This window comes from Meles meles, chromosome 15 (assembly GCF_922984935.1).
Source record: "Meles meles chromosome 15, mMelMel3.1 paternal haplotype, whole genome shotgun sequence".
In the NCBI taxonomy this organism is placed as follows: Eukaryota; Metazoa; Chordata; class Mammalia; order Carnivora; family Mustelidae; genus Meles; species Meles meles.
In genome coordinates this window covers 25,265,126-25,409,304 of record NC_060080.1, presented here as the reverse complement: position 1 = coordinate 25,409,304, position 144,179 = coordinate 25,265,126, and the positions used below count along the sequence as shown (strand labels likewise).

Here is a 144,179-nt window from a genome sequence, read left to right as displayed (position 1 = left end):
TACATTTCCACTAACAATGTAAGAGGGTTCTTTATTCTCCACAGCCTCACTAACACTTATTATTTCTTGTGGTTTTGATTTTAACCATTCTCACAGGTGTAAGGTGATATCTTTTTTGGTTTTGATTTGCATTTCCCTGATGATGAGTGATGTTGAGCACCTTTTCATGTGTCTGTTGGCCATCTGTTTGTCTTCTTTGGAAAAATGTCTTTTCAGATCCTCTACCCATTTTTAAAAAATTTTTAAATTTATTTCTTATTTTTTTATAAACATATAATGTATTTTTATCCTCAGGGGTACAGGTCTGTGAATCGCCAGGTTTACACACTTCACAGCACTCACCATAGCACATACCCTCCCCAATGTCCATAACCCCCCTCCCCCTCTCCCAACACCCCCTCCCCCCAGCAACCCTCAGTTTGTTTTGTGAAATTAAGAGTCACTTATGGTTTGTCTCCCTCCCAATCCCATCTTGTTTCATTTATTATTCTCCTATCCCCCTAACCCCCCATGTTGCATCTCCACCTCCTCATATCAGGGAGATCATATGATAGTTATCTTTCTCTGATTGACTTATTTCACTAAGCATGATACCCTCTAGTTCCATCCATGTTGTCACAAATGGCAAGATTTCATTTCTTATGATGACTGCATAGTATTCCATTGTGTATATATACCACATCTTCTTTATCCATTCATCTGTTGATGGACATCTAGGTTCTTTCCATAGTTTGGCTATTGTAGACATTGCTGCTATAAACATTCAGGTGCATGTGCCCCTTAGGATCACTACGTTTGTATCTTTAGGGTAAATACCCAGTAGTGCAATTGCTGGGTCATAGGGTAGTTCTATTTTCAACATTTTGAGGAACCTCCATGCTGTTTTCCAGAGTGGTTGCACCAGCTTGCATTCCCACCAACAGTGTAAGAGGGTTCCCCTTTCTCCGCATCCTCGCCAGCATTTGTCATTTCCTAACTTGTTAATTTTAGCCATTCTGACTGGTGTGAGGTGGTATCTCATTGTGGTTTTTATTTGTATTTCCCTGATGCCGAGTGATGTGGAGCACTTTTTCATGTGTCTTTTGGCCATCTGGATGTCTTCTTTGTGGAAATGTCTGTTCATGTCCTCTGCCCATTTCTTGATTGGATTGTTTGTTCTTTGGGTGTTGAGTTTGCTAAGTTCCTTATAGATTTTGGACACTAGCCCTTTATCTAATATGTCATTTGCAAATATCTTCTCCCATTCTGTCAGTTGTCTTTTGGGTGTGTTAACTGTTTCCTTTGCTATGCAAAAGCTTTTGAACTTGATGAAGTCCTAATAGTTCATTTTTGCCCTTGCTTCCCTTGCCTTTGCCGTTGTTCCTAGGAAGATGTTGCTGTGGCTGAGGTCGAAGAGGTTGCTGCCTGCATTCTCCTCAAGGATTTTGATGGATTCCTTTCTCACATTGAGGTCCTTCATCCATTTTGAGTCTATTTTCATGTGTGCTGTAAGGAAGTGGTCCAATTTCATTTTTCTGCATGTGGCTATCCAATTTTCCCAGCACAATTTGTTGAAGAGGCTGTCTTTTTCCATTGGACATTCTTTCCTGCTTTGTTGAAGATTAGTTGACCATAGAGTTGAGGGTCTATTTCTAGGCTCTCTATCCTGTTCCATTGATCTATGTGTCTGTTTTTGTGCCAGTACCATGCTGTCTTGATGATGACAGCTTTGTAATAGAGCTTGAAGTCCGGAATTGTGATGCCACCCACTTTGGCTTTCTTTTTCAATATTCCTTTGGCTATTTGAGGTCTTTTCTGGTTCCATATAAATTTTAGGATTATTTGTTCCATTTCTTTGAAAAAAATGGATGGGATTTTGATAGGGATTGCATTAAATGTGTAGATTGCTTTAGGTAGCATAGACATTTTCACAATATTTATTCTTCCAATCCAGGAGCATGGAACATTTTTCCATTTCTTTGTGTCTTCCTCAATTTCTTTCATGAGTACTTTATAGTTTTCTGCATATAGACTCTTAGCCTCTTTGTTTAGGTTTATTCCTAGGTATCTTATAGTTTTGGGTACAATTGTAAATGGGATTGACTCCTTAATTTCTCTTTCTTCTGTCTTGTTGTTGGTGTACAGAAATGCAACTGATTTCTGTGCATTGATTTTATATCCTGACACTTTACTGAATTCCTGTACAAGTTCTAGCAGTTTGGGAGTGGAGTCTTTTGGGTTTTCCATATATAGTATCATATCATCTGCGAAGAGTGATAGTTTGACTTCTTCTTTGCTGATTTGGATGCCTTTTATTTCTTTGGTGAGGCTAGGACTTCTAGTACTATGTTGAATAGCAGTGGTGATAATGGACATCCCTGCCGTGTTCCTGACCTTAACAGAAAAGCTTTCAGTTTTTCTCCATTGAGAATGATACTTGCGGTGGGTTTTTCATAGATGGCTTTGATAATATTGAGGTATGTGCCTCTATTCCTACACTTTGAAGAGTTTTGATCAGGAAGGGATGCTGTACTTTGTCAAATGCTTTTTCAGCATCTATTGAGAGTATCATATGGTTCTTGTTCTTTCTTTTATTAATGTGTTGTATCACATTGATTGATTTGCGGATGTTGAACCAAACTTTCAGCCCTGGAATAAATCCCACTTGGTCGTGGTGAATAATCCTTTTAATGTACTGTTGAATCCTATTGGCTAGTATTTTGGTGAGAATTTTCTCATCTGTGTTCATCAAGGATATTGGTCTGTAGTTCTCTTTTTTGGTGGGATCCCTGTCTGGTTTTGGGATCAAGGTGATGCTAGCCTCATAGAATGAGTTTGGAAGTTTTCCTTCCATTTCTATTTTTTGGAAGAGTTTCAGGAGAATAGATATAAGTTCTTCTTTAAATGTTTGGTAGAATTCCCCTGGGATGCCATCTGGCCCTGGGCTTTTGTTTGTTGGGAGATTTTTGATGACTGTTTCAATCTCCTTACTGGTTATGGGCCTGTTCAGGTTTTCTATTTCTTCCTGGTTCAGTTGTGGTAGTTTATATGTCTCTGGGAATGCATTCATTTCTTCCAGATTGTCAAATTTGTTGGCGTAGAGTTGCTCATAGTATGTTCTTATAATTGTCTGTATTTCCAAGGAAATACAAGAAAGCTGTTCTTTCTCCAGCTCCTTTAGGTGTCGGGTTAGGTTGTGTACTTGAGACCTTTCTTCATTCTTGAGAAAGGCTTGTACTGCTATATATTTTCCTCTCAGGACTGCCTTTGTTGCGTCCCACAGATTTTGAATTGTTGTGTTTTCATTATCATTTGTTTCCATGAATTTTTTCAATTCTTCTTTAATTTTCTGGTTGACCCATTCATTCTTTAGAAGGATGCTGTTTAGTCTCCATGTATTTGGATTCTTTCCAAATTTCCTCTTGTGATTGAGTTCTAGCTTCAGAGCATTGTGGTCTGAAAATATGCAGGGAATGATCTTAATCTTTTGATACCGGTTGAGACCCGATTTAGGACCCAGGATGTGATCTATTCTGGAGAAGGTTCCATGTGCACAGAGAAGAATGTGTATTCTGTTGCTTTGGGATGAAATGTTCTGAATAGATCTGTGATGTCCATCTGGTCCAGTGTGTCATTTAAGGCCTTGATTTCCTTGTTGATCTTTTGCTTGGATGATCTGTCCATTTCAGTGAGGGGAGTGTTAAAGTCCCCTACTATTATTGTATTATTATTGATTTGTTTCTTTGATTTTGTTATTAATTGGTTTATATAGTTGGCTGCTCCCACGTTAGGGGAATAGATATTTAAAACTGTTAGATCTTCTTGTTGGACAGACCCTCTGAGTATGATATAGTGTCCTTCCTCATCTCTTATTATAGCCTTTGGCTTAAAATCTAATTGGTCTGATATAAGGATTGCCACCCCAGCTTTCTTCTGATGCCCATTAGCATGGTAAATTGTTTTCCACCCCCTCACTTTAAATCAGGAGGTGTCTTCACGTCTAAAATGAGTTTCTTGTAGGCAACATATAGATGGGTTTTGTTTTTTTATGCATTCTGGTACCCTGTGTCTTTTGATTGGGGCATTTAGCCCATTAACATTCAGGGTAACTATTGAGAGATATGAATTTAGTGGCATTCTATTGCCTTTAAGGTGACTGTTACTATATATTGTCTCTGTACCTTTCTGATCTACTACTTTTAGGCTCTCTCTTTGCTTAGAGGACCCCTTTTAATATTTCCTGTAGAGCTGGTTTGGTGTTTGCAAATTTTTTCAGTTTTTGTTTGTCCTGGAAGCTTTTTATCTCTCCTTCTATTTTCAATGATAGCCTAGCTGGATAGAGTATTCTTGGCTGCATGTTTTTCTCGTTTAGTGCTCTGAATATATCATGTCAGCTCTTTCTGGCCTGCCAGGTCTCTGTGGATAAGTCTGCTGCCAATCTAATATTTTTACCATTGTATGTTACAGACTTCTTTTCCCGGGCTGCTTTTAGGATTTTCTCTTTGTCACTAAGACTTGTAAATTTTACTATTAGGTGACGGGGTGTGGACCTATTCTTGTTGATTTTGGGGGGGTTCTCTGCACCTCCTGGATTTTGATGCTTGTTCCCTTTGCCATGTTAGGGAAATTCTCTCCAATAATTCTCTCCAATAGACCTTCTGCTCCCCTCTCTCTTTCTTCTTCTTCTGGAATCCCAATTATTCTAATGTTGTTTCGTCTTATGGTGTCAGTTATCTCTCGAATCCTCCCCTCATGGTCCAGTAGCTGTTTGTCCCTCTTTTGCTCAGCTTCTTTATTCTCTGTCATTTGGTCTTCTATATCACTAATTCTTTCTTCTGCCTCATTTATCCTAGCAGTGAGAGCCTCCATTTTTGATTGCACCTCATTAATAGCTTTTTTGATTTCAACTTGGTTAGATTTTAGTTCTTTTATTTCTCCAGAAAGGGATTTTATTTCTCCAGACAGGGTTTCTCTAATATCTTCCATGCCTTTTTTGAGCCCAGCTAGAACCTTCAGAATCGTTATTCTGAACCCTAGATCTGACATATTACCAATGTCTGTACTGATTAGGTCCCTAGCCTGTGGTACTGCCTCTTGTTCTTTTTTTTGTGGTGAATTTTTCCACCTTGTCATTTTGTCCAGATAAGAGGATATGAAGGAGCAAATAAAATACTAAAAGGGTGGCGAAGACCCCAGAAAAATGCACTTTAACCAAATCAGAAGAGACCCCAAATCGTGGGGGGAGAAAGGGGATAAAAAGAGGCTCAGAAAAAAAAAAGAAAAAAATTTAAAAAAGAAAACAAATAATGAAAAAATATAAAAAAGAAAGAAAAAATATGTATTAGATAAACTAGTCAAAAAATGTTAAAAAAGAAAAGGGTAAAAGTTTTAAAAAATTTAGCAGCAGAAGAAAACAGAAAGAAAAAAAAATTGAAAAAAAAAATACTGAATTAACCACAAGACTAAAGAATCATGCTGAGAAAGCCATGAGTTCCGTGCTTTGCTTTCTCCTCCTCTGGAATTCCGCTTTTGTCCTAGGTATTGAATCTGCTTTCCTTGGTAGATGAAACTTCATCCTGGCTGGATTTTTTGTTGATCTTCTGGGGGAGGGGCCTGTTGTAGTGACTCTACAATTCCACCCGAGGCGGAATTGCACGGCCCTTACCAGGGGCCGGACTAAGTAATCCGTTCGCGTTTGCTTTTGGGAGCTTCTGTTTCCTGAACGCTTTCTGTAGAGTTCCGGAGGACAGGAATGAAAATGGCGGCTTCCCAGTCTCTGGCCCGGAGGAGCCAAGAGCCTGGGACCCCACTCCTCCATGCGCCCCCAGAGAACAGCGCCCAAACACTCCCGTATCCCCGGCCTCCAGCCGGGCTCCGAGCTCACCCAGCCTGCGACTGGTTCAAGGTAACCCTGAGCTGAGAGTTCAGTCCTCAGCTCTGTCTCTGTAGCCAGCTTCCCCGTTCTAATACCTGTGAGGTCTGTGACACTCCGACACCCCCGATCCTTCTGTGACCCTGCGGGACCTGGGGCCATGCTGACCCCGCGTGGGCTTCACCCCGGTTTAGCCTCTGGAGCAATGTCCCTCAGTGGAACAGACTTTTAAAAGTCCTGATTTTGTGCTCCATTGCTCCGCCGCTTGCCGGGAGCTGGCCCCTCCCCCCGCGGTCTATCTTCCCGTCGTTTTGGATTCACTTCTCCGCCAGTCCTACCTTTCAGAAAGTGGTTGATTTTCTGTTTCTAGAATTGCTGTTCTTCTTCTCTTCAATCTCCCATTGGATTTGTAGGTGTTTGCAATGTTTAGATAAGCTATCTACCTGATCTCCTGCTACCTGATGTAGTCTCAGTCTGCTACTTCTCCGCCATCTTGACTCCTCCCTCCTCTACCCATTTTTAATGAATTATTTGTTTTTGGTGTTGAGTTCTATAGGTTCATTATATATTTTGAATATTAACTGTTTATCAGATATATCATTTGTGAATATATTTTCCAATTTATTAGGCTGACTTTTTGATTTGTTGATGGTTTCCTTCACTGTACAAAAGCTTTTTATTTTGATGTAGTACCAATAGTTTGTTTTTGCTTTTATTTCCCTAGCTTGAGGAGATATGTGTTGAAAAATGTTGCTAAGGCTGATGTCCAAGAGATTACTGTCTATATTTTCCTTAAGGAATTTTATAGCTTCAGATCTTACATTTAGGTCTTTCTTCCATTTTGAATTTATTTTTGTGCATGGTGTAAGAAAGTGGTCCAGTTTCATTCTTTTGCATGTGGCTGTCCAGTTTTCCCATGACCATTTATTGAAGAGGTCATCCTTTCCCCATTATCTGTCCTTGCCTCCTTTGTCATAGATGAACTCACCATAAAATTGAGGGTTTACTTCTGGGCTCTCTATCTTGTTCCATTGATCTATGTGTCTGTTGTTAGAATTTCTTAAATATTTGGAAGAATTTACCAGTGAAGCTTTCTGTCCCAGAGATTTCTTAATGGGTGACTTAGAATTAACAGTTCAATTTCTTTAGTATATACCAGATTTTGTTTTTCTTCTTATTTCAATTTGTTAAGTTTTGCTTTTGTCTGAATTTTTATGTCATCTAGAAATTTAAGTTTATTGATATAAGCTCATCTGTAATAGCCTCTTATAATTATTTTGTTATTTGTAGCAACTCCAGAGGTATCTCCTTTTCTATTCATGAATTTGGTAATATGTGCCTTCTATTTTTTTTTTTAACAAGTTTCACTAGAGGTCTATCAATTTTACTGAATTTTTCAAAAAATTAATTTTTGGCTTTGTTGTTTTCCATTGTAAGATAGTTTTCTATTTCATTAATGTCTATTCTTATATCTAGAAAGTTCTTTTTCTTATTTTGGGTTTAATTTGATCTGTTTTTCTAATCTATTGAATCTGATATTTTAATAATTGATTTTCAGTTTTCTTATTTCATATACACATTTAATATTACAGAGTCATCTTTAAATGCTGTTTTAGCTATGTTTGCAAGTTCTGATGTCATGTTTTTATTTGCTCATTCTTTCCTCAAAATACTTTTTAAAAAAATTTTTGAAAATTTTAATTTATTTATTTGAGAGAGAAAATGAGCTCACAAACAAGGGTAGCAGCAGAGGGAGAGGGAGAATCAGGAACCCTGTAGGGAGCCTGATGTGGGGCTTTATCCCAGGACACTGACCTGAATGGAATGCAGACACTTAATCTACTGAGCCACCCAGGTCCCCTCTTCAAAATACTTTCTAATTTTATTTCCAATTTCTGCTTTTACCCATGGATTATTAGAAGCATTACTGCTTAATTTCCAACCAGTTAAAGATTATGTAGTTATTATTTTCATGTTGATTTGTAGTTCAATTTCATTATGTTAGTGTGCTGAGTAATTTCTGTCCTTTCAAATTTGTTCAGGCTTGCCATTATGGGTTTAACTGTGCCTCCTGAAAGATGATGAAGGCCTCCTCTTCAGTACCTGTGAGTGTGACTTATTTGGAAATGAGTCTTTGTAGATTACCAAATTAAGATGAGATCTTTCAGTGGTTCTAATCCAATATGACTGTATCCTTCTAAAAAGGGGAAATTTAGATACAGAGACAAAGACATACCAGGAGAATACCATGTAGAGATGAAGGCAGAGGTTGGGTGATGACTCTACAAGTTGTTTCCTGACTTGTTAATTTTAGCCATTCTGACTGGTGTGAGGTGGTATCTCATTGTGGTGTTGATTTGTATTTTCCTGATGCCGAGTGATATGGAGCACTTTTTCATGTGTCTGTTGGCCATCTGGATGTCTTCTTTTCAGAAATGTCTGTTCATGTCCTCTGCCCTTTTCTTGATTGCATTATCTGTTCTTTGGGTGTTGAGTTTGATCAGTTCTTTATAGATTTTGAATATTAGCCCTTTAACTGATATGTCATTTGCAAATATCTTCTTCCATTCTGTCAGTTGTCTTTTGGTTTTGTTAACTCTTTCCTTTGCTGTGCAAAAGCTTTTGATCTTGATGAAGTCCCAATAGTTCATTGTTGCCCTTGCTTCCCTTGCCTTTGGCTATGTTCCTAGGAAGAAGTTGCTGTGGCTGAGGTCAAAGAAGTTACTGCCTGTGTTCTCCTCAAGGATTTGGATGGATACCTTTCTCACATTGAGGTCCTTCATCCATTTTGAGTCTGTTTTCATGTGTGGTGTAAGGAAATGGTCCAGTTTCATTTTTCTGCATGTGGCTGTCCAATTTTCCCAACACCATTTGTTGAAGAGGCTGTCTTTTTTCCATTGTACATTCTTTCCTGCTTTGTCAAAGATTAGTTGACCATAGAGTTGAGGGTCTATTTCTGGGCTCTCTATTCTGTTCCATTGATCTATCTGTCTGTTTTTGTGCCAGTGCCATACTGTCTTGATGATGACAGCTTTGTAATGGAGCTGGAAGTCCGGAATTGTGATGCCACCAACTTTGGTTTTCTTTTTCAACATTCCTCTGGCTATTCAGGGTCTTCTCTCATTCCATATAAATTTTAAGATTATTTGTTCCATTTCTTTGAAGGAAATGGATGGGATTTTGTTAGGGGTTGCATTAATGTGTGGGTTGCTTATGTAGTGTAGACACTGTCACAATATTTGTTCTTCCAATCCAGGAGCATGGAACATTTTTCCATTTCTTTGTGTCTGCCTCAATTTCTTTCATGAGTAGTTTATAGTTTTCTGAGTACAGATTCTTTGTCTCTTTGGTTAGGTTTATTCCTAGGTATCTTACAGTTTTGAGTGCAATTATAAATAGGATTGACTCCTTAATTTCTCTTCTGTCTTGCTGTTGGTGTATAGAAATGCAATTGATTTCTGTGCATTGATTTTATATCCTGACACTTTACTGAATTCCTGTACAAGTTCTAGCAGATTTGGAGTGGAGTCTTATGGGTCTTGCACATATAGTATCATATCATCTGCAAAGCGTGATAGTTTGACTTCTTTGCCAATTTGGATGCCTTTAATTTCTTTTTGTTGTCTGACTGCTGAGGCTAGGACTTCGTACTACGTTGAATAGCAGTGGTGATAATGGACATCCCTGCCATGTTCCTGACCTTAGCAGAAAAGCTCTCAGTTTTTCTCCTTTGAGAATGATATTTGTGGTGGATTTTTCATAGATGGCTTTGATGATATTGAAGTTCGTACCTTCTATCTCCAAACTTTGCAGAGTTTTGATCAAGAAAGGATGCTGTACTTTGTCAAATGCTTTTTTCAGCATCTACTGAGAGTATCCTATGGTTCTTGTTTTTTCTTTTATTAATGTATTGTATCACATTAATTGATTTGCGGATGTTGAACCAACCTTGCAGCCCTGGAATAAATCCCACTTGGTCGTGGTGAATAATCCTTTTAATGTAGTGTTGAATCCTATTGGCTAGTATTTTGGTGAGAATTTTCTCATCTGTGTTCATCAAGGATATTGGTCTGTAATTCTCCTTTTTTGATGGATCCTTGTCTGTTTTTTTTTTAAAGATTTTATTTATTTATTTGCCAGAGAGAGATCACAAGTAGGCAGAGAGGCAAGCAGAGAGAGTGAGAGGGAAGCAGGCTCCCTGCCGAGCAGAGAGCCCGATGCGGGACTCGATCCCAGGACCCTGACATCATGACCTGAGCCAAGGCAGTGGCCTAAACCACTGAGCCACCCAGGCACCCCCCCTTGTCTGGTTTTGGGATCAAGGTGATACTGGCCTCATAAAATGAGTTTGGAAGTTTTTCTTCCATTTCTATTTTTCAGAACGGTTTCAGGAGAATAGGAATTAATTCTTCTTTAAATGATTGGTAGAATTCCCCTGGGAAGCTTTCTGCCCCTGGGCTCTTGTTTGTTGGGAGATTTTTGATGACTGTTGGGTCTGTTCAGGTTTTCTGTTTTTTCCTGGTTCAGTTGTGGTAGTTTATATGTCTCTAGAAATGCATCCATTTCTTCCAGATTGTCAAATTTGCTGGCGAATAGTTGCTCATAATATTTTCTTATAATTGTTTATATTTCTTTGTTGTTGGTTGTGATCTCTCTTCTTTTCATTCATGATTTTATTTATTTGGGTCCTTTCTCTTTTCTTTTTGACAAGTCTGGCCAAGGGTTTATCAATCTTATTAATTCTTTCAAAGAACCAGCTCCTACTTTCGTTGATTTGTTCTAGTGTGTGTGTGTGTGTGTGTGTGTGTTTTGGTTTCTATTTCATTGATTTCTGCTCTGATCTTTATTATTTCTCTTCTCCTGCTGGGTTTAGGCTTTCTTTGCTGTTCCTTCTCCAGCTCCTTTAAGTGTAGGATTAGTTTGCATATTTTAGACCTTTCTTGTTTATTGAGAAAGGCTTGTACCGCTATATATTTTCCTCTCAGGACTGCCTTTGTTGTGTCTCACAGATTTTGAACAGTTGTGCTTTCATTATCATTTGTTCCCATGAATTCTTTCAATCCTTCTATAATTTCCTGGTTGACCCATCCATTCTTTAGAAGGATGCTCTTTAGTCTCCATATATTTGGGTTCTTTCCAAATTTTCTCTTGTGATTGAGTTCCAGCTTCAGACCATTGTGGTCTGAAAATATGCATGGAATGGGCCCAATCTTTTGATACCAGTTGAGATCTGATTTATGGCCCAGGATGTGATCTATGCTGAAGAATGTTCCATGTGCACTAGAGAAGAATGTGTACTCCATTGCTTTGGGATGGAATGTTCTGAATAGATCTGTGATGTCCATCTGGTCCAGTGTGTCATTTAAGGCCTTGATTTCCTTGTTGATCTTTTGCTTGGATGGTCTGTCCATTTCAGTGAGGGGAGTGTTAAAGTCCCCTACTATTATTGTATTATTGTCAATGTGTTTGATATTTTTATTAATTGTTTTATATAGTTGGGTGCTCCCATGTTAGGGGCATAGATATTTAAAATCGTTAGATCTTCTTGTTGGACAGACCCTTTGAGTATGATATAGTGTCCTTCCTCATTTCTTTAGCTTATAATCTAACTGATCTGATAAAAGGATTGCCACCCCAGCTTTCTTTTGATGTCCATTAGCATGGTAAAAATTTTCCACCCCCTCATTTTAAATCTGGAGGTGTCTTTGGGTCTAAAATGAGTTTCTTGTAGACAGTATATTGAAAGGTTTTGTTTTTTTAATCCATTCTGATACCCTGTGTCTTTTGATTGGGGCATTTAGCTCATTTACATTCAGGGTAACTATTGAGAGATATGAATTTAGTGCCACTGTATTGCCTGTAAGGTGACTGTTACTGTATATTGTCTCTGTTCTTTTCTGGTCTACTACTTTTAGGCTCTCTCTTTTCTTAGAGGATGCCTTTCAATATTTCCTGTGGGGCTGCTTTCATGTTTATAAATTCTTTTAGTTTTTGTTTGTCCTGGAAGCTTTTTACCTCTCCTCTTTTCAATGATAGCCTAGCTGGATATAGTATTCTTGGCAGTATGTTTTTCTCGTTTAGTGCTCTGAATATATCATGCTATTTCTTTCTGGTCTGCCAGGTCTCTGTGGATAAGTCTGCTGCCAATCTAATATTTTTACCATTGTATGTTACAGACTTCTTGTCCCGGGCTGCTTTCAGGATGTTCTCTTTGTTGCTAAGACTTGTAAATTTTCCTATTAGATGATAGGCTGTAGCCCTATTCTTACTGATTTTGAGGGGGGTTCTCTGTAACTCCTGGATTTTGATGCTTGTTCCCTTTGCCATATGAGGGAAATTCTGTACAATAATTTTCTCCAATATACCTTCTGCTCCCTCTCTCTTTCTTCTTCTTCTGGAATCCCTATTATTTTAATATTGTTTCATCTTATGGTATCACTTATCTCTTGAATTCTCCCCTCATGGTCCAGTAGTTATTTGTCTCTCTTTTGCTCAGCTTCTTTATTCTCTGTCATTTGGTCTTCTATATCACTAATTCTCTCTACTTCCTTATTTATCCTAGCAGTAAGAGCCTCCATTTTTTATTACACTTTATTAATAGCTTTTTTGATTTCATCTTGGTTAGATTTTAGTTCTTTTATTTCTTCAGAAAGGGCTTTTATTTCTCCAGACAGGGTTTCTCTAATATCTTCCATGCCTTTTTAAAGCCCATCTAGCACCTTGAGAATCGTCATTCTGAACTCCGTATTGATTAAGTCCCTGGCCTTCAGTACTGCCTCTTGTTCTTTTTTTTTTTTTTTTTTTTTGTGGTGAGTTTTTCTGCCTTGTCATTTTATCGCAATAAGAATATATGAAGGAGTGAGTAAAATACTAAAAGGGTGGCAAAGTCCCCAGGATATTGTGCTTTAACCAAAACAGAAGAGACCCCAAATTGTGGAGGGAAGAAAGGGGGCAAAAAGAAGTTCAGAAAAAAAAATTAAAAAATTAAAGCAAATAAAGAAAAAATATAAAAAAGAAAAAAATATATATTAGACTGGTGAATGGAACAGGGTCACCCACTTAATTTTTGGAGTATTTTGTGTCTTAGAAGAAACTACCTCCCAAAATTTTAATAAATGAAAAACATATATAAGGGTAAACATGATGAAGGAATGGAATATGAGTATAAAAATGAACTTTAAAAAAAATTTCTAAAAAAGGAATTGATAAGTTGGTTGGGAGAATAAAGAAAAAGAAAGTGGAGAGAATTTGCTCAGGCTGGAGACTAGAACAAAGTGTGCTAGATTTAGGATATATTTTGGTCTATTAGAAGAAGTTGTACCCCAAATTTTTTTAGAAGAAAAAATCCTATGTGTATACAAAAAATAAAGTTAGATACAATGAAGGATAAAATAGGACTATGGTAGTGATGGTTCAAAAAAGCCTTTTTTAAATGAACCGTATTGTTAAGATAAACCAGTTTAAAAATGTTAAAAGAGGTAAGGGTAAAAGTTAAGAAAAAAAATTTAGCAGAAGAAAAAAATAAAATAAAATAAAGTAATTAACTTTGCAAGACTAAAGAATCATGCGGAGAAATCCATGATTTCCATGCTTTGCTCCTCTTCCTCTGGAATTTTGCTGTTCTCCTTGGTAAGTGAACTTGGTCTTGACTAGATTTCTTGTTGATCTTCTGGGGGAGGGGCCTGTTGTAGTGATTCTAAAGTGTCTTTGCCCGAGGCAGAATTGCACCGCCCTTACCAGGGGCCAGACTAAGTAATCTGATTGGGTTTGCTTTTGGGAGCTTTTGTTCCCTGAACGCTTTCTGTAGAGTTCTGGAGGATGGGAATGAAAATGGTGGCTTCCTAGTCTCCCGCCCAGAGGAGCCGAGAGCTTGGGGCCCCACTCCTCAGTGCACCCTTGGAGAAAAGCACTCAATCACTCCCTTCTCCTGGGCCTCCAGCTGCGCTCCGTGCTCACCCAGCCTGTGACCAAGCATCTCTCTCTCTGGCACAAAGCCCCGTCTGGAGTCTCTGGACCCTGCAGATCCCTGAGCTCTTCCAGGGGAGTCTCCCTGGATCTTGTGGGGTCCCCACTCACAGAGCAGTGGCCTGTGTCATGGATCGAAATAAGGTAACCCCAAGCTGAGAGCTACCTCCTCAGCTCCGTCTCTGTAGCCGGCTTCCCCTCTCTAATACCTGTGAGCTCTGTGACACTCAGACACCCCTGATCCTTCTGTGACCCCGTGGGACCTGAGGCCACGCTGTCCCCGCATGGGCTTGACCCTGGCTTAGCCTCTGGAGTGATGTCCCTCAGTGGAGCAGACTTCTAAAAGTTCTGATTTAGTGCTCCGTTGCTCTGCCGCTTGCCAGGAACCAGTCCCTCCCCCTACGGTCTATCTTCCCGTCACTTTGGATTCACTCTCTGCCGGTCCTTCCCTCAGAAAGTGGTCGATTTTCTGTTTCTAGAATTTCTGCTCTTCTTCTCTTTGATCTCCTGTTGGATTTGTAGGTGTTCAGAATGGTCTGGTAAGCTATCTAGCTGATCTCCTGTTACCTGATGTTGTCTCAGCCTGCTACTTCTCCACCATCTTGACTCCTCCTCACCACTTCTTCTTTATCCATGCATCTGTTGATGGACATCTAGATTCTTTCCATAGTTTGACTATTGTGGACATTGCTGCTATAAACCTTCGGGTGCATGTGCCCCTTCAGATCACTATATTTGTATCTTTAGGATAAATACTAAGTAGTGCGATTGCTGGGTTGTGGGGTAGCTCTATTTTCTACTTCTTGAGGAACCTCCATACTGGTTTCCAGAGTGGCCACACCAGCTTGCATTCCCACCAACAGTGTAGGAGGGTTCCCTTTTCTCTGCATCCTCGCCAGCATCTGTCATTTCCTAACTTGTTAATTTTAACCATTCTGACTGGTGTGAGGTGGTTTCTCATTCCAAGGTAATTTTTTTGTTAGCTTAAAAAAATGACATTTAGACCACTAGCTCCTTGACCTTTTCTTTGACTATCAGAAGCTAGTCCCCCACTCCACAAGAGGCAAGAGATATGATCTCTGGAAGAATAGAATCAGAGAGTCTCTGGACATGGGGCAAAGTGGGGATTCTGAGCTGAAAGGATAAGGAGTGTTCTTAAGAAGTGAAACCATCATTCCCCTTTCTTCAACTGGCTCTCAGAAAGCATCCCTAGGCAAGAGTTTTGAAGATACTTCTCTGGAAATAGTAATATTTTCAGAGGAAATATATACAATACAAACATATATGAGTGAGTCTCCAGGGAAAAGTGGACTAACTACATGATCACTTCACAAAGAAGCCTTCCAGCAGGCATAACCTGCTCACACACATAGAACTCTTACATTTTTTAGTGTGCCTCTCTTAAATAAAAATGGAAACCCAAGGATCACCAGACATTTTAAAAGAGATTTTTAAAAAAAGATTTCATTTATTTATTTGAGAGAGTGAGAGAGAGCAAGAGCACAGGAGCTGTGGTAGGGGGAGAGGCAGAGAGAAAAGGAGAAGCAGACTCTGCTGAGTCAGAGACAGCCTGACATGGGGTTCAATCCCAAGCCTGGAATTATAACCTGAGCCAAAGACAGACGCTTAACTGACTGGGCCACCAGGATGTCCCTTTAGAGATTTTTCAGAATTTTTTTGAGATCTCAAAAAATGTACTTGCCACAGACATCTTATCAGGAATTTACCAGAGAATGTGCTCCACCAAAACAAGTGAATAGACCAAGAAAGAGAAGATACAGGATCCAAGAATCAGAGGATCCAATTTAGAATAGCACTAATGCTGTGCTCGCTTCAGCAGCACATATAGAATAGCACTAATGGGCAATCCTCAAATGGTACAGCTGTGCAGCCATTCTGGAGAAGCAACCTATGCAGAGAGAAGCCAGAAGCTGGGCCTCTGGGAGGGTAGAGTGCACTTGACAGAGAGGGAGTGATATATTTACAAGACAGCCAAAGAAGAGTCTCCCTTATAAAACTGAATACTGTGACAAAAAAAAAAAACCCAAGTAAAACTAATATGTAAACATTATATCTCAAGAAAACAATCTGCTGAAATAAAACCTGCATTTACATGTTGAAAAGCACACAGCATGACTTTGGGGGGGGGAGTCTCCTGGGACAGTTAACTCTAGACATATCTTAGTAAAATGAGTAGGTCTTGAAGATAAAGGAAAAAATCTTCTGTGCCTCCAGGTGAAAAACCAAAATCACTTGCAGAAGGAAGAATATTAGGGATTCATCAAACTTTTCAATAACCATGTGCAATGCAGAAAGTTGTTGAGGAACTTCTATAGGATACCTAAGGAAATAAGTATGAGACAATGATGTCATAGCCAATCAATCTATTCTTCAAGTATCAAGGATACACAAAAGCTGTTTTGAACATGCAAGAACTTGTTGGCTTATAGTGTGTAATCTGCTGGAAGGTAGGTTTCAGCCAACCAAGTGATGATTGGAGAAATGTAGGCCAAAGAATTGATGGTGAATACTGGATACATTCAACTGTAGACCTGACATTAAATCAAAGAAGGGGGGCACCTGGGTGGCTCAGTGGGTTAAAGCCTCTGCCTTCAGCTCAGGTCATGATCCCAGGGTCCTGGGATCAAGCCCCGCATCGGGCTCTCTGCTCAGCCGGGAGCCTGCTTCCTCCTCTCACTTTGCCTGCCTCTCTGCCTCCTTGTGATCTCTGTCTGTCAGATAAATAAAATCTTTAAAAAAAAAATCAAAGAAGGAAGTAAGAGTGGAAGAATAATATCTAAATGCTGTGTGTATGGGAAAGGATAAAACATCAAAACCATAAAAATATAAGAGAAGGAGGAAAGGAGAAGGGAAATAAAACAAGCTAAGTAATTGCCATACAGGCTGATATAAAAGAATATAATTTTAAACGTGTCCAATCTAATAGTACAAGCCAATATAAGATTAAACGTGCTAAGGTATGTACTAAAGATGTTATTCCTTGACACCCCAGTAGCAGAGTATTCCCAGTGGCCTGATTTTGGTTTATCAATACCATTTTCCACAAAAAGAAGCAGGACTCCTTGGGGGAGGAGGCTGTTTCAGGTCTGGGACAGAGAATGTATGAGATGAGTCTGGAATCACTTGTTTTGCAGAAAGCAAGTAAGCATTCAAGTATAACAGAATCATGTCAAAAGGACACAGGAGCCAGCCTGGAGGCCTCCCACTGGCTGAAGTTGGGGCAATTTGAAGATCCAGAAAAAGAACCAAAACAAAAACCCCACAAAACCCCAATGACTGTAGAAGATGAAAACATATTGAATATATGAAAAAATCAGTAAATCTCCAATCATACTGAGAAAAATCCCAAAGCAAAACCTTGCTTACTAGTTATTGGGGAGTGATTACTACAGCAAGTTCTTATTTTGGATATAGTAATTAAAGGGAAAGAATGAAGCACAGAGTAGGGATTTATATCAGGACAACTGCATTATTTCAATTTTTAAGGGAAAGCTCTCACTGAGGAATGTCTACTAAAAACTAAAAATAGTTGAGGAGCTAAATGGTTACAAAGTGTCACTGTCCAGATCAGAGTCAGTCCCAATGGCCAAAACAGGAATTTACGGTGGAAGGATCTGGTAATTTCCACCTCACCCCAGTGATCAAATCAGTACCTGACAGTGGGATAAGCAGGTGCCACATGCTGTTTTCAGCTATGATGTGCAGTGACATGCATAGTATCACTTGTGATCATCTATTTCAAAAATGTTTATTATTTTTTAAAAATTTTATTTTATTTTTTCAGTATTCTAAGATTCATTGTTTATGCACCATACCCAGTGCTCCATGCAATACATACCCTCCTAAACAAAATCTCATTAAGCCTTTAGATCTAACTTCAATTTGAAGATTGGAATTATGATAGAGAAGATACAGAAAAAAAACACACAAGGAAACAAATAGAAAATCTAGGATGTGGCTATTCTACAAGACTCTTTGGTCTCTTCAGTAACAGAAGAAGAAAGGAAAAGGTGGTTGTTCTCACGTAAAAGAGATCTCAGGGATGCACCGATGTAGTGTGTGGTAGTTGACTGGACATTGGTTAAAATAAACCAGTTAGAAAAGCCTTTTTTTTTTTTTTGAGGGATGTGGAAGTAACTGGGGGATTTGAATATAGATTAGGTATTAGTTGATATTAAGAGAGTATTATGAATTTTGTTATGTGTGAAAAATGCTATTGTGATTATGTAAACAGGTCCTTATGTTCTGAGATGCATACTTAGATATAGAGGGGTGAGAGATTGTGCTATCTATTACTTGAAAATACTTTAGCAGAAGAAAACAAGAAGCAATAGTTGCAAAATATTTACAATTCTAAAATCTAGGTGATGGGTATATGAGTGTTTGTTAGATCATATTCTCTGCTCTTCTATATGTTTGAAAGTCAAAATAATAAAAATTTAAAAAGTATTTTGCAGTTGAACATGTCTGACAACTGAAATGTCTAGCTGCCTGAATATTCCTGGTTTGTCTTTGAGATTAGCGGAGAGGGAACTGGAAGTTATTGGCTATGGTGATAGCATTGTTCCTTCACTGGCTGTGGGCTTGGAGGCTCTTAATCACAAGGTTGGATAGTAACCAGCCAGACAACTGGCCAGGACATAGATCACGGCGTGTGATTGTCTGTCTGAGGACTTCTTTCTCAGTTCCTGCTCTGAGGCTTTGAGTACTGTCTTACTGGGTCAAACTGTTCTGGATGAAGTCCCTTCAGCAGTGGAGCCATTATTCTGATGGACTTTCAACAGCTTGTAGCCTTCCCTGTACCCCTTCAAGGAGGCTCAATTGGGGTCAATTATTTGTTACCCTGAGAGTCATTTATCCTCACATACTTTTATCTCTGGCCCAGTAGAAATTTACGAGCTTAGGAGAAAGCATGACGCTCCTTTCTAAAATGAAATAACAGTATCTTTCCCTGAAAACAACAGGTTTGGGGGAAATAGAGACTTTGGTAATTAAATAGTTGATGTTCTAGTTTTTAACTTCAGCAGATTATGTACAAATCCACAATATAGATACTTGAGGATACTAGGTGATCCTTCTTCCCTTTACTGATGAAGATACTGAGATGCAGAGAAAGTAAGGAATTCATGAGTGGTACTCTGGGGCTAGAACCCAGCTTTCTTCATTTCCAGTTCAAACTTGTTTCAACCTACTGTACTTCCTACTGAGTTGCTCCAAATTCTTTGCCTCTATTCGGACCTTCTCTGGTGATACAAGAAGTTTTTGTAGATGTTTTTGCTCTCATGCACCTTGCAACATACTTGAATAAACATTTTCAGGAAGAGATTGTGCTTTACTTGGAAAATTGGGGTGTCATGGCACCTACAACATGGGGCAGCCTGTGGAGGGGGCAAATGAGTAACGTGTGCTGATGTCAGAGATTGCTGCTGGGAAAAAGGCACAGAGGGAGGTTGGTTGAGCCCTCAGGTGATAGCTCAGTGAGATCCTTAAATCATAGTCAGTCTCGTAGGGCAAGAAACTTGGTTTTGTTTATGTTCACAGAGAGCACAAGACTGTCCAGGCACAATCCACCCAAGTGAAATTTGCAAGAAATTTCTGTTTAAACCAGAATGCAAATTTTTTGGTTTTCCGGAGAAGGCATGCCTCTCCAGAGGCCCCAAATATTTGTGTCTGTATTCAGAGCATCCTGTACTCAAGAGACAATCAAAACCATTACCAGGATTTTGCCTGGTGAATTTTGTATCAGAGCAAAGGATGTTGGGTAGACTAGGAGGATAGAGTAACTTAATGTGATCAGACCATCAGCTCATCCAGTTCAGTGCCTTTTCTGTACTTCCTTTGGACCCACATTTGCTAAAACATTTGCTAAAACTCGCTCTTGGCTTTATTTTTTCACATACATTTACATGATCAATGAGATTTTTCCCCCTCATGTTTATTCATACCTTGATTTACTTCCTAGGTCATTCTTCCTGCTTTGCCCGAGCAATCATCATGTCCCTTTATCTAACTTGTGCCTCCCACTGGTTTATTGTCTATGGTTAGAAACCTTTCTTCCTGAAAAATGAGTCACACCAGGAAACAATAGCCACCTTTGTGCTTGAACATCCATTTCTCCCTGGATTCAAGCCAGGCCTTCTCTTACAGGATAAGAGTTACTATCCAGGTAAGAACCATCTGATATCAGTCCCTTTCTGGGCCAAGTTCTGCTCGAGGTCTGAACTCACCACAAATTCTGATTAACATCAAAAGTAGAAGTTTAAGGGAAGGCTTATTAGAGAAAGCATAATGAGACCCATTGTGGAGGTCCAAAATGACCACAGTCCTCTGTTCTAAGAAGCCATAGGGACTCCTCCTAACCATAAAGCTAGTCCAGATTCCTGATGTCAAACATGGCCCTGGGACAGTGGGCCCAGAGTTTGAACTTTGTTCTGGAACAGAGTTTCTAGCGGCTCATTTCCAGGACCATGCCAGTCCACAGTGACGTTTCCATTGGGGTGCTACTAAACGTCAGTGTCAGCTGTTATTTATCGAATGAGAAAGGCTTCCCTTTATTCTGTAATTGTATTTTTCTACTTTTTTGATGTCAAAATAGTATTCTGTTATATGAAATTATTATAATGACAAAGATTAGGGGTTTCTTTTCTTTTATTTTTTTTTTATTTATTTGACAGAGAGAAATCACAACCAGGTAGAGAGGCCGGCAGAGAGAGAGGAGGAAGCAGGCTCTCCACGGAGCAGAGAGCCCGATGAGGGGCTCGATCCCAGGACCCTGGGATCATGACCTGAGCTGAAGGCAGAGGCTTTAACCCACTGAGCCACCCAGGTGCCCCACAAATATTAGGTTTTTAAAAAATGTGTTCAACTGGCAAAGTAAAAAGTTGGCAATTCATGTATCCCGATTTAAAAAAATTAATTGTAGTCTGTGAAATTTCCAAGTGTAGGAACCACTGTTTTTTGATATTCCAAAGAAAAATTGGTTTTCCTGAAGCTTGGGATTTGAAGTGAGTGTTTTTTAGAAGAGGTGGATTTAAAGCTCCTTGCTTCTACATTCACTCAGTTCCTACTCCCCACATGCACAATTCCTTTATTAGACCTCATCTGCCCTTACTCTTGACCCAGTTTCCTCCTTATGTGGACCTGCTTCTCCAAGAACACAGTGAACTTGGCCTAGCAGAGCTGTGGTGTGTGTCCACTCCCATAGCTTATATCCTTTGATGTTTATACTTCTGCCTGACTAATGGCCTGTCCATTCCCCTTCAGGACACAGAAGGGGATATCTCCTGTTCTTTCTAATGATATTTTTGGCTGACTACCGGGGAATGGATCACATTAATCCATAAAGTGTCCCATGGAACAGATTCTCACTTGGTGATATGATTTGAAGGCCCTGTGTAACCCTTAAATATCTTTCAGAAAGATCTGCTACCATGTCTAAAAATTCTCACAGAGTCATTCTTCAGAGGTTTTGCAGAAAAAAAAATTAAATCTCTTTGAAGCTTGATATCACCTGGGAGTGGTAGCACATTAGCATATTTTAATAGAGCTGAGTAGTCGACTATCATAAAATAAATTATTGACTCATCATTTTTTATTATGTTATATTAGTTACCATACAGTACATCATTACTTTTTGATGTAGTGTTCCATGATTCATTGTCTGTGTATAACACCCAGTGCTCCATGCAGTATGTGCCCTCTGAATACCTATCACCAAGTTAATCCATCTCCCCACCCCCACCCCTCTAAAACCCTTAGTTTTTTTCTCAGAATCCACAGTCTCTCATGGTTCTTCTCCCCCTCTGATTCCCTCCCCCCTTCATTTTCCCCTTCCTTCTCCTAAAATCCTCTATGCTACTCATTATGTTCCACAAATAAGTGAAACTGTGTGATAATTGATTTTCTCTGCTTGACTTATTTCACCCAGCATAATCTCTTCCAGCCCCATCCATGTTGATGCAAAAGTTGGATATTCATCCTTTTGGATGACTGAGTAATATTCCATTGTATATATGGACCACATCTTCTATATCCATTCATCTGTTGAAGAGCATCTTGGCTCCTTCCACAATTTGGCTATTGTGGACATTGCTGCTACGAATATTGGGGGTGTATGTTGCCCTTCTTTTCACTACATCTCTATCTTTGTGGTTAATACCCAGTAGTACAATTGCTGGGTCATAGGGTAGCTCTATTTTTAATTTTTTGAGGAAAATTTAACTTTTTCCAAAGTGGCTGAACCAACTTGCAGTCCCACCAACAGGGTAAAAGAGTTCCTGTTTCTCCATAGCCTGTCCAACACTTGTTGTTTCTTGCCTTGTCAATTTTTGCCATTCTAAATGGTGTATGGTGGTATCTCAATGTGGTTTTGATATAAATTTCCCTGATGGCCAATGATGATGAACACTTCTTCATGTGTCTGCTAGCCATTGGTATGTCTTCTTCTGAGAAGTGTTTGTATATGTTTCTGCCCACTTTTTGACTTGATTATTTATTTTTTGGGTGTTGAGTTTGAGAAGTTTTTTATAGATCTTGGGTATCAGCCCTTTGTCTGTAGTGTGATTTCCAAATATCCTCTGGGTTGTCTCTTTGTTTTGTTGACTATTTCCTTTGCTGTAGAGAAGCTTTTATCTTGATGAAGTCCCAAAAGTTCATTTTCATTTTTGTTTCCCTTGCCTTTGGAGACATGGCCAATGTCGAAGAGGTTACTGCTTATGTTCTCCTGTAAGATTTTGATGAATTCCTGTCTCATATTGAGATCTTCCATCCATTTTGAGTTTCTCTTTGTGTACAGTGTACGAGAATGGTAAAGTTTCATTCTTCTGTATATAGCTGTCCAATTTTTCCAACACCATTTATTGAAGAGACTTTTTTCCATTGCATTTTTTTTCCTGCTTTGTCAAAGATTATTTGACTGTAGAGTTGAGGGCCTACATCTGTGCTCTGTATTCTGTTCCATTGGTCTATGGGTCTCTTTTTGTGCCAGTACCATTCTGTCTTGGTGATCACAGCTTTGTAACATAGCTTGAACTCAGGCAACGTGATGCCCTGAGCTTTGTTTTTCTTTTCAACATTTCCTTGGCAATTCGGGGTCTTTTCTGGTTCCATACAAATTTTAGGACTGTTTGTTTCAGCACTTTGAAGAATTCTGATGGTATTTTGATCAGTATGGCATTGAAAGTATAGATTGTTCTGGGCAGCATAGATATTTTGACAATGATTATTCTTCTGATCCATGAGCATGGAATGTTTTTCCATCTTTTTATGTCTTCTTCAATTTCTTTCATGAGTGTTTTGTAGTTCCTAGAGTATAGATCCTTTACCTCTTTGGTTAGGTTTATTCCAAGGTATCTCATGGTTTTTGAGGCTATTGTAAATAGAATTGATTCTGTAATTTCTCATTCTACAGTTTCATTGTTAGTCTTTATAGAAAGCAACTGATTTCTGTGCATTGATTTTGTATCCTGCCACATTACTGAATTGTTGTATGAGAGTTAGTGATTTGGGGGTAGAGTCTTTTGGGTCTTTCACATAAAGTATTATGTCATCTGTGAAGAAAGAGAGTTTTACTTTTTCTTTGCCAATTTGAATACCTTTTATTTATTTTTTTTGTCTGATTTATTTATTTATTTTTGTTGTCTGATTGCTGTTGCTAGAACTTCTAGTACACTGTTGAACAATAGAGGTGAGAGTGGGCATCCTTGATGTGTTCCTGATCTCAAAAGAAATGCTCTCAGCTTTTCCCCATTAAGAATGATAGTTTCTGTGGGTTTTTCATAGACAGATTTTATGAAATTGAGGAATGTTCCCTCTATCCCTATAACCTGAAGAGTTTTAATCAGGAAAGGATGCTGTATTTTGTCAAATTTTTTTTTGCATCAATTAAGAGGACCATGTGGCTCTTGTCTCTTCTCTTATTTATGTGTTCTATCACATTGATTGATTTGCAAATGTTGAACCACCCTTGCATCCCAGGGATAAATCCCACCTGGTCGTGGTGGATAGTACTTTAATGTACTGTTAGAGCCTATTAGCTAGGATCTTGTTGAGAATTTGGCATCCATAATCATGGATATTGGTCTGAAATTCTCCTTTTTTTTTTTTAAAGATTTTTATTTATTTATTTGACAGAGAGAGATCACAAGTAGGCAGAGAGAGAGAGGAGGGAAGCAGGCTCTCTGCCGAGGAGAGAGCCCGACATGGGGCTCGATCCCGAGACCCTGGGATCATGACCTGAGTCGAAAGCAGAGGCTTTAACTCACTGAGCCACCCAGGCGCCCCTGAAATTCTCCTTTTTAATGGGAGCTTTGCCTGGTTTTGGGATTGAGGTAAGACTGGCCTCATAGAATGAGTCTGTAAGGTTTCAGTAGAATAAGTATTATTTCTTCTTTGAATGTTTGGTAGAATTCGCCAGGGAATCCATCAGGTTCTGGACTCTTGTCTTTTGGGAGGTTTTTGATCACTGCTTCGATATCATTACTGATTATTGGTTTATTCAGGTTGTCAATTTCTTCCTGTTTCAGTCTTGCTAGTTTATAGGTTTCTAGGAATGTATCAATTTCTTCCAGGTTGCTTAACTTATTGTCATATAGCTGTTGATAATAATTCTGGTAATTGTTTTTATTTCCTTGGTGTTAGTCATGATCTCTCTCCTTTCATTCACAATTTTATTAATTTGGATCCTTTCTCTTTTTTTTGGATAAGACTGGTCTGTGGTTTATCAATCTTATTAATTCTTTCAAAGAATCAGATTCTAGTTTCATTGATGTGTTCTACTGTATTTTTGGTTTCTAAATCATTGATTTCTCTCATTGATCTTATCTTAATTATTTCCCTTCTTGTGTGTAGGTTTAATTTTAATTAGGCTTAATTTTTTGTTGATTATCCATATCTTTACAGTGTAAAGACAGTTAGTGTGTTTGGGATTTTTCTATTTTTTTTTTTTTTGAGTGATGCTTGGGTGGCTATATATTTCCGTATTAGGATTGCCTTTGCTGTATCCCATAGGTTTTAGACCAATACGTCTTCATTCTTATTGGTTTCCATGAATTGTTTAAGTTCTTCTTTGACTTCCTGGTTGACCCAAACATTCTTGAACAGGATGGTTTTTAGCTTCCAAGTGTTTGCATTTCTTCCAAACTTTTTCTTTTGATTGAGTTCCAGTTTCAAAGCATTGTGGTCTGATAATATACAGGGAATGATCTCAATCTTTTGGTATCAGTTGAGACCTGATTTGTGATCCAGGATGTGGTCTATTCTGGAAAAAGTTCAATGTGTGTTCAAGAAGAATGAGTATTTTGTTGTTTTAGGTAGAATGTTATATATATATATATATATATATATATATATATATATATATATATATATATCTATGAGGTCCATCTGGTCCAATGTATCATTCAAAGCTCTTGTTTCTTTGTTGGTTTTCTGCTTAGATGATCTGTCTATTGTGGAGAGTGAGTCGTGAGGTCTCTGACTATTAATGTGTTATTATCAATATGTCTTTTTATTTTGGTTAACAGTTGGCTTATGTAGTTGGCTGCTCCCATGTCGGGGGCAGAGATATTTACAATTGTTAGCTCTTCTTGTTGAGTAGACCCTTTAAGAATGATATAGTATTCTTCTGTATCTCTAATTACAGTATTTAGCCTAAAATCTTACTTGTCTGATATGAGAATTGCTATCCCATCTTTCCTTTGTGTCCGTTGGCATGAAAGATGGTTCTCCATCCCTTCACTTTCAGTCTGCAGGTATCTTTAGGTTCAAAATGAGTCTCTTGTAGACAACATATGGATGAGTCCTGTCTTTTTATCCAGTCTGCAACCCTTTGCCATTTTTTGGGTGCATTCAGGCTGTTCACGTTGACAGTGATTATTGAAAGATATGATTTTATTGTCATCATGTTGCCTGTGAAGTCCTTGCTTCTATAGTTTGTCTCTGTATATTTCTGTTCTTCTTTTTTTTTTTTTTGGATTTTATTTATTAACATATATTGTATTATTAGTCCCATGGGTACAGGTCTGAATTGCCAGGTTTATACACTTCACAACACTCACCATAGCACATACCTTCCCCAATGTCCATAGCCCCACCACCCTCTCTTCTTCCCTCCCCCCAGCAACCCTCAGTTTGTTTTCTGAGATTAAGAGGCTCTTATGGTATGTCTCCCTCCCAATCCCATCTTGTTTCATTTATTCTTTTCCTACCCCGAAACCCCCCACATTGCATCTCCACTTCCTCATATCAGAGAGATCATATGTTAGTTGTCTTTCTCCAATTGACTTATTTCGCTAAGCATAATACCCTCTAGTTCCATCCATGTCATCACAAATAGCAAGATTTCATTTCTTTTGATAGTTGCATAATACTCCATTGTATATATATGTACCACATCTTCTTTATCCATTCATCTGTTGATGGACATCTAGGTTCTTTCCATAGTTTGGCTATTGTGGACATTGCTGCTATAAACATTCGGGTACACGTGCCCCTTCGGATCACTACGTTTGTATCTTTAGGGTAAACACCCAGTAGTGCGATTGCTGGGTCATAGGGTAGCTCTATTTTGAACTTTTTGAGGAGCCTCCATGCTGTTTTCCAAAGTTGTTGCACCAGCTTGCATTCCCACCAACAGTGTAGAAGGGTTCCCTTTCTCCACATCCTTGCCAGCATCTGTCATTTCCTGACTTGTTAATTTTAGCCATTCTGACTGGTGTGGGGTGGTATCTCATTGTGGTGTTGATTTGTATTTCCCTGATGCCGAGTGATGTGGAGCAATTTTTCATGTGTCTGTTGGCCATCTGGATGTGTTCTTTGCAGAAATGTCTGTTCATGTCCTCTGCCCATTTCTTGATTAGATTATTTGTTGTTGGGTGTTGAGTTTCGTAAGTTCTTCATAGATTTTGGATACTAGCCCTTTATCTCATATGTCATTTGCAAATATCTTCTCCCATTCTGTCAGTTATCTTTCGGTTTTGTTAACTGTTTCCTTTGCTGTGCAAAAGCTTTTGATCTTGATGAAGTCCCAATAATTCGTTTTGTCCTTGTTTCCCTTGTGTTTGGCGATGTTCCTGGGAAGATATTGCTGTGGCTGAGGTCGAAGAGGTTGCTGCCTGTGTTCTCCTCAAGGATTCTGATGGATTCCTTTCTCACATTGAGCTCCTTCATCCATTTGGAGTCTATTTTTGTGTGTGGTGTAAGGAAATGGTCCAGTTTCATTTTTCTGCATGTGGCTGTCCAATTTTCCCAACACCATTTGTTGAAGAGGCTGTCTTTTTTCCATTGGACATTCTTTCCTGCTTTGTCAAAGATTAATTGACCATAGAGTTGAGGGTCTGTTTCTGGGCTCTCTATTCTGCTCCATTGATCTATGTGTCTGTTTTTGTGCCAGTGCCATACTGTCTTGATGATGACAGCTTTGTAATAGAGCTTGAAGTCTGAAATTGTGATGCCACCAACTTTGGCTTTCTGTTTCAATATTCCTCTGGCTATTCGAGATCTTTTCTGGTTTCATATAAATTTTAGGATTATTTGTTCCATTTCTTTGAAAAAAAAATGGATGGGATTTTGATAGTGATTGCATTAAAATGTATATTGCTTTAGGTAGCATAGACATTTTCACAATATTTGTTCTTCCAATCCAGGAGCATAGAACATTTTTCCATTTCTTTGTGTCTTCCTTAAATTCTTTCATGAGTTCTTTATAGTTTTCTGCATATAGATTCTTTGCCTCTTTGGTTAGGTTTGTTCCTAGGTATCTTATGGTTTGGGGTGCAATTATAAATGGGATTGACTCCTTAATTTCTCTTTCTTCTGTCTTGTTGTTGTTGTATAGAAATGCAATTGATTTCTGTGCATTGATTTTATATCCTGACACTGTACTGAATTCCTGTACAAGTTCTAGCAGATTTGGAGTGGAGTCTTTTGGGTTTTGCACATATAGTATCATATCATCTGCAAAGAGTGATAATTTGACTTCTTTTTTGCTGGTTTGGATGCCTTTAATTTCTTTTTGTCGTCTGACTGCTGAGGCTAGGACTTCTAGTACTATGTTGAATAGCAGTGGTGATAGTGGACATCCCCACCATGTTTAGGATCTTAGGGGAAAAGCTCTAAGTTTTTCTTCATTGAGAATGATATTTGCGGTGGGTTTTTCATAGATGGCTTTGATGATATTGAGGTATGTGCCCTCTATCCCTAAACTTTGAAGAGTTTTGATCAAGAAAGGATGCTGTACTTTGTCAAATGCTTTTTCAGCATCTACTGAGAGTATCCTATGGTTCTTGTTTTTTCTTTTATTAATTTATTGTATCACATTGATTGATTTGCAGATGTTGAACCAACCTTGCAGCCCTGGAATAAATCCCACTTGGTTGTGGTGAATAATCCTTTTAATGTACTACTCTTTTTTCCTACTGGCTAGTATTTTGGTGAGAATTTTCACATCTGTGTTCATCAAGGATATTGGTCTGTAATTCTTCTTTTTGATGGAGTCTTTGTCTGGTTTTGGGATCAAGGTAATGCTGGCCTCATAAAATGAGTTTGGAAGTTTTCCTTCTGTTTCTATTTTTCGGAACAGTTTCAGGAGAACAGGAATTAATTCTTCTTTAAATGTTTGGTAGAATTTCCCTGGGAAGCCGACCAGCCCTGGGCTCTTGTTTGTTGGGAGATTTTTGGTGATTGCTGCAATCTCCTTACTGGTTATGGGTCTTTTCAGGTTTTCTATTTCTTCCTAGTTCAGTTGTGCTAGTTTACATGTCTCTAGGAATGTGTCCATTTCTTCCAGATTGTCAAATTTGCTGGTGTTTAGTTGCTCATAATATATTCTTATAATTGTTTGCATTTCTTTGGTGTTGGTTGTGATCTCTCCTCTTTCATTCATGATTTTTTTTTGGGTCCTTTCTCTTTTCATTTGACAAGTCTGGCCAGGAGTTTATCAATCAGATTAATTCTTTCAAAGGACCAGGTCCTAGTTCCATTGATTTGTTCTATTGTTGTTTTTTGTTTGTTTCTATTTCATTGATTTGTGCTCTGATCTTTATTATTTCTCTTCTCCTGCAGGGTTTAGACTTTCTTTGCTGTTCTTTCTCTAGCTCCTTTTGCTGTAGGGTTAGGTTGTATATTTGAGAACTTTCTTATTTCTTGAGAAATGCTTGTATCGCTCTATACTTTCCTCTCAAGACTGCCTTTGCCGTGTCCTGAAGATTTTGAACAGTGGTGTTTCATTAACATTTGTGTCCATGAATTTCATTCTAAAATGAGTTTCTTGTAGACAGCATATTGATGGGGTTTTTTTTTTAATCCATTCTGATACCCTATGTCTTTTGATTGGGGCATTTAGCACATTTACATTCAGGGTGACTATTGACAGTTATGAATTTAGTGCCATTGTATTGCCTGTAAGGTGACTATTACTGTATATTGTCTCTGTTCCTTTCTGGTCTACTACTTTTAGGCTCTCTCTTTGCTTAGAGGACCCCTTTCAATATTTCCTGCAGGGTTGTTTTTGGCATTTGCAAAATTTAATTTTTGTTTGTCCTGGAGGCTTTTTTAAAATCTCTCCTTCTATTTTCAATGATAGCCTATCTGGATATAGTATTTTTGGCTGCATGTTTTTCTTGTTTAGTGCTCTGAATATGTCATGCCAATTCTTTCTGGTCTGCCAGGTCTCTGTAGATAAGTCTGCTGCCAATCTAATATTTTTACCATTGTATGTTACAGAGTTCTTGTCCTGAGCTGCTTTCAGGATGTTCTCTTTGTCACTAAGACTTGTAAGTTTTCCTATTAGATGATGGGGTGTGGACTTATTTTTATTGATTTTGAGGAGGGTTCTCTGTGCCTCCTGGATTTTGATGCTTGTTCCCTTTGCCATATGAGGGAAGTTATCTACTATAACTCTCTCCAATATACGTTCTGCTCCCTCTCTCTTTCTTCTTCTTCTGGAATCCCTATTATTTTAATATTGTTTCGTCTTATGATATCACTTATCTCTCAAAATTCTGCCTTCATGGTCCAGTAGTTGTTTGTCTCTCTTTTGCTCAGCTTCTTTATTCTCCATCATTTGGTCTTCTAGATCATTCTTCTATATCATAATTTGGTCTTCTATATCATAATTCTCTTTTCTGCCTCATTTATCCTAGCAGTAAGAGCCTCCATTTTTGATTGTACCTCATTAATAGCTTTTTTAAAATTTCCACTTGGTTAGATTTTAGTTCTTTTATTTCTCCAGAAAGGTTTCTCTAATATCTTCCATGCCTTTTTTGAGCTCAGCTAGCACCTTGAGAATTGTCGTTCTGAACTCTAGATCTGACATAGTACCAATGTCCGTATTGATTAGGCCCCTAGCCTTTGGTACTGCCTCTTATTCCTTCTTTGTGTGAGTTTTTCTGCCTTGTCATTTTATCCAGATAAGAATATATGAGGGAGTGAATAAAATACTAAAAGAGTGGCAAAGACACCAGGAAAATGTGCTTTAACCAGATCAGAAGAGACCCTAAATCATGGGGGGGAAGAAAAGGGGACAAAAAGAAGTTCAGAAAAAAAAATTAAAAAAAAAAAAGAAAAATAAAGGAAAAAATATTAAAGAGAAAAAATATGTATTAGGCTGCTGAATAGAACAGGGTCACCAATCTGATTTAGGGAGTATTTTGGTCTCTTAGAATAAACTACCTCCCCATATTTTATAAGATGAAAAGCATATATTAGGGTAAACATGATGAAGGGATGGGATATGACTATAAAGATGAAAAATATTTTAAAAATTTCTAAAAAATGAGTTGATAAGATAAGTTGGTTGGGAGAATAAAGAAAAAGAAAGTGGAGAGATTTTGCTCAGGCTGGGGACTAGAACAAAGCCCTGTGCTAGATTTAGGGTATATTTTGATCTATCAGAAGATGTTGTATCCCAATTTTTTTTAGAAGAAAAAATCCTATGTGTATACAAAAAATAAAGTTAGATACAATGAAGGATAAAATATGACTATAATAATGAAGGTTCAAAAAAATATTTTTTTAAATGAAAGGTATTGTTAAGATAAACTAGTTAAAAGAGGAAAGAGGAAAATTTAAAAATTTTTAGTATAAGAAAAAAATCAAATTAAAAACATTAGTTAACTTTGCAAGACCAAAGAATCATGGGGAGAAAGCCATGAATTCCATGCTTTGCTTTCTCCTCCTCTGGAATTCCACTGTTCTCCTTGGTAAGTGAACTTGGTCTTGGGATTTCTTGTTTATCTTCTGGAGGAGGGTCCTTTTGTAATGATTCTCAAGTGTCTTTGCCCAAGGCGGAATTGCACCACCCTTACCATGGGCCAGGCTAAGTAATTCGCTTGGGTTCCCTTTTGGGAACTTTTGTTCGCTGAATGCTTTCTGCAGAGTTCCAGAGAACAGGAATGAAAATGGTGGCCTCCCAATTTCTGGCCCGGAGGAGCTGAGAGCTTGGGGCCCCACTCTTCAGTGCACCCTTGGAGAAAAGCACTCAATTACTCCTATCTCCCTGGCCTCTGGCTGCACTCTGAGTTCACCCAGCCTGTGATGAAGAGTCTCTGTCTCTGGCACACAGCCCCACCTGGAGGCTCCAAACCCTGCAGATCCCTGCACTCTTCAAAGGGGGTCTCCCCAGATCTTGTGGGGTCCCTGCTCACAGAGCAGTGGCCTATGCCATGGATCACAAAATAAGGTAACCCCAAGTTGAGAGCTCACTCCTCAGCTCCATCTCTGTAGCTGGCTTCCCTGCTCTAATAACTGCAAGCTCTGTGACACTCAGACACCCCCGATCCTTCTGTGTCCCCACAGGATCAGAGACCATGCTGTCCCTGCATGGACTTCACCCCAGCTTAGCCTCTGGAGCGATGTCCCTAAGTGGAACTGACTTTTAAAAGTTCTGATTTTGTGCTCGGTTGCTCCACTGCTTGCTGGGAGCTGGCCCCTCCCCACGCAGTCTATCTTCCCATCACTTGGGATTCACTTCTCTGCCCATCCTACCTTTCAGAAAGTGATCAATTTTCTGTTTCTAGAATTATTGCTCTTCTTCTCTTCAATCTCCTGTTGGATTTGTAGGTGTTCAGAATTTTTTTTTTTTTAGATTTTATTTATTTATTTGACAGACAGAGGTCACAGGTAGGCAGAGAAGCAGGCAGAGAGAGAGGAAGGGAAGCATGCTCCTGGCTGAGCAGAGAACCTCATGCGGGGCTCAATCCCAGGATGCTGGGATCATGACCCAAGCTGAAGGCAGAGGCTTTAACCCCCTGAACCACCCAGGTGCCCCTAGAATGGTTTGATAAGCTATGTAGTTGATCTCCTGCTACCTGATATCATCTCAGCCTGCTACTTCTCCACCATCTTGACTCCTCCCCCCTCTGTATATTTCTGTTCTATATCACTCTTGGTGTCTTTCTCTTTTTATAGAGTCATCACCTAAATATTTCTTGGAGAGTCAGCTTAGAGGTCACATATTCTTTCAGTTTCTGCCAGTCCTAGAAGCGCCTTATCACTTCATCCATTCTGAATGTCAGCCTTGCCAAATAAAGAATTCTTGTCTGCATGTTCTTTTCATTTTAGTACCCTATGTCTTGCCAGCCCTTTTCTGTCTTGCCAGGTCTGTGTAGACAGGACTGATGTTATTCTGCTGTTCCACCCTCTGTATGTAAGGAATCTCTTCCCCTTCACTGTCCTTAAGATGGTTTCCTTGGTTCTAAGATTTGCAAGTTTTGCTATTACATGCCGGGGTGTTGGTTTGTTCTCTTTGATCTTGAAAGGGGTCCTCTCTACCTCTAGGACACAATGCTTGTTTCATTCCCCAGCTAAGGGAAGTTCTTGGCTACAATTTGTTCACGTCAATCTTATAATCCCCCCTCTCTCTCCACCCTCTTATGGATCCCATAATTCTGACATTGGAATGTTTCATGGCATCATTTATTTCTCTAATTCTGTTTTCATAGATTTTAAGCTGTTTATTCCAGACATCCTTCTGTACCTTCTTTTTTATCAGTATGCCTTCTAGATCACTAATTCATTCTTCTGCCTCGCTTACCATAGCTGTTAGAGTGTCTAGATTAGATTGGATCTAATTGATAGCATTTATAAAGTCTTCTAGATCAGTTCCATTTCTGTCCTTAGAAAATCTATGTTGCCATTAATGGTTTTCTCCAGCCCAGATATTGTCTTTGTAACTGTTACCCTGAAGTCTATTTCTGAAATCTTGCTTATATCCATATCCATTTAGGTCTGTGGGAGAGGCCATTGTCTCTGGGTCTTTTCTTTGTTGGGAGTTACTCCCCTAGTCACTCCATTGATTTGTGGTTGAGGGCTGTAAACAGAAAATATCAACCACAATCCAGACAAGGTGCACCCTGGGGAAGTTTGGAGCAATTGGAAGCCACCACCAAAAAACCCCAGCCAAGTTGAAACCCAAGAATGAGATTTATAAAGTATAAAAACAAAAACAAACAAACTAAAAGATGCCCCCACAAAAACAAAATAAAGAGGGGGAAGGTGAAGGGAAGGTGGGTATAATCCCTTGATATAGGCAAGGTAGGGTATTTCAGTTCTTCCTGGGTTTATTTTGTTCTCTTTGTTAGAGAACACTATTTCCCAGAGATACAAGGAAATTAAAACTGGTATATACATAAAGTTAGTATTGAATAGGGAAAAAAGGACTACACTGAAGCTTATATCTATATCTATATATGAAAAGAAAAAGAAAAAAGTATATGTGTGAAAAAGTTCAAGTTAAAAAGTTACTATGGAATATGTTGAACTAAATATCTAGTTGAAATGGTAAGTAAGAAAAAAAAAAACAGAAGAAACATGAGAAAGAATTAAGAAAAAAGAGAGCGAGAAAAGTTGTATCTAAGAAAGACACAGGCTGTGAGACAACACCAAGAGCTTATTATGTTTTTTTCCCCTGGTGTCGGGGTTTTACAGTTTTACAGTTTTATGGGGACCCTGTGGTGGTTGTCCTCTTGTTCTTCCAGCTTGTCTTCTGGGGGAGGGACCTGCTGTGTTGTTTTTCATCAATCCTGCTTGGGCAGAGTTGCCCTGCCTCCTATCAAGGGGCTGGGCTCTGTGGAAACTGGTTTTTGGGGCTTTTGTTCTCTGGAAGTTTTTGTTCTCTGGTGGCATTTAATGCCTTTTCCAAGGGTCAGAGCAAAGGAAAATGTGAACACCCAGACTTCCACCCTAGAGAAGAGGAGCCACAGTCTGCTCCTCTCTGAATCCTCCAGAACATAATCTCCCCTTCTGTAAGCACCGCTGAAAACCACAGCCTTCCCACAGGCACTGCATGCCCCCAGGAATCCCCTCAGCAGTGGACCCTGGCCTCTGCTTGACTCTGCCTCCCCACACCCCATGCCACAAAAACCATGAATGATCATGGTCTGGGTGGGCCTGGGACCTGGTGGCAGTTGTCCTGGATCTGTGGGCACAGGTCCAAGCTGGGTCCTGTTCATTGCAGGTGGCAGTGGTGGCGGCATTCACCAGCCCCGGGTATGTGGGCTCAGGTCTGTGCCTGTAGCTGCTGGGTCCCATCATTTGCCCCTTAAGCTCCTGTGTTCTGTTTGAGTGGTCTTATCAGTCCCTCCCTGTCCTGCCATCACTGATCTCCAAGCTATTGCTGATTCCCAGGCATAGCACACTTTTGCACTGGGGTATTTCTTTACATTGGCTGGCTTCTGGTGGTGCCCTCCCCCTTCTGTTTATCCTCTGACATTTGTCCATGCAATCACAACTCCATCCTTCATCCTTCTCGACTGATGATCCTCTGCCCCCATAAAGATCTAGATGTATAATCTTATATCTCAGGCTGATTTCCTGGGTTTTCAGAGTGGCTTGGTAGTTATCTAGCTAAATTCAGAGGACGAGTTGAAATGGAGTCCTCCACTCGACCATCTTGCCTCCACTACTCATCCTTTTCTTATCTAGCATCTCATAGTGTCCTGAGGGAATGACAATGGCAGGTAGGCTTTGATGTAGGGATAAGATGGAATGTCAGTTTTCTTTTCTAACTAGCTTAGGGTTGTTTCCATTCTGGGTAGAGTAAGTTTCTGAAGAAAGTCATGGTACATAGGTGAATATATAGCGGTGTGTGTGTGTGTGTGAGTGTGTGTCCTCAAGCATAGCGAGATAATGATGGTTTATGAATAAGGAGACAGGAGTTAAAAGAAGGTATTACATCCCCCAAAATGTACAGATGAAAGGCATTAGCCACAAATTCTGTCTGCTTCACAATTCTAACCAGGGCTGGCTCTTAGGGTGAAGAGCAGACCTTCCCCTAACATCTGGGCAAGAGTCAAGTTGAAGTCCCAATTCCATACGTCTAAATATTTAAAAGTTATAAATCAAGCCAATGAAGTATCAAAAGAATATGTTCTGCCTTCTAACTTGGCAAATATATAGTTGATTCTCATTATTGTGGAGTCTGTATTTTCAAATTTGCCTCCCTCTAAAATTTATTTGTAACCCCCAAATCAATACTTGTAGCACTTTTGTGGTCACTCACAAGCTTGCACAGAGAGTGGTGAAAAATTTGAGTTGCCCAATATGCATGTTCTCAGCTGAGGTCAAACAAGGTCTTATTCGTCTTTTTTAAAATAAAGATATAATTGACATGTAACTTTATGTCAGTTATGTTATAATATGGATAACATAATTATTTGAAAGTTGTATAATTGTGGAATAATCACCACAATAAATTAGTTAATTTCCATCACCACACATAGTAACAAAATGTTTTTTCTTGTGATAAGAAGTTTTAAGATACATTTTCTTAATAACTTTTAAATACACAATATAGTAGTATTAACCATAGTTACCATGCTCTAGTTTACATCCTTGGGAATTACAAATTTCACAACTGGAAGTTAGTTATCTTTTTCCCACCCCTACCTCCTGCCCAAACTGTCCTCTGTATCCATGAGTTTATTTTTTTTTTTAAAGAAGATTCCACATATAAGTGAGATCATACAGTTTTGTCTCTCTCTATCTGGCTTATTTCACTTAACATAATGCCCACAGGGTCCGTCCGTCCACCCACGTTGTCACAAATGGCAAGTTTTCTATCTTTTTATGGCTGAATAATATTCCTAAATATATATAGATAAAATTCATTTTCTTAGTTTTCTTCCATATTTTGGCCATTGTAAATAATGTTGCAATGAACATGGGAGTACATATGTCTTTTCAAGTGTTTTTTTTTTCCTTCAGATAAATACTCAGAGGTGGGATTGCTGGATTGTACAGTAGTTCTATTTTTAATTTTTTGAGGAATCTCTACATGGTTTTCCACAGTGGCTATACCAGTTTACATTCTCAACAACAAAGTACAAGGGTTGCCTTTCTCCACATCCTTATCAAGATTTGTTATTTCTTTATAACAACCCTTCTAACAGAGGTGAGGTGATATCTCATTGTGGTTTTGATTTCCCTGATAGTTAGTGATGTTGAGCCTCTTTTTGTGTACCTGTCGGCCAGCTATATCTCTTCTTTGGAAAAAGGTCTATTCAGGTTCTCTGCCCATTTTTTAGTTGTATGATGATGATGATGATGATGATTTTGCTATTGAGTCGCATGATTTTTTTTCTGTATTTTGGATATTAGTCCCTTATCAGTAATATGATTTACAAATATTTTCTCCCACTGAGTAGGTTATCTTTTCATTGTGTTGATGAATTCTTTTGCTGTACAGAAGGTTTTTAGTTTGATGTAGTCTTACTTGTATATTTTTGCTATTGTTGCCTTCACTTTTTGTTTCAAATCTTTTTTTAAAATTTATTCAACAGACAGAGATTACAAGTAGGCAGAAAGGCAGGCAGAGAGCGGAGGAAGCAGGCTCCCTGCTGAGTAGAGAGCCTGAAGGGGGGCTCTATCCCAGGACCCTGAGATCATGACTGGAGCTAAAGGCATAGGCTTTAACCCACTGAGCCACCCAGGCACCCCTGTTTCAAATCTTTTGTTTCAAATCCTAAGCATGGCTGATGTTAAGGTGCTTGCTGCCTGTGTTTTCTTCTAGGAGTTTTATCGTTTCAGGTCTTATGTTCAAGTCTTTAACCCATTTTGAGTTAATTTTTGTGTAAGAGATTTAAGAAAATGTTTCAGTCTCATTCTTTTGCATGTGGCTGTCCAGCTTTTCCAACACTATTAAAGAGACTGTCCTTTTCTCATAGTATATGTTTGGCTCCTTTGTCATAAATTAATTGATTGCACATGTGTGGGTTTATTTTTGGATTCTCTATTCTGTTTCACTGATCTATATTCTGTTTTTATGCCAGTACTATACTGTTTGACTACCATAACTTCATAATATAGTTTGAAATCAGGAAGTATGGTGTCTCTAGCTTTTTCTTCTTTCTCAAAATTTCTTTGACTATTAGGGATCTTTTTGATTCCATATAAGTTTTAGGACTGTTTGTTCTAGTTCTGTGAAAAATGCTCTTGGAATTTTTTCTTTCTTTCTTTCTTTTTAAAGCTTTTATTTAAATTCAAATTCCAGTCAGGTTATCAGCATACTAATATTAGTTTCAGGTGTAGAGTTAAGTGATTCAACACTTACACACAACACCCAGTGTTCATTACAGGTGCCTTCCTTAATCCCCAGCATCTATGTATCCCATCCCCCCAACCCCTACCCCTGTGGTAGGAGTTTGCACTGATGCACCAAGGGTGGGATTTAAGGTGAGATTATGGTTGAGCCTCTTTTACCCATTTCAATTTTTTATTGGTAGCCTGGTGCGTAGGATTCACTTAGCTAGTTTTAGGGTTTGTTTCAGAGGAAATTTTTCCATATGTAGCTGTAAATTTGATGTGTCTGTGAGAGAAGTCAGGTTCAGGATCTTCTATGTCACCATCTTCAACCCTTGCTCTGGTCTTTACTGTTCTTTCATCACTTTAGTGACCCAACCTATTATTCGCCTAAGTTTTTCCTACCCTTTCCTAGTTTTGCCCTTCTTACTACTCCTTTTTTGTTTATTTGTTTGAGGAGCCGTATATGCCCTATTAAAAAACAAGGTTTTTCTCCCTATAATTTTACCTCAGAAAAGAGTTTACCATACTTGAGACATCCTCTTTTTTTTTTGTTCTCCCAAGCTATTTTTATTTTTATTTTATTTTTGATTTATTATTTATTTATTTATTTATTTTTATTTGTTTATTTACAGCATAACAGTGTTCATTGTTTTGGCATCACACCCAGTGCTCCATGCAGTACGTGCCCTCCCTATTACCCACCACCTGGTTCCTCAGCCTCCCATCCCACCCACCCCCCACGCCGCCCCTTCATAACCCTCTGGTTGTTTTTCAGAGTCCATAGTCTCTCATGGTTCATCTCCCCTTCCAGTTTCCCTCAACTCTTAATGGCATTATTTTGAATAAGAGACTACTGTTCATGGCCCACAATGAGCTGAAATAACCTTAATCCAGCACTAGTTTTGAATGCTGATAGAGTGTGTTTGTTTAGAAATGATTTTAAAAAGAGGAATTTAACACAGTTCTAGTCATTATAACAATACAGTAAAATGTTACTTTGGGTTTAGAAATATATACTTCTAGGATGAATGCAGGAAAAACTCTCCTGTTCTACGTTATGTGATAATTCTTACAGATTGGGATAAAACTTCCAGAGATAATATCATATACAGATACAAATGAATTCTAAATCTGAAAAACCTAGAAATGATGATATACTCTGGGAAAACGGTGTTGAGTGACTTAGTGATAATAATAAGAAGCATCAGAGGAATTTAAATAAAGTGGTTTAGAGAAATACATAGAATGAAAACAAACAAAAAGAAATACATACAATGTCTTTAAAATATTTAACATAGTAATTTCTATTATAAATTTAAATAAAATGTAATAAAAATAACAAGTCAAGTATTACACATAGATATTTGACTATTTTATTTTCTAAAAGCAAATATATTCATATGGGCTAAAATTTATTTTTTAATATTTAAATGCTCTCATTGGGAAAATAGAAGCCTACAGTTAAATATAGAAGGGAGTGAGAATTGGGTATCAATTGCTTCCAACAGGAGTCATCCTAGTATGTCAGGAGTCAGTGGCTGATATATCTCTACAATGTAGGTAAGCAATAAGGTACTGAGTCAACTGATTATCCTTCTTTCTCTTCCATGAAGTATGGCTGAGTAAAAAAGTCATCCTTGTCTTAAAGTCTTAAGATCAAGATCAAGGGAAATGGAATAGCCAAGAGTTGCTTAGACTGTGGGAGAGATAGAAACATTGATCAGCAATCCACTCCAAATTAGAAATGTTGTGAACTAGAAAAGATGTTGGAGATATGGTTGGGTTCTAGAAATAAGTTAACAGTCCATCTGTGGAATTGAGGCACCTGTTTGTTTAGAGGACAATGAATTCTAGTCACTGAACAAAGTGGGAAACCCAAGAAAGAAAAGCATATCTAAGAGGGCCTCCAACAGTATTTTGTTTTCTGCTAGTCTTTCCTAAGAATGTAGGTGCCATGGCAACCGATACATGTAAAACTGTGTAGAAAATATTACACATAAGTGTTCAATAGTGCTACCTAGAGTGTGAAGGGTATTTTCATTTTGTGAATTAGAAGTTTCAAATAGAATTAAAGCTCAGAAAAGTTTATATGTACACATAAGTACACATGAATATACAAAGTTATTTGTAATAGCAAAATGGCAAATAGCAAATGGCAGGAATGCAGTATTCCTAATGATATTTAGGTTTATGACCAGAAATGGTCATAAAGCATCCATTAGTTAGTTGCTCTCTTTTGAGGAAAGTGAACTGGAGCAGTTTTTTTCTTCTTAAGAAGATTGACTCTAGCCTAACTGTTGGTCCAATGACTGTGGGATGTGTCAAAGAGAACTCACATATGGGCTGAAAGTAACAGAGTCTGACTGCCTTTGATGTGGCCTGGCATGAAATTGGGTCCATAACAAGCAACAGAAACCAACTGTGGCTAGTTCAAGGTTCAAACTATGGGTGTTATTCCTATGTTGAAATGTGGTTTCTGGGCGACTTTACTAGAGTCACTTGTTTACTAAGGGAAGCACCCACATACACATGGTTGGACTAGACCTTTATTGGATTAACTGTTGAAATATATTATGTCTCCTCATACCTGTAATTCAAATAGAAAGCAGTATTAAGTCACAAAATCTGTAAAGTTTTAATTTTTTTCATGATGATTATTTAAATTAATTTTTTGAAAATTCAAATAACAGATTTCTAAAACTTTTTTTCCCTCATTTTTAAATGACTTTACTATGCTGGTGCATTTTGCACATGCTGAATTTACATATTGGGCAGTTCAGCCCTCCTCACATAGTAGTTTCATAGTGAATAATCCCCATATGTTGCTGAGGATGGGATGTAAATTATTAAAAACCTGTAAGGAGGGCAGTTTTGTACTGTCAGCAAAAACAAAACAAAACAAGAACACACACATGCACACACACACAAAAACACACACAACAAACGACAACAACAATGACAAAAAACAATACAGGCATGCCCCTTTGGCCCAATTATACTTCTAGGAATTCATCCTACAAACACACTCGTACTTGTGCAAGGTAATATGTACACATGAATATACAAGGTTATTTGTAATAGCAAAATGGCAGAAATGGTCTTCATGTACATAAAAAATATTAGGCACATCCATAGAATAAACCCTTATGCATTTATTAGAAAGAATGAAATAATTCTGGAGTGACATTAGCAGGATGGTCAAGTAAGACATCTCTTACTCATATTCTCCCTCAACAACAATAATTGAACATCCATCTATGGACAACAGTGCTTTTGTGAGAGTTTTGGGTTCCAGGTAGGAGATTGCAAAAACACTGGGGCAGTCTAAGCTAAGGAGAGCCATTTTTGAGAAGCCAGGCCCACACCCAGATGGCTGACTTGGCAACCATGGTTCTGGCTACAGATTCAGAACAGCTCCATACCTCCTGAAAACTCAACTACAACCATATTTGGCTTTTGTTCTGTCACCAGCACCATGTACCTAGTGAACTGGGTGGAGTCATGCCCATCTGTGCATCAGGAAATAAACATACAGGCCTTGGTCTCAGCTGTGAACCCTGAAATGGCCTATGACCCAGCTTTGGTCCCATGTAGCCATAGTCTGGGAAGCCTTGGAGGTACACCCACTAAATCGGTCAGACTGTGTTTTTTTTTTTTAATTTCAGAGAGAGAATGAGAGAGAGAAACTCAGTGAAATGCAAGAGAACAGATAGACAACTAAGTGAAATCAGGAAATCAATACATGAACAAAATTAGAGGTTTAATGAAGTACAAACCATAAAACAGAACCAAATGGAAATCCTGGAGCTGAAGAATACAATGATAGAACTGAAGAATTTAGTAGATTGCTTTAGTGACAGACTTGATCATACAGAAGAAAGACTCAGCAAGCTCAAAGGCAGATCATTTGAAAGTAGCCGCTTAGAGGAACAAAAAGAAAAAGGAATGACAAGAGTAAAGAAGGCCTTTGTTACTTATGGGACATTAAGCAAATGAATAGTTGCATCATGAGAATCCCAGTAGGAGAAGAGAAATCATAAATCTTAGAAGAGCTACCCAGGTACAAGAAGCTGAAAGGACCCTGAGCAAGATCAACCCAAAAATGATTAGTCTAAGGCATATTATAATAAAAAATGTTAAAAGTCAAGGACAGAGGGGTGCCTGTCCAACCAACTCAGTTGGTTGAGTGCTTGACTTTTGATTTTGGCTGAGGTCCTGATCTCATGGTTGTAGGACTGAGTCTTGCTTTGGGCTCTGAGCTTAGTGTAGAGTCTGCTTGAGATTGTCTCTTCTTCTGCCCCCCCTACACATTCTCTTTCTCTCTCTCTCTAAAATAAAATCTTTTTTTAAAAAAGTCAAAAGACAGAGAATTCTGTAAAAAGTTGAAGAAAAATGACTCATCACATACAAAGGAACCCCTGTAAGGCTATTTGTGGATTTCTCTGCAGAAACCTTGTAGTCCATGAGGGAATAGGATGATATATCCAAAGTTCTGAAAGTGAAAAACCTGCCAGCCAAAAATACTGTACCTGGTAGACCAACTTTCACAAATGATGGAGGAATGAAGACATTCCCAAACAAACAAAAGCCAAGGAAGTCCACTGCCACTAGAACTGCCTCACAAGGAATGTTAAAAAGAGTTCTTCAAGGACACTAAATAACAACATGAAAACATATAAAAGTGTAAAACTCACTGGTAAAGGTAAATATATAGTCAAATTCAGAATGTCTTAATACTGTAATGGTGGTATATAAATCAATTTTATCTCTACATATTTATTTTTCTGGTATTACATATCTCTAGTATATATATTTTATAGTATAAAAAGTAACTATAACTACAATAACTTGTGAATGGAGGCACAGTATAAAAAGACATAAAGTGTGACATGAGTAGCATAAAGTATGGAAGGAGGAGAAGTAACAGTTTAAAATTTTTGTATGTAATGGAAGAAAAAAATATCAGCTTCAAATAGACTGTTAAAACTACGTTTATATAATCCTATCTCCAAGCTCAGTAATTTTTTTCTGGGAATCCAGTCTACTAATAAGCCTATCAAAACAATTCTTCATTTCTATTTTCATATGTTTTATTGGTAGCATTCCATTTAACTTCTTGTAGTTTCCATCACTCTTCTGAAAATTTCCTTCCCATTCATACTTTTCATCTTTTCCATGATAGACTAGTACATTAATTGTAGTTAGGTTAACTTTACTGCCTGATACATTCAACACCTGAGTTATCTCTATGTCTGTCTCTGTTGGTTGCACTATCTCTTCTTGTGTGTTGTTTATTTCTTGCATATTTTTTTGTGTCTCACATTTCTTGTTTGAATGTTTGACATTGTATGTAGAACACTAGAATCTAAGGTAAATAATATTTATGCCTGGAAATGAGAACATATCTTATTCTGCTTGGCTGTTCATGTTTGTGAGTTGAGTCAATCTGTTCAGAAAATGAGGTTTGTCTGTCATTGCTATTGTGGCTTCCTTTAGTGCCAATTTAGTGCTATCTTTTCAAATCCCTCAGTGTTATTCTGTGTGTTGGGTGAGGGCTAGGATGTGAGTAAGTTTATGTTGATGTTTCTGGTCCAGTCTCAGGTTCTAGGTTTTCTATATGTCTATACCACAGAGCATATCTCTTTATACACTGTTACCCTTTTCCCATTGGTGGACTGCTATTGCTTATAATTCGGTGCTTGCTAGAGTGGTGTTGGGGCAGTCTAGTATAAATAAGTTTTACCAGCAAGGCTTTTTATTTTTTATTTATTTTATAAATTTTTTTTTATTTATTTGAGAGAGAGAGAACATGAGTGAGAGAGAGAGAGAGAGAGCGCGCGCGCACAAGTGGGGGGAGGGGCAGAGAGAGAGAGAGAGAGAGGGAGGAGCAGACTCCCCTCTAATTAGGGAGCCAACACAGGCCTTGATCCCAGGACCCTGGGATCATGACTTGAGCTGAAGGCAAAAGTCTAACTGGGTCGTGCAGGCACCCTTACCAGGAAGGCTTTTAATTTTATTTGAAATTGGGCAACAAACATCACACAATTAAGAACTGTATGAGTTTAAAATATAAATAAAGTATAATTTGAGACTAATATTATCTAATACTAATAAATCCCTTGCAATGTCAAACCCAGTTCCAAGTACATTAGTTCATTTAATTCTTAAAGTAATTCTTTAAGGCTAAGGTCATTTTCTAACTGCAAGTGAATTTACTGAAATTGTGTGCTTTGGACTTATCAATAATAGACTTAGCTTACACAACTGTTCAATTAAGGATGTTGGGACATAATATTGAAAACATAGACTGCTCTTTGGATAATTTTTTGTTTACGTTTTCACCATGAAGCACACTAAGTAAATGCTAAGAGGTAATATTTCAACATTATGATCCTAGGCAAAGATTCATCAATGTACTTGACAACTGTTTCTAATCGGGAAATAGCATTCAGAACAGATTTGAATTGTACAACATGTTTGGATGAGCCCCCAACATTTTGCTATTTATGTAAATGCTAAGCAAGATGGGTGAAGAAGTAGCATGATTTTTCAAGTCTCATGTACATGTACATGACTCCATGCAGTGCAAAATATTCTTACATTTATTTAATTCTATTTGTTTTTATTTATATTAAGTGCATTTTGAACATAAGATAGCCACAAACCACCCAAAGGTTGAAATATTTATGAACAAAATGATGCAGAGAAAAAAAATGTGCCCTCCAAAGAAATACTCTGTTTTAGTCCCCTTTCTACATCAATTACCACCTCTTACCAGGTTTTCTTTACTTTCTTTAGTGAGTACAATAAGCCTTCTTTAAATTTCATTTTATGTCCAACTTCATTTATTCATTTAAAAATTGCTACGTATTATGTATACAAAGTTACTCCAGTGTTCAGTTGACTTTTTTGGTCAACTTTTTTTCCAATCTTCATTTGGAACTCATCTTGATTTTCTTGTTAAAATTAACAGAATTTTTACCCATTTAACATCTTTTTACTTAGCACATTTTTCAGGAACAAATTGAAGTTGTTTTTTGATATTCTAATATTTTCATTTATAATGATTTTTAGCTACTATATAATAATAATCATGGGAACAAAGATGTGAACTCTTCCCCCAAACTGAAAATACAGTAAGGTCTACGGCCATACCACCCTGAATGCGCCCCATCTCGTCTGATCTTGGAAACTAAGCAGTGTCGGGCCTGGTTAGTACTTGGATGGGAAAATACAGTAAGAATTTAGAATTACACATGGAAAAAATTAGCAATTATAGTTCATATGTTTCAGCTGCTCAAGTGTTAAACTGTGAAGTGTGCATTAAAGTAGATACTGAAAACCTGGTATCACTTTTGGTTGCCAGTGTTAAGTGTTATTTATTGGTAGTCAATTTCTATGTCGGTCCCTTCTGTGAACTCCTTGTATTACGGAGTAGTCTAACACTTCCTTGCAATTAGGGTTCTAGATGTGATTTAGTTCCTGCCAGTGAGATGTACTCCCACAAGGCTTAGCATGTGAAAGGGAGGGGAAGGTCAGCCTGTTTGTCCTGGTGGTGGCTTTCGGAGTGCTCTGCAGAAGTGAATCTCTTTAGCTGCCAGAATCCACTTTCCTTGGCCACCTGGGTGGCTCAGTTGGTTAAGCGTCTGCCTTTAGCTCAGGTCATGATCCCTGAATCCTGGAATACAGCCCTGCATTGGGCTCTCTGTTCAGGGGGAGCCTGCTTCTCCCTCTCCATATGCCTATTGCTTTGCCTACTTACACTCTCTAACTCCCTGTCAAATAAATAAATAAAATCTTAAAAAAAAAAAAAAGAGAACCCACTTCCCACTGTATGTTCACTGACTTCGTGGGCCACACTAAGATGCTGACCTCTGCATGTCAATTGTAATGGTATGACTTTGAAGTCAATGGTGAGGTGAAGCCCAGCAACAATATCTTGACTTTAGCTATTGCAGCCCCTTCCAACAACTTTGTAATTCCCCACAAGACAGACCTTTCTACTTGAACTAGTTTGAATACTATTAGTTTTTGTGCTAAATTGTGACTAACTCCCACCCCTCTATGTGTGCACATGACACACACACACACACACACACAACCATGTGAATTCTAGGTTTCATGGGATTATCAATAGAGGGCTCCAGGCCATAGGATGAGCATAATGTACCCCATTAGGAGTAGCCTTTACCTAGGGGAATTCTAACAAGCGTTCAAAGAAGAATCAATACCTATTCTTCTGAAGCTGGTTCAAAAAATAGAAATGGAAGGAAAACTTCCAAACTCCTAGGAGACCAGCATTACCTTGATTCTGAAACCAGACAAAGATCCCACAAAAGGGAAAATGACCAGAACAATGTCTTTAAACATGGATGCAAAAGTTCTCATCAAAAATTAGCCAATAAGATCCAACAGTACATTAAAAGGATTATGCACCATGACCAAGTGGGATTTATTCCTGGGTTGCAAGGGTAGTTGAACATCTGTAAATCAATGTGATACACTAAATAAATAAAACAAAGGACAAGAACCATACAATCCTCTCAAAAGATACAGAAGAAGCATTTGACAAAGTACAGCATCCTTTCTTGATTAAAACTCTTCAAAGTGTAGGGATAGAGGGAAGATACCTCAATATCATAAGAGCCATGTATGAAAAGCCCAGGGCAAATATCCTTCTTGATGGGGAAAAACTGAGAGCTTTCCCTCTAAGGTCAGGAACATGACAGGGATGCCCACTTTCACCACTGTTGTTCAACATGGTACTACAAGACCTAGCCTCAGCAATAGACAACAAGAAGAAAAAAAAAATTCAAATTAGTAAAGAAGAAGTAAAACTCTCACTCTTCACATATGACATGATACTTTGTGTGGAAACCCCAAAAGACTCCATCCCAAAATTGCTATAACTCATACAGTGATTCAGCAACATGGCAGGATACAAAACCAATGCACAGAAATCATTTGCATTTCTATACACTAACAATGAGACACAGAGAGAGAAATTAAGGATTTTATTCCCTTTACAATTGAACTCCAAATGATAAGATACCTAGGAATAAACCTAACCAAAGAGGCAAAGGATCTGTATGCAGAAAACTATAGAACTCTCATAAAAGAAATTGAGGAAGACACAAAGAAATGGAAAAACATTCTATGCTCATGGATTGGAAGAACAAATATTGTGAAAATGTCTATTCCACTCAGAGCAATCTACACATTCAATGCAATCCCTATCAAAATACCATCCACTTTTTTCATAGAGCTAGAACAAATAATCCTAAAATTTGTGTGGAACCAGAAAAGATCCCAAATTGCCAAGGAAATGTTGAAAAGAAAAACAGCTGGTGGCGTCACAATTCCATACTTCAAGCTCTAAGACAAAGCTGTAATCATCAAGACAGTATGGTACTGGCACAAAAACAGACAGATAGATCAGTGGAACAGAATAGAGAACTCAGAAATGGACCCTCAACTCTATGATCAACTAATTGTCAACAAGGCATGAAAGAATATCTAAGGGGAAAAAGTCTTTTCAATAAATGGTGTTGGGAAAATTGGACAGTCACATGCAGAAGAAAGAAACTGGACCATTACCTTACCCCATACCAAAAATAGACTCAAAATGGATGAAAGACCTAAGTGTGAGACAAGACTCCATCAAAATTGTAGAGAAGAGCACAGTCAGCAACCTCTTTGACCTTGACCACAGCAACTTCTTGCTAAACATGTCTCCAAAGGCAAGGGAAACAAAGACAAAAATGAACAATTGGGAATTCATCAAGATCAAAAGCTTGGGGTGCCTGGGTGGCTCAGTGGGTTAAAGCCTCCTGCCTTTGGCTCAGGTCATGATCCCATGGTCCTGAAATTGAGCCCCACATCAGGCTCTCTGCTCAGTGGGGAGCCTGCTTCCTCCTCTCTCTCTGCCTGCCTCTCTGCCTACTTGTGATCTGTCAAATAAATACATAAAATCTTAAAAAAAAAGATCAAAAGCTTTTGCACAGCAAAGGAAACAGCTGACAGAATGGGAGAAGATATTTGCAAATGACATATCAGATAAAGGGCTAGCACCCCAAATCTGTAAAGAACTTATATAATCCAATCAAGAACCAAAGAACAAATAATCCATTCAAGAAATGGGCAGAAGACATGAACAGACATTTCTCCAAAAGAAGACATCCAAATGGCCAACAGACACATGAAAAAATGCTCAACATTACTTGGCATCAGGGAAATACAAATCAAAACCACAAAACTACCTCACACCTGTCAGAATGGCTAAAATTAACAAGTCAGGAAACAACACATGTTGGAAAGAATGGAAGAAAGAGGAACCCTCCTACACTGTTGGTGGGAATGCAAGCTGTTTCAGCCACTCTGGGAAACAGCATGGAGGTTCCTCAAAGAGTAAAAATAGAGCTATCCTACGACCCAGCAATTGCACTACTAGGTATTTACCCCAAGGATACAAATGTAGTGCTCTGAAGGGGCACGTGAACCCGAATGTTTATAGCAGCAATGTCCACAATAGCAAAACTGTGGAAAAAGCCCAGATGTTTATCAACCAATGAATGGATAAAGAAGATGTGTATGCAGATATATATATGCATATATATATGCATATATATATATATCTGCATACACACACACACACATATATATATGCATACACACACGACTATTACTCAAGCACCAAAAGAAAAAAAAATCGAAATATTACCATTTGCAATGACATGGATGGAACTAGAGGGTATTATGTTAAGTGGATAAGTCAGTTGGAGAAATACAATTATCATATGATCTCACTGATATGTGGAATTTAAGAAATAAAACAGGATCATAGGGTAAGAGTGGAAAAATAAAACAAGAAAAAACCAGAAAGGAAGACAAATTCTAAGAGACTCTTTAAAAAAAAATTTTTTTAATTTATTTATTTGAGAGTGAGAGAGAAAGAGAGTTTGGGGGGGGGGGGTTGGGTAGAGGGAAGGGGCAGAAGGAGAAGCAGACTCTCCCCACTGAGTAGGGAACCTGATGTGGGGCTCAATCCCAAAACCCTGGGATCGTGACCTGAGCCAAAGGCAGATGCTTAACCGCTTAACTGACAGAGCCACCTGGCACCCCATGAGGATCTTAATCATAGTAAACAAACTGAGAGTTGCTGAAGGGGAGGAGGGTAGAGGGATGGAGTAACCGGGTGAGAGACATCAAGGAAGACGTGATATAATGAGCACTGGGTATTGTATAAGTCTGCTGAATCACTGACCTATACCTCTGAAACCAATAATACATTGTATGTTAATTAAAAAAATAAAGTTGGTTAAAGTAAAAAAGAAAAGAAAAGAAAAAGAGTGGCTTTTATCTCTTCCAGGAATATGATCTAAGCAGGAGTAAAATTCTCTTAGGGGAATGACTTCTTCATAGAGGAATCTACTTAGATTGTAAGAACTAAGGCCTGGCTGAATCTGGAGCTGCTAGAAACCCTTCCTGAAAATGAAGAAATTTGAGTTAGTAGATGACAGATAGGAGAGTCTAGTGATAATGTTTGAACCCCAGATCCGGTCTTGCCTTTTAGCCACTTTTTGAATTTCCTACTTTTAAATACACACACACATGTGCACACACACACACACTCACAGTATTATTTTGTTTTTTGGTTAAGATATTTTGAGTTAGGTTTCTGTCACTTTTTATCTTAAAAACTTCTGTTCATTGTAGTATTATTATACCCATTCTACTGATGTAGAAAATCATCACAGAGTTTAAGTCTGATGCTCAGGGTTATACAGCGCTTTATAGTAGAAAAAAGAATCAACATTCCACGCCAAGCCAATTATCTTAAGTTATGCAACACTGCCCTCAAGGGGCTCACATTCTTCAGGGGAAACAGCAATGCAAACAGAAACTCATGAAGACTCTTTCGCATGTACATTTTTCCCAACACAATTTGTTGAAGAGACTTTTTTAAAAAGATTTATTTATTTATTTATTTGAGAGAGGGAGAGAGAAATTAGGGGGAAGGGCAGAGGGAGAGAAAATCTCAAGCAGACTCTCCTCTGAGCCCAGAGCCTGATGGGGAGCTCCATCCCACGACCAGGAGCTCATGACCTGAGCCCAAACCAAGAGTTGGACTTTCAACTGACTGAACCACCCAGGCACCCTGAGACTGTCTTTTTTCCACTCAATATTCTTTCCTGCTTTGTCAAAGATTAGTTGACCATATGGTTGTGGGTTCATTTCTAGGTTTTCTATTATGTTCAATTGATTTTTGTGTCTGTTTTTGTGCCAGTACCATACTATCTTGTAATATAACTTTGTAATATAACTTAAGGTCCAGAATTGTGATGCCTTCAGCTTTGCTTTTTTTTTTTTTTTTTTTCCAAAATCGCTTTGGCTATTCAGGGTCTTTTGTGGTTCCATACAAGTTTTAGGATTGTTTGTTCTAGTTCTGTGAAAAATGCTGATGGTATTTTCAAAGGGATTGCATTAAATGTATAGATTGCTTTGCAAAAGAATGAAACCGGACCACTCTCTTACACAATACATAAAAATACACTCAAAATGGATGAACGTATAAATTGCTCTAGGCAGCATAGACATTTTAGTAATGTTTTTTCTCTCGATCCATGAGCATGGACTGTTTTTCCATCTTTTTGTGTCTTCAATTTCTTTCATGAGTGTTTTGTAGTTCCTAGAGTATAGATTCCCTTTGGTTAAATTTATTTCAATGTATCTTGTGTTTTTTTGGTGCTATTGTAAATGGAATCAATTCTCTAATTTCTCTTTCTACAGTTACATTGCCAGTGTATAAGAAAGCAACTGATTTTTGTGCATCATTGTTTCCTGCCACATTACTGAATTGTTGCATGGGTTCTGGTAATTTGAGGGTAGAGTCCTTTGGGTTTTCCACATAAAATATCATGTCATCTGTGAAGAGAGAGAGTTTGACTTCTTCTCTGACAATATGAATACCTTTTATTTATTTTTGTTGTCAGATTGCTGTTGCTAGGACTTCTAGTGCTATGTTGAACAGTAGTGGTGAGACTGGGCATCCTCATTGTGTCCTGATCTTCAAAGTGCTAGAACAAAGACACCTAAAGTTTGTATGGAGCCAGAAATGACCCTGAATCACCAAGGAAATGTTGAAAAAGAAAAACTATACTGGTGGCATCATGTTGTCTGATTTCAAGCTATGTTACAAAGCTGTGATCACCAAGAGAGCATGGTACTGCCACAAAAATAGACACATAGACCAATGGAACAGAATAGAAATTCCAGATATGGACCCTGAACTCTATGGTCAAATAATCTTCGACAAAGCAGGAAAAGTATGCAACGGAAAAAAGACACTCTCTTCAATAAACGATGATGGGAAAATTGGACAGCAATATACAGAAGAATGAAATTTGACTGTTCTCTTACACCATACACAAAGATAAACTCAAAATGGATGAAAGACCTCAATGTGAGACAGGAATTCATAAAATCCTAAAGGAGAACATAGGAAGTATGTCAACCTCTTTGACATCAGCCACAGCAACTTCTTACTAGACATGTCTCCTGAGGCAAAAGAAACAAAAGCAAAAATAAACTATGGGGACTTCATCAAATTAAAAGGCTTCTGCACAGGGAAGGAAACAATCACCAAAACTAAAGGGCAGCCTTTGGAATGATGGAAGATATATGCAAATCACATATCTGACAAAAGGTTAGTATCTAAAATCTATAAAGAACTTACCAAACTCATTACCCCCCAAAAAACAAATAATCCACTTAAAAGATGGGCAGAAGACATGAATAGACATTTTTCCAAAGAAGACATCTAGATTGGTAACAGACACCTGAAACGATTTTCAATATCACTCATCATCAGGGAAATACAAATCAAAACTATAATGAGATATCACCCTACACTTGTCAGAATGGCTAAACTTAGCAATACAGGAAACAACAGGTGTTGGTGAGAATGCAGATACTGTTGGTGGGAATGCAAATTGGTGCAGCCACTCTGGAGATCAGTATGGAAGTTCCTCAAAAAGTTAAAAATAGAACTACCATATGATCCAGCAATCCTACTTCTGGGTATATAGTCAAAGGGAATGCAAACAAGATATCAAGAAGATTATTTGCACTCCCATGTTTATTGCAGCATTGTTTATAATAGCCAAGATATGGAAACAATGTAAGTTTTCATCAATGGATGAAATGGATAGCAAAGATGTGATAATGGAATATTATTCTGCTATGAGAAAGAAGGAAATTCTGACATTTGTGACAACATGGTTGGACCTTAAAGATATTCTGTTAAGTGAGATAAGCCAGACAGAGAAAGACAACTACCATATGACATTATTTATATGTAGAATGTAAAAGACCAGACTGAGGAACAAAGAGTAGAATTGTGGTTATCAGGGACTGGAAGGATGGTGTTAAAAGGTACAAAGTTGCAACTAGTAAATAAGTAAGTTCTGGAGAGCTAATGCACAGCATAGTGACTTTTCACTTTCTTGGTAGTGTTACTGGCAGAAAGATTTTTAGTCTTAATGAAACCAAATTGATCTTTTTTTCCATTTTGTTACTTGTGCTTTGTGTTATATCTAAGAAACGTTGCCTAATTTAAGGTCATGTTAATACCTAATAATTTAAGGTCGTGTTTTCTTCTAAGAGTTTTAACCCACATTTATGTGTATGACCTATTTTAGGTTAGTTTTTGTATGTGGTGTGAATTAGGAGTCCAATTTCATTCTTTTATATGAGGCTGTTTATTTATACCAGCATCAGTTTTTGAAAAGGTTATTCTTTCCCCATTGAATGATCTTACCACTCTTATTGAAAATCAGTTTGCCATAAATGTATGCAGTTATATCTGGACTCTAAGTTCTATTCCATTGATATATCTATATCTATATCATCTATATCTATCTATATATCTCCATATGCTGGTACCACACAGTCTGGATTACTGTTTCTTTGTGGTAAGTTCAGAAATCAGGATGTAGAAGTCCTTCAATTTTTTCTTCTTTTAAAAGGTTGTTTTGTCTATTCTTGGCTCCTCACATTTGCATATGAATTTTAGGATCAGCTTTTCCATTTCTGAAAAGTCAGCTAGGATTTTGATAGGAATTGAGTTGAATACATAAACCAGTTTGGAGTATCTTAGTCTGCTCAGACTGCCATAACAAAATACCATAGACTGGGTGCCAATAAACTTAAATTTATTGTGATAATTCTGGAGACTAGAAATCCAATGTCAGAATACTAGCAAGTTGATGTCTGGTGAGAGTTCTCTCCTTGGGCCACAGATGGCTGCCTTCTCACTGTTTCTTCATATGGGAGAGAGAAAGACAGAAAGAGAGAGTGAAAAAAAGAGAGAGAGAGAGAGATCTTTTCCTTATAAGGCCATAGTCTTTCATCTGATAACAGTCCGATCCTTATGACCTCATTTGACCTTAACTCCCTCCTAAAGACCCTACTTTCAGGTACAGATACAATCACATTAGGGGTTAGGGCTTCACTATATAAATTTTAGGGGAACACAATTCAGTCCATAGCAGGGAGTATGACATCTTAACAATATTAAGGCTTCCAATCCATGAACATAGGCTATCTTTCCATTTATTTAAGTATTTTTTAATTTCTTTCAACAGTGGTTTATAGTTTTCAGTGTTTAAATCTCATTCCTTTTTTTGTCTCATTCCTTTATTTTTTCTAAGTATTTTAGGGGTTTTGGTGCTATTGTAAATGGGTTGCTTTTGTAATTTCATTTTGGATTCTTATCATTAGTTTTGATTGATATTTATATATTGATCCTGTATCTTGTAACATTGGTGCACTCTCTTATTTGTGCTAAAAGCTTTTTAGTATTTTACATATAAAATCATGTCCTTTGTGAATATATAGTTTCAGTTCTTCCTTTACAAGCTGTTGCAACCATTTCACATTTCTGTGTTTTGTTCTTGTTAATCTCTTCTTGTCCTCTCCTTCTTATTATTTTATTATCTTTTTGGATTTTTATTTTAATTTTACTATTGAATTTGTAGTTACTCATTTTTTAAATTGAGGCTTGATTTGCATACGACATTATGTTAGTTTTGGGTGTACAACATAATGATTCATTGTTTGTATGTATTGTGAAATGATCACCACAATAAATCTAGTTAACATTCAACCTTATATGTAGTAGTTATTTTTTATTAAATTTTTTATAGGGTTGCCCTATGGATTTTGACATTCATTCATAACTGCCACAGTATAGTTATAATTGCAGTGTACTACTTCACTTAAAAAAATAGAGATCTTGCAATCTTATAAACTTATATCTCACCAACCTTTGTTTTTATCAGTTATATTTTCCCTTCAGCCACAAGAACTTAACTACTTAGTATACTGAAGATATGAATGCTCATAGTTTTTGTTTATTTGAAAATATCCATATTTCACCTTCATTATTGAAAATACTTTTTCTGGATAGAGGTAGAATTCTGGGCAGAGATTTTTTTCTTTCAGCATTTTAAAGATGTCCTACTCTCTTCTGATTTACATGTTTCTGATAAGAAGCAAGCTGTTAATCAGATTTTTGTCCTCCTCTATATAATATGTTGTTTTTTTATTGCTACTTTTAAGTTTCATTCTTTATCTTCCACTTTTAATAACTTAATAACTTTTTAATAGTTATTTTTAATAACTTAAAATTAGTTTTAATTTTAATTAAAAAATTTATTTATTTATCATTTAATATATTTAAATTTATTTATTTATCATTTAATTTATTTAAATCTATTCAAATTTATTTATTTAAATAATGTTTATTTAACATTATTATTATTAACAAATAACTTTATTTAAATAAATAAATAACTTTTAAAAAGCTTGGACTTTTTTGTTTTTCTGCTTATTTCTCATTGAATAATTTGAATTTGTAAATTTCTGCCTTTTATCAAATAATCTATCTTCAAGTTCATTTATTATTCCTTTCATCTTCTCTGTTCAATTTATGTCTATCCCATAATTTTTTTATTTCATAAATTGCATTTTTGGTTCTATAATTTCCATCTTTATTTAAAATCAATTAATTAACATGTAGTATACTATTAGTTAGAATTTCCATCTTTTTAAAAATTTTATTTTTTCAGTGCTCCAAGATACATTGTTTATGCACCACACCCATCTTTTAAAAAATCATTGCAGTATCTCATCATTTCCCATTTCTATACTGAGATTTCATGCATTGAAACATGTTTTGTTTTATACTTTACTGAGGTTAATTGTTGCTGTTGGTTAAATTGTGTCTCTCCCTCAAAATTTCTTCTCTCTCTCTCTCTTTTTTCTTTCGAGAAAGAGAGAGAAAGAGCATGGGTGAGGAGAGGTGTGCAGAGAAAGAGGGGGAGAGAGAATCCTAAACAGGCTCCACACTCAGGACAGAGCCTAATGTGGGGCTTACTCCCACAACCCAGAGATTATGACCTGAATTGAAACCAAGAGTACAATGCTTAACTGACTGAGCCATGCAGGTGACAGGTGACCCTCTCCCTCAAAACCTCTCTAGTGAAGATCTAACTCCAAGCACATAAGAAAGTGATCCTATTTGGAAATAGGATCATGGAAGATATAATTAGTTTAAATGAGATTGTGCTGGAGTAGGGTGGGCCCTTAATCCAATATGACTGGTGTCCTTATAAAAAGGAGAATTTGGACACAGATAAATACACAAAGGGTGAAGGCAGAAACTGGAATGAAGCTTCTACATGCCAAGGAATAGCAAAGATTTCCAGAAAACTACCAAAAGCTAGAGGAGAGGCATGGAAAGATTCCCACTGCCCTCTGAAGACCTAGCCTTGCTGACACCTTGATCTTGGACTTCTAGCCTTCAGAACTGTGTGGCAATAAACTTCTGTTGTTTAAGCCATCAAGTTTGTGATACTTTCTGGAGCAGCCCTAGCCAACTGTTGCAATTATAATAATTAATTTAAAAGCCTTGTTTGTTAATTCTGAGGTTTGGTTCATCTTAGTATTGGACTCAACTGATTTTTGTTTCTCTTGAGAATGTGTTTTATTGAACTGATTTTTCCTGTATCAGGTAACTTGCACATTATGCATGCTAAGTAGTAGAGATTATGGGCTATATTCTTTTTCTCTTATGAATATTATTTGGTTTGTTTTAGCTGATAATTTCTTTGGCTGGGATTGAACTTCAAACTTTGTTTCTTGTGTCTGTTCAGAACTTTTGTCTGAGCTGAGTTGCTTTGAGTCTCGTTTGAGTCATCCAGAGATATGGGTAGATAGAGTTTGGGATTCCCTCTCTGGCTCTTTACTTTTCAAGACTATGGTAAGTTGTTTTTGTTGTTTTTGCCTGTGTCTCTGCTGCTGCTTTGTGCATTATTCAGACTGCAGTTAGTCCAGGCTGAAAGTCTCAAAAAAGGAGAACTTATGCCTACAGCTTTCCATGTTCTGCCATGTGAAGGTGATTTCCCCATTGGTATCTGTTTGCTGCTGTTCATTCCCTAGTAACTTCAGGTAGATTTTTTCCTCCCAGGTTTTGTCATCGCCTTCTGCATGTGTGTGTATGTGTGTGTGTGTGTGTGTGAGAGAGAGAGAGAGAGAATCTTAGTCCATCATGTCTGGAAGCCAGTCTCCTCACCGTCATTTTTGAAGGATATTTTCATTAGATCTGAAATTCATTCCTTCATTCTTTCTTTCTTTCTTGATTTTATTTATTTGAGAGAGAGAGAGAGAGAGAGAGAGAAGAGGAGCCCTGGAGAGGGGCAGAGAACAGTGACTTCCCAGTGAGCAGGAAGCCTGAGGTGGGACTCCATCCTAGTACTCTGGGATCATGACCTTAGCCAAAGGCAACTGCTTAACAGATGGAGCCCTCCTCCCCCCCCACCAGCCACCAAGCACCCTAGATGTGAAATTCTTGGTTGAAAAATTTTTCTTCCTTTAGCACTTCAAATGTAGCATCCCATTTTCTTCTTGTTTGCATAGTGTCTGAGAAATCTGTTGTACTTATTACCTTTGTCCCTCTGGGTCTTTTTTTTTTTTTTTTCTTCTTTTTACTGGCTGCTTTAAAGATTTTCTTCCTATCACTGGTTCTCAGCAAGTTGATTGGAGAGTGTTAGGGGTGTGTGTTCATTTTGCTTAGGGTTTACCAAGGTTCTTAGACCTATAAGATGGGGTTCTCATCAAGTTTGGAAAGCATCCCAGGTATAAGGGAACGACTTCAAACTGGGCAGATGGGACAGTGCGCCTTTCATTGGAACAGCCAGTAGGAAAGGCAGGAGTGGATGGGGGAAGGAGTGGGGCTCCTGAGGCAGTGACTTGGGGCCAAGAGAGAGGGTAAAGAAAGGGCCAAGGAACGGTGTGGTGTGGAAGGCTGGGGTGGAGCCTGAAGTAGGGACCGGAGGAGAAAATTAATAGGGATAAAGTAATCCCTACTAGAGGTGAGACAAGAAGACCGAAGACTGATGCAGGAAGAGAAGGTCAACCTGCAGGAGGGAGCCAGGTCAAAGAAAGACCGAAGAGATTAAAAGGGCACACATCTTTGGAGGAAGGCAGCTGAAGGTCTGGATATTGAATCAGAGAAGGGAAGAAGAAATAGATAATGTACGAGTGGGTGAAGGATGAGAAGAGGGTGAAAAAATGGAAGAAAGAGCCACGTCTGGATGTTCAGAGCACAGTAGCATTCCCCAGTGGCACCGCCAAGTGTAACCTGACTCGTCCGCTCCAGGAGTGGGAGAGGGTGTCCGGGGGCAGAAACCGTGGATTCAGCCCGCGGCTGCCGGGGTCGCGTGTTGGAGGAGAGGCGAGGCCGACTGACAGGATCACTACTCATAGCCGCAGTCCTCGCTCGTGCTCCCGCGCTTAGGGTATGAGCCTCTTTGACTCAGGTGGGAGGCCCAGGGGCGCACCCAGCAAGGTCCAGAGAAACCCGGAGGAATGAGGGCCCTGGGGGCGTGGTGGGGAAGTGGGGGCACTGGCCGAGATGGGGAAGGTGCATGAAGCCCCCAAGCAGAAGGGCTGGCGGGCACGGGAAGTGCCTGGATACCTGGCCCAGGGTCGTAAGAAGGATGCAGGGCTGAGCGGACGGGGAGTGAAGGAACGTAGGGAAGCGGAGGGATTGGGGAGATCCAGGCTTGGGATGGTCTGAGGGTGGAGGCTGTGTGGCGGCCGCCCAGGAGTGCTTTGGACACGAGAGATCGACCCCGACTAAATCGTCCCTGTGGCTTTTCTCTTCTGATTTCCTAGTCCTAGAAGCTGCGGCATCAGAGGGTGATGGGTGAGAACAGGTCTTCGAGGGGCAAGGGGGAGACCAGCGGCAGGCCGTGGAAAGGGCGGGCGCGGGCAGAGGCGCGGCTGTGGCCTAGTCCCAGGCGGGGGAGGGAGGACCCCAGGACTCGTTTTTGGCTCTTGCATCCTTCTCCCCGCCTCGGCTGCCTCCCTAAGCGCCAGCCGAGCGAAAGGGGCACTGATGCAGCGCCAACCCAGAGCTGGCCGCGCCGAGTGAAAGCGGGATAGAAGGGCGGGAGCCAAGGCCGAAGGGGCGGACGCAGGGTGGCGTCTCGCGCCCCATAAAGGGGCCGCGGAGACGGCGCTCTCCTCTGCGCGAGCTGCAGCCACCGGCGGGGAACACGGCGCGATGCCCCTTCCCTGCCAGCAGAGCCCGGTGCTGGCAGGCAGCGCCACTCTGGCCGCCCTGGGGGCACTGGTCCTGTACCTGGCGAAGCCCTCCGGCTACGGGAAGTACTCGGAGAGCCTGCTGCCCACCGCTACCCGCCTGCCCGCCCGCGCCGCCTGGTTCCTGCAGGAGCTGCCCTCCTTCGCGGTGCCCGCGGGGATCCTCGTCCGGCAGCCGCGCTCGCTCTTCAGCCAGCCTGGGACGGTGCTTCTGGGCCTCTTCTGCGCACATTACTTCCACAGGTAGCGTTTGTCCCCCGCAGGCGCGGCGCCTGGCCACCCGGGATCGCACACCCGAGCGCGGAGCGGTGTTCCAGGGGAGCCCGCCACGGGGCCGGGCTGCGGGGCTGGACGCCGGCCAGGCGAGAAGCCGTCGCGGGGCAGATGCCCTCCCGCACTTTCCCGGCCCCGCGCGCCTCTCCTGCCGGCTCCAAACGCTCTGGCTCTGCTGCGGGGAAGAAGGGGGAGCGGGAGGGGGGCGAGCCGGCCGGCTCAGGCTGGGCAGACTGTTCCCTCCGCAACTCCGCGCGCGCCGCCACACCTGCGGCCGCTCGCCATCTCCCTTCCATCTCCTTCGCCTTTCCTTTGCAGGGTGGGGGGCAGGCTGGTTCTGGGAGCCCGAGAGAGTCCACGTCTGGGCATCTCCGGGAGAACACCCGGCTCAGACGGTCGAGAATTTAATCTTTGCGGTTCGGAGGGAGGTGGGCAGAGTCTGACCGGGACTCCCACCGTGGGAGAGAGAACGGGATGGGAACCCACGGGCGTGAGCGAGAACCCCACTTCTCAGCATCCCTCCCCGCAAAGGCGCGGCGCTCGCCACCAACTCCTCTACCTGGCCGGTTCCCCGGGACGTAAGCGGGAAGGAGTCGAAGTTAATGTAGAAATCAAATGCTCCTAATTTAAGAATCCCAGTCAAGAATCCGGGACAGCTTTGCCTTCTGGTCTAAGGAAAGACTGGAAAGAAATCAAAGGCTCTCGAGGAATGACTGTAGACCCTCGAAAAAGACTCCCAGGGGGAAGGGAAGAACACATGAGTATAAGTCGCCTGTAGTGTCCAGGCAGTTGTTGTAGCCCCAGTGTAACCGTGTGAGATCTGTGTTGACGATGCCCGCTTTGTAGACCAAGAAACCGAGGCTGAGTGAGGGTCAGTGACTGAAGGTGATGCAGCTAGTACCCAGCCACGTTCCAATCTAATTCCGTTTCAAGACGTTTTCATCGCCTTAAGCAGGCAGAAACTCCATGCAAGAAGAGTCTATGACAGAGAAAAGTTGCCAAACCAAGTCAAGAAGGACCAGAAGCATAGCCTTATTTTGAGTAGAGAATTTCCAGGATCAAAAGATCAAGGAAATTAAGGTAAAGAATGCTGGCAGTTGAAAGGCACAGTTCTTTTTCATCAGGATGCCTCATTTCAGGAGAAGTTGTAGAGAAACAAATTTTAACCTGTCTTACCTTCTGGATCTTCTTTATTGGTCAAGATTTCATATTTATGCAATGTGAACCGAATTTTCATTCTTTTAAAAAGAGGAGTATTGGCGAGCAATAAGAACTAAAATTTCAGAAATGGGTGTCCTTTCTGCAAATATATACCAAAAGTCTGTTGTGGACAAGGTGCAGTCTTAATGAACAACCATATTATCTTACCCAGATTTCAGTGGCTTAATTTATACAGAAAAAAAAAAAAAAGATGTTGAGTGCAGGAATCAAGAGGCAAACTTTTCATTTCACTGTTTCTGGAACCAACTTTTGACAAAAACCATGATTTTATCAGACAATTAGTTTTATCTTCAAATAACACCTGTCAGTACCATAAACAGTATTTTTATGAGGTCATTTCATCTTAAAGTAATGATTAGTATTTTCTGATGGTCCTATTAACATAATTTTCAGACTTGTTTTTAAAATTAAAAGTCACTGTGCACATGAAATGATGACCAACCAGTACATTAAAAAAAAAAAAACCCAAGGAAGTAATTACCCATAAAATGAGTATCAACATACTGTCCATCTTCTTCAGGGGAAAATTTAAAACGTAAATTAAGGATTTGGGGATTGATTCTGACTGAGGGAAAATTGCCCACTGAATGTAGCTGTTTCTGAGACATGAAGATGTGATGTTTGCCCACCTTTCCCCTTGTGTGAACTCTTTCTCTGAGGCTACTGGAGTACTGGATCTGTTATTTTGAGTGCTTATGGGTTATTATGCCCTGCTGAACACTCTTCGTGAATTCTCTACTAATTCTCATACCAACCTATGTAGATAGGCACTATTTTCACCCCCACTTTGCAGGTGACAAACTACAGGGAAGAAAGGTTAAAAAATCTGCCCAAGGTCACACAGTAACTTGGGGAGCCATGGTTCAGTCCCAGGGGGTTTGAATTCAGATCTCAGGCTCTTAGCTATTAAGATAAAATGTTCTATACTTTTTCTTGCCTCCTTGTCTTTGCCTTAAAAAAAAAACTATATTTAGGCTTAAAATTATTATTTTTTTAAATTCTGAAAATAATAAATGTTGACTTAAGAAAAAGAAGAAAATAGAAAATGTAGAAAAACACCCATAATTTCAACACCTAAGTATATCAGTGGTTAACGTTTTAGGACATTTCCCTCAAGGCTTTTGTTTTTCTTAGTAGATTTTTATACAGCCTTGTTATATTAAATATATTTAGCTTTGTTCTGCTTGGTTACCTAACATTTTATAATAAGTGTTTTCTTCCATTATCATTAGAATCTTTGTAAGTACAATCTTAATGGCTGCATGTGATTTCGTCTCATGTAAAAATAATAATTTACCTATCCATTAATTTATAGTTGGACATTTAATTTGTCCCCTTATTTTGTAGGGGGGAAGCTAGGTTAAAGTGCATTTTTGCAACCTAAATTCCATTCAAAAGTTAGGTGTGTTTTTCAGTTGAGATTCCCAGAAGTAGTTCAAAGCCTATGAACATTTTTTCTTTTGAGGCTTGAGGAGTTGTGTGGCTTGATAAATGAGGGTATATTAAGAAAAAAGCATCAGGCCCTCTTCTATAAATTGCAGTGACACAGAGACCGAGATGAAGGGACAAGGGATCAGGAGGAAGGCTGGCTCAGGTGTGGCTTAGACTCTTGCAAATGTCCTTTCAGGACTGTTCAGAACAGCAGTATGTTCTATTGGCTAGTAGTTAAAACTCTGCACTTTTCTCCGTACAAAGGTGCCTCCCCAGAATTTAAGTTCCACAAGGGCAAGGATTTTTGTGTCCTCTCTTCATGATTGTATTCCTAGTACATAGAAAAGTGCTGGTGCCTAATTAATACTCACTAAATTTGTTGGAATGCATGAATGAATTCTACCTCTGACATCGGTACAGGCGGTTGGATTATGGGAGAGCCAGTGATTACTTAGAAATTACCACTGAGATTGCATGGCTAGGTCAACTGAGATAATTCTCCTCCCTTCAGAATCTATTGTTGTGAATGTTCGGATGGTCTAGCCACATGAAAATGATTGCTGTGTAAGCATGTTGTCTAATCCCACTGCCAAAGTTGTTCGAAGTCAGAGTTATCTCTTGTTAGCCTTGCCTGCAGCCCTGGAATGATCCTTTGCTGACACTCTGATTGATTCTCATTTTCCCAAGAAGTCTTTGTGTCCTGTGCAATGACCATCACACCACCTATGCCTGTGGCGGCTGATGTCTCTTTCAAGACTGGATGTGACTTTGGTATTTAGCTGAAGAAGGAAAAGAAACATGTTTTCACACAAAAAAGGAGATTTTATTGTGAAAAGTTGCTTGCGGAGTGACTTTTCATGATGTGTATCCCAAAGCACAGTGTAACACACACGTTAGAGTTGGTCTGAATTCAGATCTTTCCTGGGGTTTAGATGTTGAAACAGATGACATTTCCTATTTAGCCAAGTAAAATGATGGCTTCCATAAAATGCATTTTTGCTTTATTGGGCAGTTCATTCTCCAGCGGCATGAATTCTCCCTTATTCTTCAAAACTCAGGTCAGGATCACTTCCTTCAAGAAGCCTTCTCTGAGTCCCTTCTCTGCTGGAAATTCAGGTGTGATACCATTCCTTGGGCTTTCATAGCAGCCAGCGTGGCCTTCTAGGATACACTTCACACTTGGGGCTGTAATTATCTGCTCCATGGAAACTCCATCTTCATCTGTCCAGCCTCCTCATTTTACAGAAGTAAAGCACCAAGAGGTTTAGTCAATTAGGGACAAAGAAGAGGTTGGAATTTGAGTCCCCTGATGGGCCTCGTCAGTGCTTCTCCAATCTCGTAAGAGATGCCGATGTCTGAACTATTCAGAAGTAATCAAACCTCATGAAGGAAACAAATGGATGGTTGCCTGAGGAGGAGGTGGGTAGACGATGGGCAAAATGAGTGAGGAGTGAAGGGGAATGGGAAATACAGGCTTTCCCTAACAGAATGACTAAGTCATGGCATGGAAAAGTACAGCACAGGGAATACGGTCAATGGTATTATGATAGCATCATATGGTTACAGACAGTAACAGTGTGGTGGGCATAACCCAATATATTAATTTGTCAAAGTACTATGTTGTACACCTGAAACTAATGTAACATTGTGTGTCAACGATACTTAAATTTAAAAACAAGAGGAATGTGTCTTTAAATATAAAACAAACTCATAAAAACTAAAAAAAAAAAAAAAACCTCATGAAGAAAATTACTCATTGGCTAAGAATCAGAATATTGACTGATGCTTACAACGGAAACCACCTAGACAAATTTCTTCTCTTACAGATTGAGAAAAAAGGCCATGCAGGATGAGCCACATTCTTGTGGTCGCTTAATTATGTGTTAAGGACATTCATGAGGCATAATTTGATCAAGTAGGATTAACTGAAAGATTATTCAGAATGAGGGTTAGCAAACTTTTTCTGTAGAAAAGTCATACAGAGGCATACAGAGAACTACTGTTCTCTGCTACTGTAGCATAAAAGCAGCCACAGATAATATGTGCACAAATGAATGTGGTTGTGTTCCAATAAAACTTTATTTACACAAACAGGGAGTGGGCACTATTTGGACTATGGCCCACAGTTCTTGCCAATCCCTCCTTAAGAAAACCGTGAATGGCATAGCTTTCTAATTAGTAAATTGATGCATTCCTGGCACTACTATAATAAAATTTTGTTAAATCCTGTAACAAAGCAGTCGGCCAATTCTAGAACATTTCTGGTCCCTTTAAACAGGAAATTTGTAGTAACATCATTTTCTGAGAATTCTCAGATTCCAAGTCCTTTCTCTGAACACTTGTGGGAAATAGGAGTCTTGGAGTTTACATTCTAAATGGGATGACATCATGAGCACATCTTAAAAATGTAGAGCTCTGTTTGCCAAAAATATAGACAAGCATTAGAGATCTTGGCCATTTCAGTTTTGCCACATTGAAGAAAAACTGAAGTTCTTGCTCATAACGTTGGAGTTCTTGCTCATAAAGTTCTACCATAACGTTGCTTAAAAAGAACAAATAAGATGAGGCAACAATGATCCAAATTGGTGAAGTGATGTGTATGAAGTCACACGGCTAGGAAGGGACAGCATGGGGCTTGAACCCAGTACCCTGACTCTTTCTCAGAGTTCCACATGCTCAGAACCATGCTAGGTCCTGTGCAAGACACCAAAGTACAACACCTTGACCTCTAGGACGAAGGCAAGAAAGAATCATTATGAATCATTATGTGTCTATCATTCTTTCTGGTGTGAAAGTGGGTATTGGCAATGTCAGTCTGAGAGGCATAGAGCAGGTGGGAGGATGCAAATTGAGGGGGACCACAGTCATGCCACGAACATGCTGTCTGTGGTGCTTGTCTGTGCTTGAGTGTGTACATGGACCAGAGGGCACTCCTCTCTCCCAGCCAAGTTCAGAACCAACAGAGAGATAAACCTAGGAATGCAACAAATGAACACCCTTATTAGAGTTCTTTAAAGCTGATTTGGGGGCAATGTGGCTTACATATGGGCCTCCTAACACTGTACCTCAAAAATACCCAGCAACACTCACAGCTGACCAACCTCAGGCCTTTCCCCAGGGGAGTCTGTTCTGAAAAAGGCAGCTGAGTGAATGATGGGCTGAGCTGCACACACCTCTTGAGAGGGGCTGCTTTTAAGTTTACCAATCAGGCAATTCACTTCTCCTTCCCTGAGGAGGAATGAGTGGGGGACAGTGGAAAGGCCAGGAGAGATACTCTAATGATGGGCCCTCAGCTAGCAGGAGGACGGGCATAAATGCTTTCTGTTTCTAGATGGAACAGAAAAGTTGTCTCCTTATGGATTCTTGCCAGAGCCTGGCAACTTGGTTCTGGAGCCTGGGGCCCCCTCCATTCCATTTTTGACTCTCTCCCACATATGGCAATGGGGTCATCAAAATCTGGATTTAAAAAGTCGCTGTGCTCAACCCAAGATCCTTTAATAAGAGCTCAGTATAGGAGCTTTAAATTTAAAAACCCTCTGAACTGGGGCCAACAGTGCAATTTGCCTTCCATTTGGTTAGAGAAGGGGAAAAGGAAAGGGAAACCAATATTTATTGAGCTCTGGGTGTTCCAGGAATTATGTTACATGATTTACATTGGTTATCTTATTTTGTCTTTGGAGACAACCACTGTCATTAATGCTATTTCACAGAAGACTGCACTCCATCTGACCACAGTGATTGGTAGGGGTGAGTGGGAGTGACGGGCCGGCACTTGAGCTGGTCCTCAAAGCATGTTCTATCCCGCACTTGGGGGTGGGAATGTGATGGTCAGTCAGGAAAATGACCTATGACCTAAAATTGCCCAGTGCTTCAGATACTGACTTGGAATGCCTCTCTTCCTTTTAATACCAAATCTTTTTTGAATATATGCCATAATAGCCAATCCTACTATCCAAACCTTAATCAGGCTCCATGCCCTTTTCAAAACTCTTCTATTATACTTGGGTTATGTGTTCAAGGCTGATCCTAGAAGTTAGCATGAAGAAAATAGGTAATATGCTTTTGACATTTTCCTATCTGATTTGAAACACTGTGTTCCTTTTCTGAGTGTGGTGTCTATTTCTCTCTCATGTCCCTGTCTGCTCTCTTTAACAACAGTACAGTGCCTCACTTCAGTCTCTCAGTGAATGTTCTTTACTTGCCCAAAGTTACATATCTGATAAACAAATCTAAATATTAGAGTATTGGATCCTTTGTTTTTATATTATTGAGTTTCAAAAGTTCTTTGTATATTCTGGATACAAATCCTTTACCAGGTATATGCTTTGCAAGTATTTTCTCCCAGTCTGTGTGGCTTTTATTTTTCATTCTCTTGACCATGTCTTTGGAAAAGCAGAAGTTGAAAATTTTAATGCTATCCAATTTTTCTATTTGTTTTTGTGCTTTAGTGCCATATCAAAGAAATCTTCATCTAATCTTAGGTCATGAGGATTTTCTCTTAGTTTCCTTATAAAAGATTTATAGTTTGGGGTTTTACATTTACGTATGTGATTCACTTTGAGTTAATCTTTTTTTATGGGGGAAGGGCAGAAAGAGATGGAGAGAAAGAATCTTCAGCAGGCTTCATGCCTCGCATGGAGCCTGACATTGGGTCCACTTTCACAATCCTGAGATCATGACCTCAGCTGAAATCAAGTCAGACACCTAACTGACTGAGACACCCAGACATCTTAAGTTAACTTTTATATAGTGTTAGAAGTATGAATCAAAGTTCTTTTTCTGTGTATGGATATCCAGTTGTTTCAGTATCATTCATTGAAAAGACTGTTCTTTCTTTAATGAATTGCTTTTGCATCTCATGGTATAAACAGATACTTCAATAAAGAAAACATAAAGGCAAATAAAAGCATGAAAAGATGCTCAACATCATTAGGCATTAGGGAAATGTAAATGAAAGCAAAATGGGATACCAGTATGCAACCACTAGAATGGCTGAAATTAAAAAGTCTGACCGTACTAATTCACCTACATCATTGACGGGAATGTACAATGGCAATCACTTCGAGAACATTTTGACAGTCTCTTAAAAAATTTAAACATAAATCTACCATATTACCTAGCCATTCCATTGTTAGCTATTATCCCAATAAAAATAAAAGCATATATTTATACAGAGATTTGTATGCAAATGTTTGTAGTAGCTTTAGTTGTGGTAGCCAAAACCTGGAAACAACCCAAATGTCTGCCAACAGGTGAATTAGCAAACAAATTGTGTTGTATCTATATAATAAAATATTACTCATCAATAAAAATTAATTAACTATTGATGTGTGCTACAACATGGGATGAAATTCAAAATACTCTGCGTAAAAGAAACCAAGCCAAAAAGAGTGCATGCTTTATGATTCCATTTTTTTTTAAATTCTATGAGCTTGAAACTAACCTAGAGTACATAAAGTATCAGTGGTTTCCTAGGGAAAAAGAAGAATAGAAATGGGATTATGAAGGATATTAGCAAACTTTTGGTGGTGATGGATATGTTCATGGATTGATACCATGATAGTTTCAAAATTTATCAGAGTTCATATTTTAAATATGTAGTTGGTTATTAATTGTGCCTCAGTAAAGATTACAAAATACTGTAGGTGGACTAGTGAGAAAATTATATGAATATATGGCCCTGTGTCACTGAGAATTGCTCTAAGTTTTTGTGAGGCTAATCTGGCAACGTTTAATAATAGCTGAAAAACTTCATTTTTTTGTTTGTTTGTTTTTTGGCTCAGGAATTTCATTTAGGGACAATTCTCAAGGGAAATAATCTAAAAGAAATAAATTAGTTTATATAAAGTTACATTGTTACTATTCACAATTGTGAAACACTGGAAGTTATTTAAATGATCTATAAATAGGTGATAATCAATATGATTGAATATCATGTATACTTAAAAATATTAGTTTTTTTGACATATGATAAAAATAAGTATATAAAATCTGTTAGTGAAAAAAAGAACATGTAGGTGTGCCTGGGTGGCTCAGTCATTAGACGTCTGCCTTCAGCCCAGGTCATGATCCCAGGTCCTGAGATTGAGCCCCACATTGGGCCCCCTGCTCAGTGGGGAGCCTGCTCCTCCTCCTCCTCCCTCTTCCCCTGCTTTGTTTCCTCTCTCGCTATCTCACTTTCTGTCAAATAAATAAATAAATAAATAAAATCTTTTAAAAAACCCAAACTGTACGTGTTAGAATATTTGTTAAAAAAAATAGCACATAAAGAGTACATTCTGAAAAATCCTCATTAATATGTATGAGTTAGTATTGGTAATGGTTGGAACACAAGATGATGGAAATAGCTGAAACTTCAGGTTTGTGTTTTTCTTTTTTTTAAAGAGTCTGATGTGGGGCTTGATCTCAGGACTCTGGGATCATGAGCTGAGCTGAAGGCAGGTGCTTAATGGTTGTGCCATCAGGCACCCCTTTTTAAACAAAATAAAAAAAATTTTCATTTATTTATTTAAGAGAGAGACAGAATGAGAAAGAGAGAGAGGGCATGAGTTGCGGGGAGAAGCGGGGGGGGGGGGGAAGCTGACTCCCTGCTGGGGGGAACCCAATATGGGGCTCAGTCCCAGTACCCAGAGATCATGACCTGAGTTGAAGGCAGACACTCAACTGACTAAGCCACCCAGGTGCCCCAGTCAGTGATCTTTTAAAGAGGTTTAAATAATAAAAAACTTATGTATTTACCCATGTAGCTGCCCCTTCTGATGCTCTTCACTTTGGGGGACTGATCCATATTTACATCTGGTGTTATTTTTTTATTTTGCCTGAAGAACTTTATTTCTTTCAGAACAGTTCTTTTAGATTTTGTATATCTGAAAATGTCTTTATGTCCCTTTGTTTTTGAAGATATATATTTCTAGGATATAGAATTCCAGAATGACAGTGGTCCTCTTTCAGTACTTTAAAGATATAACTCCATTGTCACCTTGCTTGCATTGTCTATAAGAAGAAATCTGTTGTCCTTCCTATCTTTGTTCTTCTGTACAGGTGCCTTTTTTATCTCTGTCTACTTTTAGTATTTCTTTCTCATCATTGATTTTGAGCAATTTATTATATACTTTGGTATAGTTCTCTTCATGACTTTAGTGCTGGGGTTCTTTAAACTCCTTAGATCCATGAATTTAAGGTTTTCATCAAAATTGGACTATTTTTATACATTATTCTTCATTTCCCTGCTTTTCTCTCCTATTGTTCAGAAATTGTGATTACATATCTATGAGGCCCACACATGTATAAAACCATCCCAGAGCACACTGATGCTCTGTCATTTTTTAAAATTCTTTTTTTCAGTGTATTTCATTTTGAGTAGTTTCTATTGTTATGTCTTCAATTCATAGTCTTTTCTTCTGTATTATCTTATCTTGTTGATTCCATTTGGGATATTTTCAATTCAGATTTTGTAGTTTTAATCAGTAGAAGTGTGATTTTGGTCTTTCTACTGTCTTCCATGTCTCTTCTTAATTTTGTGAACATGTGGAATGTAGTTATAATAGCTGTTTCTTAAAAATTGAAGTCCTTTCAGGTGTACAACATATTGATTCAACCAGTTCACACATTATGCTGTGCTCACCACAGTGTAGCTATCATATGTCACCATATCATGTTTTAAAATACCGTTGACTATACTCCCAATGCCATACCTTTTATCTCCATGACTTATTCATTCCAAAACTGGAATAGTCATAATTGCTATTTTAATGTCATTGTCTGCTGATGCTAGCATTTATATCATTTCTGTGTCAGTTTTGATTGATTATTCTTCCAATTATGGTGAATCTTTCCCCATATCTTTGCATGCCTGATAATCTTTGATTAGGTGGTCAGAGGTAGCTTCTTGTGTGTTAAATATTTTTGTATTCCTATACATATTCTTGAGCTTTACTCTGGGATGCAGTTAAATAACTTAGAAATAATTTGATCCTTTCAGGTCTTGATCTGATTTTTCTAAGTGGTTTTAGAAGACTGCTAGTAACAGGGCTGATTAATTCTGTCCTATGAGATAAGGCCTTTATGAATATTCTAACAAATGTCCCATGTATTATGACTTTCTACTTCTGGCTCTTAGGAAAGGGCTCTATTCCTGACCATATGTGAGCACTGGACACTGTTCTCTTTAATCCTTTTGAGTCATCCTGTCCTTACATAAGTGCATTAATTAAGGCTCTGCTGAATACTTGAGAAGGATCCTTTGCAGGTTTCTCTGTATTGCTCTCATCTTAAGTACTCTGTCCTGAGACTTCTAGATGTCTTGATCTAGAATCTCAGTTGTGTTTCCTCAGTGCAGCAAGTCTTCAAACTTCTGAGATCCCCTTCCCCGAAAAGGAAAATTCTCTCAAAGAAGTAACCTGGATCAGTTGTTACAAAGCTTACATTATTTTTGTGTGTCTCTCAGGGATTCTTTTCTTTCATTGCCTGATACTCAATGTTGTATAAGTCATATTTCATATAATTTGTCTTCTTGTTTTGTATTTTTGTTGTTCAGCCTGGAGGGTAACTTGTTACTCCATCCTTGGTGGAAACAAAAGTTCCTCTGATGGGTTTTAGCATTTATCATCCTAATTTGATCATTTGTAGTGCTTGTTGACATGTTGGTTTTAGTAACCTCTGCTTGTACTCAGTGTTATTATTTTGAAGCTCATTGGTTTGTGTTTCTAAACTTTCTACCAATTTATTCAGAGTCTTTCTGTCTTAGCTAAGGTTGTTATAACAAAACACCATAATTGAGACACCTGGGTGGCTCAGTTGGTTAAATGTCTGCCTTCAGCTCAGGTCATGATCCCAGGGTCCTGAGATTGAGCCCCATATCAGGCTCCTTGCTCAGCAGGAAGGCTGCTTCTCCCTCTGCTTGCCGCTGCCCCTGCCCCTCTCTTTCTCTCTGACAAATAAATAAATAATCTTAAAAAAAAAAAAAACCCACACCATACTCTGGATGCTTATCAACAATAGAAAGTTATTTCTCACAGTTCTGGAGGCTGGAAGTCTAAGATCATGGTGCTAGCAAGGACCAGTTTGGGTGATGGCCCTTTTCTGGGTTTCAGATGACTGACTTCTTATTGTATCCTCATGTGGTGGAAATAGGATGAGTTAGCTCTCTGGCCTCATTTTGTAAGGAAACTAATCCCGTTCATGAAGGTTCAATCTTTATTACCTCATTACCTTCAAAGGCCCCATCTCCAAATACCATCACATTGTGGAATAGATTTCAACAGATGAATTTTGGGGGTACACAAACATTTAGTCCATAACAGTTTCCTTCCCCCCCTCCCCCCGCCATTATAACCCTATTTCTTTTTCTGTTCTCCGGCTTAATGTACAATGACCTTTAGGTCCCATGTTACAAGTTTCTAAACCTGTGGTGAGCTAAGCATGATAGGAGAATGGTGGCTTCCTTTATAGGAGTTACATGGCTCCATGTCACTGTTGCTGGCAAGGTGGCCTTAAGACTTTAAGGTGGGGTATAGTGTGGGAGATATCAGCAAGCGCTTCTGAATGACAAGTCTGAAACTTTCACATGGTAAATTCTGCCACAGAGACCTTAGAAATGAATTTTTCTTTTTTCATTAGTGTGAATAATGGAATGGAGATGTAGGAGGGAGATGTTACTGAGGCAGATCCAGCTTTGAAAATTGTGCCCTTTCTGCTGGGTATTTACCCCAAAGATACAGATTTAGTGAAAAGAAGAGCCACCTGTACCCCAATGTTTATAGCAGCAATGGCCACGGTCACCAAACTGTGGAAAGAACCAAGATGCCCTTCAACGGACGAATGGATAAGAAAGATGTGGTATATATACAGGATGGAGTATTATGCCTCCATCAGAAAGGATGAATACCCAACTTTTGTAGCAACATGGACGGGACTGAAAGAGATTATGCTGAGTGAAATAAGTCAAGCAGAGAAAGTCCAGTATCATATGGTTTCACTTATTTGTGGAGCATAACAAAGAACATGGAGGACATGGGGAGATGGAGAGGAGAAGGGAATTGAGGGAAACTGGAAGGGGAGATGAACATGAGAGACTATGGACTCTGAAAAACAACCTGAGGGTTTTGAAGGGGCGGGGGGGTGGGAATTGGGGAACCAGGTGGTGGGTAATAGGGAGGGCACATATTGCATGGAGCACTGGGTGTGGTGCAAAAACAATGAATACTGTTACACTGAAAATAAATAAATAAGTAAATAAAAAAGAAAATTGTGCCCTTTGATGAGGGCCACTTAGTCCCAGGACAACATTTGTAGAATATATATATGAAAGTAGAAACTTCTCAGAGGTTCTCAGAATGATGGCATATATAGGCCTCATTGTCACATGGCTGTATAGAACGGTTTTCAAACAACAAGAGAAGCCCTATAAAGCTGGTCTGCAATATGAATCCAAAGAGCTGAAATTAGAAAACCAAAATTTCTTTTTGCAAACAATGAGAAATAGAGACAAATTGCAGCTTAGAGAAATGATGTGTTTGTGTCCAACAGTGAACGTGCCTTTCCCTGAGCCTACAATAATAGGCTTAGTGAACTTTGTGCTTCAAGCTGAAAACCACCCCATGTACCATTTACAATTTACTTATTTGATCATGAGCAGTTAGCATGAGTGGTTGAGCTGGTGTGCCTATACAATGCCAAAATCCACCTCAAACTGATCAACTTAAAGAAAAGGAAAAGTTAAACTAGTTATTCAAATTAACCTATTAGTTACTCAGGCCAACAGGTTGATCTGATTCTCTTTGTGTTTTTTACCTTTGAGGGTATAAATAGTGGTCAGTGGTAGTATGTATCTTGTAAGAGGTAGTAACTCAATGATGATTATCTTTCTATCACTCAGAGGAACACTCAAAATTCCTTAAAACTTTGAAAATTCATCATATATTCAGATTGAACTTCTTTGTAGGGACAGGAAGAAAGAGAAGGGAGTTCCAGGGTCTCCCAGTACAACCAGGACATAAATATAAAGATATAAAAACACATAAATAGAATAACTTAAAAATAGTTTGATATATTTTAGGTCTTCATGAGCTAATCATCTTAATGTTTTTCATAATTTAAATAGATCTGCTGGATCATGACCAGTAGATAATTCAAACCAGATGACATTCTGCTGGACATTGACAAAGGAACCTGACTATCCTCACTTATTGGGTGTCAGAGTAAGATGAAAAGAAGTCACAGTATCCTTGGGGGAAACATCACATTGAATTTTTTCCCATGCTACAGCCCTTGATATAAAATGGTCAGTTACTACCCTGTAGGAAAAAAACAATGTGATATTATTGAATTGGGCCTTTCTCTAGGTTGGGCAATCTAATTTCTCTCTGTAGACATAGCTTTTGGGGAAGCCAAACATCTGGTCAATGGTAACTTGAAAAAATTAGTTAAATCTACAATTGGAGGTTATTATGTCAGTGTTCTTTAGCCCTGGCTGCACATCAGAATCGTCTGGGAGAACTCTTAAGAACTGCTGATGTTCAGGATTCTATGCTGAAGATTATGAACAATTTGTCTTCAGTGTGCTTCTTCCTCTTTAGTGCTCCTAAAGCCTTTTGAGTGATTTGAAAATGCGACCAGAAATGAGAACCTCTGATGTAGACAAATGCCTACACAACTGTTTTTGTTTTTTTTTTCTACATAGCCACTGCGGTAGGGCAAAGTACTCAAGAGCATAAACTCTAGAACTAGCTCCACGTGGACTTAAATCCCAGCTCTGATATTTCATAGCTGTGTGACCCTGAGCTGCTTAATCTCACTGTGCCTCAGTTTCCTGATCTGCAAAATGGGGGTAATAATAATATCTATCTCCTGGGGTATCTATAAAGATTAAATGAGTTAATGTGTACAAAGAACTTAGTAAGCACTATATAAATATTAGCTCTGTTGTCCTTTATTGGTATTTCCTTACCAAATGTCTGAACTGAAATTAATTTCAGTGGCCTAACATCATTCTAACAAGATGTATTATTTCCCTGTCGTGGCTATAACAAATTACCACAAAGTGGGTGGCTTAAAATAACATAAATTTTTTCTTTCACCGTTCTAGAGGCCAGAAGTCTGAAATCATGGTGTCAGCAGTGCTTTGCTCCCTCAGGAAGCTCTAAAGGAAAATCCATTCCTTGTCTCTTCTGTCTTCTGCTGACTGTCAGCATTCCTTGGCTTCAGGTCACATCTCTGCTCTCTGTCTCCACATTGTCTTCTTTCCATGCGTCTTTCTTCTCTTTTTCTATCCCTTTCTTATATAAGGATACATGTGATAGCATTTAAGGTACACCAAGACTGTCCAGGATAATCACCTCAAGATCCTTAATTTAATCACATCTTTTGCCATATAGCACAATCTTCACTCTTTTGTTATAAAGTAATATTCACACGTTCTGGGGATTAAGGCATGGACACATCTTTTCTAGGGGCCATCATTCAACCCATGACACAGGGTCCATAAAAAATGTAAGCTTGGATGGGATGCATCACTAACTCATTCTGTGTTTAGTCACCTTTGCTTTTGGCCTGCACATCCCACTCTCTAATATATCCCAAACCATTATTTACAATAATAGGTATCATCTTTGTATATACAGACAAGTGACTCTTCATTGTCAGTGTTTGTTATTTTTTGGGAAGGGCTCTGGGAAGTGAGCCAAGGATTCAGAGGATTAGTTGGCCCAATGCCTTTGGCATGCAGAGAGGCTCCAACAAGGAAAGAACCTCTTGGTGGGTTTTACTCCAAAGGGAATAATTGGGGAAAAATTTGTTTTATGATTAAATGCAACCCAAACCCTCACCAATTCTGGCTTTATATTTGGAAAAGTCTGATGCTTATTTCAAAAGAGAAGAGTGTGATTGTGCTTTAATCAGGTCTTTTTCAGTTCCAAGTGACAGAAAAGTCAATTCAAGTAGGCTGAAGTAAAACTTGAATTTATTAATGCTCATGACTGAAAAATTCCAGCTTTAGGTCCAGATTGATGCAGTGGTTCCAAAGATACCTTTAGGACTTGATTTTTCTCTCTAGATCTTGGCTCTGCCTTTACTGGTTCTGTTCTCAAAAAGGCTGTCCTTCAGTGGTAGCAAGACTGTAGCATCTAAGAGCTTGTATACTCTCTGATCTAGGACACGTGGAGAAGAACACTTCTCAAAAAAATGTAAGCAAAACCTTATTGGTTTTTTGGGTCATGTGCCCATCTCTGAAACAACAAGGTTTTGGTTGGCTGAGGGACCTGGAGATTGGTCTGAAATTCTTACCATTCAAGTGCTTTGCTTGATTTAAAGCAGTATGTTTCCAGAGAGCCAGGTAAAAGATCAAAATAGATCCAAAGGAGAGACAACACGAAATCCTGCATTCTTGACTGCTCCTTGTCTGCCATCATGGAGGGGATGAGCCAAGTCACCTTGGGAGGTATTTCTCATTGCCACATGCAAAGCAACAAAGCAAGACTGAGAAAAATGTCCTTTCACATTCATTTGAGCATTTTTTTTTCCTCACTACTCCTCCTGTCCTTCATGTTCCCTGGAGGTATCTAGTGACAGGGAATCTCCACATTAAAAAACTCTATCTAGGGTTCTCCTTTTCCCAAGTAAGTCCAGTTTCAAAATGATCTCTCTCCTTCATAATCACAATTCTCATTTTCACAGTGAAGTTGATCTTAGGTAGGATGAGTGCCACCTGATTTGATTAAAGCATTCCTGTGAAATGTGAATGAGTGACAGCCTCAACTTTCTTTCAGGGGGGTAAGGTTTAATCTTCAATCTTCTATTTTGTTTTAAGAAAAAAAATTGGGGGGGCGCCTGGGTGGCTCAGTGGGTTAAAGCCTCTGCCTTTGGCTCAGGTCATGATCCTAGGGTCCTGGGATCGAGCCCCACATCGGGCTCTCTGCTCCGCTGAGAGCCTGCTTCCTCCTCTCTCTCTGCCTGCCTCTCTGCCTAGTTGTGATTTCTCTCTGTCAAATAAATAAAATATTAAAAAAAAAAAAAAAAAAAAAAAAGAAAAAAAATTGGGGGGGTAGGATAACTTGTGCCACATTTCTACTCCTCTAAAATCAGTTGCAAATGTAGTCACAACAGGTTCTAACTCTGCTTCTGAAAAATTGTTGGCCATATGTATTAGCCATCACTTAGAAGGTAACAGGGAGTAGAGCATCCTGAGGGATTGGGACAAAAGAATAGTGGGTTTCATTAAGAGAATTGGAAAACTGTTAATATTGGAAAGTTTCCAGGAAAAAGAAACCTTTTGAGGTATAACCAAGCAGGACTATGTTATGCATGTTCTGGATCTTGAGATCCTGAGAGAAAGAGTGAATCAGGAGGAGAGGCCCGCATAGGGGGGATATTATGTGAACAGGCACAAAGACTAAGGCACAAAGACCAGTTTCACTGTTTTTCTTATGCTGGCCCTCAGCTTTATAGAGAGAAACTGATATATTCCCTTTGTTGGGGGAAAGAAAGAGTCATTAATTTCTAATGGGTATCAGTTCTATTCAATTATACCATTTAATTCTTCCAGCTACCTTCTGAAGTTGGCATCATTATTATTCTCCATTTATTAATGGAAAACCGAGGTGTAGAGGAGTTAAGTTGCCAAGGTAGTTTTTTAAACTACTGGTAGTTTTTTAAACATATTTTTAATATGTCCACACATAATTTTGACGCAATTTCCTTGAAAATATGGTACCGAATCACCCTCTCTTTGAATGGGGGCCAGAATTTGTGACTTGCTTCTGACAAATACAATGTGGCAAAGTGATGGTATGTGACTTTTGAGACTAGGTCACAAAAAAGGGGAGCTTCTATTGGCACTCTATCTTGGATTTCTTGTTCTGGGGGATGCCTACCACAATGTCATAAGGATACCCAAGCTACCCTTTGTTGAAGTGAATGTGGAGAAGGCCCATGTGTGGAGAAGATGAGGCCACCTGTCCACACCTAGCCCCCAAAATCCAGTTATTTGAATGAGCCATCTTGGAAGCAGATCCTCCAGCCTCAGTCAGATCTTTTATGATTACAGCCCGGTCAATACCTTAACTGTAATTTCATGAGGGACCTTGAGTCAGGACCACCCAGCCAAGCCACTCTTAAGTTCCGGACACATAGGAACTGTAAGTGAAAGCACATGTTTATTGATTTTTTAAAAGATTTTATTTATTTATTTGACAGAGATCACAAGTAGGCAGAGAGTCAGGCAGAGGGAGATGGGGGGAAGCAGGCTCCCTACTGAGCAGAGAGCCCAATGTGGGACTTGATACTAGGACATAGATCATGACCTGAGCTGAAGGCAGAGGCTTAACCCACTGAGCCACCCAGGTGCCCCTTTATTGATGTTTCTAACCATTAAGTTTTAGGGTGATTTATTGTGCAACAGTAACAAATAACTAATATATTTTGGAAGTAGTACATCCACCATCCATTTTCACCTTGCCACAGTTATCCATCTAGAAACAACCAAAACGGTTGGTTGTATATACTTACAGGTATATAAAGATAGCAGATATGTAAATGAAAAGATGTTCACATCTTTAGGAAATGCAAGGTAAAACCACAATGAAATATCATTGCAAACCTATCAGAGTGGCTAAAATTAAAACGGACTTACCTTTAAATAAAATGTCTCATGTTTTTCGTCCACTTTATAATTGAATTTGTTTTGTTTTTAATATTGAGTTTTAAGAGTTCTTTATATGTTCTAAATTCTAGTCTTATGTAAGATATGTGGTTCCCCCCCAAACATGTAGCTTTACTTTTCATCCTTTTAACAGGGTCTTATGAAGAGCAAAAGTTTTAAAAGTTTTGATAAAATCCAGTTTATGATTTTTCTTCTTTTATGGACATACTTTGGTGGCAAGCCTAAGACCTCTTTGCTTAGCCCTAGATTCTGATAATTTTCTGGTTGAAAGGCTATCTTTTGTCCATTTAATTGCTTTTGCACCTTTATAAAAATTAGCTGGGCTATTTGTGTAGGTGTATTTCTGTGTTCTCTGTTCTGTTGATTTATGTGTGTATCTCTCCACCAATACCACACAGGTTTGATCACTGCTGTTGTGCAACAGATTTTAAAATATAGTAGGTAAATTCCTCCCACTTCGTTCTTTTTTAGAATAGCTTTAGTTATTGAAACTCCTTTGCTTTTCAATATAAATTTTAGAAGGATGTTTTCTATATTTACAAAAAAATCTTGTTAGAATTTTTTAGGAATTTCACTACCAATTTGGGGAGAATTGACATCTTAACTACGTTGAGTCTTTCAATCCATGAACATAGTATGTCTCCATTTATTTAGTTCTTTGATTTCTGTCATTAATGCTTTGTAGTTTTCACCATACAAATCCTGTGCATATTTGTTCAGATTTGCACCTAAGTATTTTATTTTTGAACTAATGTAAATGTTACTTTGTATTTTTAATTTCAGTGTCCCTATGTCCATTAATAACATATAGAAATATAACTGAATATAGTGTATTCTATAAACTTGCTGAATTCACTTATTAGGAGGTTGGGGTTTTTTTGTATATTTAGGATTTTCTATAGCGACAATCATGTCATTTGCAAACAGGGACAGTTTCATTTCTTCCCTTCTGATGTGTGGTTTTTTTGTTTGTTTGTTTGTTTTTTGCCTTATCTTATTGACGGACTAGAATTTTCAGCATTTTGTTAAGTAAGAGTGGTGAGAATAGACATCCTTGTCTTGTTCATGATCTTAGAGGGAGAATAGTCATTGACCATTCAGTATAATGTTTCTTGTATATGTGCTTTATTAAGGTCAGGAAACTTTACTCTATTCCTCTTTTCTGAGTTTTCATCATTATTGGGTGTTGAATTTCATCACATATATGTATTTTTTACAATGACTGATATGACCACAATATTTCTCTTTTTGTTCTGCTAATATAGTTGATTCCATTGATTGATTTTTGAATTTTGTTTATTTATTTGTCAGAGAGAGAGAGAGCGCACAAGTAGGCAGAGTGGCAGGCAGAAGCAGAGAGAGAAGCAGGCTCCCTACTGAGCAAGGAGCTCAATGTGGGACTCGATCCCAGGACCCTAGAATCATGACCTGAGCCAAGGCAGTGGCCTAGCCAACTGAGCCACCCAGACGTCCCTGATTTTTGAAATTTGGACTAGACTTGCATCCCTGAAATAGCCCCGCTTACTCCTTCTGCATGATTATTTATATATATTGTTTAATTCTATTGCTGAATTCTGTTTGTTAATGATTTGTTAAATATTTTTGTGTTCATATTTTTCAGGGTTAGTGATCTATAGTTTATTTTTTCTTTGTACTATCTTTGGTTTCTGTATCAGGGTGATACTAGCTTTATAACATAAAACAATTATGTAGAATTGGTGTTAATTCTTTAAATGTTTGTAGAATTCTCCAGGGAAATCATTTGGACCTGGGCTTTTTTTTTTATGGAGAGTTTTAAAATTATAAATTAAATTTCCTTAATAGTTATTGGGCTATTCAAATTATCTGTTTCATTAGGGTGAGCTATGATAGCTGTGTTTTTTAAGGATTGGTTCATTTAATTTAAATTGTCAAATTTATGCATGTAGAGTTGTTTCTGGTATTTCTTTATTATTCTTTTTATGTTTGCAGATTCTGTAATTTTAGACCCATTTCATTCCTGATTGTGTCTTCTCTCTTTTTCTTTATTAGTCTTTTTAGAAGTATGTACATTTCATTGATCTTTCAAAGAATAGGTCTTTGTCTTATTTGTTTTAGTTGTTGTTTTAATGTTTTGAATTTCACTGATATCTACTTTATCTTTTTTTTTGTAAAACTTAGATCTTTATATGTTACCTAAAATATCACATACATATTAGACAGTAGAAACATATTAGATAGTAGAAACTTACCAGATGAGAAAATACAGTCCTGAAATATTCTACCTTAACTCTAACCAAGGTTCTATGCTATGAGAAATTTGAATTACAGTATTTTTAAAATGGAGTATTTTTTTCTCTCAGAAATAAGATCTTCCCTACAATGAATTTCCAAGTGACAGAGATGTCTTACAATACAAATTTCACTCTAAGGGAGCAGTGAAACATACATAATGGGGTGGAGGAAAACAACATAGGCCTGAAATAAGACATTAAGACATTTTTGCCAAGCTACTAGAGTACCAATATCCTATACCTATGTGGCAGCTTTACAGTACACTAAAGAACTAAAATCTCGGGGCGCCTGGGTGGCTCAGTGGGTTAAAGCCTCTGCCTTCAGCTCAGGTCATGATCCCAGGGTGCTGTTATCGAGCCCTGCATCGAGCTCTCTGCTCAGCAGGGGGCCTGCTTCCTCCTCTCTGACTGCCTCTCTGCCTACTTGTGATCTCTGTCTGTCAAATAAATAAATAAAATCTTTTAAAAAAATTTAAAAAAAAGAACTAAAATCTCTGACAAGTTCATTGACTTCAGACTGGGAACACGCTTTAAAAAAATAAGCTTAAGGGGCGCCTGGGTGGCTCAGTGGGTTAAAGCCTCTGCCTTAGGCTCAGGTCATGATCCCAGGGTCCTGGGATCGAGCCCCGCATCAGGCTCTCTGCTCCGCGGGGAGCCTGCTTCCTCCTCTCTCTCTCTGCCTGCCTCTCTGCCTACTTGTGATTTCTCTCTGTCAAATTAAAAAAAAAAAAAAAGCTTAAGACTTCATGACAATGTAAATGTATCATTATGCTAAGATCAATACTTTGACACAAGTAGGTCACACTTAAGCACAGCATTTCCCAAATGATTTCATGGAATTATGAACTATTAACATGAGCTAATGATGTGGTCTATTAAAAGTTATTACTAAGATACATAACAAAGAATTATTTGGTCAAAAAATTTGGGAAATGGTAGAATAGAGAAAGGGTTTCCTTTACAATAGAATTTCTTTTTGCTTTCTTTTTTTTAAAATTTCTTTTCAGTGTACCAGAATTCATTGTCTATGTACCACACCCAGTGTTCTGTGCAATACATGCCCTCCATAATATCCACCACCAGGCTCACCCAACCCCCCACCCCCCACCCTTCAAAACCCTCAGATTGTTTTTCAGAGTCCATAGACTCTCATGGTTCATCTCCCCCTCTGATTTCCCCCAACTCACTTCTCCTTTCCATCTCCCCCTGTCCTCTGTGTTATTTGTTATGCTCCACAAATAAGTGAAACCATGTGATAATTGACTCTCTTTGCTTGACTTATTTTACTCAGCAGAATATCTTCCAGTCCCATCCATGTTGATACAAAAGTTGGGTATTCATCCTTTCTGATGGAGGCATAATACTCCATCCTGTATATGGACCACATCTTCCTTATCCATTCATCCGTTGAAGGGCATCTTGGTTCTTTCCACAGTTTGGCAATCGTGGCCATTGCTGCAATAAACATTGGGGGTACAGAAGGCTCTTCTTTTCACTACATCTGTATCTTTGGGGTAAATACCAGCAGTGCAATTGCAGGGTCATAGGGAAGCTCTATTTTTAATTTCTTGAGGAATCTCCACACTGTTCTCCAAAGTGGCTACACCAACTTGCATTCCCACCAACAGTGTAAGAGGATTCCCCTTTCTCCACATCCTCTCCAACACACGTTGTTTCCTGTCTTGCTAATTTTGGCCATTCTAACTGGTGTAAGGTGGTATCTCAATGTGGTTTTAATTTGAATCTCCCTGATGACTAGTGATGATAAGCATTTTTTCATGTGTCTGATAGTAATTTGTATGTCTTCATTGGAGAAGTGTCTGTTCATATCTTCTGCCCATCTTTTGATATGATTATCTGTTTTGTGTGTGTTGAGTTTGAGGAGTTCTTTATAGATCCTGGATATCAACCTTTTGTCTGTATTGTTATTTGCAAATATCTTCTCCCATTCCATGGGTTGCCTTTTTGTTTTGTTGACTGTTTCCTTTGCTGTGCAGAAGACTTTGATCTTGATGAAGTCCCAAAAGTTCATTTTTGCTTTTGTTTCTTTTGCCTTTGGAGACATATCTTGAAAGACGTTGCTGTGGCTGATATCGAAGAGGTTACTGCCTATGTTCTCCTCTAGGATTTTGATGGATTCCTGCCTCACATTGAGGTCTTTTATTCATTTCGAGTTTATCTTTGTGTACGGTGTAGGAGAATGGTCGAGTTTCATTCTTCTACATATTGCTGTCCAATTTTTCCAGCACCATTTATTGAAGAGACTGTCTTTTTTCCACTGTATATTTGTTCTGGCTTTGTCAAAGATTATTTGACCATAGAGTTAAGGGTCCATATCTGGGCTCTCTGCTCTGTTCCACTGGTCTATGTGTTTGTTTTTATGCCAGTACCATGCTGTCTTGGTGGTCACAGCTTTGTAGTAAAGCTTGAAATCAGGCAATGTGATGCCCCCAGTTTTGTTTTTCTTTTTTAAAATTTCCTTAGCAATTTGGGGTCTTTTCTATTCTAATTCCATACAATTTTAGGATTGTTAGCTCGAGCTCTTTGAAAAATGCTGGTGGAATTTTGACCAGAATGGCATTGAAAGTATAGATTGCTGTAGACAGTATAGAAATTTTAACAATGTTTATTTATTTTTATTTTTTTAAAATTTTTATAAACATATAATGTATTATTATCCCCAGGGGTACAGGTCTGTGAATCACTAGGTTTACACACAGCACTCACCATAGCACATACCCTCCCCAATGTCCATAACCCAGCCACACTATCCCTACACCCCTCCCCCCAGCCACCCTCAGTTTGTTTTGTGACATTAAGAGTCTCTTATGGTTTGTCTCCCTCCCGATCCCATCTTGTTTCATTTATTCTTTTCCTACTTCCCTAACACCACCCCCTTGCATCTCCACTTCCTCATATCAGGGAGATCATATGATAGTTGTCTTTCTCCAATTGACTTATTTCATGAAGCATAATACCCTGTAGTTCCACCCATGTCATCGCAAATGGCAAGATTTCATTTCTTTTGATGGCTGCATAGTAGTCCATTGTATGCATATATACCACATCTTCTTTATTCATTAATCTTTTGATGGACATCTAGGTTCTTTCCATAGTTTGGCTATTGTGGACATTGCTGCTATAAATATTCGGGTGCACGTGCCCCTTTGGATCATTACGTTTGTATTTTTAGGGTAAATACCCAGTAGTGCGATTGCTGGGTCATAAGGTAGCTCTATTTTCAACTTTTTGAGGAACCTCCATGGAGTTTTCAAGAGTGGTTTCACCAGCTTGCATTCCCACCAACAGTGTAGGAGGGTTCCCCTTTCTCCACATCCTCGCCAGCATCTGTTGTTTCCTGACTTGTTAATTTTAGCCACTCTGACTGGTGTGAGGTGGTATCTCATTGTGGTTTTGATTTGTGTTTCCCTGATGCCGAGTGATATGGAGCACTTTTTCATGCATCTGTTGGCCATCTGGATGTCTTCTTTGTGGAAATGTCTGTTCATGTCCTCTGCCCATTTCTTGATTGCATTATTTGTTCTTTGGGTGTTGAGTTTGATAAACTCTTTATAGATTTTGGATACTAGCCCTTTATCTGATATGTCATTTGCAAATATCTTCTCCCATTCTGTCAGTTGTCTTTTGGTTTTGTTAACTGTTTCCTTTGCTGTGCAAAAGCTTTTGATCTTGATGAAGTCCCAATAGTTCATTGTTGCCCTTGCTTCCCTTGCCTTTGACGTTGTTCCTAGGAAGAAGTTGCTTTGACTGAGGTCAAAGAGGTTACTGCCTGTGTTCTTCTTAAGGATTTTGATGGATTCCTATCTTACATTGAGGTCCTTCATCCATTTGGAGTCTATTTTCATGTGTGGTGTAAGGAAATGGTCCAGTTTCACTTTTCTGCATGTGGCTGTCCAATTTTCCCAACACCATTTATTGAAGAGGCTGTCTTTTTTCCATTGGACATTCTTTCTTGCTTTGTCGAAGATTAGCTGACCATAAAGTTGAGGGTCTATTTCTGGGTCCTCTATTCTGTTCCATTGATCTATGTGTCTGTTTTTGTGCCAGTACCATGCTGTCTTGATGATGACAGCTTTGTAATAGAGCTTGAAGTCCGGAATTGTGATACCACCAACTTTGGCTTTCTTTTTCAGTATTCCTTTGGCTATTCGAGGTCTTTTCTGGTTCCATATAAATTTGAGGATTATTTGTTCCATTTCTTTGAAAAAAATGGATGGGATTTTGATAGGGATTGCAATAAATGTATAGATTGCTTTAGGTAGCATAGACATTTTCACAATATTTGTTCTTCCAATCCAGGAGCATTGGAACATTTTTCCATTTCTTTGTGTCTTCCTCAATTTCTTTCATGAGTACTTTATAGTTTTCTGAGTATAGATTCTTTGCCTCTTTGGTTAGGTTTATTCCTAGGTATCTTATGGTTTTGGGTGCAATTGTAAATGGGATTGGCTCCTTAATTTCTCTTTCTTCTGTCTTGTTGTTGGTGTAAAGAAATGCAACTGATTTCTGTGCATTGATTTTATATCCTGACACTTTACTGAATTCCTGTACAAGTTCTAGCAGATTTGGAGTGGAGTCTTTGGGTTTTCCACATACAATATCATATCATCTGCAAAGAGTGACAGTTTGACTTCTTCTTTGCCAATTTGGATGCCTTTAATTTCTTTTTGTTGTCTGATTGCTGAGGCTAGGACTTCTAGTACTATGTTGAATAGCAGTGGTGATAATGGACATCCCTGCTGTGTTCCTGACCTTAGCGGAAAAGCTCTCAGTTTTTTTCCATTGAGAATGATATTTGTGGTGGGTTTTTCATAGATGGCTTTGATAATATTGAGGTATGTGCCCTCTATCCCTACACTTTGAAGAGTTTTGATAAGGAAAGGATGCTGTACTTTGTCAAATGCTTTTTCAGCATCTATTGAGAGTATCATATGATTCTTGTTCTTTCTTTTATTAATGTATTGTATCACATTGATTGATTTGTGGATGTTGTACTAACCTTGCAGTCCTGGAATAAATCCCACTTGATCGTGGTGAATAATCCTTTTAATATACTGTTGGATCCTATTGGCTAGTATTTTGGTGAGAATTTTTACATCTGTGTTCATCAAGGATATCGGTCTGTAATTCTCTTTTTTGGTGGGATCCCTGTCTGGTTTTGGGATCAAGGTGATGCTGGCCTCATAAAATGAGTTTGGCAGTTTTCCTTCCATTCCTATTTTTTGGAACAGTTTCAGGAGAATAGAAATTATTTCTTTAAATGTTTGGTAGAATTACCCTGGGAAGACATCTGGCCCTGGGCTTTTGTTTGTTTGGAGATTTTTTTTTTTTTTCCCTTTTTATTTATTTATTTTTTTTTTCAGCGTAACAGTATTCATTCTTTTTGCACAACACCCAGTGCTCCATGCAAAACGTGCCCTCCCCATCACCCACCACCTGTTCCCCCAACCTCCCACCCCTGACCCTTCAAAACCCTCAGGTTGCTTTTCAGAGTCCACAGTCTCCCATGGTTCGCCTCCCCTCCCCAATGTCCATAGCCCGCTCCCCCTCTCCCAATCCCACCTCCCCCCAGCAACCCCCAGTTTGTTTTGTGAGATTAAGAGTCATTTATGGTTTGTCTCCCTCCCAATCCCATCTTGATGACTGCTTCAATCTCCTTACTGGTTAGGGGTCTGTTCAGGTTTTCTATTTCTTCCTGGTTCAGTTTTGGCAGTTTGTATGTCTCTAGGAATGCATCCATTTCTTCCAGATTGTCAAATTTGTTGGCATAGAGTTGCTCATAGTGTGTTCTTATAATTGCTTATATTTCTTTGGTGTTGGTTGTGATCTCTCCTCTTTCATTCATGATTTTATTTATTTGGGTCCTTTCTCTTTTCTTTTTGATAAGTCTGGGCAGGGATTTATCAATCTTATTAATTCTTTCAAAGAACAACTCCTAGTTTCATCGATTTGTTCTATTGTTTTTTGTTTGTTTGTTTGTTTGTTTCTCCTTCATTGATTTCTGCTCTGATCTTTATTATTTCTTTTCTCCTTCTGGGTTTAGGCTTTCTTTGCTGTTTTTTCTCCATTTCCTTTAGGTGTAGGGTTAGGTTGTGTATAACAGTGTTTATTTTTCCGATGCATGAGCATGATATGGTCTTCCAATTTTTTGTGTCTTCTTCAACTTCTTTCATGAGTGTTATGTAGTTCCTTGAGTACAGATTCTTTACCTTTCTGGTTAGGTTTATTCCCAGATATCTTATGGTTCTTGGTGCTATAGTAAATGGGATCGATTCTCTAACTTCCCTTTCTATATTTTCATTGTTAGTGTATAAGAATGCAACTGATTTCTGTACATTGACTTTGTATCCTGCCACATTACAGAATTGCTGCTTGAATTCTAGTAGTCTGGGGGTGGAGTCTTTGGGTTTTCATATAAAGTATCATGTCGTCTATGAAGACAGAGTTTGACTTCTTCATTGCCAATTTGAATACCTTTTATTTCTCTTTGTGTCTGATTGCTCTTGCTAGGACTTCTAATACTATGTTGAACAAGAGTGGTGAGAGTGGGCATCCTTGTCATGTTCCTGATCTCAAAGAGAAGGCTGTCATCTTTTTCCCATTGAGGATGATATTTGCTGTGGGTTTTTAGTAGATACATTTTATGAAATGGAGGAATGTTCCCTCAATCCCTATACTTTGAAGAGTTTTAATCAGGAACAGATGCTGGATTTTGTTAAATGCTTTTTCTGCATCAATTGAGAGGACCATGTGGTTCTTCTCTCTTCTCTTATTGATTTGTTCTATCACATTGATTGATTTGTGAATGTTGAACCATCCTTGCAACCCAGGGATGAATCCCACCTGGTCATGGTGGATAATCTTTTTAATGTGCTGTTGGATCCTATTAGCTACGATCTTGTTGAGAATCTTAGCATCCATATTCATCAGGGATATTGGTCTGAAATTCTCCTTTTTGGTGGGGTCTTTGCCTGGTTGGGGACCAGAGTAATGCTGGCTTCATAAAAAGAATCTAGAAGTATTCCTTCTGCTTCAAGTTTTTGAAACAGCTTCAGGAGAATAGGTATTTTTTCTTCTTTGAATGTTTGGTAGAATTCCCCAGGGAATCCATCAGCTCCTGGGCTCTTGTGTTTTGGGAGGTTTTTCATCACTGCTTCAATCTCGTTACTAGATATTGGTCTATTCAGGTTGTTAATTTCTTCCTGGTTCAATTTTGAAAGTTTATAGTTTTCCAGGAATGCATCCATTTCATCTAGGTTGCTTATTAACTTATTAACATATAACTTAATAATTTCTAATTATTGTTTCTATTTCCTTGGTGTTAGTTGTGATTCCTCCCTTTTCATTCATAATTTTATAATTTGGGGCTTTTCTCTTTTCTATTGGATTAGTTTGGCCAATGGTTAATTATCTCATTGATTCTTTCAAAAAACCAGCTTCCAGTTTCATTGATGCATTCTACTGTATCCCTAGTTTCTATCTCATTGATCTCTGCCCTAATCTTGATTATTTCCCTTCTTGTATGTGGAGTTGGCTTAATTTCTTGTTGATTCTCCAGATCTTTAAGGTATAAAGACAGCTGATGTATTCTGGATTTTTCAATTTTTTTGAGGGAGACTTGGATGGCTATGTATTTCCCACTTAGGACTGCTGTATCCCATAGGTTTTGGACCAAAGTGTCTTCATTCTCATTGGTTTCCATGAATTGTTTAAGTTCTTTGATTTCCTGGTTGATCCAAGCATTCTTAAGCAAGGTGGTCTTTAACTTCCAAGTGTTCAAATTCCTTCCAAACTTTTCATTGTGGTTGACCTCCAGTTTCAAAGCAATGTGATCTGAGAATATGTAGGGAATAATCTCAATCTTTTGGTATTGGTTGATCCCTGATTTGTGACCCAGTATGCGGTCTATTCTGGAGAAGGTTCCATGTGCACTTGAGAAGAATGAGTATTCTGTTGTTTTAGGGTGGAATATTCTGTATATATCTATGAGGTCCATCTGGTCCAATGCTCTTGTTTCTTTATTGATTTTCTGCTTGGATGATCTGTCTACTACTGAGAGTGGCATGTTAAGCTCTCCTATTGCTAATGTATTCATATCAATATGACTCTTTATCTTGATTAACAGTTTTCTTATGTAATTGGTGCTCCCATATTGCGGACAAAAATATTTACAATTGTTAGATCTTCTTGGTGGATACTCTCTTTAAGAATTATGTAGTGTCCGGTGAAATAATCTTCAACAAAACAGGAAAAAATATTCAATGGAAAAAAGACAGTCTCTTCAATAAATGGTGCTGGGAAAACTGGACAGCGATATGTAGAAGAATGAAACTCGACCATTCTCTTACACCGTACACAAAGATAAACTCGAAATGGATAAAAGACCTCAATGTGAGACAGGAATCTATCAGAATCCTAGAGGAGAACATAGGCAGTAACCTCTTCGATATCAGCCACAGCAACGTCTTTCAAGATATGTCTCCAAAGGCAAAAGAAACAAAAGCAAAAATGAACTTTTGGGACTTCATCAAGATCAAAAGCTTCTGCACAGCAAAGGAAACAGTCAACAAAACAAAGAGGCAACCCACGGAAGGGGAGAAGATATTTGCAAATGACAGTACAGACAAAAGGTTGATATCCAGGATCTATAAAGAACTTCTCAAACTCAAGACACACAAAACAGATAATCATATCAAAAAATGGGCAGAAGATATGAACAGACACTTCTCCAATGAAGACATACAAATGACTATCAGACACATGAAAAAGCGTTCATCATCACTAGCCATCAGGGAGATTCAAATTAAAACCACATTGAGATATCACCTGACACCAGTTAGAATGGCCAAAATTAGCAAGACAGGAAACAACGTGTGTTGGAGAGGATGTGGAGAAAGGGGAACCCTCTTACACTGTTGGTGGGAATGCAAGTTAGTGCAGCCACTTTGGAGAACAGTGTGGAGATTCCTGAAGAAATTAAGAATAGAGCTTCCCTATGACCCTGCAATTGCACTACTGGGTATTTACCCCAAAGATACAGATGTAGTGAAAAGAAGGGCCATCTGTACCCCAATGTTTATTGCATCAATGGCTACGGTCGCCAAACTGTGGAAAGAACCAAGATGCCCTTCAACGGATGAATGGATAAGGAAGATGTGGTCCATATACACAATGGAGTATTATGCCTCCATCAGAAAGGATGAATACCCAACTTTTGTAGCAACATGGACGGGACTGGAAGAGATTATGCTGAGTGAAATAAGTCAAGCAGAGAGAGTCAAGTATCATATGGTCTCACTTATTTGTGGAGCATAACAAATAACACGGAGGACATGGAGAGATGGAGAGGAGAGGGAGTTGAGAGAAACTGGAAGGGGAGATGAACCATGAGAGACTGTGGACTCTTTAAAACAACCTGAGGGTTTTGAAGGGGCAGGGGGGGGTGGGAGGGTGGGAGGTTGAGGAACCAGGTAGTGGGTAATAGGGAGGGCACGTACTGCATGGAGCACTGGGTGTGATGCCAAAACAATGAACACTGTTATGCTGTAAATAAACAAATTAAAAAAAAAAAAAGAATTATGTAGTGTCCTTCTGTATCTCTGACTATGGTCTTTAGTTTAAAATCTAATTTATCTGATATGACAATTGCTACCCCAGCCTTTTTTTGAGACACATTGGCATGAAAGATTCTTCTCCATCCCTTCACTTTCAGTCTGGATGTATTCTTAGGTCCAAAACGGGTCTCTTTTAGACAAAATATGGATGGGTCCTGTCATTTTATCCAACTGCAACCCTGTGCCATTTTATGGGCACATTTAGGCCATTCACATTGAGAGTGATTATTGAGAGATACATTTTTTAAAATTTTTTTAATTTATTTTCTTCAGTGTAACTGAGAGATACATTTTTATTGACATCATGTTACCTGTGAAGTCTTTGTTTCTACAGATTGTCTCCATATATTTCTGTTCAATGATATTCTTGGGTTTTTTCCTCTTTTATAGAATCCTTCTTAATATTTCTTGCAGTGCTGGCTTGGTGATCACATACTCTTTTAAACCTTGCAGTTCTTGGAAGCCCTTTATCTCTCCATCCATTTTGAATGTCAGTCTTGCTGGATAAAGTATTCTTGGCTGCATGTTCTTCTCATTTAGTGTCCTGAATACATCTTGCCAGCCCTTTCTGGCTTGCCAGAATTCTGTAGACAAGTCTGATGTTATTCTGATGGGCTTTCCTCTGTACATAAGGAATCTCTTCCCTCTAGCTGCTTTCAAGAGCTTCTGTCTAAAATTATGACTCATCATTTTCACAATCAGGTGTCTTGAGGTCTTTCTAGATTCTGTGATCTTGGGGGGAGACCTTTCTGCCTCTAGTACATGAACACTGGTTCCATTCTCCAGATTGGGAAAATTTTCATGGAGAATTTGTTCAACTATATCCTCTAGTCTTCTTTCTTTATCCTCCCCCTCAGGGATTCCAATAATTCTGACATTGGAATGTTTCATGGTGTCATTTATTTCCCTGAATCTGTTTTCATGGCTTCTAAGCTGTTTGTTCCAGGCTTCTTCCTGATCCTTTTTCTCTATCAGTTTGTCCTCCAAATCACTAATTCTATCTTCCACCTCAGTTACCCTAGCTTTTAGAGAATTTAGATTAGATTGGAGGGCAGAGTGCAAAAGGTTGTGGTTCTAGAGAGCACCGGCTCACATCCACACCAGACCCCATCATGGGTGCTGCCACTCAGATGCTCTAAGGCACGCTGGTGGCTCAGGGACCAAGACCTGGCTTCTTCGTTATGTTCTCTGATTGCTCGCCTGTGGTGGCAGTCTTGGGTCCATAGACTTAATTACCTGTCCCTAACCGCCCTATTCCACCAATTTCCCCTTAAGATCTTTTGCTCTTTTTGAGTGCTTTCAAGCAGACTCCAAGTTAATGTTCATCCCCAATCACAGTGCACTCTCGTATTGGGGTTATTACTTTCCAGTGGGTCACTTCTGGTGGCTCCCTCCCCTTTTTGTTTATCTTCCAATATCAGTCCTATGTTCCCACTCTGCTTTACATGTCCACTGGGGTCTTCTGCCCCCATAGAGGTCCAGAAGTGTATAATTCTAATCTTAGGCTGATTTCATGGGTGATCAAAGTTCTTTGGTAGGTTACTTTAGGGGATAGGTTGAAACAGAGCCTCCTACTTCTCTGCCATCATGTCTCCTTCTTTATCTTTATCTTTTCCTCTGCCTCCTTTGGGAGTATTTGGTGTTATGCTTTTCTTTTTTCCTAGATTCCTAAGGTGGGAGCTTTGAGATCTTTCCTATTTTCTGTTGTATGCATTTAGAGCTATAGACTTCCCTCCCAGCACTGATTGAGCTGTGTCCTACAAATTTTGATATGTTGTAATTTTCATTTTTATTGAGTTCAATATAGTTTTTGATTTTCTTTGAGGCTTTATCTTTGAACTATAAATTATTTGGAATTATGCAGTTAAGTTCCCATGTTTTGGAGATTTTCTTGTTATCTTTCTGTTTGATAGAGTTGGTGAGAAGTGGTAGATATTAGAAATATTTTGATTGTGGAGCTGACAGGATTTGTTAATAGATTTAATATCGGGTATGAGAGAGAGAGAGGGAGAAAGAGACAGAGAGGTCAACAGTGGTTCAGTCTGTGCAACTGGAAGAATGAATTTGTCATTTACTGAGAAGGGGCAGACTTAAGGAGGTGCAAATTTTGGGAAAAGTGGGGGATCAGGGGTTTGGGTTTGGATGACTAAGTTTGAGATATCCTTTTTTAAAAGATTTTATTTACTTGTCAGAGAGAGAGAGCACAAGCATGCAGAGTGGCAGACAGAGGAGGCAGAGAGAGAAGCAGGCTCCCCACTGAGCAAGGAACTCAATGCAGGGCTCAATCCCAGGACCCTAGAATCATGACCTGAGCATGAGCATGAGCATGAAGGCAGCCACTTAATGGACTGAGCCACCCAGGTGTCCCTGGAGATATCCTTTTTTATGTAGTTTTTAAAATCTAGTTTACTAGATGTCTAGTGGAACATTGGCTATATGAATCTGAGTCCAAGGACATAAATTTGGGAGTTTTCATTCTGTATATGATACTTAAAGATATGAGACTAGATGTGGTTCCACCTACAGTGGCTGGAAATAAAGAAGAGTCTTGAGCCCTGGAGCACTCTAATATTTAGAAGTCAAGGAGATGAAGAGAAACCATCAAAGGAAAATGAGGAAAAATCGATAAAGTAGGAGAAAAACCAACAGAAAGTGATGTACTGGAAGTTGAGTGAAGAAAGTGTTTCCAGGAGGATGGAGTGATTAATTTGTCAAACAAGAAGAGAATGGAAAATTGACTCTTAGATATGGAAATGTAGAGATCTCTGGTGGTTTTGCCAAGATCAGTTTCTACAGCAGGGGAGGGAGGAAAGAAGAAGAGGAGAAGACAAAGAGATGGCAAGTATAGACAGCTATTTGAAGGAGTTTTGCTGTAAAGGAAAGCAAAACAATGCAGTGGTAGGTGAAGGGGGACATGGGTTGAGGGAGTCAATACTAGACATAACAGGTAAATATATACATGGGAAACTTGTATTTAAACATAGAGTTTGAATTTACTTTGATTGACAATGAAGTCTAAAATTTCATATAGTGAAAATTCTTCAATAGGCTTGATAATCTTAGCAAGAGGATTTATATTTGAAGAAGACTTAGTTAAATATGAGTTGGTCTATGGAAGATGTGTAATTTTAAAGGTTGTTTCTTTGGTTTAATTTGGATTTGCAATTTCAGTTAACCCTTTCCAATAAGAGTCCCCCAAATGAATATTTACTTAGCAGTGATAGAAAACTTTATATTTACAGAGTACTTATCAGTTTCTGTATTAGAACAAACACAAAAGAATGAAAATGTCATTAGCAGTGTAGGAGGGAATTAAACCAAAGTGGTCCCAAACCAGGAAAACTGAGTCTCAGGGCATATGTGGGATCTGAAGGTGAGACTCACCAACAACCCTCCACTGGCACTAATCTTCAACCCCTCTGGCTGCTTGACTCTGTTTTCCTTTTTCTTCATTGTTTTTTAAATTGCTTTCTTCATTGAAACATCTATTTTGAACCGCTTCCCGCTTTCCAGCTATTGGGCAGCAGAGTCATTTCTATCAGAAGGATTTTATTGGTTCTCTAGGGTTCCTGACTTTCTAGAACCTATCGCTTGTGCTCTGTTTCACCAACTCTCTTTTCCTTTTCCCACTGAGAAATCCAGTGAGGCTACATTTCCCTGCTTTCCTTAAGGTTGGTGGCCAGTGGCAATGGCCAGAGGAGTGAGGGAGGAAGTCATTTCTATCCCACTTCTAGCTTGTGGCTTGGGCGTAGGGAAAACCTGTACACACTCCTCCATGCTCCCTCTCTCTGTTTGCCTGCCAGAAGAGGAAGATGTTTAGGATGAGCGTGGGTCTTGAATGATTGGGGTGCAGAGCACCAGCCCTGAATAGCATTGCATAGGGGCATCAGCAAGAGATGAACTTTTATTATGTGGAAACTCTGATACTTTAGAGTTGTTTATTATAGCCATGAGCCTGTTCTGGTTATTATGTACTCCTTTGGATGAGATGCAGTGAATTTTGGCTTTGCATTTAGACTTAAAAAGTCCAGAAGTTAGGGGCACCTGGGTGGCTCGGGGTTTTGTTGTTGTTGCTGCCTGTTGTCATAGTTGTTTACTTAGTGATTTTTCTGAACTCATTCACTGAAATCTTTAAATGTTGTATTTATTTATTTGGGAGACTAAGAGAGAGCATGAGTAGGGGGAGGAGGGGCAGAGGCAGAGGGAGAAACAGGCTCCCCGCTGAGCAGGGAGCCCTATGCAGGGATCCATCCCAGGACCCTGAGATCTTGACCTGAGCTGAAGGCAGTTGCTTAACTGACTGAACCACCCAGGTGTCCCATTCTCTGAAGTCTTGATTGTTGTAGTCACTGAATTCACTGCTAGGTTAGCTCAAGGATCAGTTAGCAGTGGGACAGAGCCTTACCTAAACACCTGGATCACATGTCTCCCCGTCTTTGCCTAGGGCCTCTGTACACTATAATCACCCATGTAGCTTATAGTTCTGCTTTTAGCCTCATTAGCTACTTGGGAAAACCCCGAGGTCAATCAAAGGTGAGAGTTTAAGACATTTTCAGGTGTGTTTTTGAACTTCTGCATGGTCCTATGAATGTGCATGGCAGTCTAGATTCCCAGAAATATACCTGAGATTTTCAAAACCCCTTATGGGCGTCTCATTCCTTTGTCTTTCCTTTGAAGATTTTTGGTAAGTTTATTATTTGTCCTACCTATTATCCATTGCTTCAAGCCACTGTCCTGGTAAAACATTCCAAAAAATCCCCCTGGCCCAGAAACATTTAGCACTGGGTATGTTTGAATGAGGTGGAGTAAGACTAGCCTCTTGAGCAGTCTTCTAGGGAACCACTAGACAGGTTGAATGATGATTTCTCTTTGGAATTGAGGCTTTGAAAGAGATCCAGCCCCATTTGCCTCCCTCCAGTCCTGGGAATGTGGGCTGTTACCTTTCAGCTTCTGCCAAGCTGGAAGTGGGAAGAGGGACTAGGGTAAATGAAAAGGCCACAGTGTTTGTTGCCCTTCCTGATGTCCAGATATTCTCTTGCTTAAATTCTCCCCAGGTTGCTGTAAGCCTTCAGCTGATACTGAATTTTGAAAACGTTGATTCTGACTTTTTCTTTTTTGGCCAGTTTTTTCTTTGCTTTTATGGAGGGGTGAATTCTCAGAGGTCCTCCTGCTATTTCACTCCCTTAATTAATTTTCACACTTAAGAGTGTTTCTAAAATTTGGGACTGGGTGTTCCATAAGTTGGTTTTCAAGTTCACATGAAGAAATAAATAAGGATAAGTTGAAAATCCTCAAAAACAGTAATAATGTAAAAATGTCTCACCTACCTACCCAACCCATGCCTGGCTGGTTCAGTCAGTAGAGCCTACAACTCTTGATCTTGGGGTTGTGAGTTTTAGCCCCATGTTGGGTATAGAGTTTACTTTGAAAATAGTAATCCCACCTAGCTTTTTTTTTTTAAGATTTTATTTATTTACTTATTTGACAGAGATTTAGAGAGAGAGCACAGTAGGCAGGACTGCAGGGAGAGGGAAAGGGAGAAGCAGGCTCTCCATGGAGCAAGGAGTCTGATGCAGGGGCTTGATCCCAGGACCCTGGGATTATGACCTGAGCAAAAGGCAGATGCTTAACTGATTGAGCCACCCAGGTGCCCCTGCCCCACCTGGTATTATACGTATATTAAAAGTACAATTATTAAGAAGTGTAGTAGTGACAGTAAGTAGATCAATGGGACAGAATCAAGAGTCCAGAAAAAGAACCAATTTTTATAATTTAGTACATAATACCCATGGAAGTGCATGTCAGTGAAAGAAGACAGTTTAGTAAATTTACTAGCATTAGGGAAAATATTACATTGGATTTTTTAAAAAAGATTTTATTTATTAATTTGACAGAGAGATCACAAGTAAGCAGAGAGGCAGGCAGAGAGAGGGGGGAAACAGGCTCCCCGCTGAGCAGAGAGCCTGATGCAGGGCTCCACCCAGGACCCTGGGATCATGACCTGAGCTGAAGGCAGAGACTTAACCCACTGAGCCACCCAGGCACCCCTTATGTTGGATTCTTATCTAACTTCTTACAACAAAAAAATTCCAGATGTATCGAAGTTTAAACATAGAATATACAATCATTAAATAATGGGAAAATAGCTCTGAGAGGTTACAAGACTTTGGAACCAACCTAAATATCCATCAAAGTCAAATAGATAAACATATGTGTTATATTCATACCTGATGGTAATATAAAACAATGAAAATATATGAGCTATAGCTTATATACAAAAGCAAGCTTCAATCTGAGAAATATGATGAGTTAAAGAAATAAGACATTAAGGGATACTCTAAGAATCATAGAATATCACTCCATTTGTATGGAATTATAAATGAACAAAATAAACTATATTTTTAAGGCATGCATCCAAATGTGGCAAAATTATAAAGAAATAAAAAGAAGTGGTTATAAAAAATCAGGTTGGTGTTTACCTCTGGGTGAATGGAGAGAATATGTGGTGAATAGAGAAGCCTCTGATGGTGAAGGGTATGTTCTAGTTCTTGATTTAAGTGACTACGTGAGTGTTTAATAGTTATGCATTAAACTATTCACGTAGGTTTATGAGCTTACCTGTATGATTGTGATATTGCACCATAAAAGAAGAAAAATTATAAAGAAAATGTAGCTGATTTCTAGTATTTAACATTGTATCTTGGGCAAATCTTATTTTGAGGCTGTTTATATATTTTTAATCCCATTTTCCCAGATTCCTCTAGATTCATGCTTCCTAACAGGCAGAGGAATCTTTTTTCTTTTTTCGAGAGATTCTGCAGTCCACTTCCTAGGAAATGCCACAATATCGGTAATTAAATCATTTCAGAGCGACATATAGAAAGCTGTAAGATCAGCTATCAAAATGTCATCGCACTGCTGCAGGGGCGGACAAGGCTCTCCCTTTCTCCAGTGTCATCTGGTTTTCGTTTGTAGATTGATATAAAGCTGAGCTCCAATCCTGGGCTCATAGGATTGAATTTATTAACTGCCGAATGGAGATGAAATTTACCTTTCAAGGCTGGTTTGAGAATAAAATAAGGTAATAAATGGTGACTACTATGGCCTTTAATGAAGCAAGACAGATGATAGCATAAATGATTGCTCTAGAATGGAATAATAATGTTCTTTTTTTTTAATAAGTTCAAGGGAAAATGATTTTTAAAAATGGGTTTGATGTAATTGTTTCATTTCATTGACTGATTTTTTTTCTTTTTTTTAAACACTGTATCCTATCATTTCTTTTCCATCTATCTCAGGACATTTATTTACTCATTGTTCACTAGAGGGAGGCCTTTCCCAGTTGCTTTCCTTGTCAGAGGGTTTATCTTCTGCATGGGAAATGGACTTCTCCAAGGCTACTATCTGATTTACTGTGCTGAATACCCAGCTGAGTGGTACACAGATGGACGGTTTTGCCTCGGTAAGTAAATCTGGCCACTTCTTACCCACACCCCGCCTAAATCCCCACCACCTTCCCCCACCATACTGCAGTAATCCCCCCATGGAATTCCATTCTCCACTTCTCTCCCTGCTACCCACCTCTTTTTTTCTATAAAGCAGCCAGAGAGCCCTTTGAAAAACATGTCACTCCCTACCTCGGAATCCTCCAGGGTGTTTCTACTACTCTCAGGATTAAAAAACAAATTCCTAATCCCTGCCTATGCCTGTGACACCCAAATGTGGTTGGTCTTGCCTCATTTCCTGACCCCATTTCTTGCCTCCATCCAATTACTATGCTGTAGCCTCTGTGACCTTCCTGCTGGGCCTGAAATGGCCAAGCTGGTCCTGCCCCACAGCTCTTATATAGACCGTTCTCTCTATATGGAATATTCTCTCCACATACACTGGTAGAGCTTGGTCTCTGACTTTATTTAGGTGTCTAACAGTTTGTACCTCTTCAAAGGGACTTTTCCTGACCATTTTATCTAAAATAGTAGAATACACTGTTGAAATTTTTTTCATGATCTGCAAGAGGAACTCAAGTCTAGAAGGTTCAGTTGTTTGTGTATTTTTTTGCCTTAACCCCCAATGCAGGGATTACCCTTAATTCCTCTCTTTATATCACACATCAAATTCTATCAGTCAGCTTAGTAGGGCTGTGTGGAGCTCCTTAAGTGTTGTGCTCGAGTTTTCACCTCCGAGAGACCACCAAGGAGCCAAGCACCGATGCAATCACATGACGATGCAATCACACAATGGTTTATTTGAAAAGCTTAAGCTTGGGCCCAAGTATACCCAGCACAGCAGAGTAGGGACTTGGACTCCGAGCTTAGTTAAGGCAGGGGTATTTATGGGTTTCTGTTACTAAACCAGGGTGGGGATTCCTGGAACCAAAGCAAGGTAGGGGTCTCTGGAACCAAAGCAGGGTGGGTGTTTCTGGAACTAAAGCAGGGTGGGGCTAACTAAGGCAGGGTGGGGGAAAGTTCAGCCCTTGGGCACAGGGGTCTGAGATGGCTGCTGGAGCTAAGATGGCTGTACTTATGCTAAGGCTAAACCTGAGGTGGGATGGCCTTGATTTTTCTTGGCCTCCTCATTTCCCCCTCTCAGAGGAACCTAAGGAAGGACCCAATCATGGGTCCAGACTGATCTCAGCAACAATGTCCGGTGGTTGGTATTGCTGTCTGAGTACCATGAGCTGAACTGTACTGACTCTGTCTTTGACAACAGTAAGCAACATTAATGGGGTAAGTGAGAACGGCACAGTCTTAGCTTTAGGGAATTGTCCTTGTTGGGCTGACTTTTCCATTCTGGACGAAGTCCTTGACAACGGCATGTGGGTCAGCTGGCCAGACATAGGTGTAGTGGATCCAGGGAGTAATCCTGTTGACCTTGAGAGCAGTGGGAGTGGTCAGGATCATGATGTAGGGTCCTTTCCAGCGAGGCTCCAAGTTTTCCACTTGGCAGCAGTGCATCCAAACCAAATCCCCGTGTTGGTAAGGATGTGGCTCCAACTCCATCTCCACCTCAGTGTGGGCAGTTAGGATCCCTGCCTGAGCTAGACAGACTGTAATGCCTGCAGTAACTGGAGTACAGACTTATCAGTCATCACTAAGGAGGGGGCCTGATACCCTGTCATTCCGGCATTTCTCACCCACCGGTCTGGTGGAGTCTGGAGAAGGTCCTCGATAGCGTGAGTGGTGGTCAAGATGAGATTTTTACCCAAAGTCAATTTATTTGTGTCCTTGACCAGGAAGGCCATGGCAGCAATTACGTGGAAGTAAGGGGGAACCCAGCTGCTACTGGATCTAGTTTCTTGCTAAGGTAGGCTACTGGCCTTTGCCAAGGCCCCAGAGTCTCAGAGTCACAACTTCTTCAACTCCTTTGGCCACCCCTGCCTCTTTATCCATATACAAGTGGAAGGGCTTGGTAACATCTGGGATAGCCAATGCTGGGGCACTCAGTAAGGCTGTTTGTAATTCCTGAAATGCTCCTTATATCTGGGGCTGGCTGACTGACTGGCAAAAGCAAGATCGTCTAAGCGAACTATCGTGCAACTTCTCTGAAGTTTACCTCAAGTTGTCTAGTTTAGGTAAACAAGCATTTAAAAACAATTAAATCTAGAATTTAACATCCATAAAGGTGTGTTATTAAAACATATTTTTTTCTCTCTAAAATAACCCTCATTTCCAGAGATAGCCAAATTAGGACTAATTCATTTGAAAAACAAGTCCAATTTTAACAAACTTGGCTTAATTATTTACATAAGCTCAGCAAGAACCATGAATAATCATATAGATCTTTTAGAATCTGCTTTGCTGGAACTTCTTATAAGGAATCTCTAGGTTGACCTTTTTAGTAGCCTCTCCGGGCCAGAAGCCAAGCCACGTACTTGCCATCAGACATGCCTGCAATACCTGTCAATTTGGGCAAATTCCTCTTCCTGAGGTCCTGCCCCTACCAGGAAGTGACATTCTTTACTCACCTGGTGAGGCTGCTGGGAACTCTGTAAGCAAAGTATCATATCAGGCCAATAGTTCCAAACAGCTTTATGGCTCCAGGTTTTATAAAGTCAACCTTAGTTCCTTTAAGCTGTCTGGTCATATCTGAGTCTTTGCATGTCTTTCTCAAATATGACATTCCAGTCAAAGCCTTGGTAAAATAATCCATGTTTCCAACGGTGTCCTCTTACAAGGAGGACAGATTCTTATTGAGCTTATGCAAATGACTGATTGCCATGGAAGAAAGAATACTTACTGAGACCTTTTGGAGCTTCAGAGGGTTCAGATAGAGAGAAAAGTTGAATGATTTGATTCGTTTACAAATAAATATTTTTGCATCTCTGTAGGTTACAGATAACTTAAGAAAAAGTTTTCCTAGTCTGGAAGAGCAAACATTACAGAAACTGTCACGTTTAAAATAAGACAAAACATACAACATTACAATGTTTTAGTTCATTTAGTCCCATGTTGCTAATTCTGGTTTAGTCCGAATGCGGCTTTTTACTTCTGGAAATTCTTACCCATTTCAGTTCCAGGATTTTAACATAACAAAGACCTGTATTTGTCCTGAAAGTCTCCCATATGAATTTCCTTTAGGGCAGAATTCATCTTAAAGCAATTACAAATGACAAAAACTTAGAATAGATATGGTTAAATATCAAGTGATGACCCTTATCAAAACATTAAAACTTTAGATGTATAGATCCTCTAGAGTAGTTACAGCATTTACCCAAGTGTAACCCAAGGTTTATCATTGGTTTAGCAGTACTTCCTGAGTAACTTAGCATATCAAGGAAAAGCCTTATGAGTCAAAGAGGTCTCATTTACAATTTTGTGCAGGCAAAGAGAAAACCATTTGCATTTTCTTAACAGCAGATCAATTAATCTAAGAAAACTTTCTCCTTTTAAACAGAGAGAATTTCAGTCTTATACCAATGTACCTTTAAAACCCATTCATTTCAGTCTTAATCCATCCTGACCATCCCAAATTCCATTCCAAAGATTTCCCTTCACAAACCTTCTACAACTTTCCTTTGCATTCGGGTTTTGTCCCAAGTCATTTCCTTCCAAACAACCATCTCATTTAGGACAAAATTACCTTCCCTTCCCTTCAACAAAATGTTTTCCCATTCCTTAAATCTTTCTTACATATCGCCTACTTTCCTACATACAGAGTTGCTTCCTTTATTTCCATCAGTCTTACAGTTAGGGGAATTTTGTACTTTTAGAAACACCTTAACCTCTAGTCATGTATCAATTGTGAACGGTTATAACAGAATTCTTTAGATGCCAATTTATGAATCAGTTAAGCACAAAACATGTTTACCAACAGATTTAAATATTCTTAGTTTCTTTGCTGTAAGAATTTGAAAGCACAAACCTACGTTCAGTACTCAATGCTTTAGCCTTTATCCTATCTGGAAAAGACCTAGATGTCTAACACATTTAATTCCATTTGTCATCCAAGCAAAACTTTAAACTTTCAGGTTACCAAAGACTTTGAGAGCTATCTCAGCAATTACCCATTAAAACTTTGAGACAGACAGTTAACCATCAGTTTAGTCATCTCTTTGTTAACAAATTTTAATAAATAACACGAGCTTATTTGACCTTCAGTAAACTTTGAAGTTTCACGTTTACCACTAATAACTTAAAAGGCATGTATCTCTTAATTAAACCAACAAACTTAACTTAGTTTAGATACGGATTTACATTCCACCTGGGCCACTCCACTTTGAATGTTTACCTGAGACACAGGTGGGAGGATCTGGAGTGGGAGGTATTATGTCCAGGGGGTGCTCTTCTTGCTCCTTGACAGTGAAGAGAGAAAGAGCCATGGTGCATGATCTGGAGGCGAGTCATGCAGGCCACACACACGTTGGTGCAGAAACAGAAGGGGGAGACAGAAGAACAAAGTGCTGCCAGAAGACAGAGAAAGGATTCCCGGTTTTAGAGCTCCTCAACTCCAGCAGAGGAGCAGATGCCATGTTTTCCCACCAGCAAGAGGGAAGGGGTTAGGCAGTCCATGTTGGGCCTGAGAAACAGGGAATTTCCCTGAAACAAAAGTAGTTTGGGCAGCTGCTTGGGATATTCCTTAAAATCTCTGTCTCGAGTTAGACCAACCACAGTTGGCTCCAGTTATAGCCAGCCATTAACACAAGAAATGAATGAGGGAGAAGCCCCACATCTATTAGGAGGAACGGAGAGATGAAAGTCAGAGTCCCCTTTGCTAGGGATGGCCCAGCAACCTGGGCTTACTAGAAGGTTTATTCTGCAAAAGGCCCTTAGATCAGGGTCCTGGTGTAGAGCAATGAAGGTATAGCTTTAAGTAGTTAGTAGAAGACACTGACAAGAAACAGTAAAGACTGAAATCCATCATGGTCTATGTGACATTCCAACACATGTGGTCCTTACAGCCAACTTCCCTAGGAAAAGTCCTGGGTTGCGTTTTAATTCAGTCGGGTACTGGTTTCGGCCGCCTCGCAGTGGAGGTCCCGCAGCCAGAAGTGGCTAGACCAGGGATTTGGAGGGGATCACATTAGATCAGTCAGGAGGAAACCTCACACAGGAGTCTTAAGATTGGCAGCCATCCTGGTGACTTAGGTGGCTGTTCCATGTCCAAGGGAGACAACTTTATATAAGAACAGGAACAGAGAGAGGGCATCAAGTTTCTGGATCTTATTACCATTCTCAGCCCCCTAGAGACACTTGCCAGTGGGGATTTTCTCGGTCCCCTAGGGACAAGTGACATGACAGGCAACAAGACAAGACACAGAAAGTCCGAAACTCCCTTTCATACGTCCATGCTCAGGTTATGTGCTCTTTCCCTAACATCCGAGAAGTGGTCAATCATCAGAAACAGACGACTTGTCTGCATCTGTCCCATCACATCCTCCACAACAAGACAAATACACTTAGGGCAATTAACAAGAACACACTCACAAAGACAAATGATCCAACATGGCCGCGAAGACAAAACTGGAAGGAAGTTAAGGGAGAATCCGGCTGTACCAGCAGCCAGCTCTCTTCACAGATGAGGACCTTGTTCTCTGGGCCCGACCGCAACAGCAGCTGAGCCTCCCAATACGGGCCCGACCATACCAGCGGCTGAGCCTCCCCATACGGGCCTGACCGTGACAGCGGCTGAGCCTCCAGATATGGCCCGACCATGACAGTGGCTGAGCCTCCAGACAGGGGCAGAGGGACGTCTCCCAAGATCCCCTGGGCGATGGCCCACCACGCGTCTGCTTGAGCCAATGTCGACTCCAGATACGGGCTCCACTGCACCAGCAGCCGAGCCTCCAGACTGGAACTCCTACAGGTGAAGCTCCCTGAAAGTACACACGCAAACAGAAGAAAAATAACAAAAACAAGTGCACTCACCAGCCAGCGTAAAACCCTCCGGGTTGGGGTACTAAGAGTCTCCCAGATCTTGGTGGAACCTCCAAATATTGTGCCTGAGTTTTCCCGTCTGAGAGACTACCAAGGAGCCAAGCACTGATGCAATCACACGAGGGTTTATTTGACAAGCTTAAGCTTGGGCCCAAGTATACGCAACACAGCGGAGTAGGGACTTGGACCCAAGGTGACGTGCTTAAGCTTGGGCCCAAGTATACTTGATGCAGTGGAGTAGGGACTTAGACCCCGAGCTTAGTTAAGGCAGGGGTATGTATGGGTTCCTGTTACTAAAGCAGGGTGGGGCTTCCTGAAACCAAAACAGGGTGGGGGTTACTAAAGCAGGGTGGGGGAAAGTTCAGCCCTTGGGCACAGGGGTCTGAGACGGCTGCCGGAGCTAAGATGGCTGTACTTATGCTAAGGCTAAACCTGAGGTGGGATGGCCTTGATTTTTCTCGGCCTCCACATAAGATATACCCACGAGGCTCCCTTCCTCCCTCACTGCTCTGACTTCATCCTAGTCTGAGCCACGATGACCTCTTGCTGGGACCGCCCTGGGGACCTTCCAACCAAGTTTCTTGCCGCCATGGGGCCTGGCCTTCAGTAGTAGCCCCGTGTGCACAAAGCCATCAGACGGAACCTTTGAAAACACAGCCGACTGGAGGGTTGACACATGCACACAATGGAGTGTTCAGAGCCACAGAAACAAACAAATGAAACACAACAAAATCAAGGAGGATCTCTGTGTGCTCCCACCAGACGTCTCCAGAATATGTGGTTAAATAAAATAAAGTGGAACCATTGTATATCTAGCATGCTACTTTTCATGTAAAAATGATGGAAGGAAAATGTGTGTGTGTGAAACTGGGAAAAGGAATATTCGATTGAAAAAAACCTAATTTTAAAAAGGTGGCATGGAGGGTCTGGGGGAAAGAGATTGGGATGGCAGGTAGAGCTTTTCTTTTAATATGGTTTTGTCCTTTGAATTACAAAACTTCATAATTTAGTTTAAAAAAATCTAAATGGGGGGGCGCCTGGGTGGCTCAGTGGGATAAGCCTCTGCTTTCAGCTCAGGTCATGATTCCAGGGTCCTGGGATCGAGCCCCACATCAGGCTCTCTGCTCAGTGGGGAGCCTGCTTCCCCCTCTCTCTCTGCCTGCTGCTCTGCCTCCTTGTGATCTCTCTCTCTCTGTCAAATAAAATAAAAAAAAAATAAAATAAAATCTAAATGGGGTACCCTGGCTGGCTCAGTTGGTGGAGCGAGCGACTGTTGATCTTGGGGTCATCAGTTTGAGCCCTGGGTTGGGTGTAGAGATTACTTAAATAAACAAAACAAAACAAAACAAAAATCTAACTGGAAGAAAGTTTCCTAAAATGGAGAAGAAACCAATAAATGGACCTAAGTATATGTTGAACTGGTAATATAACTGTAAAGGAAAATGGTTAATGTCCATTTACAAGAAATAAGGAGGCTGAAGAAGTAAGTTGAATGGCACCATCAAGAAGTGAGCCAGTCTTATCTAGAAAGGGAGGTATTCTGAGGTACAACTGTCTGGTGTCTTTTTAAGAAGCCAGTGCTGAAAATTTTTTAAAAAAGGTAAGGGTTAGGGCACCTGGGCAACTTAGTCAGTTGAGCATATGACTCTTGGTTTTGGCTTAGGTCATGATCCCATCACCCATGAGATCGAGCCTAGAGTTGGGCTCTGCACTCATCGGGGAGTCTGCTTGAACATTCTTTCCCTCTGCCCTCCACCTGTGTGTGTATGTGCACCTCTCTCTCTCTTTAAAGTAAATACAAAAATCTTTTTTTTTTTTTTTTAAAGAATATGAGTCTGGGCAAGATTAAAATGGCCTTGAAGGAGATAATGTCTAGATACCAGGATGGTCCTATACTGGGCTTCGGTTTTCACAAACCACCTATAAGAAGCATTTTGGGGCTATCTGTGAAAACTGAAATATGACCTAGATATTTCATAAGATGAAAATCTGGAAGGATATACATTAAGGTGTTTAATGGTTATAATTTCTGGGTGGTGGGAATAAGGTGTCTGGGTTTTCTTATTTTTGCTCATTCACATTTAGTATTCCACGTAACATATTTACTTCTTTTGTAACAATAACAAACGGAAATCACTTCCTATTTTGTCCTTGCTTCAAACCTGCCAGTGGCTTTATCTCGTACATAACAATCCAAACTCCTCACCAAAGCCTGTAATGCTTAGTGTATGTTTTTTTAGATAGCATCCTGTCCACATTTTCCCACTTTTCCCCGTATCTTAAAGTTTCAACTGCACCAGCCTTCCTTCTGTTTTTTAGACATAATGAAACTATTCTAGCCTCAGTGCCTTTGCACCTGCTAATTCCTATGCCAGATTGCTCTCCCTCATATCTGTGCATTCTTATTATTCCAATCACAGGACAAAGCGTCAAATTTTCAGAAAAGTTTTCCCCATTCACCTCATCTAAGTTGGAGATACCTTCTCCCCACCCCAAGTTCATTCTCTATCTCATGATCCTATGATTTTCTGCTTTGCAGTGACATTATATGATTTAAAATATTTTAATTATTTGAATTCATTTCTGTCTACTTATGCTAAAATATAAGTTTTATGAAAACAGACACCTTGACTGTTTTCTCATGACTGTATCCTTGGTGTTTAGGACAACTCTTTGTATTGTAAGCTCTCAATTGATATTAGTTGAATGAATAAATGAGTGAATGAGTGAACACATAAGGGAGACTTGTACAGCACTTGTGAAATAGATATTATTCAAACTTACATTTTACAGATGAGAAAACGGAGGCTGAGAGAGGATTAGTGGCTTGCCCAAGGACACATAGACACAGAGTCTAGGGTTTCTGCATTGTCTGCTACTGTGCATGTTATCTCCCCTCCTTCTTTCAACCTCCTGCCATTGGTGTGTCTCCCCAGTTTCCCTTTCTTCTAGGCCAATAATTAAGTTATTATTGAAGTAACATAACATACAATGTTATAGTCCTTTCAGATGCATAACGTAGTAATTATGCAATTCTATGCATTCTTCAGTGCTCACCAAGATCAGTGCAGTCACCACCCATCACCATACAATGGCCAATAATCTTTTGACTAGACAAGACTGCAAATCATTGTTTCCTGTCATAGCAAAGGAGGTGAGAGTAGATCTGTTTTTAATTAAAGTGTTCTTGCTTTTCGCCCCTTGTATTTTGATCAGCACAAATACACATTGTTGAGAGGTAACGTTGGGCATCTATGTGGAACAGTGAGTGTTTCTGGGTTGTCATGGTGCCCACTGGGGTGCAAGACCTCACATCCCTGATCCTGGTCTCCTCACCTCAGACCAGGGCTTCTTTCTGAGCTCATGAATGGAAACAAGACTGTGGGTGTGAACCGACAGTGGTTGAAACCAGTTTGCTAGGTGCCAAGCTCCCCAGTCTGACTCATGTTAAGTTCCATGAGAATGGGTGTATCAATCCGGAATGCTCTCAGCAGTGAGTCACAGGAAACCAGATCATGTGACTTAAATAATTAAGAATGTCTATTTTTTACATAATAAGAATGTCCAAAGGTAGGTGACTTCTGCGTTCCTTTAGTTGTTTACAGATATCATTAAGATTCCAGGAGCTTTCTATACTTTCTATTCCACTGTTCTTAACATGTTTACCTCTGGTCCTCATTGAATTCATCTCATGATTGCAAGACAATTGCTATAGCTCAAGGCATCACATCTGGCAATGAAAGAGGAGGAAGACAGTAGCGGCCCTGGTCCCATCTTCCCTTCCATCAGGAAAGTAAAAATTTCCGAGGAAATTTCTCTTTGTATCCTATGGCAGAAATAGATCACGTGACTGCTTTCAGACTTCCAGCCTCTGTAGTGGGGGAAGGCAAAGGAGGAGGGTTTGGAATTAGTGGTTGAGTTTGCCAACCAAAATTTAATTATTTGGGAATGAGCCAAAAGTTGGCTATTGTTCATTCATTCATTCGTTCATTCAAGTATTGGACAATGGTGTTCTTCCCTCTCATCTCCCACATTGTTCCATCTCGTGTCACTGTATACTGTCAGTCTTTTGACCTATGAGAATATGGCCTCTCCACACAAATGTGGAACACTGGCTAATTGGCCACCCTTTGCAATATCTTTGGAGCATTCTTAGGATTTGAAATTGAATGTCCTTCTCCTTTATTAAACAAAACAAAACAAAACAAACTTAGCTTGTGAGAAAAACACCAAAACCAGGATATATTTAAAAATTTATTTTTTAAATAAACTATATGTAATAAAATAAATAATATGTAAAATTTACATATAATAAATTTTATATAATTTATATATAAATTTAGATAATTTATATATAAATACAATTTATATAAAATAAAATTTAAAATTACGTTTATTTGAGAAAGTATGTGACAGCAAGAGCACAAGGAGGGGGAGCTGCAGAGAGAGAGGGAGAAGCAGGCTCCCCACTAAGCAGGGAGCCTGGTGCAGGGCTCAATCCCAGGACCCTGAGATCATGACCTGAGCCAAAGACAGATGCTTAACTTGACTGAGCCACCCAGGCATCCCACCAGGATACATTTGTAACTTCTTTCCTCTGTCTTCTTTGCTAAGGTGTCTTCTTATTTATTTTGGGAATGGGAGTCAACATTCATAGTGACTATATATTGCGCCGGCTCAGGAAGCCCGGAGAAGTCATCTATAGGATTCCACAAGGTAACACCTCCCTTAACCTCCAGATTTCCACTCTGCCTTGAGAGCCTGTCCCAGGGATTGTGCTATGAGCAGCAACTATAGAGGGGGCAGTGAGGGCCCAAATGACACAGTATATCCCAATTTGCCTCTGCGTTCTCCTTCACATCCCCTTCTACCCCACAGCACTTTGGCGTTTTTGGATATAAACCTGGAAGTTCAGGTAGGGGCACCCTTGGGAAGGTGCAATGTCATAATACCTTGAGAGTGGGGGGCAGCGAAGCTTGGGGTAAGGGGGGAATAGGCTGCCACCTCATCACAGTAGGTAAGATTACCATATACCGTATTAGGCTTCTCCAGAGAAGCAGAGCCAAGATATAGATAAAGATACAGTGATAGATACATAAAGAGATTTATTCTGAGGAGCTGGCTCACATGATTATGGAAGTTGGGAAATCCCATGATCTGTTATCTGCAAGTTGGAGACCCAGGAGAGTAGGTGGTGTGAGTTCTAGTCCATACACAAGAGAAGACTGATGACCTAGCCTAAAGACGGTCAGGCAGAGAGAGTGAATTCTCCCTTACTTGGCCTTTTTGTTTTATTCAGGCCTTCAGTGGATTGGATAAGGTCCATCCACATTGGGGAGGGCAATCTGCTTTAGTCAGTGTGTAGATTCAAATGTTAATCTCATCCAGGAACAACCTCACAGATATAACCCGAAATAATTTTTTTAAATATATACTTTAAAATATTTATTTTTTAAATTTCTTTTCAGTGTTCCAGAATTCATTGTTTATGCACCAAAATAATGTTTAATCAAATATTTAGGCATACTGTAGCCCAGTCAGGTTAACACAGAAAATTAAGCATCATACGTACACACAGTGTTGGTCCTTCATGAGTCAGCCAATAAAGCTGAATTGTATATGACTTGTCTTCTCCAGCTGACCCAGACTTAATTTAGTCAGTAGTCAGGGGTAGTACTGTACTGTATACACTTCCTGCCTCTTGTATTTTCTTAGTGGCATGATGAGCCAAAATTACTTAATCAAAAATTAAGATGGGAGGTCTTGCAAGTACAAATGCATTCTCAGATATGAAGTCATAGAATATTTGAAATTTCAACTATTCCCAAGAAACCAGGGTGTGAAGTTGACAAACATAAGCAGATGAGAGTAATTAGTCCAAGTAAAAAGTGGGATAGCTCCCACTTTTTTTGCTGTAAATGGAACCTCTTATTTACTTTAACATTTTCTCTAAATTACAATATGATATTGATATTCATTTATTAATAAAATAATGACAGAGCTACAATGAATTCAGTAACACAATTAAATGAATTTGAACATGGATGACATCCTCATGGTGTCTATATCAAACAAAAATGGAGCCATATATTGAGATATCCCATTTGCAATTTATAGACCCTCTGTAAGAGGTCAGGGTCTGGGAAATCACGGGTCTGGAATTGTTCACGCAGTGTCATCTTTAAGGAAGATAACTTGAAGGAGCTTTGGGATTTTAAATATTCACTCAAAAACTAGCCAAAGAAAAGCGCAGAATTCTCTTAAAAGGTAGATTGTCACAGTTTGTTTCTAACTATTAAGGTTTGTTACAGAATGATTTAAAAACAAAGTATTCTTTATATAAACATGGAAAGAAAAAATCAGTTTTAGTTTACTGTGGGGCAGAAAGTGGATACATTTACTATTCTTGGAAATGTATTGATTTTTATTTACAGGTCTGATGTCAGACATATATGGTTGGATAGAAAGTAAACCTTGAACATCAGCAGAAGTAGACCTCACCAGTCCCCCACGGGGGCAAAGCCCCTGCAGCTCCCACTCACTTCTTTGAACTTGAACAGTGTACATACACTCCCTTGTGGGTGGGGACGTGCAAATGCCATGGGAAACTCTCATTACATCTGGAATCAGCTCAGGTTGTCACATACGTGTTGTTCATTTTGTCTGAGTGCCCATGTGAAATATGCGGTACGGGTGTCCAGGGGAAAAGTGAGGAGGGCAAGGTGGCTTGGAAACATTATTTAATGGAACAAAACAAAAACCAGACCTCCTGCTCTTCATCATTGTCCAGTCCCGAGCTAGGGGTGCAGCAGTCGCCAGAGACTGGCTGGAGCCCATCAAGCAGTTGGCGACACGATTCCAGGAAGTTTGGAGGGCAACAGGCTATTGTCACCGTGTTTACCCTTCTCTCCAAGAGGATTGCAGCAGACTGCGATGACCATAAGGAAGTCTCCAGCCGCACATTTGTCATAACTGCCTTTATGTGTTTTGGAACAAAGCAGCGGGGTTTGAACGTGGCTGTGATCCAGTTCTGATGATGGATTTTTCATTCTGCGCATGCAGGTGGCTTGTTTACGTATGTTTCTGGAGCCAATTTCCTCGGTGAGATCACTGAATGGATCGGCTATGCCCTGGCCAGTTGGTCCCTCCCAGCACTTGGATTTGCGTTTTTCTCGCTTTGTTTCCTGGGGCTGAGAGCTTTTCACCATCACAGGTAAATTTCTTGATCAGTCAAGTCCGGCCTGGTAAACTCTGATTTTCTGGGCTTTCACTGAATTTGGATTTCACCTGGGTGACAGTACTGTAAACACTTTTTTTTTTTTAATGAATAAAACGAAACCCATGTAGGGAGAGGCACACCCTCGGTGACTTGGGAAGCCACCTGCTACCTTATGGAAGAAGGCTTTCTGGCAAGGAAATTATGAGTTAGTTGGCCCGGGCTCTGTGCATTTCTAGCAGGGTCACTGGCAATGGGCTCTAGATAAGGGTTGAGAGGTCCAAGAAGTATCTCCCATTTCCATGCTTCAGTTCAAGTGACCTCTGCCACATTTCTCAAAGTGCTTCCCATGGGCAGCACAGTCCACAGCTTCACAGATAATCCTGAGGTCCAGCCACGATATAGTACCACCAGGGTAAAGGCTAGCCCTGGGTCTAGTGTGGCTCCTATGTTTAATTCTGACTTTGGTGCTAATCGCTCAGGTAATCACAGAGCCCTACAAACGCCAGGATTAATCTCCTGGAATCTGTGTAACACCAGGGCTTAATCTGGCACTGCCCTTTATCTGCAAACCCCACCCTCCATAAATCTGGCCAAGGTCATAGCTGCTTCCTGGGAAGTTAGGATAAATGAAAGCTTAGGTGGCATGATTTCAGGTCTGTCCCCTCATCTGGAGAATGCCAGGAATTGTAGGGGCTTAGAACCCTTCCTCTATAGCCTAAAGCCTTACTAACTTCTACCTCCCCCCAAGACCCTGTACCTGGGATGGGCTGGGGACAAAGGCATTAACTAAAAGCATCACTGTAAGGGGAAGAGTAACGTACTAAGCAGTTATCAGGCTTTGCACCTGAACTTCAGATCCTTTCTGGCATTCAGATCCCAAATGGCATTTGCAGCTGGAGAGACAGAGAGAGGGAGGGGTAGCCAAAGGGGGAGCAGCCTTGGAACCAGGACCTAGGGGACCCTTTAAGCTCCTGCATGGGTTTTTAGTCAGGCTACTTTTGTAGTTTTGAAGGTTAAACCAAGAATCTTTTCCTCAGAGTGGACTTTATGCAGATGTGTCGGAAATGAATGAAACAGTAGCTGCCCTCAGAAAGAGTGTCTCCACCCTGTCAGACTGTCCACGTCCTCCCTTGAGGCAGAGTCTGTTGCCCACCAGAAGCAGAGGGAAGAGGACAGAGTGACGTCAGCCAGCACTTGGAGGGGTCCTGGGCAGTGGTCTCAGGTGGGGCCAGTCGGGGGAGGGACAGCAGTTCCACCAGAGGTTTCCAGCTGGTGCAATAGCAAAATCCAAACCATGGCCCTGTCCTGTGAGGTGAGATGGCTCCAGAAGGAAGGCCAGACACCTTTCCTATAGGGCTAACTGGCCTTTGTGAGAAGAAACTCCGTACCCCTTTCTGAGCATAGCACAAGAAACCAGCCACCTCTTGTCACATATTATTACTGTTTGTCCCCGGTTCACATCAAGGTCCCTTAACAGAGTGCATCATCATGATTATCACCAGAGAACCATCAGCTTTGACTAGCTAGGACAGCCTGGTCCCTCAAGGAGAAAGCCACTTCACAATGTGTATTAATCTTCCAGGCCTGCCAAAGCAGATGACAGCAAACCGAGGGGCTCAAAACAATAGAAATTTATTCTCTCAAGTTCTGGAGGCAGAAGCCTGAAATCCAACTGTTTGCAGGGCCATGTTCTCTCTGAAGGTTCTAGGCAAGGATCTTTCATTGCCTCTTCTTGGCTTCTGGTTGGGCCGCAATCTGAGATTCCACGGTCTACAGCTCCATCTCCATTCTCTGCCTCCATGTCCACATGGCCTCCTCCCCTTCCTGTCTCTGTCTTGGTGTCTCTTGTCCCCTTCAGTCATACTGGATTAAGGGCCTTTCCTATTCTAGTATGCCCTTGTTTTACCTACTAAATTGTATCTGCCATGACCTTATTTCCAGGTAAGTCTTCCAGGTTAAGACTTCAAGCATATATTCTGGGCGGACACAATTCAACCCAGAATACGAGGTAACATCTTCTTGGCATTTCCAAGACTTTGTGAGGGGATATTTTCCTGGGAAATTGCCAGTTCTCTAGGATTAATCTTGCCCATGATCTTTGGGGGTTCTGGTTCCTTATTTCCCAATTGAATCCACTGAGTAGTTCCTTCTGGCTTTTCCCTTTTTTTATTGTAGTAAAATACACATAACATAAAATTTACCATTTTGGCTATTTTCAGTGGTCCATTTAGTGGCATCAGGTACATCCTTTATGTTGTGCAATCATCACCACTGTCCTCTGGCAGTTACTTGTATTTCCCAACCCAAGAAGTTTCACCATTTATGGGAGGAGATGCAGGAGGGAGAAGGGAAATGGACAGATGGCCATTTGCAAGAGTCAGGCCCTGAGTAACTGTAGGTTGGTTTGGAACAAGGATCTCAGACCCAGCAAACCTCAACGGTTGACCACAGCTTATTATAATTGCTCCTTTCTTGTCTTTTAGGTTCTACCTCAAGATGTTTGAGGACTATCCCAAATCTCGGAAGGCCCTCATTCCATTTATCTTGTGAAGAAACAAGATAAAAAAGAAACTAAAAGCTCCCACATGACTGTTGAACACCATCAAGCTGCTCAGCTTGTAACTCTGGAAGTTCCAGTGTGTATATAAAGCAGGAGGCCTCTTGTGTTCTGAAAGCCAGCCTGGAGATTCTGTGGGGTGGCTACTCTGTGTGTCTCTGTGTGTCTTCCCAGGGTCTCTCTCCTGATCTCCTGTTGAAACTTTGACAAGGCTCTTCTCTGCACAGAGACATCTACCTGCTCTTTATCCAGTCCTCCTAGAAAGTGTGAAACTTCCCCATGTCTTTCCTTCTTTGGCTGATCTAAGTATGTGTGGCTCTCTGTCAATGTAAGACAGCCCTGTAGCCGGGAAAGTTTTCAGCTGAGGGCAGTGCTTGCAGAATTTATTAAAGGTACATATTTTACGCCCATACGAATGAGCAATATTGAAATTCTGGAGCTGCCTGGAGCCCGAGCAAATCTCCTAAATGAAAACCCAGTCATGCTTTCCTCTCCCTCAGTTAATTATGAAAGATGTGAGGTGATGACGTGGGCTTTGAATAGAGGAGCCCTCTCTTCATATGGCCGAAGGTGTGAGGAGGCATTGACCCCATTTCAAATTTGTGCGTGGTCTCGCACCTTGTCCTCCTGAAGTTTCCCGGATCCCTGTCAGAGATAGCTCAGAAAATTGGTGTGGGTTTGTTGAATGTCAGGTTTTCTTGACCACAGAGGGAGAGACATGACTCTGGTTGGCTAGTGAGAGAGTGAAAAAGCCTTCTACAGTAGACACTGCCCATTCTGATATTCTCAGAAACCTGTGGAAATACCCAAACGATGAGAGAGTGTCAAAAAGGGAAATGACCGAGCAAGATCATACGTTGTTGCTTGCCTGGACAGGACATTTGCGGTGACATGGAAGCATTCCAGAAGTGCTCGGCAACTTTTCTGCAATTTCTTCACGGCAGTCTTTGGGATCTGCTGAGAAAGGCATTTCCTAGAGGCAGCCTGAACATGGGTCCTCCAAGTCCCTGAGGGCACAGGCAGGGCAGAAAACATCTTTGGTTTGGCTCAGACAGGGATTCACACACAGTTTGACTTTCTCTGCGGTGTTTTTTTTTTTTTTTAAACATTGGAAGTTTCCAAAATTTCAACGTTAGATCTCTGCATTCCAGTTTCCTTTAAAGCGTTGGAGGCTGTGGGTCCATGGAACCCCCTAAGAATGTGGACTGATCAGCTAGTATGTATTAGAATTTGCAACCTTGGTGGACGGGTCACCCTAGAGTGGGTGCTCAGACGCTCGACTCTCTAGGAGAGGGGCTGAAGACTCAGAATCAGAATGTAGGAAACTATTTGTCCTCTCGGATCTAGGTGTGTGGCAAGGGTCGGAAATGTTTAGCAAGCCCTTTTGGGAAAGGAACACCAATTTGATCAGGTGAGGTACTAAGTACAGAAATTCACTGTGTAAGAAACAAGACATTGGAAAGGTCTAAGGATGATGTATATTACTGAAAAATACAAATTGTAGTCATGTAAATGTTTTCTGTTTTCTTTTTATTAAATGCCTCTCAAATCATGGATGCTAAGTTATTTTGTTTGAATTGAAAAATTCCTGGGCTCATGAAGATTTTTATTAGGTGTTGATCTGTGGGTTTTTTGTTGTTATTTTTTTTAAAGAATTTTTTATAAGATTTTATTTATTTATTTGCACAATTAGGCAGAGAGGCAGGCAGAGAGAAGGGTGGTGGGAAGCAGGCTTCCCGCTGCATAGAGAGCCCGACACAGGCCTCACCTCGATCCCAGAACCCTGAGATCATGATCTGAGCCAAAGGCAGAGGCTTAAACCACTGAGCCACCCAGGGCACCTGGGTGCCCTGTTGTTGTTGTTATTGTTTGCCTCTCTTTCTTCCTTCCTCGCCCTCCATCCCTCCCTCCCTTCCTCTCTTTCTTTCTTTAAAAGTATTGCTTCCTTTTTGCTCTCTGTCTTCATTTTGTCAACTTGAAATTAGGGGCCCTGAGTTGAAAACAAAAGAGAAATATAGCTTATATGATTTCTCAACCATAGCTCAGAAGTGGAAGCAGGCGCAGGCAAGGTGCTGGACAATGTGCCAAGGCCAGATGCCACCCCTAATGTTCAGGAATACACAGATGGAGAGATATTCTCAGTGACATAAATCTCAAGGTATAGCTTGGGCTCAGTGAAATAAAAGTCTTCCAGTTCTCTCCATGACATTGAAAATTGGCTTTATTAAAACTTTTATCTTATTACCATATAAAATATCTGGGCCAGTCCTTGAAATGTAATAAGCGCTCAGTGAATGGCAGCTCCTTTTTGACCAGGAGGTGCAATCTTGGGACAAAACTCCCACCATTCAGCGACTGCATTGTTTTTTTTAATTTGCTACAAGAGGGCACTCTCTAGAATTTATAGGCCAACCCTGATTTAATATGGTAATTTATATCTTTAGAAATTGAAAAAACCCTATTGTCATTTCAGATTAACATGATCATAATCCTGGGTGCCTGGGTGGCTCAGTTGGTCAAGCGACTGCCTTCGGCTCAGGTCATGATCCTGGAGTCCCAGGATCGAGTCCCGGATGGGGCTCCCAGCTCCATGGGGAGTCTGCTTCTCCCTCTGACCTTCTACCCTCTCATCCTCTCTCTCACTCTCTCTCTAATAAATAAATAAATAAATAAATAAAATAATATAAAAAATTTAAAAAATAAAAAATAAATTAAAGAAAAGATGTTCGTAATCCTTCCTTTTAAAAAATTTATTTATGTTTTAGTAATCTCTATATTCAATGTGGGGCTCGAACTCATGACCACAAGATCAAGCCTGCCAAGCTCTACCAAATGAGCCTGCCAGGTGCCCCTAAAGTGGACCTTCTTAATTTAAACATAGTGTGAAATAAACTTCACACAATCTTAACTCTTCCCTTGATAGCTGAGGTATTCTCCATGTTCTAGGACCATAGTTTTCAACCCGTTTTCTCTGTCTGGACTAGAATATGCATGCAGATTGAGTATAGTAAAAGTCTGAAGGGAAGGTGTGCCCATCCATAAATGTATTTCCCCTTTCTCCTAAAACTAGAGTGCTACAAAAAATATGGTAAATTTGGGGCGCCTGGGTGGATCAGTGGGTTAAAGCCACTGCCTTCAGCTCAGGTCATGATCCCAGAGTCCTGGGATCGAGCCCCACATCAGGCTCTCTGCTATACAGGGAGCCTGCTTCCTCCTCTCTCTCTGTCTGCCTCTCTGCCTACTTGTGATCTCTGTCTGTCAAATAAATAAATAAAATCTTTAAAAAAAAATATGGTAAATTTAGGTTTCTGGGAAGTGGTTTTTGAAACCAGTGGCTTAGCTAACAAGATAGTCAGTCTCGATCTTGCTAAAATTTTCATGGAGGGAATGTTTTCTTATTGACCTTGTAGAAGATGTTGTAGTGTTCTGTTTATCTTCAGAATGAAAGAGCAGAAGCACATTTAAGACAACCACTAGTTCCACCTTTTCACACAATATATGGAGACACTGAGACCTGTAGTGTTGAAATATAGCTGGTCAGAACAGCCATCCTACCTTATCCCTTTAAGGATCAGAAGTCGTCCTTCTTCGTAGGGCATAGCAGGCTTTTAGAAGAGAGACTCACCATAACCTATTTGGATGGGTGTGAATTTAAGTCGTGAACACACTCGTTCACTCTGCAGTCATTTATTATTTAAAATATGGAAAACGGTAAGGGGTGGAGGGAGATTGCTGGGTGAGATATGATTCTTGCCTTTTAAGGGCTGCCATTCAGATTTCTGAAGAACTCATGCAGGAGAAAAATAGCCAGAGACAGAAATCTACCAAATGTCGTGCCCAGTTTTTAGAATTTGTTTCCCCCACTCTGTGGAGAAGAGCAGGCTATGCCCTATCCTGAACCTATTTCATAAAACAAAGGTGTAGTAGAGATCACGGTGTAGAAGAGATGACATTTGTGCTCAGTCTGGAAAAAGCTTCAAGTCACGAGTTCCTCCTACCCCTAATGCTTATCTCCCTAAGGCTCATCATTGGCTGCTCTGTATTTGAGAAGGAAAAAAAGAACTCTAATGAGTACTTTGCAGTTAAGTGATTTAGGTGGTCTGACCCTTTCAGGAACAAATAAACAAACCTATGATTTTACTGCCTTGATGTTTTTCAACAGCTGCCTTGACTTTTTGTGGTAACCTTATGGTAATCTCACCAAGAATCAAAGGATAAAGCTGTTGGCACATGAAGGAATGGACTCATGAAGAGTCGTTTCCTTTCTTGCCTGGCCTTTGATTCTCTAATAGACTGTGGGCTGAGGTCCAGGCATGGCAAATAAGCTAGAGTAACAATAAATGTTAAGCAAAACCTTCTAGAAAAGGCTGTTGATTGTTTTATAGCATCTATACTATCCCATGATAAAAGAAAGAGGCATGGCGCCAGATGGTAATGTGGGTGCTTGGATGATTTAATAGTCACTGAGTGGATTTAATTTCTGAGTAAGAGATTTGCTCATTCTCTCTGTAAGTCCATTAAGCTACGATCTTAAAAGTTTCCATGTTATCATATTGTGTCTCATTTCTTCCCACCAACCACAGTCTGGGATTGGATGAGTGAAATACATTGTTGAAGAAGATTAAATATGTACTAACCTGTATTCATTCCTTTTGTCCTAACCTTCATGGCTTCAGGGTTTGGCTTTGCTCAGGGTAGGTAGATGCTAGGTGAGGGATATCCAAGACCCTCTCCCACATGGCAGGCTGGCTGGGAGCTGGAGGAGAGCAGAGAGAGGAAGCAGAGGAGGGTGGGGAGTTATGCAGGAGGAAAGGGGTGGAGGCAGGGGAAGGTTGGCAATGAAGTCAGGGAAAGGGCTTTGGGAGAGTGGGGCCTCTCCTGACAGAATGAACTTTTTTCCCTTCCCTTGCATCTGCATAAGTCTGATGCCTTCCTTATCCTCCCAGGGAAAGAATCCCTCTGGGAGAGAGATTAAGCTCTTCTTAGAGCTCCTTTTTCACAAGGAAAGATGCTGAATTTCTTTAAACACAAGCCATATGGTTCTGCTTCACAATAAAGGATTTAATTGTATTTCTTTCCACTCACCTCATAAAGATGGTTTTATGTCCATACAGCAGTGACACTTTTGAGAAGAGGTGAAGGAATTGTTCTGAGAAATGTGTGACTGCATCCAAGGCTAGTGAGGCTGGAGGGGAGACCAGAGCCTCCAGAGGAGTGAGCACCCACAGGCTTTGCCCTTTTCATGGTCTTTGTTTTCCTCGATTCCAGAGGCCCCAAAGAAAAGGAGCCTTCCTTAGACGGATGCTTTTTTTTCAGCATCCTAAAGGCAAATGTCATAAAATCAATTAAATTTCATTAATTGATTCATTAATGCATTTAATAATGTAAGATTCTTATGCTATATATAGACTCTGGATACTATATATGCTATATTCCTATGCTATATAAAAATCTTAATATACACTGTGTTAAGTTGGGCACCTGGGTGGCTCAGTTGGTTAAGCAACTGCCTTCGGCTCAGGTCATGATCCTGGAGTCCTGAGATTGAGTCCCTCATCAGGCTCCCTGTTTGGCAGGGAGTCTGCTTCTCCCTCTGACCCTCCTTCTCCCCATGCTCTCTCTCTCTCATTCTCTCTCAAATAAATAAATAAAATCTTTTTTAAAAAAGATAAATAAACTGTGTTAACTTAAAGACATACATCATATAAACTCTAGAGCAATAACTCAAAAAAGATGTAGATAATAAACTAATAGTGGAAATGGAAAGGAATCATAAAAAAAATTCAGTCCCAAGATAATGTAGGGAAAGCAGAAAAAATGAACACAAAACAGGTGGAGAAAATAGAAAATAGTGAGATGGTGAATTTTAATCCAACCATATCAGTAATTACATGAAATGTAATGGTATAAACAGTCCAAATAAAAGGTAGAAATTTTCAGACTAGATAAAAAAGCAAGATCCAAGTGTATGCTACATACAAGAAATCTGCTAGAAATATAAATATCCAGGTTAAAAGTAAGTGGATGGAAATTATATATTATGATAACATTAATATATTAATTATTATATATTTATTATTTTTAATAAATATATATTTATAATATAATTATAATTATATATATTATATATTTTATATATTTATTTTATAAATTTTATAATTTATTTATATATATTTATAATTTATTTATATATAAATATATATTTATAAATATAAATTTTATATATTTATTTTATAAATTTTACATATAAAATTATATATAATAAATAAATATATTTAATAATTATATAATTATTATATTAATATATTTATATAATTATATTTATAAATAGAAATAGAAATATAAATATCCAGGTTAAAAGTAAGTGGATGGAAATTATATATTATGATAACATTAACTAAAATAAATCTGGAGTGGCTATATTAATAGATCAAGTAGATTTTAGAGCCAGGAATATATTTTTTTAAAAATTTAATTCTAATATAGTTAACATACAGTGTTATATTACTTTCAGGGGTACAATATTCAACAGTTCTATACAGGACTTAGTGCTCATCATGATAAGTATGCTCTTAATCTCCTTCATCTATTTTACTCACTCCTCCCCCTACAAGCCATCAGTCCATCAGTTTGTTCTCTTCTCTCTCTCTCTCTTTTTTTTTTGCTTTGTCTCTTTCTTTTTTCTTTTATTTCTTAAATTCCACATATGAGTGAAATCATATGCTATTTGTCTTTCTCTGACTGATATATTTCACTTAGCATTATAGCATTATAGCATTATAGCATAGTTGTTACAAGTGGCAAGATTTTATTTTTTTTTTAATGGCTGAGTAATATTCTGTATTTTTAAAATTATTTTTATTAACATATAATGTATTATTTGCCCCAGGCGTACAAGGTCTGTGAATCATCAGACTTACACATATCATAGCACTCACCATATCACATACCCTCCTCAATGTCCATAATTCAACCACCCTCCAACGCTCCCCTCCCCCCAGCAACCCTCAGTTTGTTTCCTGAGATTAAGAGTCTCTTATGGTTTGTCTCCCTCCCGATCCCACCTTGTTTCATTTCTTCCTTACCTATCCCCCAAACCCTCCACTCTGACTCTCAAATTCCTCATATCAGGGAGGTCATATGATAATTGTCTTTCTCTGATTGACTTATTTCGCTCAGCATAATACCCACTAGATTGATTCACATCATTGCAAATGGCAAGATTTCATTTTTTGATGGCTGATATATATCTTTATCTATCTCTCTCTCTCTATATATATATATGCCACTTTTCTTTATCCATTCATCTGTTGATGGACATCAAGGTTCTTTCCATAGTTTGTCCATTATGGACATTGCTGCTATAAACATATGGGTGCATGTACCCCTGGGGATCACTACATTTGTATCTTTAGGGTAAATACTTAGTAGAGCAATTTCTGGGTCATAGGGTATCTCTATTTTTAACTTTTTGAGGAACCTCCATGTTGTTTTCCAGAGTGGCTGCACGAGCTTGCATTCCCCACCAACAGTGTAGGAGGGTTCCCCTTTCTCCACATCCTCACCAACATCTGTCGTTTCCTGAATTGTTAATTTTAGCCATTCTGACTGGTGTGAGGTGGTATCTCATTGTGGTTTTGATTTGTATTTCCCTGATGCCAAGTGATGTGGAGCACTTTTTCATGTGTCTGTTGGCCATCTGGATGTCTTCTTTGCAGAAATATCTGTTCATTTCCTCTGCCCATTTCTGGATTGGATTATTTGTTCTTTGGGTGTTGAGTTTGATAAGTTCTTTATAGATTGATACTAGCCCTTTAACTGATATGTCATTTGCAAATACCTTCTCCCATTCTGTCACTTGTCCTTTGGTTTTGTTGGATATTTCCTTTGCTGTGCAAAAGCTTTTGATCTTGATGAAGTCCCAAAAGTTCACTTTTGCCCTTGTTTCCCTTGCTTTGGTGATGTTTCTAGGAAGAAGTTGTTGCAGCTGAGGTCGAAGAGGTTGCTGCCTGTGTTCTCTTCAAGCATTTTGATGGATTCCTATCACACATTGAGGTCCTTCATCCATTTTGAGTCTGCTTTTGTGTGTGGTATAAGGAAATGGCCCAGTTTCATTCTTCTGCATGTGGCTGTCCAATTTTCCCAACACCATTTGTTGAAGAAGCTGTCTTTTTTCCATTGGACATTCTTTCCTGCTTTGTCAAAAATTAGTTGGCCATAGAGTTGAGGGTCTGTTTCTGGGCTGTCTATTCTGCTCCATTGATCTATGTGTCTGTTTTTGTGCCAGTACCATACTGTCTTGATGATGACAGCTTTGTAATAGAGCTCGAAGTCTGGTACAGGTTGAGACCTGATTTGCGACCCAGGATGTGGTCTATTCTGGAGAGTGTTCCATGTGCACTAGAGAAGAATGTGTATTCTGTTGCTTTGGGATGGAATGTTCTGGATATATCTGTGATGTCCATCTGGTCCGGTGTGTGATTTAAGGCCTTGATTTCCTTGTTGATCTTTTGTTCGGATGTTCTGTCCATTTCGGGGGGGGGGGTTGTTAAAGTCCCCTACTATTATTGTATTACTGTCAGTGTGTTTCTTTGATTTTGTTATTAATTGGTTTATATAGTTGGGTGCTCCCATGTTTGGGACATAGATATTTAAAATTGTTAGATCTTCTTGTTGTACAGACCCTTTGAATATAATATAGTGTCCTTCTTCATCTCTTATTACAGTCTTTGGCTTAAAATTTAATTTATCTCGTATAAGGATTGCCACCTCAGCTTTCTTTTGATGTCCATTAGCATGGTAAATTGTTTTACACCCCCTCACTTTAAATCTGGAGATGTCTTAGGGTCTAAAATGAGTTTCTTGTAGATAGCGTATTGATGGGTTTTGTTTTATTTATTTTATTTTTTTTAATTTTTTTTATTTTTTTAAATTTATTTATTTTTTCAATGTAACAGTATTCATTGTTTTTGCACAATACCCAGTGCTCCATGCAAAACGTGTCCTCCCTATTACCCACCACCTGTTCCCCCAACCTCCCACCCCTGACCCTTCAAAACCCTCAGGTTGTTTTTCAGAGTCCATAGTCTCTTATGGTTCGCCTCCCCTTCCAATTTTTTTTTTTTTATAAACATATAATGTATTTTTATCCCCAGGGGTACAGGTCTGCGAATCGCCAGGTTTACACACTTCACAGCACTCACGATAGCACATACACTCCCCAATATCCATAACCCCCTCCCCCTCTCCCAACCCCACCTCCCCCCAGCAACCCCCAGTTTGTTTTGTGAGATTAAGAGTCATTTATGGTTTGTCTCCCTCCCAATCCCATCTTGTTTCATTTATTCTTCTCCTATCCCCCTTACCCCCCATGTTGCTTCTCCATGTCCTCAAATCAGGGAGATCATATGATAGTTGTCTTTCTCCGATTGACTTATTTCACTAAGCATGATACCCTCTAGTTCCATCCACGTCGTCGCAAATGGAAAGACTTCATTTCTTTTGATGGCTGCATAGTATTCCATTGTGTATATATACCACATCTTCTTTATCCATTCATCTGTTGATGGACATCTAGGTTCTTTCCATAGTTTGGCTATTGTAGACATTGCTGCTATAAACATTCGGGTACACGTGCCCCTTCTGATCACTATGTTTGTATCTTTAGGGTAAATACCCAGTAGTGCAATTGCTGGGTCATAGGGTAGTCCTATTTTCAACATTTTGAGGAACCTCCATGCTGTTTTCCAGAGTGGTTGCACCAGCTTGCATTCCCACCAACAGTGGAGGAGGGTTCCCCTTTCTCCACATCCTCTCCAGCATCTGTCATTTCCTGACTTGTTAATTTTAGCCATTCTGACTGGTGTGAGGTGATATCTCATTGTGGTTTTGATTTGTATTTCCCTGATGCCGAGTGACGTGGAGCACTTTTTCATGTGTCTGTTGGCCATCTGGATGTCTTCTTTGCAGAAATGTCTGTTCATGTCCTCTGCCCATTTCTTGATTGGATTGTTTGTTCTTTGGGTGTTGAGTTTGCTGAGTTCCTTATAGATTTTGATACTAGCCCTTTATCTGATATGTCGTTTGCAAATATCTTCTCCCATTCTGTCAGTTGTCTTTTGGTTTTGTTAACTGTTTCCTTTGCTGTGCAAAAGCTTTTGATCTTGATGAAGTCCTAATAGTTCATTTTCGCCCTTGCTTCCCTTGCCTTTGCCGTTGTTCCTAGGAAGATGTTGCTGTGGCTGAGGTCGAAGAGGTTGCTGCCTGCATTCTCCTCAAGGACTTTGATGGATTCCTTTCTCACATTGAGGTCCTTCATCCATTTGGAGTCTATTTTCGTGTGTGGTGTAAGGAAGTGGTCCAATTTCATTTTTCTGCATGTGGCTGTCCAATTTTCCCAGCACCATTTATTGAAGAGGCTGTCTTTTTTCCATTGGACATTCTTTCCTGCTTTGTCGAAGATTAGTTGACCATAGAGTTGAGGGTCTATTTCTGGGCTCTCTATTCTGTTCCACTGATCTATGTGTCTGTTTTTGTGCCAGTACCATGCTGTCTTGATGATGACAGCTTTGTAATAGAGCTTGAAGTCCGGAATTGTGATGCCACCCACTTTGGCTTTCTTTTTCAATATTCTTTGGCTATTCGAGGTCTTTTCTGGTTCCATATAAATTTGAGGATTATTTGTTCCATTTCTTTGAAAAAAATGGATGGGATTTTGATAGGGATTGCAATAAATGTGTAGATTGCTTTAGGTAGCATAGACATTTTCACAATATTTATTCTTCCAATCCAGGAGCATGGAACATTTTTCCATTTCTTTGTGTCTTCCTCAATTTCTTTCATGAATACTTTATAATTTTCTGCATATAGCTTCTTAGCCTCTTTGGTTAGGTTTATTGCTAGGTATCTTACAGTTTTGGGTGCAATTGTAAATGGGATTGACTCCTTAATTTCTCTTTCTTCTGTCTTGTTGTTGGTGTACAGAAATGCAACTGATTTCTGTGCATTGATTTTATATCCTGACACTTTACTGAATTCCTGTACAAGTTCTAGTAGTTTTGGAGTGGAGTCTTTTGGATTTTCCACATATAGTATCATATCATCTGCAAAGAGTGACAGTTTGACTTCTTCTTTGCCGATTTGGATGCCTTTAATTTCTTTTTGTTGTCTGATTGCTGAGGCTAGGACTTCTAGTACTATGTTGAATAGCAGTGGTGATAATGGACATCCCTGCCGTGTTCCTGACCTTAGTGAAAATGTTCTCAGTTTTTCTCCATTGAGAATGATATTTGCGGTGAGTTTTTCATAGATGGCTTTGATAATATTGAGGTATGTGCCCTCTATCCCTATACTTTGAAGAGTTTTGATCAGGAAGGGATGCTGTACTTTGTCAAATGCTTTTTCAGCATCTATGGAGAGTATCATATGGTTCTTGTTCTTTCTTTAATTAATGTGTTCTATCACATTGATTGATTTGCGGATGTTGAACCAACCCTGCAGCCCTGGAATAAATCCCACTTGATCATGGTGAATAATCCTTTTAATGTACTGTTGAATCCTATTGGCTAGTATTTTGGTGAGAATTTTTGCATCTGTGTTCATCAAGGATATCGGTCTGTAGTTCTCTTTTTTGGTGGGATCCTTGTCTGGTTTGGGGATCAAGGTGATGTTGGCCTTATAAAATGAGTTTGGAAGTTTTCCTTCCATTTCTATTTTTTGGAACAGTTTCAGGAGAATAGGAATAAGTTCTTCTTTAAATGTTTGGTAGAATTCCCCAGGGAAGCCGTCTGGCCCTGGGTTTTGTTTGTTTGGAGATTTTTGATGACTGTTTCAATCTCCTTACTGGTTATGGGCCTGTTCAGGTTTTCTATTTCTTCCTGGTTCAGTTGTGGTAGTTTATATGTCTCTAGGAATGCATCCATTTCTTCCAGATTGTCAAATTTGTTGGCGTAGATTGCTCATAGTATGTTCTTATAATTGTCTGTATTTCATAGGTGTTAGTTGTGATCTCTCCTCTTTCATTCATGATTTTATTTATTTGGGTCCTTTCTCTTTTCTTTTTGATAAGTCTGGCCAGGGGTTTATCAATCTTATTGATTCTTTCAAAGAACCAGCTCCTAGTTTCATTGATTTTTTCTGTTGTTTTTTTTGGTTTCTATTTCATTGATTTCTGCTCTGATCTTTATGATTTCTCTTCTCCTGCTGGGTTTAGGGTTTCCTTCTTGTTCTTTCTCCAGTTCCTTTACATGTAGGGTTAGGTTGTGTACTTGAGACCTTTCTTGTTTCTTGAGAAAGGCTTGTACCGCTATATATTTTCCTCTCAGGACTGCCTTTGCTGTGTCCCACAGATTTTGAACCGTTGTGTTTTCATTATCATTTGTTTCCATGAATTTTTTCAATTCTTCTTTAATTTCCTGGTTGACCCATTCATTCTTTAGGAGGATGCTGTTTAGTCTCCATGTATTTGGGTTCTTTCCAGCTTTCCTCTTGTGATTGAGTTCTAGCTTCAGATCACTGTGGTCTGAAAATATGCAGGGAATGATCCTAATCTTTTGATAACGGTTGAGACCTGATTTGTGACCCAGGATATGATCTATTCTGCAGAAGGTTCCATGTGCACTAGAAAAGAATGTGTATTCTGTTACTTTGGGATGAAAAGTTCTGAATATATCTGTGATGTCCATCTGGTCCAGTGTGTCATTTAAGGCCTTTATTTCCTTGTCGATCTTTTGCTTGGATGATCTTCCCATTTCAGTGAGGGGAGTGTTAATGTCCCCTACTATTATTGTATTATTATTGATGTGTTTCTTTGATTTTGTTATTAATTGGTTTATATAGTTGGCTGCTCCCACATTAGGGGCATAGATATTTAAAATTGTTAGATCTTCTTGTTGGACAGACCCTTTGAGTACATATAGTGTCCTTCCTCATCTCTTATTATAGTCTTTGGCTTAAAATCTAATTGGTCTGATATAAGGATTGCCACCCCAGCTTTCTTCTGATGCCCATTAGCATGGTAAATTGTTTTCCACCCCCTCACTTTAAATCTGGAGGTGTTTTCGCGTCTAAAATGAGTTTCTTGTAGGCAACATATAGATGGGTTTTGTTTTTTTTATCCATTCTGATACCCTGTGTCTTTTGATTGGGCCATTTAGCCCATTAACATTCAGGGTAACTATTGAGAGATATGAATTTAGTGCCATTATTAGCTTGTAAGATGACTGTTACTGTATATTGTCTCTGTACCTTTCTGATCTTCTACTTTTAGGCTCTTTCTTTGCTTAGAGGACCCCTTTCAATATTTCCTGTAGAGCTGGTTTGGTGTTTGCAAATTCTTTCAGTTTTTGTCTGTCCTGGAAGCTTTTATCTCTCCTTCTATTTTCAATGATAGCCTAGCTGGATAGAGTATTCTTGACTCCATGTTTTTCTTGTTTAGTGCTCTGAATATATCATGCCAGCTCTTCCTGGCCTGCCAGGTCTCTGTGGATAAGTCTGCTGCCAATCTAATATTTTTACCATTGTATGTTACAGACTTCTTTTCCTGGGCTGCTTTCAGGATTTTCTCTTTGTCACTAAGACTTGTCAATTTTACTATTAGGTGATGGGGTGTGGACCTATTCTTGTTGACTTTGAGGGGGGTTCTCTGCATCTCCTGGATTTTGATGCTTATTCCCTTTGCCATATTTGGGAAATTCTCTCCAATAATTCTCTCCAATAGACCTTCTGCTCCCCTCTCTGTTTCTTCTTCTTCTGGAATCTCAATTATTCTAATGTTGTTTCGTCTTATGGTGTCACTTATCTCTCAAATTCTCCCCTCGTGGTCCAATAGTTGTTTGTCCCTCTTTTGCTCGGTTTCTTTATTCTCTGTCATTTGGTCTTCTATATCACTAATTCTTTCTTCTGCCTCATTTATCCTAGCAGTGAGAGCCTCCATTTTTTATTGCACCTCATTAATAGCTTTTTTGATTTCTACTTGGTTAGATTTTATTTCTTTAATTTCTCCAGAAAGGGCTTTTATATCTCCAGAGAGGGTTTCTCTAATATCTTCCATGCCTTTTTCGAGCCCGGCTAGAACATTCAGAATCGTCATTCTGAACTCTTGATCTGACATATTACCAATGTCTGTGTTGATTAGGTCCCTAGCCTTCGGTACTGTCTCTTGTTCTTTTGTTTGTGGTGATTTTTCTGCCTTGTCATTTTGTCCAGATAAGAGGATATGAAGGATCAAATAAAATACTAAAAGGATGGCAAAGACCCCAGAAAAATGCGCTGTAACCAAATCAGAAGAGACCCCAAATTGTGGGGGGGAGAAAGGGGATAAAAAGAGGTTCAGAAAAAAAAAGAAAAAAATTTCAAAAATAAAATAAAGAAAAAATATAAAAAAGAAAGAACAAAAATATATATTTAGATAAACTAATCAAAAAACGTTAAAAAAGAAAAGGGTAAAAGTTTTAAAAAATTTAGCAGAAGAAGAAAAAAGAAAAAAGAAAAAATATTGAAAAAAGAAAAAAAAATTGAATTAGCCACAAGACTAAAGAATCATGGGGAGAAAGCCATGAGTTCCGTGCTTTGCTTTCTCCTCCTCTGGAATTGCACTGCTGTCTTAGGAACTGAACCTGCTTTCCTTGACAGTAGAACTTCGTCCTGGCTGGATATTTTGTTGATCTTCTGGGGGAGGGGCCTGTTGTAGTGACTCTCAAGTGTCTTTGCCCGAGGCGGGATTGCACCACCCTTACCGGGGGCCAGACTAAGTAATCGGCTCGGGTTCGCTTTTGGGAGCTTCTGTTCCCTGAACGCTTTCCGTAGAGTTCCAGAGGACGGGAATGAAAATGGCGGTCTCCTAGTCTCCTGCCCGGAGGAGCCGAGAGCCTGGGGCCCCACTCCTCAGTGTGCCCCCAGAGGACAGCACCCAATCACTCCCATATCCCAGCCTCTAGCTGCGCTCCGAGCTCACCCAGCCCACGACCAGTTCAAGGTAACCCCAAGCTGAGAGCTCGGTCTTCAGCTCTGTCTCTGTAGCTGGCTTCTCTGTTCTAATACCTGCGAGCTCTGTGACACTCCGACACCCCCGATCCTTCTGTGACCCTGCGGGATCTGGGGCCACGCTGACCACGCATGGGCTTCACCCTGGTTTAGCCTCTGGAACAATGTCCCTCAGTAGAACAGACTTTTAAAAGTCCTGATTTTGTGCTCCGTTCCTTCGCTATGTGCCGGGAGCCGGCCCCTCTCCCCGCGGTCTATCTTCCCGTCGTTTTAGATTCACTTCTCCGCCAGTCCTACCTTTCAGAAAGTGGTTGATTTTCTGTTTCTAGAATCGCTGTTCTTCTTCTCCTCGATCTCCTGTTGGATTTGTAGGTGTTTGCAATGTTTAGATAAGCTATCTACCTGATCTCCTGCTACCTGATGTAGTCTCAGCCTGCTACTTCTCCGCCATCCTGGGTTTTGTTTTTTTATCCATTCTGATACCCTGTGTCTTTTGATTGGGGCATTTAACCCTTTTACATTCAAGGGACCTATTGAAAGACATGAATTTAGTGCCATTGTATTGCCTGTAAGGTGACTATTACTGTATATTGTCTCTGTTCCTTTCTGGTCTACTACTTTTAGGCTCTCTCTTTGCTTAGAGGACCCCTTTCAATATTTCCTGCAGGGTTGTTTTTGGTATTTGCAAAATTTAATTTTTGTTTGTCCTGGAGGCTTTTTTTTTTTAAATCTCTCCTTCTATTTTCAATGATATCTTAGCTGGATATAGTATTCTTGGCTGCAGGTTTTTCTCATTTAGTGTTCTGAATATATCATGCCAGTTCTTTCTGGCCTGCCAAGTCTCTAGGTATAATATTTATACCATTTTATGTTACAGAGTTCTTGTCATGAGCTGCTTTCAGGATTTTCTCTTTGTCACTAAGACTTGTAAGTTTTCCTATTAGATGATGGGGTTTGGACCTATTTTTATTTATTTTGAGGGAGGTTCTCTGTGCCTCCTGGATTTTGATGCTTGTTCCCTTTGGCATAATTAGGGAAATTCTCTACTATAATTCATTCCAATATACATTCTGCCCCCCTCTTTCTTCTTCTTCTGGAATCCCAATTATTCTAATATTGTTTCATCTTATGGTATCACTTATCTCTTAAATTCTCCCTTCATGGTCTAGTAATTGTTTGTCTCTTTTGCTCAACTTCTTTATTCTCCATTATTTGGTATTCTATATCACTAATTCTCTCTTCTGCCTCACTTATACTAGCAGTAACAGTCTCCATTTTTGATTGCACCTCATTAATAGCTTTTATGATTTCAACTTGGTTAGATTTTAGTTCTTTAATTTCTCCAGAAAGGGCTTCTATTTCTCCATACAGGTTTCTCTAATATCTCCCATGCCTTTTCAAGCCTGGGTAGCACCTTGAGAATCATCATTCTGTATTCTAGTTCTGACTGACATATTACCAATGTCTGTATTGATTAGGTCCCTAGCTGTCAGTACAGCTTCTTGTTCTTTTTTACTTTGAGGTGAGTTTTTTCACCTTGTCACTTTATCCAGATAAGAATATATGAACGAGAGAATAAAATACCAAAAGGGTGGCAAGAACCTCAGAAAAATGTATGCTAACCAAATCAGAAGAGATCCAAAACCAGGGGAGAAGGAAGGGGGAAAAAGAAATAAAACAAAAAATAAAATATAATACATATATATGAGAACTGTGAATAGAACAGAGCCACCCACTTGATTCTGGGTTTAGTTTGGTCTCTTGGAAGAAATTGCCTCCCAAAATTTTAAAGAAAATAAAACTTATATATGTACAAAAATAAGGGTGAACATGATGAAGGGATGGAATATGACTGTAAAGATGAAAATTTAAAAATAATTCTAAAAAAGGAATTGATAAGATAAATTGGTTGGAAAAAGAAAATTTAAAAAAATGGAGGGAATATGCTCAGGCTGGAGACTAGAACAAAGCCATGTGCTAGATTAGGGTATATTTTGATCTATTAGAAGAAATTGTATCCCAAAATTTTTAAGAAAAAAACTCCCTAAATGTATACAAAAAAATAAGGCTAAATACAATGAAGGGATAAAATATGACTATAACAATGAAGGTTTTAAAAGATTTTTTTTAAGAATGTTATTGGTAAGATAAACTAGTTAAAAAACGTTAAAAGAGGAAAGAGGAAAACTTAAAATTAGAATAAGAAAAAATAAAATTAAAAAAATTATCTTTGCAAGACTAAAGCTCATGGGGGAAAAGCCATGCATTCTATGCGTGGCTTTCCCCTATCTCTGGAGTTCCATTGTTCTCCTTGATCTGTGAACTTAGTCTTGGCTGGATGTTCTTGTTGATCTTCTGTGGGAGGGTCCTCTTGCCGTGATTCTCAAATGTCTTTGCCTGAGGCAGAATTGTGCCGCTCTTGCCAGGGGCTGGGCTAAGTAATTTGCTCAGGTTCACTCTTGGGAGCTTTTGTTCCCTGAACACTTTCCGTAGAGTTCTGGAGGACGGGAATGAAAATGGCAGCCTCCCAATCTCTGACCCAGAGGAGCCGAGAGCTCGGGGCTCCACTGCTCAGTGTGACCTCAGGGAAAAGTGCTCAATTCACTCCCATCTCCCTGGTCTCTGGCCATTCTCCGAGCTCACCTGGCCTGTGACCAAGCATTTCTGTTCATGGTGCATGGCCCTGTTTGGAGTCTCCAACTTCCTCCAGAGAAGGAAGGTGAGTCTCCCCGGATCTGCCACTTGTGGGGTCCCTGCTCAAAGAGCAGTGGCCTCACTGTGCCATGGATCACAGTTTAAGGTAACCCCAAGCTGAGAGTTCACTCCTCAGCTCTGCCTCTGTAGCTGGCTTCCCTGCTCTGATACCTGTGAGCCTGCTATACTCAGACCTCCCTGATCCTTCTGTGACCCCACAGGACTTGAGACTACACTGTCCTTGCTTGGGCTCCACCCCAGCTTAGCCTCTGGAGCAATGTCCCTCAGCGGAGCAGACTTCTAAAAGTTCAGATTTTGCACTCCATTGCTGGGCCACTTGCTGGGTGCCAGCCCCTCCCCCCGCAGTCTATCTTCCTGTTGCTTCAAATTCACTTCTCTGCATGTCCTACCTTTCAGAAAGTGGTAGATTTCCTGTTCCTAGAATTGCTGCTCTTCTTCTCTTCTATCTCCTATTGGATTTGTAGGTGTGTGCAATGGTTTGATAAGCTATCTAGCTGATCTCCTGCTACCTGACGTCATCTCAGCCTGCTACTCCTCTGCCATCTTGCCTCTAAACTCAATATTCTATATTCTGTATATTCTCTATATATCTACACATGCACACACACACACACATACACCCAACATCTTTATACGCTCATCTATTGATGGACACTTGGGTTGTAGAGAAAGGAATATTATAAGTGACAAAGATATTACATCATGATAAAGAAGCCAATTTATCAAAAAGACAAACTTAATTTGTATCTATCAAATAACAGAGCTTCAAAGTATATAGGTAAAAACTTACATAACTGAAAGGACAAATAAATCCATAACTGTAGTCAAATTTCAACACCTTTCTCTGTGGACAGTATGCATACACTTTCAAATTGATGGGGTCCGTGATCAAAGGAGTGAGACCAATACAAGGCAAAGGTCAAGCAAAGATTTATTTCATGCCAGCACTGAGAATCGAATCAACTGGCCAGGGCCATCTCTACAGAGAGAGTGACGACCCCCAGCTTCACAGACTAGCTTTTATAGAGCAAAGGCCATGTGGTTGAGCCTGGCCAATGAGATTGTCTTGACCTAGCCTGACTCGTCCTTGCATTCTGGGCTCTGTTATCTCCACCTGACCTGACCTGTCCTTGTATTTGGGCTCTGTTATCAGGGACTTGTCGACCATATTTTACTGGTTTCCTGGACTTGCTTCTAAGTAAGTTCCTCTGGAGGAGGGGGAGCAGGGTCAGTTTAAGTTTTACTGCATAAACAACAAAATAGCTGTTCAACTGAGATGGAGTCACCCTGGCTAAGTAGGCCCTTACAAAATTGCCTATATGTTAAAGCAGAGCTTGCACAGTAAATTAGAATGTTTTGAATCAGAGGTGCCTGGCTGCCAGCCTTGAACTCAGGGTTATGAGTTCAAGACCCATTTTTCAAAATGAAAATGAAAAAATATGACATATCAAAATCTGTGATATGGGACATCCACAAATGGTCATGATTTAAAAATCAGGACTGAATTTATAACTAAAATACAAGAAAAATATATGAAACAATGTTCAAATGTTGAACAATAGACAGTACCTGACAGTGGTTACTGAGCAAAGGGAAATAAATAAGATGAGCCCACAATTTCCTCAGCTTATTGGTTAAAAAAATTTTTTCCAAGCCACAACACAGGGAAGGGAAACCCAAACAGATGTTGATGGTCTCCTTGAGTTGATAAGACAGAGTCGAGGATTTGGGAAAGCCAGGGTAGCTGGAATTCTGAGAGCAGAGTTATTTAGAGGAGTCTAGGAAGGGTTCACAAAGCAGCACATAAACTAGGTCTTCCTGATGGCCCTTATGAAGCCAGAGATGAATTTTAAAGATGGACAAAACTCTCAATATACTTAGTTGCAAATTTGGGATAGAAAAATTTTGAATTTGGGGGCACCTGGGTGGGTCAGTTGGTTAAATGTCTGCCTTCAGCTTAGATCATGATCCCAGTGTCCTGGGATGGGGCTCCGCATTGGGATCCCTGCTCTGTGAGGAGCCTGCTTATCCCTTTCCCACTCACCTGCTTGTGCTGTCTCTCTCTCTGTCAAATAAGTAAATAAAATCTTAAAAAAGGAGAAAATTTCAAAGATAAAAATAAGGACTGTTGTCGTATATATAGTAGTCATTTGGACCCTAGGGACTCTATGTAATTTTTATCTGGTCTTCTTAATTTGGCTGAAGTCTGCTCTTTCCCCACAAAGAATTCTTCTTCCCAAATTTACAGGTGCTATGAGTACTCTAACCCTTCTCAAATGGGGGTACTCGGCTACTAGCTGAATTATTAGCAGAGCTTAATACGGCTGAAGTGCCGTCACACTTTGTCAACAGTTCTAATACACGCTCTTCTTCATTGTAAAAGCCTCAGGGGGAAAAAAAAAACTTAGAAATATATTGGGCAGATTTGTTCTGTCTGGCACCAGTTAAATAGATTCCTTATTTTCCTTTAGCCTATAAGAATCATAGTTAAAACTTAGATGCTGGGTATCTTTGAAGACAAGTCATATCAAACTTTTCATTCATTCGTTCAACAAATCTATATTGAGACAACAGGATATCCACATGCAGGAGAATGGACTTGAACCCCTATCTCACACAATAAACAAAAATTAACTGAAAGTGAATTATGAAAGTAAATGTAAGCACTAAAATATAAAAACATGTAGAAGCAAAACAGGATAAATCTTTATGATGTTGGGTTAGGCAATGATTTCTTAGAAATGACACTAAAAATGCAGGCAATAAAAGAGAAGATTGGCAAGTGAGATTTTATCCAAATTACAAATTTGTACTTCAAAGGACACTGCCAAGAAAGTAAAATGGTAACCGAAAGGCTGAGAAGCAATATTTGCTAATCATATATCTGATAAGGATTTATATCCAGAATACATAAAGAACCTTTACAACTCAATAATAAATAGACAAATAACCCAATTTAAAAAGGATGAAAGATTTGAATCAACATTTCTTCACGGAAGATAGAGAAATGTCCAGTAAAGATATAAAATATGCTCAACATCATTAATCATCAGGGAAATGCAAATCAAAACCACAGTGAGATACCATTTCACGCTTATCAGAATATCTACAATTTAAGAAGACGGACAATAACAAGTGAGGAGATGGGAAGAAATCAGAACCCCCATTCACTGTTAGTGGCAACATAAAATGGTGCCACATCTTTGGAAAACAGTTTGGCAATTGCTGAAAATGTTAAATATAGGGTTACCATATAATCCAGCTACTCCTAGGTAGCTATCTATGTTTACTTGGGTTTAAAGCGCTAAGTAATCGGAAATGACAGTTATGGATCTCTTGGCAGAGGTTAGGTGAGCGGACACTCTCACAGGACAGTGAAGAGGAGCCTGCCCAGGAGGGACTGAGCAGTGCTCGGAGTGCCCTCTAGTGGGAGTTGCCTCGATGTGCAGAAAGGGCCGCGGACAATGGGAAGTTGAATTGAGAACTCTGGGCATCCCGGCAAGTGCGGAGAGAGGCCAGAAAGGAAACAAGGAGTAAACTTCAAGGGAGAGAGATTTGATTCATCATAAGGAAGACAGCAGACCTGGTTGTTAGCTCCTCATCACTGGACTGTTGGGGAAGAGGCTGGAAGGTGACTTGGTGGTGAGGGTCAGGTGGAATGGAAGCTGGGGACTGGACTAGTGTTCTCCGAACCCTACTCTGAGTTTGTGACTCTGAGTGCTAGGCATTTGGACAGTATTCTGGGCTGACAAATTTCCCTGGGCCAATCTGGCCTGTCGTTCCAGGCGGTTTATGGGAATTCGAATAGGGTCTCTCCAGGCATCAATAATTCAGTTGCATTGAGCTCTGAAACTAATCGAGTAAACATCTGGATATGAGTTGATGGAAAAATGCAGAATTGAAGAAGTTTAGTTCAATTCCAGGGAAAACAGAATCGCCTGAAGCACCAAATTCTGGGCAACAAAACTTAGCTACTTGCACTCAGGGGAGCTGGTGGAAGAAAAAAGATGGGAAAACTGTGGTACATGAGAGGAGACTTCTAGGAAGATGGTATATTAGTGACTCGATGATGCAAATCAGCTTATTAGACAAAAATGTTTATGTTTTATTCATTTTTAGGGGAAGAACCACATCATAAGACGGCAAAATGATTATTAGAGATGTCTTTTCCATATCAACTTGAGGAAAAATACTTTATTTGCAATAAACTACCTCTCTGAAAAAAAAAAAAACCTGTACCTCTCTGAAGTGTTAGATTCCACCAGTTTGACAGTTACATACACTCATGAAACTACCCCTTCAATCAAGATACAGACTATTTCCTCATTCCCAAAAGATTCCTCATGCCTTTTTGCAAGCATCCTTCCCTCCACTCCTCATCACAGACAGTCATGGACAGGCTTTTTTTTTCACTGTAGGTTAGTTTGCCTTTTACCTAAATGGAATCATACACTGTGCACTCTATTGTAAGTGGTTTCTGTCACTCAGCGGAATGGTCCTGAGATCCGTCAGTGTGATCATTTGATTCCTTATTATTGCCAAGTAATTGCATTCAATTTGCTCAAGTATATTGTGTTTTATTTACCATTTCACACACTGATGGATTTTCAGGCTCTTTCTAGTTTTGGACAGATATAAATAAAGCAGCTATAAATATTTGTGTACAGATTTGTGTGTGAACAGAAGTTTCAGTTCTCTTGGGTAAATACATAGGATTGGGTTGTGGATTATGCTGCACAAATGTTTGTAAAGAAACTGCCAAACTGATTTTCCAAAGTGGTTACATTATTCTGTGCTGTGGGCAACAACGTATTAGCGTTCTAGTTCTGCATCTTCATTAGGACTTGATATAGTTACTTTAAAGAAACCAATCTTTTTTTTTTTAAGATTTTATTTATTTATTCAACAGAGATCACAAGTAGGCAGAAAGGCAGGCACAGAGAGAGAGGGAAGCAGGCTCCTCGCTAAGCAGAGAGCTCGATGTGGGGCTCGATCCCAGGACCCTAGGTTCATGACCCGAGCCAAAGGCAGGGGCTTTAACCCACTGAGCCACTCAGGAGCCCCAAGAAACCAATTTAATAGGTATAGTAATAGACCAATATAATAATATAGTAATACTAATATAGTAATTTAAAAAATTTTTATATTTGTATTTTCTAAATGACTAATGATAGTATCTTTCCATATATTTGTCATCTGTTTGCCTTACTGGTGAAGTTTTTGAATCATTTGCATTTAAAAGAACTTGGGTTGTTCTCATCGTGGAGTTTTGAGAGTTATTTATATATTAGAGTACAAATGCTTTGTCAAAGGTATGTATTGAAAATATTTTCTCACAGTCTGTGGCTTATCTTTTTATTATTTTTAAAGTGTCTTTAACATAAAAAATTTTAGCTTTGATGGAGTCTAATATATTTTTTCTTTTATGGATCATACTTCTTAGTACCATACCTAAGAACTTTTTCCTTAAACAAAGGATTTTTTTCCCCTATATTTTCTTCTAGATATTTTATAGCTTTGTGTTTTTTTCATTTAGGCCTATAATCCACTTTGAGTGGATTTTTTTTTTCTCTAAGATGTGAGGTATGAGTTGAGGTTAACATTTTTTACATATGAATTTTTAGAAAATTTATAAATATCTTTCTGTTATTGGTTTCTAATTTGATTCCACTGTGGTAAGAGAACATACTTTGTATGGATTGAATCCTTTTAACTTTATTGAAACTGTTGTTATGAGCTAACATATGGTCTTTGCTTATAAATGATCCATGAGCCCTTGAAGAGAACGTGTATTCTCCTATCATTGGCTATAATGAGTTACAAGTAGAAATTAAATGCAAGTGATTAATAGTAGATCCTCTATTTTTCACTTTAAAAATCTAGTTGTTTTTATTCCACCAAATTCTGAGAAAAGAGTGTTAACTCCTCCTACTATGATTAGGTAGTAGTAGTATGTATTATGTCCATTTCTGTTTTAATTCCTTATCTTTTTCCTTTCTGGTGATGAGTATTAAAAAGGGTATGGATTACATGGAGCGCTGGTATTATACGCAAACAACGAGTCATGGAACACTACATCAAAAACTAATGATGTACCGTATGATGACTAATATAATAAAAAAATAAAGAAATTTATTTATTTATTTATTTTAATTGATTTATTTTTTGTTATTTGTTTTTTGTATTTGTATTTTGTTATTTATTATTTTTTTGTTATTAACATATGATGTATTATTTGTTTCAGGGGTACAGGTCTGTGTTTCATCAGTCTTACAGAATACCCAAGGTTCACTACAACACATACCCTCCCCCATGTCCATCATCCACCCACCCCACCCCTCCCTAACCCTCCAGCAACCTTCAGTTTGTTTCCTGAAATTAAGAGTCTCTTATGGTTTGTCTCCCTCTCTGGTTTCATCTTGTTTAATTTTTCCCCTCTTCCTCTTTCTCTGCTTTGTTTCTTAAATTCCACCTATCAGTGAGATCATGTGATAATTCTCTTTCTCTGATTCACTTATTTTGCTTAACATAATACCTTCTAGTTCCATTCACATTGTTGCAAATGGCAAGATTTCATTTTTTATGGCTGAGTAATCTATCTATCTATCTATCTATATAAATATACCACATCTTTATCCATTCATCTGCTGATGGGCATCTGGGCGCTTTCCATAGTTTGGCTATTGTGGACATTGCTGCTATAAACATTGGGGTGCAGGTGCCCCTTCAAATCACTACATTTGTATCTTTGGGGTAAATACCCCATTTCTGTTTTAATTCTATCAGTTTCCCCTTCTATTTTGAGGCCCTTAGGTATATATACATGATTGTTATATCCTATGAAAAGCCAATAGATAACTAACATTATGAAATGTCTTTTATATCCTTGGCAAAATTCTACTCTTATCTGAGTCTGTTTTAGCTGATATTAATATATGCATCATGACTTTCTTATTCTATTTACATGGTATGTACTTTCCCATGTATTTATTTTCAATCTTTCTGTCTTTATATTTAAAATATGGCACTAGGTTCAAAAGATGTCTCTTGTAGACAGCATAAATTTAATCTTGGCTTTAAAAAATCCACTTTGATCATTTTTGGCATGTTTGGGCCATTAACATTTGATATCACTAATATATTAGCTTAGATTTAGGTCTACTAATTTGTTACTTGGTTTGTTCCCTCTTTTCACTATTCCTTTATTGTCTTTTTTTTCTGCCTTCTTCTGCATTATTTATATTCTATACGTTTTAGAATTCCATTTTATTTTTTTTAATTTAATTTTATTTTTTCCGTGTTCCAAGATTCATTGTTTAATGCACCACACCCAGGTTTAATGTTATCCATTGGATTTTTAGTGATACATCTTTGTGTTATATTTTAGTTTTAAGGATTATAATATACATCCTTAGTTTTTCAGAGTCACCAGTTAATCTTAGAGGTAATTACTTAGAGCTAGTCTTATACCCCTTCACACATGTGTAATCCTTGCAATGGTGTAAGTCCGTCCGCTTATGCTCCCACCACACTTTACGTTGTAGTTCTTGTACGTATTGCGTCTATGTGCTAGTACACTCTATGAGACAGTGTCAAAAGTTTGTCTTTAAAAGCATTAGAGGGGCGCCTGGGTGGCCCAGTGGGTTAAAGCCTCTGCCTTCGGCTGGGATCATGATCCCAGGGTCCTGGGATTGAGTCCTGCATCAGGCTCTCTGGTCAGCGGGGAGCCTGCTTCATCCTCTCTCTGCCTGCTTCTCTGCCTACTTGTGATCTCTGTCTGTCAAATAAATAAATAAATAAATAAAATCTTTAAAAAAATAAAGAGCATTCGAAAGAAATTAAGAGAAGAAACAGTTTTATTAAAGAGTACACTTATGATGAAGAAATAAAATGATAAAAAATATAATACTTAAATTTTGCTGTATTTCTGCACCTTTAACACATCATCTTTTCATCCCTCAATATGGTATATAATCATGGTATATGGTAATCAGAAGGTAAATTTACAAATACTGCATATCTAAATTCTTTAAAAATCATTTAAAAATTAAGACTACATACTTATACATCATATATAATTTTAAGCACAGATATATGATATATAGATATAAACTATACAGAATATATATATACATAGATAAACTATTCATGTATATATCTTTTTTTAGATAAAAGAGAGAGAAAAGACAAATGAACACTTTTTGTTTGCCTTAAATGTTAGGTTTAGGTGTTTGTTACATTCATTCATTCGTTCACTAAGTAGGAATAAGTAGGAAGCTAGTCCTTCCTGGACATCATTCTCTTTCCTCTAAGAACATACAGTCTAGTTGGAAAGCATAAGCAAACAAAAACCTGTGAACCAATCCTTTCATTGCTTCTTTGGGGCTCACATTATGTATGCAGTGTGAACATATGAAGAGGAACCCTAAAGCTGGCTAATTACATCACAGACGGTGTTATTAATGATATCATACATTCTGTGATAAAACTGAAAGCATGTGCCAAAGTTTGCTAAGCAGACAAATTGGGTAAGAGCATTCCAGGCAGAAAGGACAATGTGTGTGAAGCTGTGGAAATATGATAGAACATCACAACTTCCTAGAATATTTGCCATTTTAAAGAATAGAATAAAATAAATATACTGGCTCCCAAAAGGAATAAAAGAAAAAAAGAAAGAAAAGAAAAAAACAAACCACCCTCCCCTCCCAAACAGTCCTGTATATAAATCTCTGTACTTTCTCTTTCTGAATTTCCCTGTGGTGCTATTTCCCTTCAGCCTAAAGAGCTCACAGTAACATTTCTAGTAGAGCAAGTATGCAGGCAATGAACACTCTTAGTTTCCCACTATTTGAAAATATCTTTATCTTGCTTTCATTCATGGAAGGTATTTTGGGGGGGGGATACAAAATGCTTAGCTAACAGGTATTTTTCCTCCTGTCAGTGCTTTAAAGATAGGTCACTGTCTGAGGGCTCCTCAGCTTCTGATGAGAAGTTGTAATCATTCATATAGATGTTGAATGTAATGTGCTATTTTCTCAGAAATAATGATTCCATGATTTTCCCTTTATCTTTGAGCATGATGACCTAGGTCTGATTTTCTTCGAATTTATTCTGTTTGGGGTTCATGAGCCTATGGAATCTGTAAATTTGACTCATTAACCAATTGGAAGCTTCTGACTGTTATTTCTTGAGATCCTTTTTACTGTCCTTTTCTCTTTCTCTACTCCATCTTTAACTACATTTATGCATGTTCAACCCTTAGAAATTGTTCCGTGTATCCATGAAGTTCTGTTTGCTTTTGTTTTGGGTTTTTTTTCCCCCCTGTCATTCAGATCATTTACTTTCTATTGACCCATCTTCAAGTTACTGCTTTTGGAGGAAAGCCACAAAAAACAGAGGCTTCCTCGTACAGATTTCAATGCTCCTCCAAATCCTGCCTGCTTTCCCTCTAGCTCCAGACCACGAGGCAGGTGTTTTCCATTTTGTCCAGATCTTCTAACTCTTACTTTCAGCAAGATCAGGTCCTTAGGTCTTCATTTCCTCATACAGTTAGCAGAAATGAAGGGTATTATTTTTCCTTGCAGCCAGTGTAGGTTTAACAATTTACACAATTGTATTCCCAGAATTAATAATCATAATGACCTAAGTCTGCAAAAATAACTAAGGAAAGATTAAAAATTATTCATTGTAACACACTTATTAGTGAAGAAAAGAACTCATACTCATAACATTTTTTATTGATTTATGCCTGCTCAACTAGAAAGATCTTTTTGACTTCTGCTGTCTTGGTTTATCAGTCAAAAAAAAAAAAAAAAAAGAAAAGAAAAGAAAGACAGAAAAAGAATAAAAATCTAGACTGTATCAGCTTGTCCTGAAAAATATTCTACTGTTATATACGATGTTGCTTACAAATGGCTGTGTGGTCAAATACATTTGGGATCTGCAGGATTAAGCAAAGCTGGATCGGGTTCTTTTCTGCAGTATTCTTCAAAGCCTTTAATAGGGTAATATGTGTTATGAGTTTCCAAAAAGAGGACAAGATCAATATTACTTATTTTTGCTTACGTCTCAGGCTTGAAGATAGATCAGCAAGCGTTACTGACCCTTGATATTTTGTTCTTCATGGATTTCCCCCCATTAATTGGTCTCTTAAATGCTGCAATAAAAATATTATTTACCTTGATTACTGAGTTTCTTGGTAACCTCTTCCATTCTGCACTGAAAGTAATGCCTCTTATGCCTCGCTCCCCCTCCCCCGCCGCCCGGGTCTGGAGTGCCAGTGTCTCCGTATTTCTGCAAGACAATGCTGGTCTAGAGACGCTCCCACGCATCTATGTACTCAAGAGCACATGTCCAAGAACGCCTGTGGTCGCTTTCACAAATGCAATCACAAATTTAGAAATAGCTTCTATGTTTATCAACAGGATAACTGATAGTTTGTCTCCGTGCAAGGACATTCTTATTTATACGGAGTTAAGATAAACCAGTTCATCGTCCTACATACATAACCAAGAAGAAAGCTCCAGTACATGGGGAGTAGGCTGAGCAGAAATGCAGGTTGTAGAATATCGTATGAAGTGCAGTGCCAATCGCTCAATGTTTTAAAAACACAGAAAAAAATAACAAATGTTCTTTATGGATATACATAAATATATGTATAAAAGTATAAAAATGATAGAAGTATAAAAACAGTAAAAGTATAAAAACAAAGACATTGGAGAACCTGGATGGCCTAGTCTGTTAAGTGGCTGACGGGATGTTGGCTCAGGTCATGATCCAAGAGTCCTGGGATGGAGCCCTGGGGTGGGCTCCACTTTCAGTGAAGTTGGCTTGAAGATTCTCTCTCCCTCCCTCTGCCTCTCCTTTGTCTCTTTCTTTCTCTCAAATAAATAAATAAATAAGCAAATAAATCTTTAAAAGTGTGAGCATGATAGAAGCCAATTTCAGAATAACTGCTGTTTCTGGGGTGGGAAATGGGACTAGGAAAAGTTATATTAGAGATTTCAATTGTATGGTTAATTTGCTTTAAACAAAAGACTGGGAAGAAAATGGCAATTTGTCAGAATTTGTTAAGTCTGCCAGTAGGGGGCGCCTGGGTGGCTCAGCGGGTTAAGCTTCTGCCTTCAGCTAAGGTCATGATCCCAGGGTCCTGGGATGGAGTCCCCTGCTCCTTGGGGAGCCTGCTTCCTCCTCTCTCTCTGCCTGCCTCTCTGCCTACTTGTGATCTGTCTGTCAAATAAATAAATCAAAAAAAAAAAAAAAAAAAGTCTGCCGGTGGGGACGGAGATATATCTTGTGTTATTATTCTCCATAGTTTTCCCTACTTTAGAAACAGTTCACCGTAACAAGTAAATGAGAAAAGTACATTATGTGAGAGAGTTTATTTGTTTTTTGTTTTTTTTTACAAAAAGACCAAGTTTCAAAGACTTGTTGCCACTCTTGCAATTTAATAAAAGTACCAGGAAGGTTCTATTCACCTTCACCATTTGGAAATGTAGCCTGGTGTAATGGCAAATGCTAATTAAAGCTTTGGAGAAGGGTGAAGTCCTAACTTGACTGCTCTCTAGCTGTGTAAGCTTGAGTGATGTTGTTAAGTTTTTGTTTTCCTATCTGTGATATAAGGATTACAATATTTGTGGGGGTTGTGATGAGGGTTAAAGTGACAACTGGTCAAGTGTTGGGCACAGCTGACATTCTAGAAACTGCAGGCTTATGTACATTATTGCAGATTTTCATTCTCTTCCTTTATATCTTTGACCTCCTGTGTACCCCCTGGTTTTGTTTTTACTTTAAGTCCAAAGGAAGAGGAACTCTGCTCAAAGAATAAAACCATGAGCAAACTTGACTATGTCCCTGAGAAAAGCAAATGGCTACCAACACAATGAACATATATATTTTGGCAGAATGAAATTTAATCAAAACCTTATTGTGCAATGGCTCTACTGCTTGCCCAAATGATCTCACAGCGAAGCTATGAAAATGAATTCTGTGATGAGTAAGAAAGCCTTCCCTGAACTCGGATGGATTCTTGCTTCTTCTGCAGTCGTCAACTTGGGGGACTTTTCCTACTTTTGGCAGGTTTGAAGTGGAAAACTCATAGTCCCAGGGACCTCTGAAGCCCAGAGCTGGAACTGCAGGGGTATTAGATATATATTATCAGGATGACCTTAAACCAGTTCCCAATGAACACAAACTAGCTGTTAGAATTAAAATGATCTTCAGTGTGATTGTCTCAAGTGCCCCCCACAGAGATGGAGAAGTGAGATAAGATATTCCTAAATTTTACATCATTCTGCTTATTGGGGTGCTCCAAGGACAGATAAGATTGCCAGAGTTCCTTCTTTAGTTGGTCAGTCCACACATCCATTTGTCCACCCAGTCATTAACCCTTCCAGCCAGTGAAAAGTGAAGGGAAACCATAAAGAAGAACCCACCATGTGTCCAGGATTATGTTAGAAGCACTTTACACACAGTATTTCATGTAACCGGATTATTATGTGAGAGGTGCTATACTTTTCAATATGAAGATGAATGTGGCATAGTCTCTGAATCAGAAAAGTATGATCGTGTAACTGGGGTAATAGTATAATTATACAAAAAACTAATATAAAGCACAAACACAAAAATACGATGTTCAAAGAAAATGCTACAGGAATCAGAGGAAGAGATGTCAAACAGGGGATGGCATTAGGAAACAAAGAGGGAAGACTTTGTACGGGTTATAAGTGATCACGCAAAGCCAGCGCACAGGACAGGGTGAAGAACATGCCAGGTGGAGGAAAACGGTGAATAGAAGCATGAAAGAAGGAAAGTTCAGGCTGGGAGAGAATATCAGAAAATCTGAACTGATGGGCTTGGAATCATGCATCCATTCCTTTCATGGAATTGACTTCATCGTAGTCTGGAGAATGTCCTTCTATCATCACTCCAAAGCATTGTGTCTCCACACCCTTAGACATTTCTAGCTCTGATCATACAAAATAACATGCCAAGACCAGAGCAGAAACTATTCATACTGTGGATTTATTCCTTTCTTACAGTTTGATACTAGGGCCCCTACTTTTCTCCTTGGGTGGAGGCTTGGGAGCACATAAAAGATCTCGGAACCTGGAAAGACAGGCAGCTTAGAGATGGCATATTTATAGCAGTGGTCTAGAACCAGCAAGAGGTAGAGTCAAAAATGGCTGAGCCATTAAGAGCCTGTTTCTTCCCTTTCACAGCTTTGGTTTTCTGTGTGTTCACTGTCCTCCTATTGCCAGCAGACTGTGTCCCCTTTCCTCTGCCTCCACGAGGACACTGATGCATTGGCACGCCCCCATGATCCTTACCACCAAACTCTTTTTCTCTCTTGGTTTTTTCTTCCCCAAATAAGAATATGATCAAACTTCTTCCATGAAAAATAAAAACACCATCCAACTCTTTCCTAATGCTAAATCTTTGCTATTTTTGTCAATCACTCACCCATTCCTTACAGTCAAGTTCTTGAAAGAGTTCATCTGCATTTCCCTTTTCCATTTCCTCTTGTCTAAACCACTATTTAGCCTACTGTGTCTTGGATTCTACCCCATCCCTCCACCAAAATGGCTCTCACAGTATTAGTTCCGTATTGCTGTGTAACAAATTACTTCAATACATGGCAGTTTACAACAACAAATAATTGCTATCTTACAGGAATCAGGAATTTGGAAGTGGCTGGTGTTCTGACTCAGGATTTCTCACTAGCTTGCAATAAGGGAGAGCTACAGTCATCTCAAGGGTCAACTGAAATGGGAGAAGACTTCTGCATTTCCTCACATGGTTGCTGGCAGGCCTTGGTTCTTACCAGTTTTGTTCAGAGGCTTCAGTTCTCACTAAGTGAGTCATCTTCATGGGGCTTCTGACAACATGGAAGCTTGCTTCCCCTAGAACAAAAGACTAGAAAGTGAGACAAAGAGAGAGAGAATGCATCTAAGAAAGACAATGGAATGCCACAGTCCTCTATAACCCAAACTTGGAGGTGAGACACAATCACCTCCATGACATGTTAGCTGTCACACAGACTGTTCACGACATGATGTGAGGGGGACCACACAGGGTCCTGCAAATAGTTGCAGACTGGGTCAGTGGGGTTGATCTTTCAGTCTGTCCTCCATGTTCACTACAGTCACCATTGAGGACTTCCTAATGGTCAAATCCAGCAGACCCTTTCCTGTCTTTACCAAGTGTTGTGGACTGTATGTTTCTGCCCCTCCCCAAAATTCATATGCTGAAGCCTTAATGCCCACTGTGATGGTATCAGGGGGTGGGTCCTTTGTGAAGTGGTTAGGCTATGAAGGTGGAACCCTTATGGTGGGAAAAGAAGAGATGAGAACTTTGTTCTTTCTCTCTCCATCATGTGAAGACATAACCAGGTCCTCTCCAGGAACTGAATGGGCTGTCCTTGTTCTTAGGACTTCACAGTCTCCAGAACTGTGAGTGAAATACATTTCTGTTGTTTAAGGCACCAGACTGTGGTAGTTTTGTTATGGTAGCCCACACTGAATACCAAGGAAAAGATTTTGCCTCAATGTAGCATTTCACTCCACCTGAACCTTCCCTCCTAACCTCTTCTTCTCTTTTTTGTGTGTGATTTCCCCATCTTGGTTTTCCTCCTACTTCTTTGGCTGCTAATTCTCAGTCTCTAGTTTGCCTCCTAGGCATGGGTATACTCCCCAGGAAAATGCCCTCAGGTCCCTGATTGCCTTTCCCAAACCCGGTGGCTCTAAGCTGAACTCATTATCCCCTTTTCATACCTTGCCTTCCTGTGGTCTCCATGTCAGTGACTGGCCTGGGACCTAACCTGCTC

At 39.3% G+C, this 144,179-nt stretch overlaps 1 protein-coding gene across 1 annotated transcript; it reads left to right on the top strand.

Moving 5' to 3' along the window:
• Window positions 1-57,983: 57,983 nt before the first annotated feature.
• Window positions 57,984-111,669, top strand: SRD5A2 (steroid 5 alpha-reductase 2). The gene is made up of 5 exons (XM_045979880.1): window positions 57,984-58,264; window positions 95,808-95,971; window positions 106,497-106,598; window positions 108,945-109,095; window positions 111,585-111,669. The coding sequence occupies exons 1-5, from the start codon at window positions 57,984-57,986 to the stop codon at window positions 111,649-111,651; spliced, it is 765 nt and encodes a 254-aa protein (XP_045835836.1). The 3' UTR covers window positions 111,652-111,669.
• The last annotated feature ends 32,510 nt before the right edge of the window (window positions 111,670-144,179 follow it).

Excerpts from the sequence above, each read along its gene's own strand:
- SRD5A2 (XM_045979880.1), top strand. The coding sequence starts at position 57,984 with ATGCCCCTTCCCTGCCAGCAGAGCCCGGTGCTGGCAGGCAGCGCCACT. Across the intron at positions 95,972-106,496 it reads AGATGGACGGTTTTGCCTCG|GTGTCTTCTTATTTATTTTG; the intron begins GTAAGTAAATCT and ends TTCTTTGCTAAG. Across the intron at positions 109,096-111,584 it reads AGAGCTTTTCACCATCACAG|GTTCTACCTCAAGATGTTTG; the intron begins GTAAATTTCTTG and ends CTTGTCTTTTAG.